This window comes from Cololabis saira, chromosome 8 (genome assembly GCF_033807715.1).
Source record: "Cololabis saira isolate AMF1-May2022 chromosome 8, fColSai1.1, whole genome shotgun sequence".
NCBI classification, from domain to species: Eukaryota; Metazoa; Chordata; class Actinopteri; order Beloniformes; family Belonidae; genus Cololabis; species Cololabis saira.
In genome coordinates, this window is record NC_084594.1 from 42642151 (window position 1) to 42786329 (window position 144179).

Genomic DNA, 144179 nt, shown 5'->3' on the forward strand with positions numbered 1-144179 from the left:
AATCTGCGCCTAGGGTGACGTCACCCAGAGGTTCGGCCTACGCTGCTGAAACCACGCCCACAAACAGCTCTCTCCGCAGGCTGGAGCGGTCCGTCCCTGAGCCAGTCGGATCCGCTTGCCGCGGCGCCGCAAGCGGATCCGGATTAAATCATCCAGGTTCCCGGGTGGTTTGGGAGCTAGGTCCTCGGGGGTCCGTCCCAGGTCAGATCAGCTTCACCCTCCGAGATTTTCAGACAAATCTGTCGGTTTGATCACCGGTAACGGGCGATGCGCAGAGGATGCGCCCCGGAGCACAGCATCCGCCGGGCAGATCCGGCTGAAATTCCGCTGGTCGGTCCCCGGGAGTCCCTGCTACCAGTCCAGGCGGGTTCCTGCGGTCCCAGCCGGTCGGAACCGGTCAGATTCCCTGGTTAAAGCCGCAATGATGCGCGCTGCTCCAGCCTACTTCCTGGTTCCAGGGAGCAGGGATTTCTGGGGTACGTCCCAGGCTGGATCAGCTTCACCCTCCGAGATTTTCAGCCAAATCTGTCGGTTTGATCCCCGGTAACGGGTGATGCGCCCCGGAGCCATTGGCCGGGCGCCCGCCGTGGGGATGCGGGGCCAGCGTTCAGCATCCGCCGGGCAGATCCGGCTGAAATAGTGCATAAATGTTATTTATATACAACTCATTTTATTTTATTTTTTTAACAATAAAGTTGCCATTTGTGAAAATTCAGTGTTGTGATTTATTTACAGGCTCGGGCTGCTCTGGCGGAGCGAGGTTTATGCTCCTCCCCTGCTACACGTCATTCAGGGAGCCAATCAGCACAGAGCCTCATTATCATACCCCCCCCTTCCCTTAGAATGGAGCACAGAAAAAGGGGTTAGAAGCAGTAAAACTAGTGACAGGGCCCACAGGCTGGATTTCTGATTTATGTAGAAAAAACAAGCTTTAGATTGTTTTTAAGACATTCAAGGCCTGTTTAAAATATACATTAAATGCCATAATAGGTCCCCTTTAAAGGAACCTCTTTTCAGGACAAGCGGCCAACGAGGTATTTTGTTATACGTAGATACAGTGTGTGTCTTTTGTACATGTATGCTAAGTGTTGTTTTGTTTCATGCTGTACAATTGTTATTTATGTAGTTCTCATGGCGTGATGAGGGATGATGAAGAGGTGGATGCACAGGAGCCCCAGCAATAAACGCCTGTTGTAAAGAACGACCTGTGTCTGTATTGCCTGAAGAGAGCTAAGAATATGATGATTAAAGTAGCCGGGTGGAGTCGATTATTTTAAACTAACATACTCTTCCTCCTGTAGCCACATTTATGTTAAAAAGAAAATATCACTCCTGGTCTCGGTAATTAGATTGTTTATTAATAGAGACTTGGAGCGTAACAATCCTATATTTAGTAGTCCACATCTAATTTTTCAGTCTTCAATTGGTAACAAATGTGCATTTGTTTTAATTTTCCCAAGGTTATTTTGATTAACACCAATTAACACCAAATTCTATTTTTGCTAGGCACCTTTAGAACCGTTAGAAATGCCACTTACATAATGAATTCCTACATTTTTATTGGCAGGCGTTGGTCCTCGAGAAGCAGAAGAGAAGCGTTTAAGACTGCAGCTCTGCATCCTGGCCTGGACCCTGGACTGTCAGGGGGAGGGTCTTATAATATCAGCTAAATCTAAATTTCTAGAAATTTTCCCCATAACGGGTGGGATGAATGCCGTCTCTTCTAATCAGACCGGGCTTTCCCCAAAACATCTTCCAATTGTCAATAAAGACCACGTCGAGACACCGAGACAGACGGCGGCGGAGCGATGACTAAGGCCCCGTCCCAATACTCCCCCAACCCCTAGTTTTCATCCCTACCCCTAAACTTTGCGCGTTCCCGTGAGGGTAGTGGTGTCCCAATTCCTCCTTACACCTAGGGGTAGTGAAGAAAAGTAGTGTAGTGGCTATGAATCTGTCCCTACGGATCGACTGTTTTCCGATGCTGACTAGCTGATCTAGGGACAGAATATTTCCCAGAATGCTTTTCGTCGTCATTTGCGGACTGAATAAAAAAAAAAACATGGCGGACATTTCTTATTTTTTAGTGAATAAAATAAATATTTTGAGTTAGTTTCTGCATAAAAATGCGTTTTGATTACATTTCTAGCGAGAAATATATATTTTACTTTCATAACATTCACTCAGTAAATGTACATAATCACTTGTTTGCCCGTTGTTGCAACCTCACCAGAATAAAGGCTGATTTATGGTCCCGCGTTACACCAACGCAGAGCCTACGGCGTAGCTTACGCGGCGACGCGCGCCATACGCCGTAGGCTCTGCGTCGATTTAACGCAGAACCATAAATCAGCTACCGAGCCGGCAGGCAGGCAGAAATTTTCGGAGCAAATTTCTTAACAGGCGTAGCTACAACTGTTAGATTTCATCTATTAAACCAACATTTATCTTCCTAAATTATTTATTTCAGCCAGCGGTAATTCTCCACAGAGCTGCAGGTTTCTCCCCGGGACGACGGCGCAGGTTGACCTGGCGATCATGTCTGTACTCCGGCTGCTGCTGCTGCTGCTGCTCCGAGCCGGTCTCATCATCGCCGAAAACATCGGATCAAATTTCGGATCAATAACAGGCGTTATTTGGATAAACTGAGCCCAGGTTGGGGATCTTAACGGTTACTTTTACACCTGAAAAAATATTAAAACTTAATAAAATATTAACAGCGCTACAGCTGAAATTAAAACAGCTTTTGGCTCTCAGCTTCCTGATTTTAGTGGTGATGCTGAAAAGTAGGAGTAGTGGGAGTATTGGGACAGGGCCCTGGGAAGATTTCAAGTGCCCTAAAATCTGTCCCTTCTTTTTTAGGGGTAGTGATAGAAAGTAGGGCTAGTGAAAGAAAGTAGGGGGAGTATTGGGATTGGGCCTAAACATGTCATCACTGCTCAGTGCTTGGGAAGGGGACCAGAGAAACCTACGGAGTCCGAGATGGTTTTTGCGTAGTTACACACAGACACAGTCTTGATTTTAGTGACTTCCGACTGGCGTAGACGGGTATCATTAGTGCCGACATGATAACTTTACCAAATTTACGATAGTTCTGACAATAAATTAGCAGGAATCCTGACCCTGAAGTATTCCATTGAGCATGGTATTGTGTATAAGCTTTCAAATTTAACATTGAGATTACTTTTATGAGGGCATTTTGTAAGATGTGTGGAAAGATTGTAGATGTAAATATGAACCATGTCAAAAGGCACATTATGTGGTAATACCACTCCAGACCACGCATGGGCAGCATATCACCAGAAAGTTCATGTGTCAGCCCCTTTTAGACACAAACAGCCCTAGTGGGACAACGTGGAATTACAGGAATAGACAACCCATCACCAGACGTCAGCACTGTATTTTCTGTGACACTTTAAACAAACAGGCGAACTACATGTTTAAAGAGGGGCCAGGTTTATTTTTCCTCATCGTTAATTCCTTTGGTTGATTTCTAAATATTTTAAAGTGTAAATGTGACCCTTTTAGACATTCGAAACCTCAGAAGTTCAATAGTTTCATAAATACCAGCCACTTTATTTGATAGACCAGGTGTCATGTGTGTCCTCATTGCATGTGATCAAACGTGTTTGTTCATAAATGCAACCCGCAAGTTCTGTTACAGTAAAATGAGCACAAAAACAGCAAAAACAACACTTGTAAAGTGGGAACTGGGACAACTCCAAATGAAATCAATAAAAACACTAAATGCAGTAGCAACATCAGAAAGACTTCTCACAACCGCATCGCATCCAGCCTTCTGTGTTTCTCTGGCCCACTTCTTCCTGCCATAATGAAATATTAACAAGGAGGACGACACCCTGACCCACATACGCTTCCCTCTAGCGCCAATTTAACCCATCGACTAACAAGCAGCAGACAACACACACCCTGCGTGCCAGTCTCATTTTCTGATGACAAACACACACTCATCTTCACAGCACTTTTATTCATACCTTCAACACAGAGGAAGACAGAGAAAATGGACAACAAGCAGGCTCTCCAGTGTTTAGCCAGTTTTTGATGAGCACTGCTGATACCAGCACAGATTAGAGCAAACAACTCTGCTTTAATACATTAAAACCATCTACATTTAAACTAAACAAAGTTCCAACACCAAGCAGCCAAGAGAACCCATCGTTAAAAGATGAAAACACCACAGAAAAGCATCACTATTGCGACCGGTTACTACATGCTATAGACGCCAACTTATTAGCAGTCTAAAGCTAATATTCCACCGATTGTAAAGGTGTAAAGATGACCACTGAAATTACCGAGCTAGCATTTAAAGAAGAAGAAGAAGAACAACAACAACAATTAAAGCTGCAAGCAGCGATGAACGGGCCCTCCACCCTTGTGCACGTTCAGGCTGCAGTGGAAGCGCTCGTATGACTTGCATATAGATTCTTCAGGCCTGGACATTTAGCGGATGACACCAGCCACGACTCTCTATATCAAACCATTCAAAGGTTATGGCAGAAAGTAGGAACTATCAGATATCGACCAATCAGAAGAAGGGGCGGGGCTAATTCAGGCCAATGAAGGTCAAGTAGTCAATACTGAGTCCGATGACACCACCCACATGTCTTTATCACAACCCCTTCAAAAGTTATGGCAGATGAAGGGGCTTTTTGGCGTCTAGTTTCGCAACGGGTGTACGTTACGGTTCGGGCCGTATTAACTGCCGAAAGAATGGCATAAATTGCACCAAAATTGAGTATTTTCTTTAAGTTGCGACATGATACAGGTGTGTAGCGATTTTCGTGCATGTACGTCAAACGTATTGTGAGGGTTGAGGCACGAAGTTTTCTAGGGGGCGCTGTTGAGCCATTAGGCCACGCCCATTAATGCAAACCATGAAATATCACATTTTTCGCCAGGCCTGGCTTGCGTGCAAAATTTGGTGACTTTTGGGGCACGTTTAGGGGGGCAAAAATGCCCTCCTTTCGTCAGAAAAATAAAAAAAAGAAAGAAAGAAAGAAAGAAAGAAAGAAAGAAAGAAAGAAAGAAAGAAAGAAAGAAAGAAAGAAAGAAAGAAAGAAAGAAAGAAAGAAAGAAAGAAAGAAAGAAGGAAAATTCCTACAGATAGGCCTACAATAGGGCCTTCGCACTGTAAGTGCTCAGGCCCTAATAATAACCACAATCATATGCTGTAACAATGCACCTTTCAATAACCATGTCTACCTCATACTGCTGCACCTTTCACTTTTTTTTTTAAATTGTATATATGTCATTTGTCTATTTACCGTGTCTTTTTAGTGAGCGAAAATAATCAAGTCAAATTCCCTGTCTTGTTTGACCTGACTTGGCCAAATAAACTTGATTCTGATTCTGATTCTGAGGTGGTACTACCTGCGGACGGACACGTTTCATCAGCCAATCAGGATTCGCGTAATGAGATTATTGCTTCTGAGCTCTGCAGCGGGGCATGCATCCCATAATGAAACATCGAGCGAAATGTTATGAAAGAGAGAACTCAAAAGTCAGAAGGCAGGAAACTGAAGAGACAGAGTTGGAAAGACTATCGACGAGCTGCAAGTTCGAGTAGGATGATGGAAACTGTCGTAAATTAATTTCCCGGTGTGTAACGATCAATATTCACATTAGCATGCTAACTCCTTATCAGAGTGCTAAACACTGAAAGTGGCTTGAAAATTAGACTTGTGCGCTTTCTAAAACCAGTCAGGATAAACTCGGAACGAGTTGTAATAATTTATTAATGTCGGAAGACAATGTTTATGTGCTTTATGAATCTGTAATCTATGTTATCTCATTACTGTGAGTGAAACTCTTGATCATACCTGTCAAGTCTCCCGTTTTGGGAAACTACCGTATTTTACCCCTCATCCTCCCGTATTTGTATTTTCCCTTAAATCTCCCGTTTTATAATATAATAAGTTTTAAACAGCAAACTGAATTGTCACTGGCATCGCGAGAACTGCCACCAGAGCCTGGGTCGCAATTCTCGCGAGGTTAGTGGCGATAACGGGAGCAAACTCAGAAAAACAAATCAGAGATGGATGTAACGAGAGAGAAGGCATTTCTGCCAAAAAAGCAAAGACTTTGTGTAAATATCTCTAAAATTGGAAAAACAAATTTACTTTCCTAAAGAGGAGCAGGACTGGGCACAGTTATGCATTCTGAAAGATGTGTAACTGCAATTTTAGTGTCTCTCACGGGTGAAGGAACATGCGTCTGTGTCATCAATCAGTAAATGCCAGAGAGCCACATGAGTGAAAATGACAAATGAAAAGAAAATGTAAATGTTTCACTTGAAGACAATCAATGTGTATATTAACTGAAAATATTTAAAATAAATAAATGTGCTTTAACTCCCTTTTGTGTTTTCATTTTGGCTCTATTATAGGAATTACATACATACAGTGTATGAGTGTCCACAGCATTTCAGTGTCAAAGGTCAGCCTGTCAGACTCTGAGCACATAATTGTAGTTTGTAAGTGGTTGACAGGTACTGTATTTATTTTCGATTTCTCGTAAATCTGTCTTAAAATGTAAGATACTGGACCTCAGTTGGGCTGATGGGACAGCGGGTGGCGGAAAATGTCCTTTATTTTTAAATCCAAAACTGGACAGGTAGGCTCTTGATGGCCGCTGAACTGGTGTTGGAGAGAGAATTCATGCAGCCAGTTTGTACTGTTGTGAATAGTAAAATTAATGTGATTCATGTAAATAATACGAGTTGTAAGCTAAAACAAGTAGAGTTTATTTTGAAATGCTTATGTCAATTCATGTTTTGTTTACTTTGAGTTATGATGGATATTAGGAATTCATGAAAATATGGCAGTAAAAAAAAAGTGAAATTGACACTGAAAAGCAATGACTTTATTTACTTAAATTCAAATTGATATTATAATATGGACTAAATGAGTAATTTTCCTGCATGACTGTGTAGGCTGGTTTTTTTTTAGTCTTTCACCTGGGCCCTCAGTCGGTTCCTCACCGGTCATCCATATCCACCCTGGTTGCTACTGCCTTCGAACAAGGACAAGTCGTCCACGTCTTCATCCACATCTTCATCTCCACCGCAATACTAACCATTGGACATTCAACTTTAAAGACGGTGGTAGGACTTTGAGTACACTCATTTCATTTTATTTACTTGGGCCTATTTTTTCATTCATTTGAACTTTTGGGACAATATACTTTTCAATACCTGAGATCTCAGAGGTTTTTTTTTTTATTTCTACTTTAAATTACTTACCTGTTGTTTTTAAGAAACTGTCATGTGAAGAATTAATTTTAATAAACCTCCTTCCAACTTTCAGTCTGTTGTTGTTGTGTGGTATTTGGGTTAGACGTTACAGGTCTGAATCAAAATTTAGTCAGGTAGATATCACCAGTCTCCTCATCGAGTGTAGAGTTAAAGGACACCTATTATGAAAAACAGGTTTTTTCTTGCTTTAACATATATAAAGTGGTCTCCCCTCAGCCTGCCAACTCAGAGAAGGAGTAAAGCAACCAAATTCTGCAGTGTCTGTACAGCCGCCCGGATGATCCGTCCAGTGTGATGCGGATCTACGAGCCGTTCAGATTCTGCTCCCGTTCATTACGTAACCAAAATGCGATTTACATAGGTTGGCCTCCGATGCGTGAAACCACTCCCACAACTAACTCTGGCCGCAAGAACAACAACTAACTCCACCGGCCGGAGCTTCCGCCATTTTGTATGGCGTCATTCAGGCAGCCATTCAGGAACCTCATTATCATAGCCCCGCCCACTCAGAATCCTGCATAGATAATGAGGTTAGAGACTGGGAAGATAAAAACATGGCTCAGAAGCTGAATTTCTAATTTATTTAGCAAAATAAATCAAAAGCTTGTTTTTAAGACATTCAATAATATATACCTGGTAGTGCTGAATTAAACTAATTTTAAATCAGACATGTCAGTGTAGAGGAGGATTCTCAGAAATGCTGGTGTATTCTATACTGTATATACGTGGATATTTGTGCTGCACATGTTCATGCAGACTTGATATAATTGTACGCGGGGATGATCGACACGCCTCATGAGAGCAATTTGGCTTGATTGGCACTAGCCTTTATCTTTGTTCTGATTTTGTTCCATGTGAAGTTTTCCATGACATACTGTACAGTACTCTTCATAATCTGACAGACTCTGAAACTGGCCGCGGAACGATCAATTTTACTGCTATTTTTTCAATCACGTTGGCAAATCATTGCTATTTGTCCCATCATTAATTTGTCTTTGACCACACATTTTAAAATGATCTCCTGAGTAGGAATGATCCCTGGAGCGTATGGAGACTGTGGCAGCAGTATATTTCCACAGTGGTGAGTGGGCGGGTGGTTAGCGGAGTGGGACAGGAGGGGCTGGAGTGGTGGTGGTGGCCAAGTAAATGAGATCTGAAACAGAACACCAGGACTCTGAGAGAAGGCGCTTGTCACTTCCTGTTAGATACAGTTGCATGGGAGAGGCCTCGGAGCACCAGAATGCCTCGCCTGAAAAAGCTGCTCATCTTCTTCCTCAGTGCTGCATCTAATATTTTAATGCCAAGTATTCCTACGTTCCCAATGAGTCTGCTGTCTGCTTCTCTTCGTCCTGCATTCATGGAAAAGTTGTAGGTCGTATGTAGGCATTTGTGTAAAAGGTTTTTGGAAACATATTTCTAAAACATTGATTTTTTTTTTTTTTTTTTTTCATCATTCTGATGTATAATTTCCTGTGACATGACCAAATTTCAGCCAGTCTTTGCATTTGTCTCTAGAAGACTCTGGTGCACTCACTGACTGACAGGTGCCCATATCCCAGACCCCCCTCCACCACCATGCTGGACAGTGGCTATTCAATGTTTCTGCTGAAATGCTGTTTCGTTTTCTCTAAACATGGTTCTGGACCATGTCTCATCATCAACAACCAACCCATCTCTGCCACAGACTCATTTCAGATTCCTTAGGCACACACATCAACAATAAACTGAACTGGGACCACCACACCACTCATCTTCTCAAAACAGCAAACCAGAGACTATTTCACCTCAGACAACTAAGAAAATACAGAATCAGGACGAATTTAATGGTACAATTCTACACTGCCATAATTCAAAATATTCTGTGTTTATCGATCACCATATGGTACGGCAATACAACCAAACATACACTACACAGACTGGACAGGATCATTAAAATGGCTTCAAAAATCGCTAAACTCTCCCCACACTGGACTCCCTTTACAAACACCACACCATCACACGGGCAACAAAAATAATTGAGGACCCCTTACACCCTGCTAACTATCTGTTTAAGCGCCTCCGCTCCCTTCGGAGGATTATTTATAAGTGTAGTGATTTCATGACCGGTGTAATATGGTCCAGTTTCCTGGTGTAATATGGTCCAGTTTCCTGGTGTTTGTAAGGACTCTGGCAGCAGCGTTCTGGATCAGCTGCAGCTGCCTGATAGATTTCTTGTTAAGGCCTGTAAAGATGCCATTGCAATAATCCAACCTACTGAAAATAAATGCATGAATAAGTTTATCCATGTCTTGTTTAGACAGAAACCCCTTAATTCTAGCAATGTTTTTTAGGTGGTAATAGGCAGATTTAGTGATAAACTTTAGATGGCTGTTGTCCAAAGGATAGGATTGTGGATTAAGTCCAATAGTTTTTCCCTTATGGGAAAAGAAGTGGAGGTACTGGATGAGTATAAGTATCCCACTGTTCCTGGACAACAGACTGGACTGAAGATACTGAAGAACACTGATGCTGTTTATAAGAAAGGACAGAGAATTGGATAATATTACCGCCAACATTTCATAAATTTATCTTAAACGTTAAGGAGAATAAAAGTTTACCCTCAAATATGAACTCTGCTTATATCAGCCTCCTATTGAAACCAGACAAGGATCCTGCGCTCCCATCGAGCTACCGCCCAATATCCCTTATAAATGTAGATCTCAAAGAAAGGACAGAGCAGACTTTACTTCTTAAGGAAGTTTAGGTCCTTCAGCAGGTAAAGCAAGATGTTGATTATCCTCAAAAAGTTTGTTATGGAGAGTTCAGTTACTTGTTGGGGAGCACCATCAGAGCCACGGACCTAAAGAAACTGAACAAACTGATAAAGAAGCCTGGCTCTGCTCTGGGGAATGTTCTGGACAACCCTGAGCATCCTCCTCACATCACAGTGACTGAGCAGTAGAACGTTTGTGATAATTGTTGATCATACAAGCGTCCTCGTGCCCTGGATGCAACTCCTTTTTACGCGGATTAACTAGGTGTGCCTGATTAGGGCCTCATTTACAAAAGAGTGTGTAGGATTCATACTAAAAGTGCACGTAAACCCAAAAGCCGAAAATGGCGGGCGCAAAAAAAAATCTGGATTTATAAAACTGCGTCCACGCACACTTACACGCAATGTTTGCTTTATAAATCACAGTCCAGCTGGAAGGTTGCGCAGGTGAATTCGCCTCATATCCCGCCCTCTACACGCCCACATTATACCATAAATGAGCAATGCAAACTACATGATGACTGTATTTACATATAAATGAGCCTGCTGAGCATGCGCAGCAGCTTCCTGCAGTCTGTTTCTGCTGCGCGTCAACGACATTATTTGGTGGTCACAGTAATGGCATCACTAACAAAAATAAAGCGAGTGAGTTGCCTGCCAGAATCTGATTTCTGGCCGCGGGAGTGCGCACAGCAGCCCGTTGAGCGATAGCGCTGAAACGTCAGATTTTCAGATTATGAAGCTCAAGAATGAGATCAAATCATTTAGGTAGAAACAACCTTTCATTAACTGTATTTGGCCTTCAATCAATGTTTGGCAGGTAAAAAGATCCATTTTCAGGGGAGATTCTGGCAGGCAATCACTTTTTGGCACGACACCGACACGGCGTGTCCTGCACCGCGGACACGCCGTGCCAGTAGGATGATTTGACAGATGAAAATACCCCGTCAGATCAACATTTATCTATGTGGAAGCGTGATTTGACTTTTTTTTTTCTTCCGCCAAAGTGTCGTACACATAGATCAATGTGAACCACATTCTAACTTCCTGCTGTTAAATCGTCTATTTGCATGAAAAAGCCTTTGAAAAAAAAGAAACTGAGATAAAAGAAACGGGGATCGTAGGGTAGTATTTTCTGCCGAGGTACGACACCTCGGCAGAACACCGGCTTGGGTGTACATGGATCTATAATTCTGATATGTGATGACATTAAAAGTATGACATGAATCTGGCTTCATTTCACCACCTCACCGCCTGCGTCGCCAGTTCCCCATATCTTCAAAATGTTCGTGCGCGAGGGTCAGGGTTGGCTTAATGATACACACATTTTTCGGTTGGTTTTTTCTTTTTAAATCCCAACCTTTGCGTAGAAGGTGGCTTGCGCATCTTTCAAGCCCTGTTTTGTGTGCAAGCAAGCTTTATAAATGAGGCCCCTTATCATTAATTGATTGCCGGTGTGCGCGTTCTCCAAGGCAATCAGTGGGTCCCCACTGATGACATCAGTGGTTAATAAGTCCTTTCATCCCTCATATGCAGAAACAAAAATACTAGGCTTTTTTAAATCATTGACAGGCAATACATATACATATTCATATGCATATAAATTAGAATGCGTAAATGGCTTTTCCCTTTGTCATTTATACATTTTTTTAGATGCATAACATGTGGCTCTGCTACAGAGTTTGAGTTTCTGGTTTGGTTTCCTGTGGTACACCTGTCTGCCACATCCTCTGCTACCTTAGGTCTCTGGAACTGTCAGTATGCAGTTAACAAAACCAAGTTCATCAGTTCATTGTTACATCTCTCAGACATTCAGGTCCTAGCCCTGGCAAAAACATGGATTTGCCCAGAAAACATAGCTACACCAGCTGCTCTTTCCTTAAATGCAGAAACACCTCGCTCTGCTGGACGAAGAGGTGGTACAGGCATTGTAATGTCCAAAAAGTGGAATTTCACATCCATTTGTCTCATTGCTAACTGCTCATCACATGAATATCACGCAGTAAAAATCTCTAAGCCCTTCACTGCTTACATTCTGGTCATTTACCGCCCTCCAGAAGTCAACATAGATGAGTTCATTTCTGAAATGGACATGATTCTCTCTGACATCCCTGATGATGGCTCTCCGCTAATTGTACTGGGAGACATGAACATTCACATTGGCAAAACACAGGGAAATGAGTTTCTGGCTCTCATCCACTCTTTCAATCTTAGACTGGTCCAGACTCCTCCAACACACAAAGCTGGTAATATCCTTGACCTGGTGCTGACCGGAAACTGCACCACAGCTGACGTGTGTGTCACACCACTGCACCACTGCACTCTCCCTCTGGCATCAACAAGGCATTTGCACCCACAGCACTGCTGCTCGCTGGATATTTTGTCTTTTTCAGACTATTGTCTGTAAACCGTAGAGATGGTAGTGCGTGGAAAATCCCAGTAGATCAACAGTTTCTGAAATACTCAGACCAGCCCGTCTGGCACCAACAACCATGCCACGTTCAAAGTCACTTAAATCATCTTTCTTCCCCATTCTGATGCTCGGTTTGAACTGCAGCAGGTCATCTTGACAATGTCTACAAGCCTAAATGCATGGAGTTGCTCACATTTGATTGGCTGATTAGAAAATTGGATTAACGAGCTGTTGGACAGCTGTACCTTATAAAGTGGCCAGTGAGCTTATATAATAAGCAAATCTTCACAAACTGGCATGAGTATGTTTGAATGGTTTCAGCAATACATACACAACCTGCTCGAGGTGGTCACTGTCTTCTGAAGAAGCTGAAACAAAATGCACATCATCCATTTTGCAAAGGTAAAGCCTCAACATTCAAAGTTTAGATTATTCATATCCACTCAGATACAGTCTCTTGGTCCTCCAGGAGGTGTTGCCCTTTTCATTCGTCTTGTGGCAAATTTTTGGCAAAGTCTAAGCCTGCTCCTTGGTCAATATTTACTTTTCTCTGTCTGTAGAATGACCGGACAGTCAAGCGGTTACCCTATGAACAGGGCTGGACTGGGACAAAAAATCGGCCCGGGCATTTTGAGCCTAGACCGGCCCACCAGGTATTGATGGAAAGAAAATGAAGCCTATGAATGAAAACAAACGTTCTTGTGACACCGCTTGTACACTGTCTTGTTGGTGTGTATGTTCTTGTCTAATAAACCTAAACCTACACCATCCCCCCCAGTCCCGTTATAGATGTACTTAGTACTGTTTCTGAGTAGACCAGCAAACTTGTATGGCAAGCCGTTTTAACATTTAATAGCTAGACTGGATATGTGTTGCAGATATCTGTAATTCAATTCTTCCTAGTCAAAAAGAACATTTCAGATATCTACAATGATATATTAACCCATTTTAAACAGGGGGAACGCATTCTGACAGCGTGAAATACTGCTGTCAGAATGCGTTCCCCCTCTGTTTATCATGAATGGATGCTCACACATCTTTCAAATTCATACTGCTGACTTCTTTCACCACCACAGATAAGTCCTGTGATTTTCAGGCTGATATCATCATATTTGACCATTTTAAACAGGGGGAATGCAGCGCTGCCTCTGTTTTTACTAACTAATGACCATGAATTGCCTAAACAGTGGGTTTTTCCAATATATGTACACAAAGTCTTTGCTGCGATGGCATCACTGTAGGTAAACATTTCTCCAAAAAGATTGATTTATTATTTCACCCACCCACTATTAATCACAGCATTATTAAAATTTAGTGACAATCAGGAATCCAAACACCACTGTCCCTGTCAAAAAAGCAACTTCAATTTTGAGTTGCTAATTTAGTTTTATAGAATATATAAGATATTGAATATGAACTCATCATTCTTCAAATAGTATAAATAATAAAATCAATAATAAGCCACGTGCTCTAATGTTGTGACTACTCCAGCCAGAGCTGCCTGGGAGACTTGCGAGGCCCTGTGCGGAATGGCCGGGGGGGGGTCCTCGCGCGTGAGCGTAGCGAGCAAGCGCGAAATTTTTGGGGTTTTTCGGGTCGGATCGGGTGTCTATATGCGCAATTTTAACTCTCCAATTATCAAAATAGTGGATACCTTCCCCTGCCTCATCATCATTTGGCTTGCCTCGACGCGGGGCCCCGCGGCTGCTTGAGACCCGGTCGGATCGGTGATTTTTGTAACAAATTTATCAAACGAGCCTTTCAGAGAGGCATTAAACTCTTCCATTTTCTTTAGTTTTTTTTCTTTTTTCATCCCCTGATGGAAATTTCCTGAATCTGTCTCGTTCTCTCGACATTGTGTGACAGTTTGTTCCAACTCCACCGTCTGGATCAGAGCAGCTTGTGTCTGCACTTGGTCTGACGCAGTTGTACTGAACAACAGACACACGCATCATTGCACATATATTTATTGATATGCACAGACTAGTACACATTTAGGTCTGTAATGGAACGTGACTGTTGATATTTATAAGGGAAAAAAGGAAAAAAAAAAAAATTGAAAAAAAAAAAAAAACGGCCCATAGCGCGAGGCCCCTTGGGGCGCGAGGCCCCGTGCGGTCGCACGGTTTGCACACCCCTTGCGGCGGCCCTGACTCCAGCCCATAACCAATCTAACTCATCATAATCAATCGGCCAGTGGTACCAGTTGTTGTCAGGTAAAAACTAAATCAAATGGGCCGATGGGCCGGGCCGGGCCAAAAAAAAAAAAAAAAACTATGATTTTTTTTTTGGTCCGGCCCGGCCCAAAATCCCCATCGGCCCACCGGGCAAATGCCCGGTATGCTCGATGGCCAGTCCACCCCTGCCTATGAAGGATGTATTTTGCCTTTTCCTCATCTGTCACAATCAAGCGCCAGCCATCTCACTTTCACATTGACACTCATGCGCAACTAAGTTTCATTGCAGTTCCTCGACTGGCTGCTAGGGGTTGGCTGCAAAAGCAAGTCAATCTCCACTAGGGATGGGAATTGATAAGATTTTTACGATTCCAATTCCATTTTCGATTCTGCTTAACGATTCGATTCTTTATCAATTCCCTTATCGATTCTCATTTGGAAAAAAAGGACAACAATGAGGCAAATGGCGTTAATATGATAGGCAGCGTTCGTTAGTTAATTAGTTACCAGCAATATTATTAGCTAAGGACTAGCTAAGGTTGCTGCTGCTGGACTGAGAATTACTGACATTAGTCCGGAGCGTATTGAAAATGCGACATTCATTGATAGTTATTGCATGCTATGTACACAAATGTTTTTGCATGTTGGTAGTATTTCCTCCCATTGACGAAATATTCACTTAGCAAGTATTTCAAGTTGCCCTGTTTACTTTTTTCTTTTTTACTGAAATGTAACCAGACTATTCAGCGTTTGTATTGCTTGGGTGTCATGTTTACTATGCTGGCTTGTGTAATGACATCTTTTGTTCCCACTAGTATCGAAAAGGGAATCGTTTGCAAAATTTGCGAACGATTCCAAGGAATTGAAACATTTGGAACCAGTTCGGAACAAGAACCGGTTTTCGATTCCCATCCTTAATCTCCAGTGACTCCCATACAGTGGCAGCCCCAAGCTATGGGATGGTGAGGGGAAGGTGGCTCAGGTGGTAGAGCGTTCCCCCATGAACCCTAAGGTCAGTGGTTCGAACCCTAGTTCCTCCTTTGTCCCCCAAAGTGTCCTTGGGCAAGACACTGAATCCCCTGGTTGCTCCCGGTTGTCAGGCCAGCACCGTTGTGTATGGCAGCTCCGCCGACAACCGGTGTGTGAATGTGTGCGTGTGTGGGTGAATGTTTGCAGTGTAAAGCGCTTTGGGGCTGTAGGAGTACAGCTGGAAAGCGCTATATAAGTGTAAGCCATTTACCATGGCTTGCCTTTTCTTATTCGCACCGGTCAGACTTTAGATATGTTCAAGTCAATGTTAAAAACATCGGCTCGTTGGCTTTTAATTCAGAGTAGAAGATGGCACACAGACAGATTTAAGACTGTACTACTATTCTTAAATGCCTTTTATTATATTTTCATGCTTTTAAATTATGATTTCTGTTTTATTGTTATTTGATTGTAAAGCACTTTGGTCAACCTTGTTATTTTTAAATGCGCTACATAAATAAATTTAACCATTTCACCTTTTTGCAAGAGAATGCAAAACTTGTGAGAGAACATAAAACATATTGTATGAGAACATAGAACTTATTGTAGGAAACCTAAAACTTATTGTGAGAGAATGCAAAAGAATAAAACTCCCCATTTCCCCTAGGGGGCTCTGTAGTCACACGGAAGATGATTTTCAAAATAAAATAGAAAGTTATCCCAACAGAAATTCTAACACCATCAGTGACATAATATCCACAATCAAAATGAATGAAAAATAATAATTATTTATTGTATTCATAATGATACAAAACATTATTGCAAAATTGTTAACAGAAATGGGTGTATTTTAATTATAGTATACTGTATAATAACCACTGATGATAAAACTATGGGATTTTCTATTAATTATTTCATATATCAGGTATAACAGTTAAAAAAACCAAAAAGACAAAGATCAATGTGGATGACTGGAGATTTTCTTGACTGAAATAATTAGGTCATGAAAACCAGTTGGCCAAACAGGGGTGCCTTTGAAGTGTCTCGGGACTCGGCCTTAGAGGTTGTATGGGAAGATCAGAGTCACTGATCCGCTCATCTAAAGGAGTCAGCTGAGCAGGTCTGGACATCTGGTTGGGATTCCTGTCAGGCGCCTTCCAGCAGAGCTATTCCTGACATGTCTCAGCAGGAGGAGGCCTCTGGCAGACCGGGAACTCGCTGCAGAGATTACATCCACTTGTTTGGTTATGGAATCCCTCGGTCGGTGGCTCCCTGAAAGGAGGCCAAGGGATTTTGGTTCAGACAGTTACCTTCAAAGGACCATGTAGATGATTGGAAGGATGTATGCCTCACAACCTGCTGAAGAGTCCCCATGTCAAGAAGGCACCACTGGCGTAAGAGTAAGTGAGGCTTTCAGGACGTCCTCGTTACCACCGTTCATTTCAGCATTGTGTGACGACGCCATCAAAGAAACATCTGTTGAAGTCTAAACTATGTATGAAGACCATCAGTCCTGAAAACCAAAACCTCTTACTATGAAGATATCATACCAATGCAGCTCATGTGGACGTCACACAGCACGTTTGCACAGGTGTGTCAGGAATTGACACCTCCCAGAATTCCACAGGTCTGCTGCTTGGAAACGGTGAGAAAACAGAGTAAATACTAGGCCTTTAAACGCCTGGGGCCTGTTTCACAAATGAGTTTTGTTGAACCTCTGCCCTTACAATAGACCCTATACATGAGCGCATCTGCAAAGCAAGTAGATCTAAAGGTCTGGTTTCCTTGTTATATTAATTTAGAAGTCCGGCTATATGCCCCTAACTGTGGATGCTCGGTGGAGGAGCGATATTCCAGACTTGGATTTAGATTTTAATTGGAATAACATCTGGTCAAATATCTTACTCATCTCTAGGAAACCCAGACCATCAATTAATTCATTTAAACTACGTACATAGAACTTATCTAACTCCTCGAAGGTTATGTGCGATGAAATTATTAAATACTCCATACTGTACTCTGTGTACCTCCAATGAAATTGGTACTTTTTTTCATATGATTTGGGAATGCCAAGGAGTTTTGGAGTTTTGGAGGATGGTTGCTTCTAAACTCTCATTACTTTTTACTATTAACATTACACCATCCCCTACCATTTTTTTATTAAATGATATATCCCAGTTGCATTTGATCTGTACACAAGAACGCATCTTTCTTGCGGGATTAACAGCAGCAAAGAAAATTGTGGCTATGAGATGGAAAACTCCTCATACTTTAACATTCCAACAATGGGCTCTCACCTTTTTTTTTAGATATTGTGTATATGGAACTCTCGATGGTGCGAGAGAGAAGAACCTTAATAAATGGTCTCAATTCGCGGAGGTGGTCCAAAACATGTTTTAAAACTGTACTTGACCTCATAAGGTGCTCTTCTTCGGATTGGTGTATTGATGTGTATTTATATGTGGTATATTTGCCTAAATGTATAGGTGCTATGTCTGCGTATATATTGACACAAGGCAAAGGTGATACAAAATAATTATGCATTACGTAATTTGATTGGTCCGAGCCAGGGGAGGAGGGAGGGAGGGTGGGGGTGATGATTGATTTGTATTTTATTTTGGTTTTTGTGTGTCATATAAACATATTATGTATGGAAAAAAGAATATTATGTTGATCGGTTTTCAACTATTAAATGTCACATACATAAATAAAATAATTAATAACAAAAAAAAAACGAGGTTTGTTGAACCTCCAAGAGTCTAAAAACTAACTTGGAGTTGACGATCTCTGAGTTAAGAAACTTGGAGTGTTCAGTGTTTGGAAAGGTGTTTCAGTCGACTCTGAGTCTGCTGACCACGACTATAAAAACCATCATCGGTGGAGGTCCAATACGCAATTCACCATGACAAAGGACAGTAATGGAGGTGATCTTGGTATTTTAGTGTGCTGAAACTGAACGTTTTAGTGCCATCACATAATTCATTGAAGCACATATTCTACATAGTCTACATCCAACCAAGTCACTTTCACTCCAACCACAGTCACAGTCACTTTCACTCCAACCAGTCTACATATAACCAAGTGGGTTCACATCCAACCTCAGTCCGTCTCAGTCAGTCTCAGTCAGAGCAGTACCGGTGCATAAAGAGCAACACCACCAGATTCCTGAACAGTTTTTATCTGTCAGCAAATAGACTGCTGAACAAGACCTAGTTCTGGTGACAGACTGGACTGAACTGAACGTGTCTCTTGTTAATAGAGATTCTTATATTATACACATAGGCCCAAGACTATTTATTTATTTTCCTCTTTTTTCATTTCACATACTGTATTATGTAGATTATTCATGCACTACGCACTTTGTTTTTTTGTCTCTCTATCTTTTTAACTGCAATGATGGACCTGCACAACCAAGATTTTCACCCATGTAACTTGTAATATGATGTGACAGTTTTTGATTGAAATTCTTTATTCAGTCACATCACACTACAAACATTAAACACAAACATTATCGAATAGTGACTGAAAAAGCACAGGCAGAAGCATAGTGGTTATATTAATGCCTGTCCTACAAACAAACAAACAATAGCAAAACTAAATCAGAAAAGGAGGGCCAATAAGGTTTACATATATAATAGTAAAGACTTTATATATATATATATATATATATATATATATATATATATATATATATATAAATATCAGAGAACAGCAACAAACAAAAACAAATAAATATTAACATTTGTAGCTTTGAAAGATTGTTCTACAAATCTTTTTTTTGTAAACCGAAAATCAGCTGCACATTGGTAAATCTAGGTTAGCGTCATTCCATAGTTTAACTCCCACAACAGATATACGTCTCCTTTTAGTCTCTTTTCTAGCTTTTTGTACAACAAATTTACAAACAAATTATATTTTGACTCATGTATTGAGAAAAACCGTTGTACACAGACAGGGAGTAACTTTAATCTAACTTTATACATTATTTGCATTATTTTATAATAAACCAAATCATAACATTTCATAACATGGGATTTTATAAACAATGGATTTGTATGTTAAAGATTAACAATAAAGATTGATTCTGATTCTACATTCAAATATATGCCACCAAATCAGAAACAATCACAAGAATGTAATAATATATAAATGAATAAATAAAATGTGGCTCAGAGGTCAACAAATGTGTACACACACCTAATGTGTGTTTGAGCCTCCTCCTACCTACTACTTTTTTATCATTCTCATTTTACTAATTGTACTTGTCTTTGTTTCTGTTTTCTTTTTCTTATTGCATTTTTACCTTTTCTGCTTTTAACACCTTACCTGCCTATATTGGACCACATATGGAAACTAGCCTTGTGCTACAATCTGGCACATTTACATATGTATGTTCATCAATGTGCATTGTCCTGAGAAATAAATAAAGTAAAGTAAAGTAAACAAAAAAAATAAATAAATAAATAATAATAATAATAATAATAATAATAATAATAATAATAATAATAATAATAATAATAATAATAATAATAATTAAACAGATTTCCAGGAGATTATTTGGACTGTGGACCGGTGTGTGTGTGTGTGTGTGTGTGTGTGTGTGTGTGTGTGTGTGTGTGTGTGTGTGTGTGTGTGTGTGTCGGGGGGTGGTGGGTGGAGTAATTTAAAGAATTCCGTCCCTCCCTCGTCCCTCCTCCTCCTCCAGGGGGGGGTTCATCCTTCAGCCTCGCAGCGGACATTTGCGTGTATGATCTGGGCGTCTCGGGACGGATCTGTCCTGCAGCCCGGCGGTCCAGCAGCAGTAACAGCAGTAACAGTAACAGCAGCAGCATTATAACGGGGAGTCGCGGCCACGTCGCTGGCTCCGGAAGCAGCAGCGGAAAGACACAAGAAAACCAGGGATTTTCCAGCTGCCTTTCACATTTTCTTCCACATTTTTTTTTTTCCACGACAGATCTGCTCCTGGAGCTGGTTCAGTTTCCGAACTGGTTCTCGTCTATCTGGATGCGGGTTTGACACAATAATTTCTGCTTTTTGAGAAATCCTCCGCGGCTGTGACTTTGTCTGGATAAGGAGAGCAGCCGTGACGCGGGGGGAGAGGAAGGAGGCGCTCGGAGCCCCGGCGGAGCTCCGAGAGGAGCGGGGGGATACACCCGGCACAGGCGGGGAATACACCCGGCACAGGCGGGGACGGACCGGGGACGGAGCACGGAGCCGGGGACGGAGCCTGGACGCTTCACGGTGGGTGGAGGTGTTTTATTCGGGGGAATCACTGGTGTTGACGTGCGTGGACCCGGAGCTGCTGCTGCAGCAAAGCGCCTGCGTGTTTGTGGAAAGGGAAAGTGCACGTCCACAGTAGAGAATATCTGGCTCCACCACGGTATCCCCGTGGAAGGAAGGAGTCAAGCAGCCCGAGCAGATCCTGCTGCCCTCCTTCCAACATTCCTTCCTTTCCTTTTTTCCTTTTTCATTTCTGTACAGGTAGTGGCAGGTAAGCTCAGGTGAACCTTGGACCTCCCCATAAATGACAATCATTGTCCCTCCCATGGTGTGTTGGGTTGGTTGGGGGGATCAGTGCGTTTACATGGGAAGTTTAATTCAGAATTAAAATTAAATCCGATTTAAAATGAGTAAAAATTACCATGTAAACACCTAATTCCGAATGAAAATGGCTATTCCGAATTAAATTTAATTCCGAATAAAATGGCTGGTTTATTCCGATTTTAAATCTGAATAGAATAATTCCGCGATCATACTCATTCCACTTTAAATTATGCTGCGTTCCATTTACCTCAGAAGTCGGAACTGGGAATGGCGTCACAGCCGAGTTATCAGCGTTCCAGTTACAAAGTCGGAAAACAAGATGTCCACGAACGCTGTTCTAGCGCTTGCCTTCTCCGAATACAAGCAACTTCTGGACAAATATGCGGTCCTTCTGCAACTTTCAAACACGGTGGATGAACAGGGAAACAGAAAGGAGCACAGATCTCTTCTACTTACTGTTTACAGCCGGGGCAGCCATCTTGGAATGTTAAAGGAGCATGGGGCTCCTTTTAAGAAATGAGACTCTCTAGCGCCACCCTTCACCACGACGGCCGTCGGGGCTACTGCAGCCAACAGTGAAGCCGGCACGGGAGAACGGGGAGAACGCACATGCAGCGTCATGTGACGTCACATCCGCAGCCCAGCGCGGGAAATTCGGGACCGAATTGCAGCACATTTTGCAGCACACAGCCTGTTCAAGGCAATGGAGAGATACACTAGAGGGCTCATTCTTTTGGGTTTGGAATGCTTCATCTGACATTATTTCTAGAAAACTTAAAACGTATACGAATTTTTTTCATAAATCCTGCCTCAATCCAGCCTCAAGCTCCTTTAACTCGAGGGTGGTGAAGATTCTCCGACTTTCCGAGTAGGAAATCCCACTTCGAGGGGCGTTCCAGTTGAAAATTCGGAGCTTGGAAATTCTGACTTCCGAGGACAAATGGAACGGGGCATTAATCCCGGTCTTTCTGCGCTGCTCGTTCCCTCGCCCGTCTGTCTCCATGACGCTTATATTCCGCGCTGGGCTTGTTTTGGAAATAAAGTTTCAAGATGGCAGCACGCAGTTAACGCTGGTCAAGAGCAGAGACCATTTATTTAATAAATAGCTTGGAGGACCTGGTAATCATTAAAAGAACAGATGGCAAGAAACATAAAAATTGTGAGCTTTTCCAAGTTGTAGCGGCTAAGTTTGTTTTTCTTCCGGTAGACGTAACTTGCGGTCCGCCCCGCTATCCAATCAGAACCATTCCCAACCCCCAGACCTTAAGAGGAATTGGATAAAGCCGAACAAACATGTTTTCCATGTAAACCTCAATTCGGAATTACTATTTCCATGTAAACTCGAAGGAAAATAGTTTAATTCGGAATAATTTAATTCGGAATAAGTAATTCTGAATGAAAAAACATCATGTAACCGTGGCCATTGTCCCTCCCATGGTGTGTGTGTGTGTGTGTGTGTGTGTGTGTGTGTGTGTGTGTGTGTGTGTGTGTGTGTGTGTGTGTGTGTGTGTGTGTGTGTGTGTGTGTGTGTGTGTGTGTGTGTGTGTGTGTGTGTGTGTGTGTGTGTGTGTGTGTGTGTGTGTGTGTGTGTGTGTGTGGGGGGGGTTACAGTTGGGTATAGTGTCAATGAAAATGGAGGCGTGTTGTGGAGGGAGGTGACACCCCCACTCCTCATGATTCCACCCACGTTTGCTTCACCATGCTTCAGTCCTCTGAGCAGGGTCAGTGGGCTTGATGTGAACCACAAGACGGTCTTGGTCCGGTCTTGCGGACAGCCTTGGTCTCTGGATCTGGTCCCAAAGTGACATTTTCTAATGTAACCAACCACGGCAAAACTATGTAGCTATATTATGTCTTTACTTCACCTGTTAGCCCGGTGACTAGTACATTTCACTGCTTGTGTACTTCAACTATTAGCCCGGTGACTAGTACGTTTCACTGGTGGTTTACTTCACCTGTTAGCCCGTGACTAGTACATTTCACTGCTTGTGTACTTCAACTATTAGCCCGGTGACTAGTACGTTTCACTGGTGGTTTACTTCAATTAGCCCAGTGACTAGTACGTTTCAGCGCTTATTTAATTCACCTGTTAGCCCGGTGACTAGTACGTTTGACCGCTTGTTTACTTCACCTGTTAGCCCGGTGACTAGTACGTTTCAGCGCTTGTTTACTTCGGAGCCCGGTGACTAGTACGTTTCACTGCTTGTTTGCTTCACCTGTTAGCCCGGTGACTAGTACGTTTCACTGATGGTTTACTTCACCTGTTAGCCCGGTGACTAGTACGTTTGACCGCTTGTTTGCTTCACCTGTTAGCCCGGTGACTAGTACGTTTCACTGATGGTTTACTTCACCTGTTAGCCCGGTGACTAGTACGTTTCACCACTTGTTTACTTCAACTATTAGCCCGGTGGCTAGTACGTTTCAGTGCTTGTGTTTACTTCACTTGTTAGTCTAGTGACTAGTACATTTAACTGCTTTACTTCACCTGTTAGCCCGGTGACTAGCATGTTTCAACGCTTGTGTACTTCACCTGTTAGCCCGGTGACTAGCATGTTTCAACGCTTGTGTACTTCACCTGTTAGCCCGGTGACTAGTACGTTTCACCGCTTGTGTACTTCAACTATTAGCCCGGTGGCTAGTACGTTTCACCACTTGTTTACTTCACCTGTTAGCCCGGTGACTAGTACGTTTCAGCGCTTGTTTACTTCGGAGCCCGGTGACTAGTACGTTTCAGCGCTAGTTTACTTCAACTATTAGCCCGATGACTAGTAAGTTTCAGCGGCGGTTTAATTCACCTGTTAGTCTGGTGACTAGTACGTTTCACTGATGGTTTACTTCAATTAGCCCGGTGACTAGTACGTTTCAGCCCTTGTGTTTACTTCACTTGTTAGTCTAGTGACTAGTACATTTAACTGCTTTACTTCACCTGTTAGCCCGGTGACTAGCATGTTTCAACGCTTGTTTACTTCACCTGTTAGTCTGGTGACTAGTACTTTACGAACTAGCCTGGTGGCTTCTTGCAGCGCTTTTGTATACAGGTTGTACGCCGACGAATCTGGCCATGACTTTGACTTTGATGTTTGTGCAGCGCAGCAGTGCCACATACAGCCCTGGCATTTAAACTACTGCACTTTGAGCTGCTTTCTGGGATTTGGGGTTCGTGAAGATGTTTCAGGACACTATTACATCTTTATGAGAATTTATTTTAAGTAAGAATCTTAACTCTTGGAAAAATTCAGTTTTTTCTTCCCGTGATCTGAATCGGCATTAACTGTCTTTTTTACCTGAACGTCTCCCAGAAGCTGCTGCAGACCTCCTGCAGTGTGAGTCCTGTGAGCTCATATCTGCAAACCCAAATGTTGAATTTGGTCTTCAATAACTCAGAAAATCTGCTTGTCCAAAAGCTCTGAATCGTGTTATGTGAGACCAGCTTTGTTTTTGCTCCATCTTTATCTCCCTCCACCTCCCCTAGAACAAGCCCAGAAACAAGTATCAGAAACCAGTATCATCCAGAAAACAGGCTGGAATTCTCCTGTTATAAGAAGCATTGCTTCCTCCCGTGAGGAGGAAGAGATTTAGTGGAAACAAGGGTTGTCTTTTTACAGGACAGGAGGGGGAAGATGATGTTCATGTTGTGGAATAAGCAGGTTTTATCACAGAGGAGGTGAGATTCAGATCCTTTAAGCTGCCCTCTCCTCAGTCTGAGCTCTTGCAGGTTGAGACATCAACAGGACCTCACTACTGTATCAACAGCTGTTCATGCATGTTTGTAACACCATTGTGGGTGTTTGAAGAGCCTGGCTTAGTCAGAGAGGGGCTATTCTTAGCGTTGAGAAAGCACACCCGGAATAGGTAGACTGGACTTGGGTTGCTGGCGTTGGTTAGTAGAGTTTAGTTAGTACACTTTCCTGACTGTTGCTGTGGAGGAAGCTCAGCCGTTCCCAGCCATCAACCCGGAACCAGAGTAAAAGGCTAGGAAAAAGCTTTAATCCTACAAAACCTGTTTCCAGTCATTTCTCAGCTTATCTGTGTTTCTGGAGGAATCTAACCACGGGCATCTCCATCTAGGAATCATGCACTCTCCTTCAATATCTTCTTCAATCTGATTGGATAATCGCTGAAGTGGTAAGGAGTTGTGCCCATTGATTCTGTTGGCTGTGAAGATTTCGTGGAGGTGTCAGTCATCCAAATGCATCACGCTGTTCCTGAGATGTGTGATTTGTTGCAGGAGCAGTTTATGTCTGTCTAAAAATTCTTCTTTAAAACGGGGGTTGGCAACCCGCGGCTCTAGAGCTGCATGCAGCTCTTTAGCGCCGCCCTGGTGGCTCCTGGAGCTTTTTCAAAAATGTTTGATCTTCTTTTCTTTTTTTTTTCTTCTTTTTTTCCTTTTTTTTCTTATTTTTTCTTTTTTCCTTTTTCTCTTTTTTTCTTCCTTTTTAATCTCGACATTTTGACTTTTTTTCTCGACATTTTGACTTTTTTTCTCGACATTTCGACTTTTTTCTCGACATTTCGCCTTTTTTTTTTTTAAGTGTATAATGAAAAAAAAAATCTTCCCCCACTTATAACTAATATAGCTACATACAGCATGTGTTTCCTTCATTCAGGCTTATACAAGACTTTTCATTTTTTGCGGCTCCAGACATATTTGTTTTTTGTGTTTTTTGGTCCAATACGGCTCTTTCAACATTTTGGGTTGCCGACCCCTGGTCTAAAAGGTACCTGTTCCACAGCAGGAGCATGGGTCTCGGTCCAAGAACTTGTGAGGAGTGCTATTTTTCAGGTTTTTGACGACACGAATTCAAACAGATATGAGCTCCGAAAGTGGAAGTTTGACATATTTCCGCCTTTTATTGTCATTCACGCCGCTCTGATAAGATGTGCACTTAGTTTTACACTTCTGCTGGGATCTCACGCGTTTCCTTTATTTAGAAATTAGATTTGAATTCAACTATTTTTGCACCAGACGTGTCAGTTTAGGGCAGGAATCTCTGAAATGGTAATCGACAGCAAGGAGTTTATACAAAGTGTTTGAAATGTAAATTTTGTCATTTGCTTGTAAAATTTTGGGACGTCTAAATGATTCCAGAAGCTTATTTTCCTTTTGCTGATCAATGCGTAAATGTTTTCAGTTTCAGCGTGGAAATTGTCATAGGCAAGTATTAAATGTGTGTGTGTGTGTGTGTGTGCGTGTGGGGCGTGCATGCACGTTGTAATTAGTTCTGGAGCATTAACTGCTCATCAGCGGGTGGTTTTATTAGCCTGCCTGTTTTGGCTGGTTAGTCAGAAGGATGTGGAGCCAAGTGGTCGCTTGGTGGAGCGTTCAGGAATTCCAGCTCCGTGCCAGGAGCCCTGCGTGCTGCAGGTACGCCTTGTTAGTATCGGGCCTCACCGGGAACGGTGTCGGCTTGAGACCTGAGCTTCCACAGCCGGTCTGGGTCAGGAAATGTTGGCCTTACTCCACTTTCAGTTGGGGGTTTTTTTTTTTAGATGTGAAGGATGTTTTCCTGCGGTGATCCAGTCCAATAACTCCATCCGGTGATTGGGTCCAGAATGGAAACGATACAGAGCAGAAACTACTGATGCTGTTCTTTTGTAACACGCCAGTCATCTTTTTTCTCTTTTAATATGCAAACAAACACAAAAGCAGGTGACGAGCATGAAAAGTGCAGTGAGCGGATGTTGTGGTGGAGGGTGTTTGTCACCACAGCTGAGGATTGGTTGGTGTTGACAGCAGTGTGCTGAATGTGTGTGAATACACATCCGGATCCCCGTCAACCCCGTCCTGGGTCCTGCAGAGGCCGGCTGTCGCCTGACCACCACATTTCACACAGTGGCTTCGTTTTGCTCAACCTGTTGGATCAAAGCTGCTGGGGGGTCGGGGTGTTTGCCCATGTCAACGCAGCACACAATAACACACACTCACTGTTTGAAATACATCACACCCAGTGATGCAAACGGCGTGTAAATGGGGAAAAAAGTGTTTCTTTGCACTTTAGCAATAAACGTGATTATTGACACATCTGAAAAACCACAACATGAAAGCAAAAAAAAAAGGTTTTAGTGAAAATTGACAGTTTTCTTGTTAACTCTGGGTGTTTCCATTACAGGTTATTCTTTGCGGTATTTGTATTTGTATTTGTATTGTATTGTATTTGTATTTTGTATTTGTTTTTGGAAAAATCCAGAGATAATGGTGATCTTCGCAGCCAATAGAATCAGTAGACACAAATCCACGTCACCTCGGGGATCGTCCAATCAGAATGAAGAAATGCCTGTTTGTGATGATGATGATTGTGATTTGTCTCAGTCTTGTGATTCTTGTAGAAGGTGAAACACTAAAGATGTAAATGAAGTTGAATTGTTGAAAGTTAAGTTGGTTTATTTTTTTGTTCTTCGTCTGCTAGCTCAGTGAGGATTTGAGTGTTCTGTTTTTATTTTTCTTCCCTTAGCAAATGTCTAATTGAGCTCATCAAACTTGATTAACTTTGTAGAATTATTCGCTATAAAAATAGTGATTTCTCACATTAAGACCCCAGAACTCTGTGTGTGGATTTTCCAGAAGGAGAAATGACTAATTGATGACTAGCCTGATCTTTGTGCCAGTGGAGCGAGTTTGGTGTCTGTAGGTCCGTATATTACTGGTTAGTCTCTGTACTCTCAGAATCAGTGAAGTTTTTGGTTGTAAAGATCAGAGTTGTCCCTGCAGGCGAAGATCAACACTAAAACGTCCAACAGTCTGTAAACGCAGCACTTCAGAGGCTTGTTAATGCCACAGGAAGTAAACTCAAAGATGTCTCCAAGACGGCTTGCAGATTGATCTGTCAGCCGTTCATTCAGCTCTTCACCCCCACCCCTCAACCCTCCTTGCACCCACGGATGTATCCGCCAGCCATCTACAGTCCGTCCATCCATCCATCCGTTGATGTTTCCTCAAAAGAAAAATCCGGGGCCTCATGTACTTACCGTGGATACGCATGAAAAAGTTGCACGTGTCATGTTTCACGTACGTCAGGACGGAGTAAAATCCACTTTGCGTGGATTTGTGTGAACCACCACGCAAAAGCCCATGCGCTGTCAGTTGACAGAGCTGTACTATAAAGTAGTGAAACTCGCTTTTTTCACCGAAATATGTGACTCTAGATCTCCTGAAGCGTAGAGGGATTTGATAACGATATAATGATATAATATAATAAACTAAATCCAAAGTAAATTGATGGGTTTTCCGTATTTATGTCACATGGAGATATGAACACACACAGTGAGTGATCGGTTGTGAGAACACAGAAATCCATCCCATGAAATTAAATGAACTCTCATCCTCACTAAGAAGGAAAAAAAGTTTATGATCATATTGATTAAGAGCAAGTCACATGAATGTCCTTTAAATGGCTGCGTGATTACACAATACAACAACATACATGGAAGAGTTTGGAGGACGTGTGTCTTCAGGGACCAAGCCGACCTGCTGGTCCAGGAAAAACACTGGACCGTCAGCTGATTTAGGTCACCATGAGGATCCTTCTGGACCTGCTGAACTGGTCCCAGTTACAGAGGGACACTGGGAGAAGTGGTTCCATGCCAGTACAAGTCCTGCTGGTTCCTATAGCAACGGGAGTCTTTCTGCGGGAGCTCCCAGTGCTATGATGCCTGTATGAGACCGGATATAGAACATTTACTAACCTGCCAAAATTGGGCAGTTTAGTAACTGCCGTATCCTATGCCAACATTTACTAAACTGAACAAAAATTCAAATTTTATTTACAGCCAAGAACCGATTAAAATCATCCCTTATGTAGTTTTTTTTTTTAATATGAGTGTAACATGTCACTAAAATTTGGTTGGTTCTGATTGATGTAATTCATCAACATCTAAATAATGTTTTTTTTTAAATGTACTTTAGGATAATATCCAGGTGTCCTCATGTGCTGCAGCATTCCAGAAAGTGTAGTTTCTGTGATGATGGAAGTCAGTCCCGCCCTTATGTGGGGTTTACTCCAACACCCCTGGACCTCCTCGGGTGGCTGCAAAACTCTGCTGATGTGCAGCAACTTTTCTTTTTACGTTGGCTTCGATGTTGGACCCAACAGAACATAGTCATGAATAGGGATGGGAATTGATGGGATTTTTACGATTCCAATTCCATTTTCGATTCTGCTTACCGATTCGGTTCTTTAACAATTCCCTTATCGCTTCCCATTTGGACAAAAAGGAAAACAATGAGGCAAATGGCACTAATATGATAGGGAGTGTTCACTAGTTCATTAGTTAACTGCAGTATTATTAGCCAAGAACATGCTAACGTTGCTGATGCTGCTGGAAAATGCAACATTCCTTGATTGTTATTGCTGCTGTGTGCGCAATTATTTTTGCATGTTGGTGGTATTTCCTCCCTTTGACGAAATATTCACTTAGCAAGTATTGCAAGTTAGCCTGTTGTCGTGACGTCTGTATCGCTTGGATGTCATGTCTATGCGTGATGACGTCATTCATGCTCACTGGAATCGAAAAGGGAATCGTTTGTAAAATATGCAAGGGATTCCAAGGAATTGAAAGACTGGGAACCAGTTCTGAACAAGAACCGGCTCTCGATTCCCATCCCTAGTCATGAATATTTTAAAGGGAACGCGTTTTGTTGTGTTGCTAGTTTCACTAACGGACCACCGTGACTGGTTGTGGGTTGGTCCGGAAGGGTCTCAGGATCAGGCTTAGTTAGGGGGCAGACAGCTTGTCCTAGTTGACTGACCCAGTGGTGAGTTCTGAGGTCAACGGCAAGATGACGTTTGAAACGGGAGGTCCGGTTGCAACTGCAGAAGCTTCTACACGGACGTATTTGTAGTTGTAGACCTCCTCCATCTGTTCAGAGGAGGATTTTGTGTTTACAGTTGGTCTGTTAGGGGGATGGTGGCCGTTGGAAGTGATTGTGATCTAAAACAGCAGGTATCTTTTCATTGAGGACATAATACCATTTCAGAAAGGGTCAATAATCAGAATCAGAATATTTTTTATTGTCAAGTAAAGTATTTTATAATTTATGTGGACATCAGGTGAACAATCTGTAACCAGACTCATCTCCATCAGAGATAAGTCCAATGAGGGTTGTGTGATCCACAAACTTCTGGAGCCCGACTGATGGGTAGAAGATCAGAGCCTTTAGAGGGTCCAGTGCTGATGGCCCAGAAGACGGAGACATGTTTCCCCAGCTTGACGTGTTGCCTCCTGTCAGACAAGAAGTCAATAATCCACCTACAAGTGGAAGATGGAACTGAAAGCAGAGCTTAAGTCTAACAATCAGGATCCTTGTTTACGTTACAGCGCAGTCTGGAGAAGTCTAAACTGGAGAGGTTGTCTGTCTGAAGCTTTTAGAGAATGCTAACACAGAGGCTTCCTTCACCACACGTTCTGTTTTCTGTTGAGTTATAGCGACCTTTGGTTGTGGTCTGGCATTTTGGGGAAGAAATGGATGGTTCATCCTTAAATTTTAGCTGAAATCGAACTATGAAGACAAAAACTGGTTTTGTACCACAGTGTTAATATGTTTATTTCCTCTTTGAAGTGAAACATTTCAGAATAGAGGTCAAAGGAGATTCACCTACTGTTGGATCCAGACCCTAGTAGTCGGTAGAGGATCCGAAAATCTGGATCCAGACCCTAGTGGTTGGTAAAGCAGCTGTAGATCTGGGTCCATGGTGTGGACTGGGAGAAACCTTCTTTTGTGTGGTGGTCTCATCCTTATCCCGCCTCAGAACAAAACTCTTAACATGTAAGACCTTCAGAAACACGAGTCAAACCGGCGGTGTTGTGTTCTTGTTTGTTCGGACTCCAGACAGAACTTTTATTTGAAGTGTGGTAGTTCTTGCGTCACTTACTCTCTCAGACTCGACTACGTGGTATATGATATTCTTGATCAGAAGCTCCCGGGGGCTGGGGACCGACGGCACCTGTGTGCAGGTGCGAGTCAACATGATACCAGACAGGGGCGTTGTCCTGGGACTGCAGGAAGTCCCCTGATCCTCTGAAACCCCTCAGCTTCCCTCTGCTGCTACTGCAGATTAACCAAACACCGACACACCTCTCCCTCGTTTGTTTTCACACAAAACCTGTTCATTTCCTGCAGAGGGAGGCCTCAGTATCTCTCAGCTGGTCTTCTTTCCACAACTTCAAAGTCCCTCCCCTCCAGGACAGGACTCATGCTCATCCCATTAGCAGTCACTGTAACCAAGCCTGACTTCCTGTTGTGAGAAACGTCTCCTCTGTCCTCCTCCTGTGTGTCTGGTACAGTCCGGATCCACTCGTCCACACATCTTTGCATCGCTGGTTATTGTGGAGAGGAGACGGATCATAACAAAGAAGATGCACTGACTCCAGTTAGGTCGTACACTTCTCATGACCAGTTTATGGCTGGACTTGTGTATTTTATAGTTTTCAATTTTGTCACTTGTGTTTTATCTGTGGGAAGTCACACGTCAGCCAGCCTGCTGGAATTTACAGGTTTTCTGCATTGATTTTCCATCAAAAATGATCTGATCTTCATTTGAGTTACAATAACGTTAAACTGAAAATACAACTGTTGGAATTCCAGCAAAGACACAAGAGTTTAAGAGTTGTTATGTTAGCAGACGTGGATCAGTAGTCGGCCACCCTCCTACTGGAAGGTTGGTGAGTTGACCCCAGTTCTGCCATCGAGGCGTTCTCAGGCTGGACCCCCACACCGGCCCCCGTCATAAACATCAGTGCATGAAACAAAGTGCAGCGTCTGTGTGGATGAGGAACATTGTACATTTCTACGTAGAACATAGAGGTAAAAAAGGCTGCTTTAAAATACAGAACATTAACCATCTTCCACACATGGACTGGAGGATCGTTGGATCACTTACCGTGCCTCCGTATAACACCTTGAGCATGAGCACATTACATCCATCCTCAAATCCCTGCACTGGCTCCTCATGTCCTCCAGAATTCAATACAAGACTCTCCTGCCTCACCAGTGCTTTCATGGCAATGCTCCAATTTATCTCAAAGAACTCATCAGGCTACAGACGTAATCTCAGAACCTCAATTCGGTAAAAAGGAACTTTCTCCACACCCCCAGAACTAAGTTGGGGACTATGGGAGATACAGACTTTCTGCCCCCCACCTGTGGAACTCCCTTCCAAAGGCCCACAGATTTTATCTGCTTTCAAAAAGGCCTTTAAGATCTGCTTCTGCTCCATGTTTTATTTGAATTTTTGTCAATTTCAACCATGTAGCACTTTGAAATATGTTATTAATTTACGTATCTTTATGTGTTATAAATCATTAGCCTAGTAGCTACAGAGTTGGGCTTGGGTCTGGTTCAAGACCTGGGATTGTAACCAAAGTGAGCCACTTTGGGCCCCTGAGCAAGGCCCTTAATCCCAACTGCTCCCTGGGTGCTGCTGCCCACTGCTGTCTAACTAGTGATGGGTTAAAAGCATTGGACTAATTACCCCTTAATTATTATTCTTACCTTGATTCCGTTCTTCTTATCATGTGGTTTGTCCGTTAGTCCGTCCCTTTCCATGGAGACCTCCTTGATCTTCGGTGTATTTATGAAGCTAGAGGTTTTTGTTGCTGTTGTTTGCCTTGTATTGTGCTAGAACCTAGTGCTAACTAGCACTACGCAAACACCTAGCACACTATTGAAGAACAAACTTTATTCGGTTGTTGTGTGTGATGAGACTGTACAAGTGGCGTTAGAAGAAAACATTCTGTGTCTGCAGCGGGTTGGTGTAGCACAAACACTCTCTTGTTAGTCCTTTTCTTTTCATGTCTGTTTGTCTTACTTGTCTTTCTGCAACATATTTCACCACTAAGACACATCCAACCAACACTACAGTAATCGCCACACTACACACACTGCACCCATCACTGTCTTTCTATCAGTCTTGTCCTTTCATGTTTCACATCGGTGATTTTTAGTCTTCTCTGTCAGAATCAGGAATTCAAATGTAGATAAAATATCTTAGATCAGACTGTTAAAGAGGACTGGTAAAGAACACATTCAGTTTCAAACACACTCACACACTTTAAGAAAACTAACATCTGATGCAAGATTAAAGTGCATATATATCTCATAGATAAAGGTTTTACCAAGTCGTTGTATTATTAAGACACGCAGACAGTCGTTTAAAAAAAAAAAAGTACTTCCTTTTGTGGAACCACAGGGGGCGTGGCCTGTATGTCTTCGGGATTGACAGAAGGCAAAAGAGAAACAGAGATTTGACGTTGGCGAGCCCTGGGACTTTTAACTCCCGGAATGTGAACGCAGCTCCGTTAACTGACTCGTCATCTCATTCTTTATTCTGCCTCCATCCATCCTTCTACTGCTTATCCGGGGTCGGGTTGCAGGGGCAGTAGCCTAGGCTTTTTTCTGCCTCTCAAATAAAAATGTATTTAATACTGACGATTTGGCAAAACCTTTTTTCTTTTTTCTTTTCTAAATGCCTGAGCCTGTCTCACATGAAAAGTAACGCCAGAGTTTTACAAGACTAGGAATCTTCAAACTTAAGCGACCACATAACATTCTTTCGCGAATCAAAGGACAAAAACACTTATGACTGTTCGGGGAACAGAAAAATGAAGGCACCTGGGGGTTTCCTTATTTAAAGCTCTGCTTTCATTTTATCAGACTCTCCATACCACAACCATTTCTACAGAGACAAAACCACACTGGCTCGTCTGTCTCCGACTGTCGTCTTCTTTCATTTGCAGCAGTTTAGAGGATTCTCAGCTTGATTTCTTACGTTGGGTTTGCTACAGAGGTGACGAACTAAAATCCGGGGATGAAGCTGCTCGTCTCAGTTCATCTGTAATGAAGTTAGCAGATGAAGGTAAAAAACCCTAACGGCGATGCCTTCAAAGCTGGCCGGAGGTTTGGAGGTCACATTGGCGGGCGGGCTTGTGACTCAATCAGAGGTGGTGGGTTACTATCGTAGAGAAAAAGAGTCGGTCCTCGGAGCAGAGACATCTGCAGTGACCGTGGAAAAGAGATATTTAATAAATCTAAAGAAAAGAAAGCTGCAGTGCACTTTCCATGGAAAAAAATCATCCTACATCCGACATTAGGATGCTCCCATCGCTCACATGAGGACTGAATTCATGTTTTTCAGCTTCCCCACCAGCTCAGACAAATCTGCTGGTGCCAATTTGACATCTTTTATGCCATATTTGACGCTTTTGTGAGGGATAAATGAAGAGTGTGTCATTATTAAAGTGACCACCAACTCAAAACTCCTAAGGGATTTCTGGATGTTGTCATGTCTGTTGATATTTTAAACCAAACATCAGCAAAACACAGAGAACTAGTCCCCCCCTTCCTCCACTGCTCCACAATCACTTTATGGAGCCAGGGCTGTGTATGAAGACCTGTACCTTGTACCACAGCATACTCAGGAGATGGGAAGCTAGCAGATGTAGATGTTTACATCTTTGAGAGTTTTAAAATATGTGGTTCAGATTTGTGAGATGACAGAGCCAGATTAGAGTAGAATTATCCAGCTTCCTCAAAAACAGATACCTGGTTTCAGTTCTTGATACGAGGATTAAAATAAGGACGCACACCTTACTAATGTTCACGTCAGAGGTGGGTAGTAACGAGTTACATTTACTCCGTTACATTTACTTGAGTAAGTTTTGGGAAATGTTGTACTTTTAGGAGTAGTTCTGAATCACTATACTTTTTACTTTTACTTGAGTACATTTGTGAAGGAGAAACTGTTCCTCTTACTCCGCTACATTAGGCTACGTTGAGCTGTTACTTTTCTTTTATCCCTTTTATCCACGTACGCGTCAATCTCATGACATCACTGAGTGATTCTTTGGGACAAATGTTTGTTTTTGCATGTTTTGTCACATTTACACAGACTCAAACACACACAGAGTTTCTATGAGTTCATGAGCTTGTTCTAGTTCTGCCTGGTTAAAAAAGAAAAGTACAAAGGCTTGAAATTGTGTGCTACTTGTGCTTAATTTATTTTTTTATTCTGTTATTTTTTTATTCATTAAAGTACTTGCATTTACCTTAAGATTATTTTAATTTAAGCTATTTTTTATACATTTTAATTTATTTTATTATTTTATTTATTTAATTTGCCTGAAGATGATTATTTTGTACTTTTGTCTGTTTGAATGGTTGTGTTAAAAATAAATCAGACATTACGCAACAGTTACTCAGTACTTGAGTAGTTTTTTTCACCAAGTACTTTTTTACTTTTACTCATTTTATTTGGATGACTACTTTTTACTTCTACTTGAGTCATATTAAGTAACAGTACTTTTACTTGAGTCCCATTTTTGGCTACTCTACCCAGCTCTGGTTCACGTTATCGACGGGAAGTGGATCGGCTGGTGCTCTGGTGCAGTCAGAACAGCCTGGAGCTGAAAACACTCCAGACGGTGGAGTTGATAGCTGTATGGTTTGGAGCTGCCACCAAGCAGGACATAACCAGACTGCCACACAGTGAGAACTGCTGAACACATAATTAGGGTCTCCTTGTCCTCTATCCAAGACCTGTACTCCCCCAGGACTCAAAACAGGTGGGCAACATCATAAAGGAGTCCTCTCACCCCCCACACAGTCTTTTTGACTGCCCCCAAAGAATTCCTCGTGTGCGTCCACGTACTTGGTGAATAAAGTCGACTCTGATTCGGACACAGATATAACTAAATGTAGCAAAAGTCCATCTAAACATTCCTCCTGCAAAACCTCTAAAAACACTCTGTTGCACAACAGGAACATCAATCTTTGTCCATTAAATGGTGCGATGTTCTACAATGGATTTCTAGAGTGTTTCTTTCATTACTCAGAGTGAGGACAAACTGGTCGATAGACCACAACAAAGAGAACTGGTTCTTGTGATCTCCACACCGTCTGAGTTAAGCCGAGAGTAAGAAGCTCATCAAAACTGTCGCTAAAACTTCACTGAGAGACTGGTTTCTGTAAGACAGAATAAATCAATCTTCTGATCACACGTAAAATAATTGACTAATAGACGCTTAGACCAAAAGAGATGAAAGAGAGCTCTCTCTAACTATTCCTCTTTGAAGCCAGAGTTATTAGCATTGTCCTTGTTGTTGCTAAGATAAACTCGTTTTAAATCAGATGTAATTTTAGAGCAGGAACCTCAGAAACAGGCCTAGTTAGCAAAGTGTTTTTTGAATTATATTAAAGAAAATTCAAAATGAAATAAATTTAAAACAAGTGACAACACTATGGTGTAAGATTATCGTGCCACATATAAGTCAGAAGAAAACCTGTGTTATTTATGGCGCTGAGTCAAAGCTGTCCCGTTTGCAAGCCCACTGACTCCCACTCCTGTGAAATGAGTCATGTTGTAAAAATAAAAAGCTGTTATCTTGTAAAAATAGCTGCAGAGCGTCTGTGTTGAGATGATGAGAGGAAAGGTCTCTTCAGCGTTGGGCTTCAGACGCTCTGACTGTGACCTGTGATAGTGTTTCAAAGTAAATTTAGACTGATAAATTATTTAATTTGGGGGAGGGGGGCTTGGTTCTGTGAGGCTAACAACTCCTGGGGGGGGAATTCCGGTTCCCACCCTAACCGCCAGCCAACTGCAGCCGGTAGTCTCAGCTGTTGCTGCACATCAAGTCTTGGTTGGTGGTCTCTGTAGGAACAATCCGTCCACCCAAGCAAACACACGCACTAGAGTCCTGTTGTCCAAGGATGTGGTTATGAACAGGACCAGAGTCCTGTATACATGAGTTTCAATTTTGAGTTGATTCATTTAAATTAAAAATTAATCATTTATTTCGAAGCTTCACCATGTGTCTGTTGGTCAGGGTTAGCGTCGGCTGGGACTGAAGTGAGTGAGTGTCTCCACCTGAACGTCCATGTTCGTGTTGGTGCATTTCTTCTGTCTGCATGTGATCGTTTTATTTAATTTAATTTTTTTTTTTGACAATATCTTTATTGCTTTTTTATTCACACACAGGATAATGTTATAAAGGACATTTCACAACAAATTTTGACTTAACAGACTTAACCCCCCCCCCCCCCCCCCCGATCCCAACCCACACCATTCTCTCTTTGCATCTCTCTTCTTATAAGGTCCAAAATCAGTACAAAATAACACACGACAGTATTGTAAGTACAGTCCAATGGTACCTCTAGCAAATTAAAGATATACATTTAACAAAACTTACACATAAACAAAAATTACACTTTTGCTGTCGCCCTCCAAGACCCTTCCCATTCCGAGGTTCACCACTTCTTTGATATTTAGGTATCCTGCCCTGCATTTTCCTCCTGTAGTGATGCACCGAAATGAAAATTTGTGGCCGAAACCGAAACCGAAAATAATAATAAACACTTGGCCGAATACCGAACAATACGGAACATGGTTCTTCAGCAGTTTTTCATTTATTTTGCCAATTTTTTCACCATTGCATAAATCAAATACATTTGATTTAGGCTTTTCAAAGAAAAAAATCTTTTACAAAATTACAAGGTAGAAAATATTTATTGAACATAAAAAAATTCAACATTTTTAATTTCCCATTATGTTGTTTTGGTTCCACCTCCTGGTGAATGTTAGGTAAAATTCTTATGGGGTTAGTTTTTGGTTGGCCAACGATTTATGTGGTGCGCAACGTTACGGGACGGAGCGGCCAGTCTATTTCCTTATTTTACAACGCCGTTATTAATTGTTCGGTTTTTTTCCCCACTTATTCGACCGAACACCGAAAGTGTTTTTTTGCCATTTTCGGCCGAACAATTTCGGTTACTGAACAATCGGTGCATCACTACGTATAAGCACCTATATCTCCTTTTTTAATGAATTGATTAAACGGTTTCCAGATTTCCTCGTACATCCTGAGTTTGTTTTTTAATGTATGTGTTATTCTCTCCATTGATATACATTGTGCCATAGCCTTGATCCAAGTAGGTGCATCCGTTTTCTTCCAATTAAAAGCATTTAATTTAATTTCAGCTGCGGTTTCTGGTTCACCTATTGAGCTGAAATGTGCAAAGCATCAACTAATTTCTCCCTCATGAGCTGTTAGCATTTTCACATGCAGGTGCGCCCGGACGGAAAGTGCTGAAGCTTCTGAAAGCTCTCATCAAAGTGGATGAATGTTTGGCTTTATCAGAATCGCAGTGGTTCCCTGGCCGGCGTCATTCTTGTTTTTTGCTTTGTTTTAATTTTAATCCTCATTTCGAGGAAGCGTGCTGCGGAGGAGCTTTAATCCATCATGTTTTCAGACAGCAGGAAGTTGGCGTGTCTTTGATCTTGGCGAGCTCTGTGTTTGATGTCACAGTTGAAGCAACAAATTGAAGGATACTTTTCAATTTCTGGGGGGGGGGGATTATTTGATGGATAAAGATCTTGTTTGGGAAGATGATATAAAGCATCCCAGTCGCCGCAGGTTTTCTGCTTTTGTAACCGGAGAATATGAACCCTCTCCATGGTGTTTTTGGAGAGCTGGGAGGTCTGGAGAAGCTGCTCCACCTCCAGCATGTCCACTTCCAGGTCTACTGGTTAATGCAGCGCTACTTCCCCGTTAGTTTGTTTTTTAAACTTTATTCTTCTTGTGAGTAATTAACACCAGATGTGATATATTTTTGCCTGATCACACTTCTATCGCAGGTTTATTTTATCCTGACTCCACGTCTGACCACGGCAGACATCTGACTTGCTATCACACTAAACACCCATTTGATCAGGTTGTGTTTACCTGCAACGCCCTGCGTTGAAATCCACTTACTGCATTTGCAAAGCCCGGACTTAAGTTTTGAGGTGGACCAGAGTTTGCTTCCTTGACCAAAAACATACTTTGATTTAGAGCTGGGTATCATCACTGACCTCCCGATACGATACGATTCCGATACACTAGGTCCCAAGACGATACGATTTCCAATACGATTCGATACAATTCGATATCGATATTCTGGTTACAATAAGGGAATAACATGATCCTTCCACGCGCCACGTCCGGCCAGAGAAAAGAAGCAGCCTGCTCACTCCTCAAGTAAGGAGGAGACTTGAGCTCAGCCTCCCGGGGTTGGTAGATGGAGCAATGCCCAGGACTGACTTAGGTAGGAGCACTGGGTGATAAAATGGGGGAAAAAAATCGGGATTTAAAAAAAAAAAAAAAAAAATTTAAATCGATACTTGGATATGTATCGATAATCGTTTCTACACATGCATATCGATAAAATATCGATATTTTTAACCCACCCCTACTTTGATTGCGTATTCACACCAAACCAACTGGACTTTCCACTTTTAACAGAATCAGGTCTGTTTAGAGCGGACCAAACGGGGCTAATTCTGCTTTATTGAATCGATTCTTCCTTTCTTTCAACTGTTAGCGCAGGTCACTTTCTGTATGAGTGGAAAAATCACTTGAGAAGATTTTTGTAGCAAAATTGCAGCCAAATTGCTGGAATTTGCCGATCCCAGTGACGGCCAGATGATGTTTGGTGTCTTCACCGTCCCACCGAACTGCTGTTTCCTGGGGCGGGTTCACATCTGGTTCTAGACTTGGAGCAGCTGTTTCTCATAGTACCAGAGAGGGGTGTCCGGAAGCTTCTGCGCAGACTTGTTTGTCTTCTTGGCTGGATTTGTAGCTATAGTTTTGTGTTTTCGCATAATTCCTGTTTTTGTTCCATCTCTGGAAATCTGCTTGACGTACCGCCTGTCCTAATCACCCATCACTCTTCCACACCCACTCCATGTTGGTCAGAGTTGCATGGGTGGAGCCTATCACAACTCTCTTCAGGGAGCAGGAGGGGGAACGATTGGAGATGAACTGTGTTACCTCACTCCCACAGTGGAGGTGACTTTCAAAACCTATCCACCTACTTAAATTGACATTATGTTCCAGTGTGTGTAAATAATGCAAAAGAAATTATTAGTTTCAGGCAGAGCTGCTGAAACAAAGAGTCCCAAGTGTTGATGATAATTTTAGGTTTTGTCCTTATAAAACAGTCTTGAAGTGACTGTTCTCAAAGGTGCCTAAAAGGTACTTGCAGGCTTGTTTTTCTTGGTTCTTGAAGATGTCCCACCTTCCATCTACAAGACTAAACAAAAATAATCATCATTGATCAACTTGTTGCCAGACTCTGAAGATTAATAGTTATCTTTATTTCTTTGAGCTGTAAAAGTGTTAGCGTCAGATATCAGCGCACCTAAAATGACAAAAAAAAAGGACAATTCAGGAATCGCTTTCACAGGACCGCTACTAGCTGTTTGGGGTTGCTGTCCAGAGACTGTTTGGGGCCCCTGCCCAGTGTGCAGGAGTCCAGACAGTTTGGGATGGACATTTCAATCTATCACACTTGAAGCAGAAAACAGATTTATTCAGCTATAGTTCAGATTCAAGTTGAGCTAGTGTTGAGGGATAGGCAGCCGGTGTAAAGACCTCAGCGCTGGAGTGATGTGGTCCACTTTTCTGGTCTTAGTGAGGACTGGAGCAGCATAGTTCTGAATAAGCTTCAGTTGTCTAACTGATCTTTTAAGGTGGACTGTAAAGATGCCGTTACAATAATAAAGCTACTAAAGATGAATGCATGGACTAGTGTCTCCAGTTCCTGCTGAGACATCAGATCTTTTAACCTTGATATAATCTTAAGGTGGTAGTAGGCTGACTTTGTTATTGCCTTAATGTGTTTTTCAAATGTATGCCATACTCCATCACTACACCCAGATTTCTGGTTCAGTGTGGTTCACGCTTCAATTTACTGTATACACATAAAAGTTCATCCAAGTGAGCGCCGCGAACGCGTGGCGCTCGAACTCAAAACGTCCTTGTCAGGGGGGCTGATAAGAGGGGGGACGCCAGGAAGGCGTTGGATATGGGGAGAGGGGGGTGTGTCAGTGTGTATGTGAGAGTCTGTGACGCGATAAGTCCGAGAACCTTTCGCCCAGAGTGCAGCCAAGCGTCCTTGATGTTATCGGGCAGCGGTACAGTTCTGGGAGGTATATCCGCAGGTGTTTATGAGAGAGGGGGAGGGTTGAGTTGGGTGCAGAGCGTCATGTTTACATTCCTCCAGGGAGATTGTGACGAAGAGGATTGCCAGCCGCTCCTTCAAGGCCAAATCAAATCAACAATTTGCAGGCAGCTCAGTAATTTTCCGTCTGCTTTCCAGTCTTCTGGTTCCTCAATAAACTCCAATCAGACGAATTTGTGATCAGTCCCCGCCAAGCCGGGTGCCCAGCTTCTCCAAGGTGGTCTCCATCTTGTTAAAGAGCTCAAAGACCCCTGCTAGCCTACGATTCTGTTCAAGAATCGCATCCAACTTGCGGCCCTGCTCACCCAACGTTACAGTCTGAGTGCGGAGCCCCGTGCTCAATCCTTCAGCAGCTTCGGGCAGCACAGAGAGGGCCAGAACGGCCCCCGCAGCCTTCCGCGATTGTCGATAGACCAGGAAGATCCCCACTCCACTGGAGAAGGTTGTGGCACATCCAGTCATTAATCTCCTCAATGCATTTACCAAGAGCTTGTACGGGGCTTCGGCCTCCTGGTGACGTTGTAACATATATCTGTCTGTCATCTGCATTAGCTATGGCAGTTTACCCTAGTGCTCGGTAGAGGAACCGAGGGTCCGGATTCAGACCCTAGTGCTTTGTAGAGATACAGACCCTGTTGGTTAGTAGAGGATCTACAGGTCCTGATCCAGACCCCAGTGGTCAGTAGAGGAACTGCAGGTCCTGATCCAGACCCCAGTGGTCAGTAGAGGAACTGCAGGTCCTGATCCAGACCCCAGTGGTCAGTAGAGGAACTGCAAGTCCTGATCCAGACCCCAGTGGTCAGTAGAGGAACTGCAGGTCCTGATCCAGACCCTAGTGGTCGGTAGAGGAACTGCAGGTCCTGATCCAGACCCTAGAGGTTTTCTTTTCTTTCTTTTTTGTTTGTTTGTTGGCTTCATTCTGGAAGTCGTCGTGTGCGAGTCAGCGCTCAGTGCTGGCGTGACACATGGGCGTCTCCTCGTTGCCTTATGTTTGCACATATGGCCCATCCATGGCTCCGGTAGAAACCTGGTGGCAAGGAGGCGACAGACTGGATGGTGGATTTGAGAAGTGATGGATTGCATATCTGCGTCTGGATTGTTTTATTCTGTAGCCAAGCTTCAAGTTCCAGCTGGAGCCAAGCTAATTACAGAGGTAATTAGGAGTGAGAATGCAGATTAATTGAATTCATTTTGCAGCAAATTTCAGAGGAAGCCCAGATTGTTGAGTCGCAGAAGTCACGGCTTTGAAATTCATCCACAAGCAGCCAATAATGAGGTCTGAATAACCACAAAGACGCTCATTCCTCAGCGCTGCCTCTCTCCCACACACGCAACAGAACAATGCAGACTTCTATCCTCAAATCAAAGAACACAAAATCTCTTTTTACACTGCGATGAGAGACAGATCTGCCTGAACACCCCGCATCTGCCCACTCCCGCTAAAACTCTGAATCTTCCTCTAGAGGTGAGTACTCGGTCGTCGATCATCGAGGGGGGAAGGCTCATGAAGGTGGAGCGTGGGCTCTATGTTGCTGAGACGTCTATTGCGGCCATGGCGGCATGCCTTCACTATAACTGGCGCCTCAGTGGCGTTGCTGCGTCCTCATTGGATGCTGGGGGGAATTCCAGCAACAAGATCCCCTGACAGGTTCAGACAAGTTGTTTATGTCTAGCAGCCAAGAAAGGGTTGTTTGGAAATTGTAATAATGTAAAGTTTTGCCACAACTAAAAAATGCTCAGTCTTAAGACCAACTGGTTGCTGTTTTCTGTTGACTAAAGTTCAGAATCTGAGCTGGACCTCCTTAGGACAAACGGCTATGTTTACATGGACAATACTCTCTTATTCATAATAAAGCAATATTTAGATTTTAGTGATTTACAGGGCGTCTAGAATATATTCCTCACATGCTGTTTGGGATGTAATTGTCAGACTGCATTGATGGAAGTCTGGATCCAGACCCTAGCGGTCAGTAGAGGACCTGCAGCTCTGGATCTGGACCCTAGTGGTCTGTAGAGGAACTGGAGGTCTGGATCTGGACCTTAGTGGTCAGTAGAGGAACTGGAGGTCCGGATCTGGACCTTAGTGTTCAGTAGAGGATAGGGCTGGGCGATTTTGGACAAAAATAAAATCCCGATTTTTTTTTTTTTTTCTCTGAAAACCCGATTTTCGATTTCGATTTCGATTTTTTTTTTTGGTAAAACTACAAAAGACAATGGAATAAATTGTTTAAAATATTTTATCTTCATTTTTAAAGAAAAATAGCAAACACATTTCCCTATATGGAATGAAGTGCAATTGAAAGATACTGTAAATCCTCCTTGAGTTTAGTAAAGTGACAACATTTACAATTTTCTTGACCAAACAAAGATGACTAGACAAGCTCTGTCTGTAATGCAGCCAGCTGCAAAAAAGGAAAATCGATTTTCCGATTTTCCTTTTTTAACATCGATTTTGATTAATAAATCCGATTTAGATTTAAAATCGATTAATCGCACAGCCCTAGTAGAGGACCTGCAGGTCTGGATCCAGACCCTAGTGGTCGGTAGAGGAACTACAGGTCTGGATCTGGACCCTGGTGGTCAGCAGAGGAACTACGGGTTTGCTGCTGCTTTGGGAGGGTCTGGAACAAGACAAGTCCACACAGTACAAATTCCACCTCTGGTTTCAGCTCAGTAAAGGAGCTAAATAAAAATCCTGACCTGACACCAGGTCTTGCTGCTCCTCTATCTGCAGCCCGCAGAAATAAACTCTATGTAGACGGAGAAATGTAGAAAATAGTGGAAAGGGCAGAGGGAGGAAGCGGCGCCAACCTCAGAACACTATTCCAAACCTGCTGGAGCCAGAAGATTGAAGACTGCAGATCTTTCCCTCTGTGGTCGTGATAAACAGACCCACTGCTTTTATAACCGGCAAACATTTGCCACAGGACAAGAAAGCAGGCATGTCTTCAGATCAATAATGTAGTCATGATGAAATTTATAATTCAAGTTAAATTTATTGAAAATTATTAATATGCTTGTATCTGCTGAGATATGTTAATCTAAAATGAGAAACAGACCTCGTTAAGAAGGAATTAACCATAAAAATCAAAGGGACCGTTATGTGGGCGAACGATTTTTGCTCTTCTTCTGTTTGTTGTTATGACTCTGTTTTAAGATCTAAAGAAAAAAGGATAGAAAAAATAGAAAAGTTTCTTGTTTTTGTCTTCTTCCAGCATGCTGATTTATTCCTTTCAGCGAAACAGCTGTTGTTTTCAGAAAATAATTAACCTCAGAGATTCCAGTCCTCCCTGAAAACACTTCATCTGCGTTTTGTGTTCAGCAGCAGAGCTGAGTTTGCGAACATTAACTTCACGTGCGTATTCGATTATTCACATGTAGTTCCATCTGCACCCACCAGGGGGTCTAAGCCTCAGAAATGACTGTATGAATATTTAAAACAGTTTGTTGAGACCTGGAATTGTATTTGCTGCCTTTGGTGGTATTTGGAATTTGCAAGTGAAAAGGTCTGATGTAATCACTCAAGAGATGCTTTTGGGCACACATTTTAACGGCAGGTCTGAATGACGGAGTGAGTGCTTGGCATTTATCGACTGGATTTTGCAGGATGCATGTTAATGCAGGCCTGAATGGGGCCTCACTTAACATTGTTGTCTCACAGCAAGTAGTATCCTGGTTGGACTCCCAGCAGAAGTCTTTCTGGGAGGAGTTTCCGCGTTCTCATCTCCTACAGCTAAGTCTAGGAGAGACTTGGGAGTCAGAGTAGGGTGCAATACTGTGAGTGGTTGGTTTGTGACTGAACTCAAACATTAATTCCTCTGACTTCCAGCTTTTGTTCTGTGCTGTGATTGGTTGGAACGCTCCTACCTCTGAACATGTGGTCCTCTGTTGGACTAGACATGGAGTCGGCAACGCGCGGCTCTAGAGCTGCATGTGCCTCTTTAGCGCCGCCCTAGTGGCTCCTGGAGCTTTTTCAAAAATGTTTGAAAATGGAATTCGATGGGGGAGGGAAATATATTTTTTGTTTTAATATGGTTTCTGTAGGAGGACAAACATGACACAAACATTCTGAACGTTTTCCAATGCTGTAAAAATGTGTAGAATAAATATTACATCTCAACTTTTCTGTTAACGAAGATTTGTACGGAAGAGTATCAGGGCCATGCAGGAGAAAAAATATTTGAGAATATTTATTTTATTGTACACTTTGAGAAAAATTTTGAGATTAATTTTGAAATACAATTTCAAGAATAAAGTCGAAAATTCGTCTTTTTTCTCAACATTTCAAATTTTCTCTACATTTTGACTTTTTTTCTTGACATTTCGACTTTTTTCTCAACAATTCAACTTTTTTCTCGACATTTCGACTTTTTTCTGGAAGTGCATAATGACAAAAAAATCTTCCTCCGCTAAAGTATTATTTTTATTTTTCTCCTGCCTGGCCCTAATACTCTTCCGTAGATTCGCGTAACAAAAAGAGTCATGTGGAAAGATATTACATGCTACATTTGCAGCCGAGGACCCAGTTATAACTAATATAGATACATGCAGCACTTTTCATTTTTTGCGGCTCCAGACATATTTGTTTTTTGTGTTTTTGGTCCAATATGGCTCTTTCAACATTTTGGGTTGCCGACCCCTGGACTAGACCGAGTCTACCAGACCCCCGTGAGCCTGAAAAAAAACAAGTATAGATGATGGCTTTCACGGTGAGAAATGTTATTAAGTAAGAATGACCAAGTTTTGTATTTTCTTTGTTTTTTGTGAAAAAGAAAAGCTAGCTCAAAGCTTATTTTGTAAATTGGTGAGTTTTAAAGATAGAAATTCAGTCTTATTTTTCTCAAATATAAATGTTTGTAAAGTAAAATTCAGTTCAGAAATTGTGAGTTTTATTCTTGGACCAGGAGCGCTGCAGGTCGTGCAGGTGTGATCCAAAAAAAGCGTCGTCCATGGCGCCCAGTCAGCTGTTTTCAGCCGGCAAAGGCAGATCGTTGGGCTAAACGTTGACGTCTGTAAGCAGGTGTAAATCTGGAGACGTCAAACAGTAAACCACACCTGTCCTCTACCTACTCTCAGCCCCTCTTCAGTCCTCGACCCCCCACAGTGTTTGACCCCAAAACAGTGTTTGACCACTACCCCAGTTCTTCAGTCCTCCAGTGAATGCTAGGAAGTCAAGCTTTGGAATATCCAAATGTTCAAGTTTCTAGTGTCAGTGGTGCCACCTGTCGCTAGCCAGGCACTAGCCAGTGAAACAGCTGCTTGAATGGACACTTTGGCTGCTTTCACACCTGTCCTGTTTGGAGCAGTTGTTCTGAAACAGGGAGTGTTTCCCCCTAAAGATCGGTTCGTTTGGTATATGTGAACACAGCAATCGCGCTCGGATGCGGGACAAAACAAGCAACCGAGATCTCCTAGGAGAGGTGGTCTCGGCTCGCTTCCATTCCAGATAGGGTCGCCACCTTTCAGAAATAGAAATAAGGGACACCCCGCAGGCGCCAAAAAAAGGGACATCCCCAAAACTTCTAAAATGCATAGAAATGTATTTATTTCATAGGAAAAAACAAAACGCTTTGATTTAAAGTTTAAAGTGCTTTAATAGCATTGAACTTGCATGACTGTACAGACGGACAACCATATAGCAACTGAAATAACCTCCTATGTCCACGTCAGCCCAGGTGTAGAATATATTATAGCCTACATGTGAAGAATTCAAGAATATGGTGTTTATTTCAATAATTCAACTTAATACATGTATATTACATAGTCTCATTATAGGCAAAGCAAGATATGTAAAGCCTTTATTTGTTATATTTTTGATGATTGAATTGTTTATTGATTTCATAATATATTCACATTTTTTTTAGGTTTTTTATTTGGGGTTTTCATAAACTGTGAGTCATAATCAATAAAATTATAACAAATAAATGCTTGAAATGTCTCACTTTGCATGTAGTGGGAAATAATATATTTGTTTCACCTTAAGTTGAATTTACTACGAATTAAGTTTTGCAATATATTCAAATTTTCAGACCGTCACCTGTATATTATGACATAGATAAATAAGAGCATAATATGTGTCTGTATGGGTTCAATACGGCACGCAACCTTTAATTCCCAATTACGGAACAATTCCGTATTTCAAGGGACGGGTGGCAACCATAATTTCAGACCTAGAGCGGTTCGTTTGCAGTGAGAACATAATCCATACAGCACACAGAAACAAACTAGCCACACTCGCTTACGATGCTCCATAGTTGTTGTTTTTCCCGGGGTACGGAAGAGGAAACTCCTTCCGCGTTCATTTCTGACCAATGAGAGAACAGTTGGTTCATGGCATTTGTTAACAGCTTTGAACCGCTACAGACGGTTGCCTTGTGAACACAAACCCCACAAATGAAAAATGAAACAACTATCGATTTAGCCTCTGAATCGGAACAAAACAAACGGGCCACAGGTCTGAAAGCCTTTGTCTGCCAGTTCGGCCCACCCAGTTGTCAGTCAAGAGAACACGCCTTTAATTAAAAATGTGAGGATATTTGTAATAAACATGATTTGTTTATGGGTGGAGGGAGGGAGGGAAGGATGGCTGGCTGGCTGGATGAATGGATGGATACTTTATTTATCCCACAAGGCATATTATAGTGTTGGAACAGCATATGTATTTAGACAAACAAGTAAAAAAAAAAAAAAAAAGATATATAGATAAATAATGAGAGTATGACAAGAATGTAAAAATAAGAAATAATACAGATGCAGTGCAATTAACAAACAAACAAATATTAGATTAATATACATATATACTGTTGTGGAAAACAGCCTTTAACACCTCTGTATTATATGTTTTGACTACCTGGGTGACTATCTGGGCTGAAACTTCCAAACTTCCAAAGTCCATTTAAGTTCACAAGAATAAAGACGTGACGGATGGTCCATGTTCAGTAATATATCATTTGCACGTAAGTGGGTGTAAAACGTACACAGCCTTGATGCAGAAGTGATACAGAAACATTGAATGCGTTGTCATTTGAACAACACAAGAATGATTAAGACTAAACCCTAAATGGTTATCATAAAAGGTCATTGCAGCTGTGTGTGACAGCAGAGCAAAAACTCTCAAAGACTCTCAAAGTCTGCACCAACTCTACTCATAAGGAAGGTCATAGAATGACTAAGACTAATATTTCCACCACAATTGTGAAAAATATGGGAAATAATTTAACGGACAAATAGAAACTGTCAGCGTGAAAAGACAGACATTTTTACATGTGCAAGTGTGATTATCTGTTACATAAGGTAGAATAATGATATTGATATTACAAAGTTTATAAAGTTTGACATTATAACATAGTAGTGGGTAGCATGCATGCGCATATATATATATATATATATATATATATATATATATATATATATATACATACATACATACATACATACATACATACATACATACATACATACATACATACATAAAAACCAACAGAGACCAAGATAATTGATGACAGAATTAGTAAAAACATTGAAGAGAAACATTTAAAAGATTGAAAACTCAGACAAAAGCTGGCACCGGTATCGCAGTTAAACTTTAACACTCCACACAGCGAAGCGACGGAAGACTGCTACCACAGGAGTTTAAATGTTAACTTTCCCGCTGAGAAGGTGAACTTTGTCATGATAAAAGGCTTGACAGGGGGAAACCTCTAGAAAAAAGTTTATTCTGGAAGGAGGAGCACAGTAGCAACAACAAAGAGGCTTTCTGAGTTGGTCAAAGGCCACCTGGGGGGCCAAGTGTTGGCGTTGCCAGGGGAGACCAGCAGTGATGTCACTTTCGGTGACTAGGGAGAATGGAGTCACAATGGGGGGGTCTCCATCCTCCTCTAATCTCTTTCTTTCAGTCCCTCTCTAACTGAAGCTCCCAGAGGAAATATGTGTGTTTGACACACACACAAGCACACACAATAGAGAAGGTATGCATTCTTAGTGATCCAACGTAGAAGCCTTGACCAGTTCCACATTGTTGTTAATCCTCCACCCCAGCATGAGTCATCTTCATCGCTCCTCCACCTCATTACTTTTACTCATCAATTTCCATCTGCCTAAGATCCAACTTGTGACTATGTGTTGCAGAGTTCTTTTTGGCGAAAAACAGAACTGAAACTGCTAACTTTAAAGAGGTTCTTACGGTGGCCGACAACGGCCAACGCACTGCAACGGCCTAATGCGTCTCAGTTAAGGAAAACGGCTTCAAGTACAGAAACGATTCAAATTCACAAACTCTGCAGGGGGCGCTCTCAGCGTAACAGCTCAATGGACAGACACACGGGATGTAGAGAGAGACCAAACAGCTGACTGTAACGTTAAAATATAATAAAGAAACGTCTCGTAATGTAGGCCTACAGCGTTGTACAGTGATATAAACCACATTATATCACATTACCGTTCCCGCTGTATGTTTAAACCATGGATGTAAACACTGTGGTTCAGTCAGCTGTTTTTGGTCTCTCTCTCTACATCCCGTGTGTCTGTCCATTGAGCTGTTACGCCGAGAGCGCCCCCTGCAGGTTTGGTAACCGGTTATGAAGCGTTTTTCTTTTGAAGATGGTTTCTTGTTTTATATTGTTTTGTGCTTTGCATCGTTTCTCTATTTGCAGCGCGTTTGATGATGCTGCATTTGTCTTTGTTTTTTGCAGCACGTTTTTTCATTTGCACCACGTTCCTTTTTTTGTACCTTGTTTTGAGTTTCTGAATTTCTGTACTTGAAGCCGTTTTCCTTAACTGAGACGCATTAGGCCATTGCAGTGCGTTTGGCCGTTGTCGGCCACCGTAGGTTCTGGATGTCTATCGCCATAATTCTTAAAGGACTCATCATTTCCAGGACTTAATATTCGTAGTCATTTCACTGTTGGCTATCAACAATTTGAAAAATATTTATATATTTTTAATATTTCAAATTGTCCATAAAACGGTAAACATTATCTCTGCTTTTTGCAGAGGATGTGGTCCTGTTTGCTTCATCAACCTGTGATCTTCAGCTTGTAGCAGTTGACAGCCGAGTGTGAAGAAGCAGGGAAGAGAATCGGTGCCTACAAATCCAATACCATGGTTCTCAGTTTGAAAAGGGGGGGAAATGTCCTCAGGCATGAGATTCTGCCTCAAGTGGAGGAGATTAAGAGTGTCAGGGTTCATGAGCGATGGAAGAATGGAGCAGGATATTGAAGGGGATCGGTGCAGCGTCTGCAGTAATGCGGACTCTGTACTGGTAACCCCTATAGGGTTGTGCTGAAGAGAGGGCTTACACTGTGTTTACTGGTGAAGCTACATTCCTACCTTCACCTATGGTCACCGACTGTGAGCAGTGACATAAACAGCCAGATGGAGGACATGAGCGGCTATAATGAGTTCTCTCTGCAGGGTGGGTGAACTCTCCCTTAGAGATGAGAGAAATTCATTCAGGGGAGACTTGGAGTAGAGTCCGAGTAGGGTGCAGTACTGTGATTGGTTTGAGTGTTAGCACAAACATTTGGTCCTCTGACTACCAACTTTCATTCTGTGCTGTGATTGGTTGGAATGTTTATTCCTCTGTCCTTTTTTTGTCTCTACTGTGTTTATTTGGAACTTGCGCTCCTCTAAACTTTGGCCCCGTTTACACGGAGCAAAAACGGTGGCGTTTTCATGCGTTTTGGCCGTTCGTTTACACGAAAACGAAGCTCAAAGTCTCTAAAAACGATCATTTCTGAAAACTCCGGCCAAAGTGGAGATTTTCAAAAACTCCGTTTTCACGTTTGCGTCTAAACAGAGGAAAACGGAGATTTAGGCTTCAGAACGTCACATTATGCAACAGAAACGTCACCAGCGTCATGTGTGCGACCTGTGTTTACAATTAGTTTGGCCACCGTCAATATTTTCTTGTATTTTACCTGTTTTATATTCTAAAGTCACACTTAAAAGTAACTCCACTTCTCTGTCACTCCAAAGAAAGACTCTCGTTCCGTCTTGGAAGTAAAGCCTGAATTATGGTCCCGCGTTAAATCAACGCAGAGCCTACGGCGTAGGGTACGCGGCGATGCGCGCCGTACGGTGTGCGTCGCCGCGTGCCCTACGCCGTAGGCTCTGCGTTGGTGTAACGCGGAACCATAAATCAGCCTTGATTGGAAGTTACACGTGTCATTTGTTGATGTTTTTCCAGGATTCTGATTGGCTGGCATGACGTTAACAGCGTATTTATGCGGATTCGTGTAAACGAAGAGATTTTGAAAACGATCTTGTGTAAACGATGGAATTTTTCAAAACGTAGAGGGGGAAATATCCGTTTTTGTAAATACCCGGCTATGTGTAAACGGGGCCTAAGTGTTAGCACAAACATTTGGTCCTCCGAGTCCCAGCTTTCATTCTGTGCAGTGATTGGTTGGAATGTTTATTCCTCCGTCCTTTTTTGTATCTACTGTGTTTATTTGGAACTTTCGCTCCTCTAAACTTCATCTTGTTCTGTACTGTGATCTGTTTGAAACGTTCCTTCTTTTGACTTCTATGTTTCAATCTGTTTTCTTGCAGATCTCAGTGGTGCTTGGCATGATGGGATTTCTGAAGTTCTGAAGAAGAAGCACATCTAAAACGGAGAGAGATTTGAAGGAAGGTGTTTGCTGCATCGGTCAGGAGTGCATGGTCCCCCTTGAGACCCAACCCTCCCACTTGGACGTCCCTTCAACTTTTGTTTGATATCAGTGACCGTCAAACAAAAGAACAAGAATGTGCAATAAGCCCAGTGTGGGGGGCCTCAGGTTAAGCGGGGGCTTCCATGTGAGGCCCTCCAGAACTCAAGCCTTGCTGCTAGGCTTGGTTCTGGCTGCGCTGGGCTGTTTTCCCCTGGCCTGTGCAGAAATGGAGATGCTGGGGGGCATGGTGCTGATAGAGACAGGCAATGGCTTGGGAGGGGAAGAGCTGGAGGCGTCTATGAGCTCTTCGCTGCTCCACGGCTTTCACGAATTGCCAGATGGCCTCCAGCCGATGGATGCCACTGAGGCGCCGGCAAACCAACAGGACACAGCGTTTTTCCCAGACTCTTCAGCAACCGTGGGCCGCATTTTCCAAATCAGCGTGCCAAACAAGATGGAACATGTTTACCTGGGTGACTTGAAGGTGAGTCTGAAATTTTCCACATCAAGATTTTCAGAAAATGAACTGTGACAGTAGGAATTCCCAGCCACCTTTGCAGAAAACTATTGGACGATATGAAAAATGCACATTTTAAAACATGCAGTCACACTTAACTCAAAAGAAAAAATGCAGGCACTCTGGTGGCTTGAAAAAAGTTAAAAAACCTTTATTTGGACTGGGTTACATTCTAAAAAACATCAACGCGTGTCGGCTTACGCCTTCCTCAGGGTGTACGGAGACAAGAGACAACAAACATAATTATATAGAATTCAGTTCAGCTGTGGCTCCTCAGGTCTATGCAGTGCTCCTCCAGGCCTGAAGGAGGCGCCGGCAGGAGCACCCAGATATTCTGCTTCCTGAATAATCAAACAAAATAAATTGACTGTTAATAAGTTACACAGTGTAGCGGTATAACGTAAATCAAGAGTGCCAAAATGAAAACCATACAAAGAATAATAAAACTAAAAATATAGAGAAAATCTCCCCTCCTTTAAACATTATTCTGTTTTTGATGCAGTCACACTTACTTTGACATTTTTTCCTGACTGTTTGAATCCAAGCTACTTAATTGTATTTATTAATAAACAACAAATTTTATATTTCAGGACCACAAGATGTTCCAAAAAAGTTTACATCGGCTAGTAAAAAAGTGAAACAAAAATATTGATGTTATTTTTATATGATGATTGTAACAATGATTTTGTCCAATAGCAGCATCCATGAAAGTTTGTGTTTCTGAGGAGAGACAATGGACAAAAGATCTTTAGTTTATCAACAAATGCGTGAGAAAATCTGTAAAATGTTTAAAAATATTCCCAGGAGAAAGACTGGAAGGAATTTACATACTGTACATCAACCTTATCAAGAAGAAACATCTCTGGATTCTGGGGTATCAGAGTTATACCATCCTCATGGAAACAGGGATTATACTAACTGAGGAGTACTACAAGGCTCTGTACGAGGACTTCTGCTTCTTTAATTCTAAATAATCCTCAGCATCATCTGATGTTAATTGATACAAATGTCAGTATATATGCAGATGATGCTATCATTTATTTTTCCAAACAGAATATATTAATAATAAATGAAATGAAGTTTGTAGGAATTAACATAAAATACCCATGGTTCATTCTGTCATCAGAGAATTAAAATTCAAAGTAAATGGAAGAATCTTTTTCTTTTTCTTTGTATTTACCATTTTGTCCAAACATTATTGCTTTGCAGCTGTAAGAAGCAAATACGCAGGGTTGCTGACTAGGTGGTTTACTGGCCTTTGAGGGTAATCAATATGGTTAAAAGTTTTAAAAGTTAAAGGGGACCTATTATGGCCTATTAAACAGGCATTGAATGTCTTAAAAACAAGATTTTGATTGTTTTTGCTAAATAAATTAGAAATTCAGCCTCTGAGCCATGTCTTTATCTTCCCATTCTCTAACCTCATTATCTATGCAGGATTCTGAGTGGGCGGGGCTATGATAGTGAGGCTCAGTGCTGATTGGCTGCCTGAATGATGCGATACACCGCTACGAAAAAATGGTGGAAGCTCCGGCCGGTGGAGTTAGTTGTTGTTGTTCCGGCCAGAGTTAGTTGTTAGTGGTTTCACGCATCGGAGGCCAACCGATGCAAATTGCATTTTGATTACGTAACGAAAGTGAGCAGAATCTGAACGGCTCGTAGAAGTCACATGACACTGGATGGCTCATCCGGGCGGCTGTACAGACACTGCAGAATTTGGTTGCTTTCCTCTTTCTCTGAGTTGGCAGGCTGAGGGGAGACCACTTTATATATGTTAAAGCAAGAAAAAATATGTTTTTCATAATAGGTCCCCTTTAATGGTCTTAAACACACACACAAATCCATGTAATGTTCTTCTAGCCTTCAATTGTCCAGTTTTGGTGAGTTTTTGTTGATATCCCGTGTCATGTGTTCATGATTGAGTGGTATCTCTCTACCACCTGCAACCAGTCAGGGTTTCTCCTCTGACCCCTGGCATCGTTAACACAGATCCCAGAGAACGGCTTCTCTTTCTCAAATCATTCTGGGTGAACACCAGAGATAGTGGTTTCATGGAGTAATTTAATACCATTGTTCTTCCTGATTCTGAAGCCGTGTTGTCTTTACCGTGTCCACATGTCTGTAAGCCCTGAGCTGGTGCACGTGATTGGTTGAGTAGATCTTTGAGTCAAGAAGATGTTTCCTGGACAGACATGAGTTTTGCTGCTGTCTCAAGGAAACCAACATTGGTAGTTCTTCAGAACAGAATGTCATTATTCTGAAGATTGCACATTTTTTGGAGAATATGTGGCCTGCATTTGTGAGGTGGAGGCATCAGTTTTCCTCACTTAGTCCTTGTCCTCATCCCTTCTTCATTCTCTGTTCTTTTCCCTTCTGCAGTACATTTCACTCTTCCATCCCTTCTTGATTGTGCTCTCCGCCCCCACTGTCTTCCCCTCTTGTTTTTAATTATTTGCTAACCCCTCCATCTTCCCTCCTTTTATCTCCTATCACGTTGCAGCCTTTCTTCCCCTCCACAACTGTTCCTTTCCCCCACCCCTGTCAGATCTCATCAGACCAAATCAATCACATTTCCCAACAATGAGGCAGCGCTATGTTTCACAGAGTTGGAGGAAGATGAGGGTGTCCCAGAAACTGTTGAAATGAAATGGGCAGAAGAGATGAAGATGCATTTAAAGTTTAGTTATTTTGGTCTCTTTTCTTCTGGCAATCATCCTCGGGATTAATAATGTCCGTTATGCTTAATGACGTGTCCATATTCTGTTAATTTTCTGCATCTAATTTTAATCGGTGCTACCTTTTAGAGCAGGTCTCCATGCAGAATAACTCCAAAAGTGTGTGTGTTTTTATTTTTTATTTCATAATGTAAGCAGAGGATCACAAGAAAAAGGCTCCTCTGGAAACGAACTGAATTACCTACAGAATGATGTGATTGGTCAGATTTCAGGAGGCTTGTGGATGGATGGCTCTTTAGTATGTAAAACAGCATGTTTAAGATCACAGCTGGACATTTCTGTTCCGTAAATCTGATAATGAGTTGCTTTCAAGACCAGCTTCCAGTTCAGCTGGATTTGTGAAATGATGACATAAGCTGAGCGTTTTGCTAGAACCTGCAGTAATCTGTTCATTTAACAATGTCATTAGAGTTTAATGCGCACTTTCATCTCCAGAAACTGCTGCTGTTTCTCAGTGTGTCCTGTTCTTTTTATCCAGATAAAAGACTAGTGGTGTCAAGTAAAACTCCTCAGATTAACCTCTAGCCATTGGTTGAGATGTCTATTCTGAGACATTTGACCTATTGACCTGTGGCCTCCAGGGGGTTAATATGATGTTGACTAGATCACCCATGGTGTTTTATTTTGAAAACTGACCAGATTCTCCATGCCGTTATCGTGCCTGACTTCCTGTCAAATCCATCTGCTATGTGAAACTGATGTGGTTGAAATGTGGTTGAAGGTGTGTCTTTGCTGAAGCAGAGTGCACCGTTGCTTCCAGAATGCTCCTGACCTCCACCGTGGCCAGGACCACTTCACTAACGAGAGGGACCTGGGCCCGGATTCACCAATATGTTCTTAAGAACCATCTTAAGAAATGTCTTAAGATCTAAAATTAAGAAGTTTATAAGAAAGTTGTTAAGTGCAATTCCTCAATATTTTCTTAAGAACTGTCATTTCTTACAAATTTCTTATTTTTCCTACTTAAGAACTTCTTAAAATATGTCATTGCATTGCACGCGCCAACAAACAACATTTATATATTATATATACACAGGTAGTTTGGGTCTTAACCGTCAGTCACTCACTAAACATGGAGAAGGAGAAAAAGAGATGCAGGAACTTTTCAAGGTTATGGTGGATGAGATTAATGTGCGAAAAAAATACTATTGGGGAAAATTAATAATAATTAACTACCACGCTAACTAACATGCTAACAAACAGTTAACAGGCTCTTTGTGTAATTAATTACAAAGTATATCCTCAAACTATGACCTACTAGTCTAAACTTGTCTGAAATGTGTTGAAAAAGGTGATATTAGAGGCTTATTATTATTATTATTATTATTATTATTATTATTATTATTATTATTACCTTTTCAGAGAAGACATTTTAAGACAGGTCAAGGTTGTCTTAAAGTTAAGAAAAAAGTCAAGAACAAATTTGAGAACTTTTATTTCAGTTTTTTCTTAAGAAGAAACTTAAGAAAAAAGTTGAGAAATTACTTAGAACTTTTTTGGAGAATATGACTTCTTCTCTTTTTTCTTCTTAAGACTGAACTTGAGAAAAAAATGACACTTAAGAAGATTTTTTTTCTTAAGAATGTTTTGTGAATCCGGCCCCTGGTCTGGCAAAGCTAGATCAAGGTTTTATCCAGCCCATCCGACCATAAACTTTAGAAGAAGAACTGGCCAGACCCCCTGTGATGTCATCCACAGGCTTTCTGAAGAGCACTTTTGGAGTAATTAATATTACTTCTCACTCATTTTGATCCAATCTGTCCAAACATCCTGATTTCGGGGTTGCTGCTGAAACAACATCTGAAACCAGGACAAGTGTGGCTCCGCTGGGACCTGTGGTTGCACGGTCGTCCTCTAGCAGGGTTGAACCTGTTCCACTTGCCTGTGGGTTGGGCAGCCTACTAGTGTAGCCCCACAAGTCACCGGCCAAGTCACTGCAGGTCTCAGTGGCGCTCTGCTTGTCTTCATTCCAGCTCTGGAAGGATTTGTTTTGAATGTCGTTGGCGATCAGTTAGTCAACCTAGAAGGCTGATCGAAAGTGAAGGTTCCTCGCCGTGCCTGCCTCCTCCTCCCAGAGGATGCAGGCACTGCCAGAGGTAAAAGCTGATGGTTTAGAGAGTGCAGCTGGTGTCCTCTATTTATTCCTGGCTAACAGCCTTCAACCCCAACTAATTCTACTAATTCTGTCATCAAAAGAATCTTCTGTTAGGTCCCTATTCACAGCTTAAGGGGCGAATATTTGAGACTGCGTTCGCGTCCGTTCGCGTTCACAACTAACTGCAACGTCGCTCCTGTAGTACGGAAGAAGAACACGTCGGACCGGCGGTAACAGATTGGGGGCAGTATGCAGAGCCAGACTTAGAAAAGTAATAAAATATTTGGTAGTTGTATAATAAACCAGCTGGTGGAATAAAGATAAGTAAATAAGACAGCAACACGGGATGAAGAGGAGATCACTGCACTGCTTTTCTTTTGATCTCGGTAAAGAAAACGCGCGATCGGAGACGGTTTGTCAGGCCGTTCAACCAGAGCCGTCGAGAGACTGGAGACCTCGTCTGTCTTTCCGATGCAGGCGATATTTCTGCATTTCCTCCCTTTTGTTTGACGACTTGTTACATAGGATTGTCCCGCTAATTCAGCTCAAAACCACACACGGCGAGTCCGAGACTGCAGCAGGGAGCTGGCTGTCATCCTGCGCTACCTGACAGGGATGAGCTGTCAAGCTACAGCAGCACGTGCATGTTGTCAGGAGATTAATTTACCAAAATATCTGGAGCAAAGTCGGTGTAGGTCGAGCGATGACTGAAGATCCTCAGTATCCAGCTCACACGTTTGATCGGTGGGCAAAACAGCCCGCCAGCACCATCACCGCTGCATCTTCCCACGAGCACGGACATAACGAGCACGACTTTATCCGCACCAGGACTGCGTTGATCTGCTGCTGTTCCGCTGTTTTAACACGCATGTTTGTCACTGTGCAGCGGCAATGTCACATCATAAATGTGAGGATAATGGCTGCTCAGCTTCTCTTCAAAACAGTCCGCAAGTTTCCGACCTCCGCGTCAAGTCACTTGTTGTCAGCCGGTGCTCGGACCTGGACCAGCGCCACTCGCGGGCAGAGCCAGAACTGCAGGGCGCGTACGCGTTCACTGTCTTCTGGAGAACGTGCCTGTCGACGGGTCAAATGAACGCAGGATACGAGTGGTGGCCATGATGCGTACGCGTTCGGAACAGCAGCACACACAACACACACACACACACACACACACACACACACATAGCCACACAGACATATACATACACATACACGCACACATACACATAGACATACACACTGGCTTGTTCACCTGCATGCTTGCTAGTTTTTGGGGTTAGTTAGTCGCGGTCGTTTAGCTTAGACTGTGATCAGATCTCGAGATTTGGGTCGATTGCTGCTCGTGTTTTGGTCGGCTCCGTGTCAGTTTCGTGTTTCGTTTGTGGTTTTTGTTGCAGATTTCCAGTGCTCGACGTGTTTTTTTTATTTGTTAGGTGCCTTTCATGGCACTCAAGGTTGCTGTATAACAATCAAAATATAAAAAACACAATTTAAAACAGAACAGCAGAGTTTGCAGCAAAACATAAAAGACAGTTATTGTATATATAAGTACATTTTGAGATCAGTCTTAAAAACTGAATCGGAGTAAATATTTCTGATGTCAGAGGGAGGGAGTTCCAAAGACGAGGGGCAGAGCGGCTAAAGGTTCTAGACCCCGTGGTGGACAGACATGCTGCAGGGACAGTCAGGCTGATGGAGAAGGCAGATCTGAGAGACCGGGTGGGGATATTGATGCATTGGAGGGCAGAGAGTTATGGGGGAGCGAGGTTATGGATGGCCATAAACGTCAAAATGATGTTTTAGTTGATACAGTGTTTGATGGGAAGCCAGTGGAGTTGGTGTAGAACGGGGGTGATGTGATGGATGGACGGTGTTCTGGTGATGATCAGGGCAGCAGTGTTCTGGACCTGTTGGAGTTTATGGAGCAGCGATTATTGCAATAGTTCAGGCGGGAAGTGACCGTAGAGTGAGCCAGGATTGCTGCGCTGTTGGGAGTGAGTGAAGAGTGGAGGCAGTGGATGTTTCGGAGGTGGAGGTAGGCGGACCGGATGGTGTAATTGATGTGGGAGTGGAATGATAGGATGTTGTCGAGGACACAAAAGTTCCCACATACATGTTTTTTTTTTTTTTTTAAATCTTGCTATAGAGTCCAGAACAGTTTTTTCACTTTTCAATTAAATTTTATTTATATAGCGTCTATTGCAACAGAAGTTGTCTCTGGGATCTTTCCAGAGACCAGAGCATGACCCCCGAGCAATTATTACATAAACATAACATAAACAATGGCAGGTTAAAACTCCCTAGTGGACGAAAAACCTTAAGCCAAACAGTGGCAAGAAAAAACTGTCCTTTAAGAGGCAGATCAGCATGCAGCTCCTAAAGCTCTGGCCTGCAAACATGCACAGAAGAGACGCATCTGTTCAAGTCTGTTTAAAAAATATATAAATGACTTTATAAAGCCACTTTTTTGTTGTTGTTATACATCAATCTTTTGATCTGCCACAATAATGTAGTGAATTCAAAAGTTGAGGGCTTTTCTTTTTCTCAGCAATTTTAGGTATGATTAAAAAAAGTGATTAATTAGATCAATTAATTACAGATCTTAAGTAATTAATCGCTCAATTTTTTTAATCGCTTGACAGCACTAATATATATATATATATATATATATATATATATATATATATATATATATATATATATATATATATATATATATATATATATATAGTAATAAACTGTTACTTAATATTAGCTAAACTAATTATATGTTATTTCGCTCAAACAGGAAGAAAGTTAATATTGAACTGCTACATATCAATATTGACGGTCAGGAGATCAAAAGAGTTAACTCCACAAAATTTCTGGGGGTCCTTATTGATGAGTTTGTCAATTTTAAATGCCAAACTGATCATCTGACATAGAAGTTATCAAAATATGTTGGTCTATTCTACAAGCTCAGGCATTCTCTTCCATTATCTGCTTTAATTACTATGTACAAAACTCTTTTTGAACCTTATTTGAGTTACTGTAATGTCATATGGTCCAACACTTTTCCCAGTTACCTTCTAAAACTTCAGAGCCTACAAAAGAGAGTCATACGTGCCATGTCTGCTATAGATACTCCCACTCGCCCACTTTTCTATCGCCATGGTCTTCTAAGACTTACTGAATTCAATCTCTTCCATAATGCTTGCATAATGTTTGAAGTTGTAAATGGTCTAAACCCCAGACTGATGGGCCTGCTCCCTATCTGCCCCCCCAGCACCAACACCAAACCAGGAACAAACACCTCCTAACAGGCAAACAACGGCGTTAACATTGCACTGGTATGAGTGTTGTCTGCAGGGCCTCAGATCTGGAACAGACTTGATGACGATCTGAAGACGCTGTGTTCTCTCTCCGTTTGTAAAAGAAATCTAAAAGTAAATCTACTGTCTACCTACTTATAAAATACCCTGGCTACATGACGGAGATATTGGGATGACTGTATGAATGATTGTATGTATTTGTATGTTTGATTGTCTGTATTGTAATGTGTACTGTTTTTCATATTCCTCACGGTACCACATTGCACTGTAAATTTATTTTTTTCATGAACTTTGGGCCCCCTCCCAAAAGCTTTCAATAGCTTACTTTGGGGGACCCATTCATACATGCCAAAGGACCATTATAGATGTCTGATTGGTCTCAATTGTATACGTTTATTTAAATGGCTATGTATGATTAAACTAAACTTGAAACTTGAAACATACCGTATGTATGATATCATGTATTGTGTGTGCGTGTCCGTGTGCGTTTCTATACACTTTCTCTTTAAAAAGTTTTAGAGCATGTTTAGTCTTTAGTTCTCCTTTGAAGAACCTTGCTATCTCTCGGGATTTACTGTTTCAAATCTTCTTTTGTGCGTGTTCGTGTGAAGCAGAAGCTTCTTTCTTATATGGTTTATGAACACACTTTGATGGATTGGGCAGAAATATTTGCACAGCCAGATGCTCAGCAGCACGGCTCTAGCAGACCTCCTCCAGATGTTCCCATCTAGTTTTCTTCATTTGCTGAACATGTTCTTAATGAAGAGTTTAATGCTGCAGAACTTATTCCCCTCCATTATTTTCTGGGTATCCCAGTTCTCTGAACTCTTCCTCTCTGACGGCTCTCTCTGTTTGAGTGTCTGTGCTCCACCATGGCCGTTGGTGCTGTTCTGCATCTGAAAACATCGTGTTTCTGCAGAGAAGCTCGCTGTCAGAGCTGCCGTAGTCCAGGAGACATGAACTGGCAGCAAACCAGTGGAAAACTGGCATACTGGGAGCTGCGAGAGGGAGGAGGCTGCCCACAGATAAAACCACGCTCAGAGCAGAATGTATGAGTCACCAAACTGAGCATGCTCCCTGCAGGGGGGGGGGGGTCGCTGGCACAGCACTGGTGGTGGTTGTGTTGCTATGTAATTAAAGGTGCAGCAGGCAAGGCTCGACATGTTCCATATGACGCTCCACAGTTTCATTCATGGTTCCCCTCGCACGCAAAAGTTTGTATCAGCAAGATACCTTCAATCTGACCTCTAGCCTACATACAGATAGTCCAGCAGGAGGAAACCAAAGCTTGTCTGATGGCGGGGCCGAGGACCTCCAGAACTCCGGGGCCAGGGGGCCCTGTTGCACATCGACTGCCATTCTCTCCCGTTGCCTAGGAACCACAGGGCCTTGAAGCTCAGGGGTGCTCAGTTGTCACCAAAAGAGTGGGGGGGGGGGGTGTCACCGGCACTGCAGAGCTGCCATTGGTTCTCCTTCTCACAGAAGCCGGGCCATGTTTGGACCGAATGTTGCAGCCGCTTATATTTAGAAACTGGACGCGCCCGTCTGAGGCAGAGAAATGTGACAATCAGCAGACGATCAGAGGCTGCCAACCTCCCCTTCTTCTGCTAACGTAATGTCTCTATACAATGAACCAATCATCCGATAAGTTAAGATTCCCTCCTTTAAATCTTAGATTTAATATTAAAACACAAGAAAAGTAATCAGATTTGAGACAAATACAACCTCAGAAGAAATACAGTATAGAGCTCTTTCACCAGGTTGGTTTTTAAAATAATTATCTGTAGAGTCTAAAGCCTGAATTATGGTTCTGCGTCAAACCAAGGCGGAGCACATGCCGTCACCATGACGGCGTCGTGAACCCTTCGGACTTCTCCGTCACTCCATTTCTCCACGGGGCAGTACCCCCCGTGACCGCTAATTCGCGATCTTTTCCTGAATGGTTTATCCGACTTTTTCCGGTCACAATGAATCAAAGAGATAAGGACAACTACTATGCAAAAAAACCAAACAAAAAAAAAACACACATACACGAAGAAAAGAGCGCTGAAAGTTCACGACTGCTTCAAACCGGAAACCGGAAATGCGTTGCTACCAAGCGAACCAATCACAGCCCTCTCCGTCTGCGTTTGGTCTGCGTCGCCTCCACACGTAGTTACAATTTTCGGGAGGTGCAGGTCTGTGACGGCGTCTGTGACGGCGTCTGTGACGGCGTCTGTGACGGCGTCTGTGACGGCGTGTGGTCTACCATAACTCAAGCTTAAGTATCTCCCTGATACAGCATCAGTAGATGTTTCCTTCAGCAGCAGGAACCCTTGGTAGATGTTTCCTTCGGCAACAGGAACTCTCAGCGTCACTTCTGACTGATATGACGAGTTGAATATGCAACGGTTTGAGTGGGAGCTGTTTCTCGACAAGCTGATTAACAAAGCTGATTTTTTTAGGGTGCTTTCAGACCTGTGGCCCGTTTGTTTTGGTCCGATTCAGGGGCTAAATCGATACAGTTGTTTCGTTTTACGTTTGTGGCGTTTGTGTTCACAAGGCAACTGTCTGTAGTGGTTCAAAGCTGTTAACAAATGCCATGCGCAAACCAACTGTTCTCTCATTGGTCAGAAATGAACGCGGAAGGAGTTTCCTCTTCCGTACCCCGGGAAAAAGAACAACTATGGAGCATCGAAACACAGTTATGAGTGAGTTGTGTTGGTTGCTGTGTGGATTATGTTCTCACTGCAAACGAACCGCTCCAGGTCTGGAATGGAAGCGAGCCGAGACCACCTCTCCTAGGAGATCTCGGCTCGCTTGTTTTGTCCCGCATCCGAGCATGATTGCTGTGTTCTCATGTACCAAACGAACTGATCTTTAGGGGGAAACGCTCCCTGTTCCGGAACAACTGCTGCAAACAGGACGGGTGTGAAAGCACCCTTAGACACGTGACAAAAAGAAGAACTCGACCGAGGTCTATTGGAGCCTGTGAAGCGACACTGATGGTGATGTCGGAGAATAACCGAGTAGACCTTATGTCTTATGTGACAGTTCATGGAGTTAAGTGAATTGTTCCTTTTATCTTAATCTTATATCTTAAATTCAACTTAATCTCAGCAGAAGTGACGGGATGTTAACTGTGGATGACACGTTGGATGGATCTAACAGTGAGTTAACCTCCCAGTGACCTCCACGTTAAAATGTTCAGCTTTACAGCAGATATAAACATATTTACAGTCTGGTACAAAAACTGTTTTGGTCTTCATAGTTGGATTTCGTATTAATGACAGCTGTACTGGGGAATTTCTACCTCATCAGAATTTTAATTATAATCAGGGGTGTGATTTTATGAGAAACATCTGCACTGTTGTTTTAACAGCCGGTTTATTAATTTCAGCTGCTGACAGTGAACTTCTGACAACTGTCACGAAAAACAATAACACTATTTAAGTTATGGTCTTCAGTACAGTCAACATAATGTAAATGCTAGAAGAAACCGCGTCACTGACCTGCAGATATGTGCCATCAATTCAATTAAATTCAATTCAGTTTTATTTATATAGCGTCTAATACAACAAAAGTTGTCTCTATACGCTTTCCAGAGACCCAGAACATAAACCCCTGAGCAATTATTACATAAACAATGGCAGGTAAAAACTCCCATAGTGGGAGAAAAACCTTAAGCCAAACAGTGGCAAGGAAAACTCCCATCACTGGCTGAATAGATAAAATAGTTTACAGAACAGACCACAGCATGAAATGGTCAACGATAAAAGATCCACCAACAGTGTCTTTAACGCAGAGGTCCCACAATGCTGAGTTTTATCTCCTTTCTTATTCTCTGGCTACACAACCAGATCATCTCCAACATGGACAATATGACACTTCTGAAATACATGTCGATGGGGCCTTTGTGGATCACCTGACACAGTTCAGTAGGACTGGACATCTCCACCAGGCGGACTCATTCCCATTTAGGGGAGCTCCTGAGAATGAAACATCTCTAAAACTAAGGAGCTGTTTTGCTGCAGCAGGACAATGTCTGGTGATGCTGCTCGTACGCTGCTCCGCCCACTGGAGACCAAATGACAGGAGGAAGACCAGGTGGAGACTTTCTGATACCTGGTCATTGAGCTGTCCTTTTCTATCCATCCCGTTCACATTTACAATGTCTCTTTCTGCTGAGAAAAACGTAGACGTTTCAATGTAAAAAAACAAAACAAGAACAAATAAACATTCTGACACTGGTTTACAAATCAACTCTGACCTACAATATTTCATCTTGGTGCAACTTTATCTCTGTTAAAGACAGATCTAAATAGTCACGGGTCATAAGACGTGCCAGTAAAATAACAGGCTCCACAAGGTCTCCACTCTGATATCCACACTCTCACAGACTTTGTTTTAGCTTTCACCAACATTACTATCGAAAAGTTAATAAACTGTTTTTAATCGTATGCATAGCAATTTAACACCACCCATCCATCCATTGCATCCATCCATCCATCCATCCATCCATCCATCCATCCATCCATCCATCCATCCATCCAACCATGCATCCATCCATTAATATTCATCCATCCATCCATCCATCAATTTATATCCATCCATCCATCCATCCATCCATCCATCCATACATCCATCCATCCATCTTTTCCTCTCCCTCACATTTTCCACTGGGCGTGCCAGTAAATTCCCTTGGCGCTTTTCCTCTCTTGCCTCCCCTTGGTTTTGTCATTCTTCTCCTCCTCCAGATGTGATATTGTTCTGCTGAGCTGTCCAACAATGGCCTGCTTTCTTTTTCTTCTCCTCTGCTGCAACAATGAGCTGCTTTCTGTTGCCGCCAAAAGACCCACCACCTCCTCCTAATATTGCCATCGGGCAATGGCTTTCTCCTTTTCTCTCTCTTTCTTAATTCTTTATTCTGGGCCTGTCTTTCATTCCCTCAATCCTATCTTCTGGCTTTTCTATGACAGCTTGACTCTTTCACTCTCAATGTACCTGAAAACTCTTTGAACTCTCCGTTGTCAAAGCAGCTGTGTGAGTACATGTCATTTAGCGTAGAATAACCTTTTGTGAGCTGACAGTAAAAGGCCTTTAACCCCTTTATAACGAGTCCTGTTTCTGAGATTCCTCCTCTACTCTGACATGTCTGATCTAAAGTGATTTCATTTCAGCAACTACCAGGTTTACATTAATAAACCTGCTATCAAGTAAAGGAAACACGTGTAAATGAAATGAAAAGTGAACACAGCAGAAATATGACTTAATCTTCCACTTTTAGAGCTCATATCTGTTTGGATTCCTGTAGTGAAAACCTAAACACATAGAAATACATTCTAACCTCTCAACATTTATTGGACCAAGATTGTTTTGCAGTATCACCAGTTAGGGAAGGAATTGCCAGTTTACAATCCATGTCACTTCACATGTTATCAAATGAAAATGAAGAGAAGACTGAATGTTTCTTCAAGATACTTCAAGCCAGGTTCTTCAGCATTGTGGTTATGCCCATCGTTTAAATCAGTGGTCCCCACCCCCCGGCCCGCGGCCCGGTACCGAGCCGCGGGTCTTTCGGTACCGGGCCGCACAGAAAGAAAAAATAATTTCTGGAGCCCCGACTGATGATGGATGACTCTCAAACTGATGGTTCACAATGTTTTTATTCCTTGGATGTAAATACACTGCAAACACACCGTAAGAGCTATAAAGGAATAAAATAAAATAGTTAGTCTTTCTACATTCATATAAGTTTCATTTAACTTAAATACAGACCGACACGACTGTTCGCTCGGTCGGCAATAAAGCTACTGTTAACACAATACATGAGTTACCAAACTCAAGCTGGACATAAATACGGCATACAATCTGCACAAATCCTCATCAGCAGGTGCTTTTTGTGTCAGTTAGGATCCACTTTAGCATTCCCAACACTCGTTTAGTCTTTCAGACACACTTTCTACTGCCGTTAAACTTTTACCGTTAAAGTCCGAAGCGCCGGATGTTTACAAGGTCTCGCCTTCAAAATATCGGTCTCCTTAATATATAAAAAAAATAAAAGCCTGGCTTTAAATAACGTTAATGAGAAAACAAACATAAAAACACATTTATAGAAATACTCATATTAAAGGTAATTTACAATTTCCATTTGTGGCAGGGTGGAGAGGTTGATGGGACACGCGCACCTGTGTCCCATCCACCTGAGTGGCTGCAGCTCACCACCCTGCCTGCCTTTATAAGGCAGAGCTGGCGCCCAACGTGGGGCCCGATGGGAAGAGCTGCTGTGAAGGTGCTGATGTGCTTGTGCACTGTGTCCTGGGTGATTTGCGGTAATAAAAGGGTCTGCACTAAAATCTGTGTCCTCTCCATCCTGTCGGTCGGGCCCCTGTGGCACTCACACTGCTACACCATTATTTTATTTTATCTTTTCGAAAATGATGTTTTATTATTATTATTATTATTATTATTATTAATTCATCATTATTATTATTATTATTATTATAGAGAAATACCACAGTTTTTAATGCTGATCTTGTCATTTTATTTAGTTTTTATCAACTACACCTTTACATTGGGCCGTGAAAATATTGTCAGACATTAAACCGGTCCGCGGTTCAGAAAAGGTTGGGGAACACTGGTTTAAAAGATGCAATCAGAAAGATCAATAAACATCCTGATTTGTCTCAGAAACTTGTTATTCCATGAAACTAGTGGAGTTTACCACTGGATTCTGATTCCCAACGTTAAAACACCAAAGATTGGACTACAGAAAGTGTAGAAGTTTTTTTTGTTGGTCAGGGAGTTTTAGTCTCAGTTGTCATCCTTACAGTGTTACAATCTGTGATGTCTTACCTTTTTTAACTGCTTAGTGTTAATATTGTGTTTTGCTTTGCAGGAAATAGTCTTTAGAGGATTAAAGCTAAGATTGTTTCTGTTTGTTTGCTGTGCTTCCTGTGAGATTAAAAAGGCTTGAATGAATTTCGGCCTCATCAGTCGGGTAACAGAAGTGTTCATTCAGGAGAGGTTACAAAAGCTTGTTAAATGTTTAATATGTTCATTTGAAACTTTTGAATGGGATTTTACAGCAATGAAAGCTGGAGTTTGAGTTCAGCATCCAGCAGGCGAGTGCCAGTGTGCTTTATCTCTGCTGCGATGCTGAAAAGCTTCCACCCAAAGCCGCTGAGGTCTGGGACTCTAAACAAAGAGCTGAGAAAGGCGGCAGGAGCGATTTGTGATAACGTCTGTGAGCGTTTCACGCTCGTCGCTCACGTACACTTCAAATCTGTTTTCACTCCAGTTTGCCGCAGTAGTGCGCCCATCAGCGTGGCCTGCAATCCTGATAGTCATGGTGGTTTTGTGGATGATGTGTCACAGAGAGAAGAGATGATGAAAGAAGCCTGAACTTTGATGAGATTATCAGTCATTCCCTTCTAATTAAGAGTCTAAAGTTGGAGAAGAGCAGCAGCAGGACGGAGCTGAAAGCAGCATCTCATACTGGCTTTAGTGCTGTCAACTGCTGTTCTTGTGTTTTGAGGGTCTTATTAGAGATGAGCAAGGTGTGATTTCCCTGAAGGAAACTTTATAATATTGGCACATTATCACACAGCTGTGAATAAATGAGCTTTTTTTTTTTTGCGTAGTGTACTTACCCTGAGCTTCCGTTGTCACCCCCTAACAGCTTTGCAGAAATGAGTTTGGTGTGTGTCCGTCTGGCTGCTCACTACTTTGTGCTTCCTCAGGAATAAATCACATGGTTTGTCTCTGTATGAGGATTTAAAGCAACATTTTGCCGATGCCCACAATAGCCCTCAAGGTTGGGATGTAACTTCCTGAAAGCCTTAGTAATATTTTAGTTTAGTTTTAGTTTATTTATTTGCACATTAAAAAAAATATACAACCGCCAAAAATTCAGACAAACAGTATGTAGAAAAAAAGGAAACTACAAAAAAAAGAAATACAATGTAACAGAAAAAATGTGCAGGAGGAACCAAAAAAACCCATAAGGGCTTGTGGAGTGGTCCTCCTATAATGAAACAAACAATATCTACAGAGATATGTAAAACATAGGACAACTAAGGAGAATAAGCTAATTTACTAGAAAAACATGAATCTGATGAGGATGTGCAGAGAAGTTCTGGAAATTAGTTGTTAAACTTTGCTAAGCTGGGTTAGCAAAAAAGTTGTGATTTGTTTTTTGAAATTATTTGTGCTCGAGCATTCTCTAATATTGAGTGGTAAGGTGTTCCAATAAAGAAGAACCTCTGAACCTGAAACTGAAAATGGGGAAAAATTAGACCTGAAAAAGGTGGGATGGAGATTGTTTGCAGACCTGGTATTAAAGTGATGAATTTGGGAATTGAATTGAAATAAATAATGAAAACAGGTTGGAAGTAGCTTGTGGATGGATTGATAGACAAAAAGACAAATCTGAAAATATTTACAGCAGAAATAGGGAAAATACTTAGGGATTGGAACAATGGGGTGGATCTAGTAAGTCTATTGGAAAATGTAATAATTTTGATAAAACGTTTTTGCAGGATTAAGATACAGTTGAGGTTGCTCATGAAGGGACAAATGACATTGCAATATGAAATATAAGGATAAATCATAGTATAATATAATTTAATACAGATTTTTCTTGGTAATAGATGCCGCATACGTCTGATTAGTCCAATTCTTTTTGCAATCTTGTTCGAGATGAGTGCAATATGATTTTTTCCAAGTGAGAACACCTATAAATTTGGTTACCGTAACTCTTTCCAAAATGTTATTGGAAATATGAACATTTGGAAGGGCGTAAGTAGCTTGTTGGTTTCTAGGGGAAAATAACATGTATGAACTTTTCTTTATATTAAGGGATAATTTGTTGGCCTTGAACCGGGTGTCAACCTTGATCAATTCCATCTTCATTTCAGATATTAGTTTATGTCCATTGTTACCAGATAAAAAAAATATTGGAGTCATCTGCAAACAAAATAAAAAGTACTTTAGATGATACCACATATAGATCATTTATGTAAATAATATTTATATACATATACTTTGGGGATCATCCAATCAGAATGAAGAAAATATGTTATACTCCATGCGACTTGGCAGTCCAGCCTGTGTACATTCTATTTACAAAGAGATAAAATATTATTCACATTTCTCCATGTCTTGATTCCATAAATCTATAGGAGTTTTCCACTGGAATCTGGTTGCTGAGGGTGAAACACCAAAGATGAGACTGAATCCAGAGTTGTTAGTGTTTGTGTCTCAGAGTGGTCATCTGTACATGTGTATAGCGTGCTACGCTTTGTGTGATTAAAATGGATTGAATGATCTCTCTCTGTGCTTGGCCATGAGGAAACTTGATTGTACACCAAAAATAAGTAGGGCTGCAATAAATGTGTTTCTTGGCTTTTTCCTCTGCAGTCAGTCTTTGCATGATAATTCTTATCAGTCAGTAATGAAAAAGCAACATATACAAGGATGTTTTAGTAGGATCAGCATCAGTCCTGCATGTTTTCTGCCGAAACAGCTGCTCCAACTGAATATTTAACAAGCTACACTTAGTGGAAGCTATTTTCATTTTATTTTCCATCATAAATGATTTCATGAGAATTTCTTTGGCAATAGACGGTCTGAAAAATTACAAACTGCTGTTTTATTTTAACAGAAGAAATTCCTGATGTAAGATGAAAAGGCCTTTAGAGCTTAGGAAAACCAGATAAATGCATCCTTCCTCTGAGATAAAATGGCACATTATTTCAGTTGGTTTTAGCAGTAAATTCCTTCCTGTGAAGTCCTGTTTACAGTGCCATTTATGAATGCTGAGTTCATGTTGTGTGCAGTCTAGTCTAGTCTTGTCTGTAAATGCTGGGCCACGACAAGTTACCCATGAGACTGCACACAGGAGCTGCTAATAAAAAAAATATTTTTTTTTAATTTTTAATAATAAAAAAAAATAAAAACTGCCCAGAGGAAAACAAACCATATACTATATATATCACAAACTAGTTTTTACATTTGAAAAACACATTTGATGAGGATGTTCTTCTGCTGGTTGTAGCAACTTCTTTCAACACCCTTTTCATATCACCAGGTCACATAACATTCCAAAAAGAGTCCTGTTATCCTTTATGCTGGTGCACCAGGTTTGCCTGCTGCGGCAGGGGTACTAGGTTTACTAGTGGCGCTTTTCCACTAGTACCTGCTCAGCACGACTCGCCTCGCCCCGGTTTTGTGCTTCTCCACTAGGGGTCGAGGCGAGTGGAGGCGGGTCGAGTAGATACTTTTCTGTATCTATTCTGCCGAGGTTCTAAGCGGCTGAGTCGGCTGTATCTGACATCATCACACTAAAGGCCACCGATTGGTCGGGGGGCGTGGCCGTCAGACGTTTGAGTCAGGAGGAGGAAATCAGAGAAATAACGACTCGTGGCTTCTTGTTCATTTTATTCGAAAGGCAATGGCAGCGCAAAAATCTGTTTCATGATCCAACTCTGAGGTGCAGATGTTCATAAACCTGGTGTCTGAGGAGAGAATAAAAAAGGGATCTAGACGGCGATAAGGAACGACTAGATCCACCAGGAGCTCTGTCTCTTCGTAGCTGCTCATGGCTCCAGCTGACTTTTCAGCAGCGCCGAGACAAACAAAAAAAAAAAGGCGTTGCCGCTTGAAGCTTCTCTCACTCTCATTTTTTAACTTGATATGGAACACAAACCACAGATCCAGCAGCACATCTATCATCTCCTCCAGGTTCTACATCTTTAGTGTTGTTGTCTTCTTCGTTTAGATCACACAATCAAATAAGTCACAGCAGCTTCGATCATACCTCCTATTTCTGATCTGGGTATTGAAAAGAAAGGAGGGCGAGACGAGTGGAGACGAGGCGTGGCGAGTCGAGTCGCGCTGAGTAGGTACTAGTATAAAAGCACCATAGGTTTACCCGGTGCAGCAGGTGTAGCAGGTTTACCATTCGTATCAAGTTTACTAAGTATGGCACATGCAGTAGGTGTACCGAGTTCACTATCTGCGGCAGGGGTCACTTAAGCTACGTAATAGATGGATGGACAGATTTGATGAGAATTAATATAGGGTGATGTTAGTCAACATCAAAGGTTGACATGACCTAAAGCAGATAACATTATCTATCTCTCTGGCAGTAACTTAAGTGCAATGGGCGATGTAGGCGTTGTCTCAGAAGAGTTTGTCCAGATCTCTGTAAAGAGTATGTGGTGGCCACATCCAATCCACTTTTCTTTGTGTGTGCATGCTTGTGAAAGGGTTTGTGTTGGTTGTTTATGTGCCCCTCCCCCCTGATGCAGTCAGCGAGCTGGTAATGATGCGTCTGGGGAGCTCTGCCGCTTTATAATTTATCAGTTAGGTGGCGGGGTGGGGGCGTCAGTTGAGGGGGTAGCAGGGGGTCGGTTGGGAGTGGGGGACACGATGCATTTGCTCTTGTTTTGAACATATTTGTGTGGCTGATGCTTCCCTGCGATCCATTTCTCTCCATCGGGCTCCTACCAGCAGGATGTCCCAAGTCAAATAATTGGACAAATTAATTGACTTCTAGGGTCTACATTACGATGCAAAGTGAATAAATGCTTTTAACACTTGATTTAGACTTAATTACAGACATCCTAGGCTGACTGACGGTAAACTCGCCCCGCCTCAGTGTACTTGTTAGCTTGAACAGCCTTTAGTGACAATATGAACAAAAAGCCACTGTCAAGAATAAGAAGTAAAGTTCGGTCCTGTGGTGGAGGGGACAGTTAGGCTTGGGGAAGATGATACCTGTTAAAACACACTCCAGGAACAATAGTTTCTTTCAGGTCAAGGACAACAATGCTCTTATATTGGAATAAGACGATACTCTGAATTAGAAACTAGCATGTAAAAAGTGACTTCTCAGAGCTCTCTCAGTAGACATACTGGACAGAAACTCAACATGTTTGGCACTACACCATTTAGCCATCTATTGCTGCAGTATTTTAAAGGGTCCCCCCCAAATCTTTAGCAGTTTCTGTCTGTGGGTGTGAGAAGTGGAGTCCACGATATTGTCATGGAACCCTTTCCTTTTGTAATTCTAGTATTCCAGAACTCCAAGCTAGTTCATTACATGTAGCAGTGATCTCATATTCTCTATGACAACAAAAAATGGCTTTACACTTCCTCTTCCTCTTAGTTGTACTTCCTCCACTGGAGTCTGGATTTGGATCTTTATCGAGGCATTAGTTTCTCTATGGAAAACGTAATCAGCTCCTCCCCAAGTAAACATCTTTCCTGTTGTCTTGGTTACTTATAACAAATGTTGAAAAGTGACAGAATGACCAACAGAAAATCCTCAGGATCCAAACTTGGCCTAAAAAACATTTAGAAATTAGTGTTTTAACGTAACAAAAAAGCTCTTTTGTTAATTGGAACATTTGTTGAATACCATTTCTGTTATTTCTGTTTCAGATTACGGAACTGGGGAAGGAAACCCTTCCTGACTGGCTGCACTGGGATGCCAGCAGCAGAATCCTGCGGGGTCTACCTTTGGAAGAGGATAAAGGAGTCCATTACATATCCATATCCATCTCCAACAACACAAAAGCCTCCTCCTCAGAGATGTTTTCCATTGAGGTACACCCCGAAGACCACTTGGATGTAGATTCAGCACAGCTGCTGTCTGAGCAAGCCTCGACTGAAGATGAGCCGTTCATATGTGGAAATGAGGAACCAGTCACAGTACTGACAGTGATTCTGGATGCTGATTTAACCAAGATGAGCTCTGAGCAGAGGGTAGAGCTCCTGGATAACATGAGAAGCTTCTCCAGGGTGGAGCTCCAGCACATGAAGATGCTCCCCGTGGTCAACAACAGGCTGTTTGACATGTCTGCATTCGTGGCAGGGCCTGGTAATGCCAAAAAGGTGAGTGACTCAATGATGTATAAATGGAAGTCCACAGGTGCATGCATTTGTGGATTCAAAATATAAAAATTGAACTATCAATTGGTTCACCTGACATGCTGATGGTGCAATCAAAGTCACAAATGTGTTTGGCTTTTCAGGTGGTGGAGAACGGTGTCCTGTTATCATGGAAGCTTGGCTGCTCACTGGACCAGAGCACAGTTCCAAATATTAACAGTGTCCAGGGTCCTGCAAAGGAAGGCACGATGTCAGCCCAGCTGGGATACCCGGTGGTGGGGTGGCACATCGCCAACAAGAAACCCCATGTCCCCAAGAGGGTGAGGCGGCAATTAAACAACACCCCAACTCCTGTTCTGGCAGTTGTTCCTCCAACAACAGTAGTGGAGCCACCAGTGAGAATTGTCCCAACACTTTCCTCTCCCTCTGTGGCTGCACCGACAGAAAGTTCTGCCCCACCTGTAAGAGGCCCAGTTCCCCTTCCAGGAAAGCCTACAACCAGAGTTCGTGACCCTATTGCCCACACCCCAACAACAGAGCCTCCTCAGCCAACACTTGTAATGGAGACCACCAGCACCATTCCTATCCAGCCAACCATGACCAGGCCTACCTACGTAGAAGCCACAGCCACAGCCACACCACCCAGAACAACCAAAAAACCACCCAAGAAAGACAAGAAACCCAAAACCACTCCTGGTCCTAGAGAGCCATCCAAAACTACCACAGTCAAGCCCCCCAGAAGGACTACACCATCACCAGCTGTTATTTCCGATCTACACAATGAGAAACCGGTCTTGAGAAACCCCATTGACCAGGTCAATGCTTTGGTGGGCACATATTTTGAAGTTAAGATCCCATCTGATACATTTTTTGACAAAGAAGACGGAACGACAGATAAGCTGCGTCTCACTCTGAGACAGAAACACAACGAAGTGGTCGGAGATGGATCCTGGATCCAGTTCAATACCACTAGCCAACTCCTCTATGGCCTGCCTGACAGCACAGATGTGGGTAAACACGAATACTTCATGCAGGCAACTGACAAAGGTGGCCTTAATGTAATTGATGCTTTTGAGGTCCGTGTGAAGCGCTGGCCTGCAAATGACAAAACCCCTGTCATATTCACAGCCCGCTTCGAAGGAGAACCTCGTTCAGTAACAAATGACATCCATAAGAAGATCCTTCTGGTTAAGAAGCTGGCGTATGCGTTGGGAGACCGCAACAGCAGTACAGTGAGCTTAAGGAACATCAGCAGCGGATCTATTTTAGTGGAGTGGACGAACACTAGCCTCCAGCAGCACCCGTGTCCAAGGGAACAACTCGCAGTGATGAGCAGAAGCCTTGCTAATGCTGATGGGAGACCCTCACAGACATTCAAGTATGCCATGGAGCCCGAATTCAGACCATTGGATGTCAAGGTGAGGGGCAAAGCGAGCTGCAGAACATATTCGTTCATCCCACCCGCAGTTTTTGAGGTAGCAGAACCCATCGCAGTCACTCCAGGTGTGGGATCAAGCCGGCACAGCACAGATGACGTCTACCTTCACACGGTCATTCCTGCTGTGGTGGTGGCAGCAATTCTGTTGATAGCAGGAATTATTGCCATGATCTGCTACAGGAAGAAACGTAAAGGCAAGCTCACCATTGAAGACCAGGCCACCTTCATCAAAAAAGGTGTGCCAATCATTTTTGCAGATGAACTTGATGACTCTAAGCCTCCTCCATCTTCCAGTATGCCCCTGATTCTCCAGGAGGAGAAGCCCCCTCTTCCTCCTCCTGAATACCCCAACATGGGTACACCAGAAACCACTCCCCTTAACCAGGAGCTGCTGGGGGAGTACACAGCTCTCAGAGACGAGGACCCTAATGCGCCTCCCTATCAACCACCACCCCCCTTCACTACTCCTATGGAGGGCAAAGGATCCCGTCCCAAGAACATGACTCCCTACAGATCTCCCCCGCCTTACGTGCCACCCTAAGACTTGTTTACCCCTCCCTTGAAACGGTGGAGGGAAGACGATGCCTGAGAAACTTTGATGGTTTCCATTCTGGTGTTTTTCAAACTGGACATTTTCAACGAGAGATGGGTGAGAGGTGCTAAAGTACAAAACAGCTATAGGGGGTTTGGGAGGGGTACAGATGGGCTGGGGGGTCATGGTGGACAGATGGGAGGATCTGTTGCAGCAGCTGGGTGAGACTACTGTTTCATTGGTAGCCCAACCACTCCAATCGCCTGAGACAAACACATTTTGGTTCGACCAGTTGGTCGGAAGCAACAAGTGGGAGAAATGTTCTCCCTTCCCAGCATTTTATTCGATTTTTTTTTTTAGATTTGGATTCTGGATTCTACTTCACTTTTTTTTCCTTTTTATCCCAAGACTTTCTTTTCCCTCTCTGGACTGAAGTATTTCTTTAACAACCCTTCTTCTGTCTTGTTTTTAAACATTATGAGAAGACATAAGACTATCATCAGACCACTGCAGGAAATAATTTGTATTTTCAATATGAAATAGAAGATTCTGTAAGTGGAGAAAAACTCCGAGCTCAGGTCACCCCTGCAGACAGAGCCGTTTCTTCCTCTCCACAGATGCACAGGTCCCTCCTGCGGCCACCAGGGGGCTCCAAACCACCAGGTTAATCTCAGCATCCATATTTGTTGGAGTAATAAAATGAGCTGTCTCCATTTGTATAAGGAAATTAAGAACTTCACGGCGGAGAGCTGAAATCAACACTCAAATATGCACCAACTGTTTGGATCCAAAATTTGTGATACCAAAGTTGTGGCAAATTTGCTAGTTTCTAAAACTCAAAATTCAGAGTTTTCTCCCTTTTTTAAAAAGTGAATTTTTCAGTTTTTCCTTTAACTGTACTCGTTTCCCTGATGCAAGCCTTTATGTCCTCGAAAGGGTTTCTGATTCCATTGTGTTAGCTCAGCTAAGTTGTATGCTAGCTAGTTTATTTAGCTCAGCTTGAATTAGAAGTTCAGATCTACACTGCAAAAACTAAAAATCTTAACAAGAATATTTGTCTTATTTCTAGTTAAAATGTCTCATTTTTAGTCAAAAAATCTCATTACACTTAAAACAAGACTCATCACTCGAAAAAAAAAAAACAATTTTCACCTGTTTCAAGTAGATTTTCACTTAAAATAAGTAGAAAAATCTGCAGGTGGAACAACATTTTTTTTGTTGTCTTGTAATGAGAAGATAAATCTTGTCCCACTGGCAGATTTTTCTATTTATTTCAAGTGAAAATTTACTTGAAACAGGTGAAAATTATTATTATTATAAAGTTATTTTTCTGGTAATGACTGTTGTTTTTAAGTGTAATGAGATTTTTTTAATGAGACATTTTAATTAGAAATAAGACAAATATTCCTTGTAAGATTTTGAGTTTTTGTAGTATACAAATCCAGCCTGCTTCTTTCTTGAAGTTGAACAGATCAATTCATCACCACAGATCATCTTAAAGGCTTTAACTCCTCCAACACACTGGAGTTTTGATAAGAGAGGCCCCCAAAAAACTGAAAACGGCTCTGTCTGCAGACGATGGGAGTCGACAGTGAAGTGTGTGTTTGTGTGTGAACGACTTTATTCAAAATGGTTTGCCTTTTTAAGACTAGATGTCTGGTTTTATCCTTATTTACAAAGTCTAGTACATCTGAGAATAATAAGGAATGTTGAAAACGATTGCGAGAAGTTTTACAAATATTTAGTTTGTTTTATTTGTTTTGAAGGTCACTGTGTATCTGGAAAATGTTCTGAAAGATTATTTTATTTTATTTGGCATTGGAAGAAATGTACAACAGATTGCCTCGCTAAAATAACCTTCAGGAGATTTTTATTCACGTTTTTGTTTAACATAGAGTTGCAGTGCTTCACACGGGGAACGTTACAGCGGCTCTAACAAGTGGTCGGAGTGACCGGAAATCCGGCTGGGTGACGGTGACACAAGAAAACTTACAGCAAAATAATTTAACTATAAAAGCTTAGTGTGGATCTAGATATTTATAGTTTTATGTGTATTTCAGTTCATGTTGTTTGATCTCGGTTTTAAGACGTGCCAACTGGAGGTTAACGAAGGCATGCAGGGATTCCAACGGACGCCTTTTTAATCAATATTACAAATAAATATTGAATCTAGAAAATATAGATTGTGGTAACAGATTAATGAATCATGTTCAAGGGTTTACACCCCTCTGTCACGATTGAGAGTAATAACAGAACCACATTTCTTTATGTATATTTACTAATCTGGTTAAGTGGTTAATATTTATGAAACGACCTTTGACCTCCTGCCTAGTTCTCTAAAGATGTTAACCATTTGATGTTCAGTTTGGTATTTTTTTCTTTGATGAGACAATTCTTCCCTCCAGACAAGTGTGAGACGTTAATTTATTTTAATTTTTTTTGTCCCAGGTGGACTTCTTTTGAGAGAGTTTGTGGCTGAGGTGTGAGGTTCTTCTCTTATCCCTTTATTGAAAAACAGTCTGAAAATCTGCCTCAACATTTTTTTTCTACCAGGTTTTTGATCCTGCCTCAGATAATTTGATTTTTATCCAGAGAAACACAATTGATAGTTTTCTGTAATTTATAGAAATTTAGCCTAGAAATTCAGTTATGATTCATTTGTGTCCAATTTATTTTTTTTCCTGGGTCACATGTTATTCTTGTTTTATTTTAGTGTGTGTTTGCATTTCAAATGTGTTTCCCTCTAGACAAAGATGGAACGGTCTACATTTTATGTACTCAGATTTTACTTTTACACTCTAATGTTTGCCAATGAGTTTCAACACGAAATGACCCTTTTATAATAATAATAATAAAGGGTTAACCGGCAGGCGGTCCAGCGGCTGGTGGTTTAGCAACAAACCTAGAAGCAATGGCTCTTGCCGGTGTATTGTTGGATTTTTGGTGGATGCCAACGCTTTTCCCTTTTTTTTTTTTTTTTTCTGCTCATGGAGTGTGCATTGTAATAATAAAACCAACTGGTTCCTAAAACACGAACAGTCTTTTTTTTTTTTTTACCTGTTTCTGCCTTGATTCGCCTGTTCAGCTTCCTTCAGGAAGGTTCTGTTTTCTTTAGCATGTTATTTAATTAAATCCTAAAAACAGATGCTTCTTAACAAGAACATTAAAAAAAAAAAAAACGGACCACAACCCAAGTCACAGTCTAATATCTTTACAAAAAAAGCTTTCTAGAGACCCAGAACATGATCCCTAATGAATTATTACCATAAACAATGGCAGGTAGAAACTACTCTAGTGGGAGTTAACTTTTAAACCAAACAGTGGCAAGAAAAACTCCCCTTTAAGAGTGAAGAAACCTTAATCAGAACTGGGATCATAAGGGGGGGCCCGTCCTGATGAAGACCAGCCAGGAAAAGCAGGAAAAGGGAGATAAGAAAGAGAGGATGAAGAACAGATAGGAGAGACACAGATATACAGGACTGTCTCAGAAAATTAGAATATTGTGATAAAGTTCTTTATTTTCTGTAATGCAATTAAATAAACAAAAATGTCATACATTCTGGATTCATTACAAATCAACTGAAATATTGCAAGCCTTTTATTATTTTAATATTGCTGATTATGGTTTACAGTTTAAGATTAAGATTCCCAGAATATTCAAATTTTTTGAGATAGGATATTTGAGTTTTCTTAAGCTGTAAGCCATGATCAGCAATATTAAAATAATAAAAGGCTTGCAATATTTCAGTTGATTTGTAATGAATCCAGAATGTATGACATTTTTGCATTACAGAAAATAAAGGACTTTATCACAATTTTCTAATTTTCTGAGACAGTCCTGTATTGTCAAAGGTACAAAAGCCAAAATACATTAGTAGTAATGATCCGTTAGCAGGAGAACTAAGAGTTATATGTACATGTGACTGACACCTGGTTAGTTGGTGGACTACAGAGACCACTAAACAGGGGTAACAGCAGACTCTGGGGGGGCTCTGGCCTGCAAACATGCACAGTAGAGAAAAGGAGGGGGCAGACCAGAACAACAAACTACGAGAACAATGATGGTGATGATATACTTCTAATTAATAACTGAGGGTTGATCTGAAGAAAGGAAAGAGAAGAAGGGATGAGGGGCACTGCTCATACACCTTTCCACCAAAACGGTTCCAGAGCTTGTTCGGGGCCAGTGCTTAATTTGGAACCAGGTTTTCTGTTTCCACCGACAAAGAACTGGCTCTGGGCCAGAGTTAAGACCAACGACAATAGCAAGACTGTGAGAGGTTGCCATTTTCAAATAACCAACAACAAAGTAGTTGACAGTAGTGTAGTAGTAGACAAACTATGGATGCAGTAAAGCAGCAGGGGTCTATGGAGGAGACAACCCGTCTCCTATAGCGCTTTTACACAAGCACCTATTCAGCCCGACTCATCTCCACTCGCCCTCAATACCCAGATCAGAAGTAGGAGGTTGGAGTGAAGCTGCTGTGATGTATTTGATTGTGTGATCTAAAGGAAGAAGACAAGAACACTAAAGATGTAGAACCTGGAGGAGATGATAGATGTGCTGCTGGGTCTGTGACTTGTGTTTGATATCAAGTTTTTTTTTTTTGTTTTGGTTTTTTGCACAATAGTTGTCCTTATCTCTTTGATTCAATGTGACCGGAAAAGTCGGATAAGCCATTCAGGAAATGATCGCGGGGCGCGATATACTATGCACCGCGGCGAAATGGAGTGATGGAGAAGTCCGAAGGGCACAGTGACGGCGTAGGCACGACGTCGATTTGACGCAGAACCATAATTCAGCCTTTACACTTATATAACACTTTCCAGCTGTACTCCTACAGTCCCAAAGCGCTTTACACTGTAGACATTCACCCACACACGCACACATTCACCCACCGGTTGAGCTGGTTAGAGCCTGTGAAAACAAGTAATTAAAGAAGTCAACAAGCTTTTATGACACAGATGTAGTCAGTTACTTTATTTATGAATAACTAAACAAATTACCCATTAAAGTAGGCCATTAAAGCAGCTCTCATGCCAGCCCCTTCTTGGCTGCCATGTTCATTAACATCATTAACATCCAGCCTCCTCCTGAAGAGGAGTCTGGATGTTGGCACGTCTCAGTGAAATTGTCGCCATGTTCCTCACAGATGTTATGAAGGACATAGCAAGTCTTTGCCATTTTCTTGCACAGTTCGAGCCATTTCTTTCCCGAAGGCACCTCCACCATCCTTTCAATCTTCCAATTACCATTTCCACAACCGATGCACTGCTGAGTCTGTATTTGTAGGTGTGTTGTTCACAGGTCAATCTGCCACTGTCTGAAAACGGTTTCATCGGCCAGTTCTGCATTGGGAAGGCTGCATCACCTATCAGGTAATGTCCAACCTCACAGCCAGAGATGGTCACTTTGCTTTGACCTAGAAATTCCCTGTCCCTTAGGACTTCCCACAAATGTGACTGTTTTAGGACTATTTCATCATGCACACCACACACATCCCAGAAAAGACCTCTGCCGTCCACAACTGCTTGCAGGACAACCGAATGCCATCCCTTCCAGTTGTAGTAGTCTCTGAGATACTTTTCTGGTCCTGTAATTGGAATGTGGCTTCCATCTATTGCACCAACACACGACTCTGAAAGAGAGCAACCATTTCAACTAATCTCTCAGTATCAGGAAGTGGAATGTGGGCAAGGAGCAGGACCTGGATGGCTGCGTTACCGAAATCCTGAACCTAATTGATGAAGGTGCTCACGCCTACTCCAAAATGATGGCTGATGGTCCTGTATTCACTGCTAGTGGCCAGCTTCCGGATGGCTATAGCCACTCTCTTCTGGTTTGGGACACACAAACGGTAATTTGTGTTTTGTGTCTTCTCCCCAAGACATGCTCCACCCGACTGCAGCTATATTCAAAACGACTCTTCGGGACACACAGATATTCTGCATGAACTGGTGAGAAGTGAAATCAGGGAACAATTGTGTCCCACCAGTAGCGAGATCTTGGGTGTGCAACATGTAATCTCCACCTTGCCATCAGTCGCAACGCAAGATTACCTGTAAAGAGGAAAATGTATAGGTAAATAAACATGTTGTGTGGAGAGTCATCAATACTCAAATATTCATCATGGTACTTAACACTTGTGCCTCTTGTACACACTCAAAATGATAAAAATAAAAAAATAACAACTGACAAGCCAAAAATGTCTTTAGGGAGGCATAAGTTAAGTAAAATTAAGTAAATACCACTATATAAAGATGTTATAATTTTTGCTGCATCTGAACATCTGCTTTTCACAAATAATTTATTTGTTTTCTAATTGATGATATATAGCCTATTTTGATGGACTGGGAGTAGCGAGAGGGTGCTGTTCTATCTATTCATATCCCACACAACGATAGGACATACACATTTTTATTCAACATCCGGTATAGTCAATACAAATGTACAGATTCAATTTTATTTATTTAATCTTTTGTTCGGAACACCTGTGGGATCGGCGCCTGTAATTCACTTGTATTTGCATTTAACTGTTAAGGAGAGTAGACAGGAGAGGACGCTGGCGTGTTTGTTCGCCGCTTCTCCGTCTCTTGAGTTTTTAAATTATTATTGATACTGACCTTTTCTTGTACTTGTTTTAACTCGTTTTAATCTTGTAAGCACTCTGAGATTCCCTGAATGAATGAATGCTCTATAAATAAAATCTATTATTATTTCCATGCAGTTTTTTTACATTCACTTCAGTAAGTTGAGCCTAATATGTTTGTGAATTTGTGATGATTCCACCACGGACATAACACAGTTAGCTCATAACAAAGGCTAACATAACCATCTAACATTCAGTGTAAGTAAGAGTCAAAACATTAGGTTATTACCTGGCTCCTACAACTTAATTCAATTCAATTCAATTCAATTTTATTTATATAGCGTCTAATACAACAGATGTTGTCTCTAGACGCTTTCCAGAGATCCAGAACATGAACATAAACATAAACATAAACCCCCGAGCAATTATTACAAACTTAATCACTGTGCACAAAGCTTGTCCATGAAGACAAAGACATTGGATCTGTCGTTTTCTGATCCCAATGAAGCACTGCAAAAACTCAAAATCTTACCAAGAATATTTATCTTATTTCTAGTTAAAATTTCTCATTTTTAGTCAAAGATCTCATTACACTTAAAACAAGAGTCATTACCAGAAAAATAACTTATTTGACAATTTTCACCTGTTTCAAGTAAATTTTCACTTGAAATAAGTAGGAAAATCTGCCAGTGGGACAAGATTTATCTTCTCATTACAAGCAAAAAAATCTTGTTACACTGGCAGATTTTTCTACTTATTTTAAGTGAGAATCTTCTTGAAACAGGTGAAAATTGTTGTTTTTTTCCAATGATGAGTCTTGTTTTAAGTGTAATGAGATTTTTTTACTAAAAATCAGACAAATATTCTTGAGTTTTTGCAGTGAGCAGCATAAATCCAGAAGCAGCAGCTGTACAATCGTAAGATCATTCATATTTGTTGATCGATTTTCACGCCAATGCAAAAGCAGCGACGTAATAACGTGGCTCCCCTAGCCCCCCGAGTTATGGAAAAGCAAACCGGTTCTCAGCTGGTTCGCAAGTTGAACGAGTTGTGAACCAGCTCTGCAACCGGTTTGGTGGAAAACGGGTATCAGTGGATCCTGGTGTCCCCCTGCAGCACGGGTCTATACACGAATCCGGCGACCGGTTTGTGTGTGCCGCCATCTTGCGGCGGCGCCATTGCTGCGGTGGCAGGTGTCAATCTGCTACCGCAGCGCTGTTATTGTAACCTCACGCTCTACAGCATCATTATAGCTGGATTGATGATGTTAGACAGTGGCCTTCCATAAATAATGAAGGTATCTTAAATTAATGCTGATGTTAATTTATAAATAATGATTTGTTTGAGCGATAAGCAGGAAAGAATAGAGGAATAGGAAGATAAGGGAGTGTATGATTAAACACTGTAATATAGCATACGTTACGTGTGACGTTAGCAGCGCAAAATGTAATCATTATGGAAAGGCTATGTGATTAAAAAAAACAACAACAACACCTGTTTATGTTTTGTTTTATTTTAGGTATCCAAGAATATTTTATTGATCGCCTGGCGTCCGATGACCAAAAAAAACGCAATTACAGGTCTCTAATTGAAGGGCAGAACTATCTCAGCTCCGGATGATACAGAATACATACATACATAACCCCAATCTTCAGATAAAACTAGTTTGTTGAGGAAAAAATATCAACTCTATTTGTAGCTGCAGAAGAAAAAAATAATCTCACGAGGAAAAGAAAAATATTGCTCACGCCTTGGAGCCTCTTCAGCATAATATAGCGGTAAAAAAAAAGAAAAGAAAAGTAAGAGTAATAAAAAAGATGTACTGTATGTTGTACTATTATACAAATTTATTGAAACACATGGCGAGTCAAACATTTACCAAAGCAGCTGCCAAACACTCCTAAACAAGGTAGTAAGACGTGGGTTGTGCAGAACTGCGGCAGTAAATCCTCATCGGAGCTTCATTCTTTAGTAGTGATTTCATATGGATCCAGACCGTTAATAATTATTATTTTCTCCATATACCGCTCCCTGGCTTCCTTGTTTAAGGTATCCCGGTAAATTCCAGTTCCTTTCCAGCAGTTTAACATCTTTTTTTTGCGTTCCGTCTGTTCACTTGGTGAAACAGAAAAGTAGTTTTGAAAGTCCGTCCCGTCTTCATTCACTATCAAAACAAATGCACGTGACCGGGACAGGAGTTTTCCGATGATACAAATACATTAAGAGAGCCTGGCAGGGAGCGGAGTAATAGATCCATGGGAGCGGAGCATGGATCTATATACGTATATATGTCTATGGGCTGGAGCGGAGGAGCGGAGCCGCCACCGCAGTAATGGCGGCCGCTCGACTTCCGGGTTTTGCTGGATTCGTGTATAGCAGCATCTCTACCATGATGCTGTTTGGGATGAGCCTGCTTTTGTCTGTCCTGTAGCTGCAGCTATGGACTACCGGCCCTAACACACTAGAGTTTACACTAACTTGTCACAGTTTCACAGTGTAGGATAGGTTTTTTTTTTACTGTTTAACTCACTCCCCTGTTTTTCCAGATCCTGCCACCCTAATCAGCCAGAGATCCACTGATTCCCTTCACCTGTGCTTCCCCAGCTCAGCTCCACACCTGGTTTCCCTCATCAGCAGTTCCCCTCATATACCGACCCATTTCCACCTTCTAGTGGGCCAGATTGTCGTGTGTTTTTGCCTCGCTTTCCAGCCTGCATATCCTGTTTTGTTTCTGCCTGCCTGCCTGTCTTTGAGCCTGCCTGATTCTTGGGGTATGGATTTTTGCCTGCCCGTTTTTGGTTTTGTTTGCCTGATCTGCCTGACTACCCGGTTTGACCCCTGCCTGCCTTTTGACAAAGATTAAAGCCTCTTGGACTCTGATCCTGCCTGGTGTTGTGCATTTGGGTTCTCTGTCCTGTCTGAGCCGTGACAGTACAATCTGGCCAAGACTGAACCCAGCCAACATGGACCTGCCACGTAAGGAAGAGGATTTGTGGGATTTTTTTTATGGGGACCAAGTGGCGTTCTACCACCGTACGGTGAAGGGGACAGAGACATGCCCCCAGTTCCAGCCTGTTGCTGTTCCCGAGGTGGCCCCGGACACACCCCAGTCTCTTCCCCCTTTCTGGGGAACACGCCTGGCTCTGGGTGGGCCCAGAGGCCTGCAGGCTCAGGGGAGACAACGACGGCGTCGGCCCCAGCCCCAGCTTGTTCCTGCTCCCCGAGAATCGGCTGATAACATGCGCTGGGCCAAGGAGGAGGAGTATTGGGACCCCTTTTGGGGAACACGCCTGGCTCTGGGTGGGCCCAGGAGCCTTCAGGGCAGGCAACGACAACGGCGTCAGCGCCAGCCCCAGCTTGTTCCGGCTCCAGCTCCTGCTCCGGCTCCTGCTCCTGCTCCTGCTCCGGCTCCTGTTCCGGCCCCCCGCATCCTGTCTGCTCCTGTTCCGGCCCCCCGCATCCTGTCTGCTCCTGTTCCGGCCCCCCGCATCCTGTCTGCTCCTGTTCCGGCCCCCCGCATCCTGTCTGCCCCTGTTCCGGCCCCCCGCATCCTGTCTGCCCCTGTTCCGGCCCCCCGCATCCTGTCTGCCCCGGTTCCGGCCCCCCGCATCCTGTCTGCCCCGGTTCCGGCCCCCCGCATCCTGTCTGCCCCGGTTCCGGCCCCCCGCATCCTGTCTGCCCCGGTTCCGGCTCCCCGCCTCCTGTCTGCCCCGACTCTTGTTCCTGAGGCGGTCCCGCAGCCCTCGGTTCCTGAGGCGGTCCCGCCGGTCTCTGTTCTGGAGGTGGTCTCTGTTCCCCTTCCTGAGGCGATCCTGGATGGATCTGCCGCAGGCCCAGACCGACCCCCTGACCAGCCTGCCGCAGTCCCAGACCGACCCCCTGACCAGCCTGCCGCAGTCCCAGACCGACCCCCTGACCAGCCTGCCGCAGTCCCAGACCGACCCCCTGACCAGTCTGCCGCAGTCCCAGACCGACCCCCTGACCAGCCTGCCGCAGTCCCAGACCGACCCCCTGACCAGCCTGCCGCAGTCCCAGACCGACCCCCTGACCAGCCTGCCGCAGTCCCAGACCGACCCCCTGACCAGCCTGCCGCAGTCCCAGACCGACCCCCTGACCAGCCTGCCGCAGTCCCAGACCGACCCCCTGACCAGTCTGCCGCAGTCCCAGACCGACCCCCTGACCAGTCTGCCGCAGTCCCAGACCGACCCCCTGACCAGTCTGCCGCAGTCCCAGACCGACCCCCTGACCAGTCTGCCGCAGTCCCAGACCGACCCCCTGACCAGCCTGCCGCAGTCCCAGACCGACCCCCTGACCAGCCTGCCGCAGTCCCAGACCGACCCCCTGACCAGCCTGCCGCAGTCCCAGACCGACCCCCTGACCAGCCTGCCGCAGTCCCAGACCGACCCCCTGACCAGCCTGCCGCAGTCCCAGACCGACCCCCTGACCAGCCTGCCGCAATCCCAGACCGACCCCCTGACCAGCCTGCCGCAGCCCCAGACCGACCCTCTGACCAGCCTGCCAAGCCCCCAGACCGACCCTCTGACCAGCCTGCTAAGCCCCCAGACCGACCCCCTGACCAGCCTGCCAAGCCCCCAGACCGACCCTCTGACCAGCCTGCTAAGCCCCCAGACCGACCCCCTGACCAGCCTGCCGCAGCCCCAGACCGACCCTCTGACCAGCCTGCCAAGCCCCCAGACCGACCCCCTGACCAGCCTGCCGCAGCCCCAGACCGACCCTCTGACCAGCCTGCCAAGCCCCCAGACCGACCCCCTGACCCGCCTGCCAAGCCCCCAGACGGACCCCCTGACGAGCCTGCCGCAGTCCCAGACCGACCCCCTGACCAGCCTGCCAAGCCCCCAGACCGACCCCCGGATCCGCCTGTTACGCCCCAAGGGCGACCCCCCGAACTGCCTCGTCGGTCTGCCCGGCACCGAGGACGGCCCCCGGAGCTTTGGCCATGTGTTGGCCGGGGCCCTCCTCCAGACCCCCTCCTCCTGCCCGGGGTGGGGGGTTTTGGGACATCTGGAATCTGTCCCTTGAGGGGGGGGGGTTCTGTCACAGTTTCACAGTGTAGGATAGGTTTTTTTTTTACTGTTTAACTCACTCCCCTGTTTTTCCAGATCCTGCCACCCTAATCAGCCAGAGATCCACTGATTCCCTTCACCTGTGCTTCCCCAGCTCAGCTCCACACCTGGTTTCCCTCATCAGCAGTTCCCCTCATATACCGACCCATTTCCACCTTCTAGTGGGCCAGATTGTCGTGTGTTTTTGCCTCGCTTTCCAGCCTGCATATCCTGTTTTGTTTCTGCCTGCCTGCCTGTCTTTGAGCCTGCCTGATTCTTGGGGTATGGATTTTTGCCTGCCCGTTTTTGGTTTTGTTTGCCTGATCTGCCTGACTACCCGGTTTGACCCCTGCCTGCCTTTTGACAAAGATTAAAGCCTCTTGGACTCTGATCCTGCCTGGTGTTGTGCATTTGGGTTCTCTGTCCTGTCTGAGCCGTGACATAACTAGAGCTTTACTGAACACTAACGTTTGATGTTTGGTTTTAAAAGGTGGTGGTGTCAGCCCAGGCCAAATTGGGGCCCTAAGCGAAATGTTATTTGGAAGCTCCCCCGCCCTCAAACCTCTCCCCATCCCAAATGTATCATTGCTACAGAATGACCCTAAAACAACATGCCATTTAACTTGACAATCCGTCAATAATAACAAATGTACGGTAGATAAAGTAGTGTGACTGTATGAGTCAAAGAAATAATAAATATTAAATAACTTAAAACTTAAATAAACATGTCACAAATAGTGATCAATTACTCATCAAAAGAAAGTTACCCCCACCACCTCAATCCCCCACAAAAAACTGAAAGCAGGTATCGCAGGTCGTAAATCAGAGCTAAACACACGTGTGCCTTTTACAGATGCACATTTGTCTCATTAGAAATAGTCAAACTTCTTAACATAAGTTGATATAAAACCATAGCCAATTTATTATATATTGGCTAAAGTTTGTAGCTTATATACGACCAACTGCTCATTTTACCACTCTTTTTCAACAGAGTTGAATGCAGAGGGCGTTAACAAGGCGTTCAATAGGCGTTCATCAGGGCTGCTGGAAAAACAAAAATCTCCAGTCTAGACAGAGACTGGAGTCAGATTCCTATCTGAGGCGCAGCTCAGGTGTTTGTACTTGTTTTATTTCAACAACATACCCACCTTCAAGTGAAGCACGACTTTCCTCGTGTTTTGCCTTTTTTCCTCTCTTGCTCGCTCCTGATTTGTGATGTCTTTTGGATGAAAAGTTGAAATCTCTGCAAGAGCCTGCCTGCCCTTCTGATTGGTCAGATTTCAGGTGCTGCTAATCGTTGCACGGCCAGATTACTCATACCATTCAGGTCTCCTTTCTCCCCTCCTCCTCACGCATATACACATCCATTACGCATATGTGCTACCGAGGAAATGCGTCCCCTCGCGCAAAACGTGGCCCCCGTTGGAAGATGAGGCCCTACACACAGTGCGTGTTCTGCATTTAGGTGTCAGCCTCCTTAACCCAAATTTGGTTTGTTTCTTCCATAGTAATGGTGCCTGATAGCAGAAGGCTGAAGAAATCCTGTCCTCCAAATCTACATTTGGATAGTCTAGGAACTGCAAGTAACCTGACAAGGGTGTGTGGCGTCAGGCGTACCCAAATACAGCACAATGGCACAGTGTTCAGTAAAAGGCCCAATCCCAATTCCCCTTCACTCGCCCTTCTTTTCTTCACTTGCCCTTCTTTTCTTCCCTACCCCCTAAAAAAGAAGCGGGAGATTTTAGGGCACTTGAAATCTAGGGCACTTGGCCCAGGTGCCTGTCCCATTCTCCTACTCCCCCTCGTTTTCATCCCTAACCTGATCAGGAAGCTGAGAGCCAAAAGCTGTTTTAATTTCAGCTGTAGCGCTGTTAATATGGCACTTTATTAAGTTTTAATATTTTTTCAGGCGTAAAAGTAACCGTTAAGATCCCCAACCTGGGCTCAGTTTATCCAAATAACGCCTGTTAAGAAATTTGACTCTATGTTTTCGGAGATGAGAAGAGCCCCCGGCCCTGGGGAGCAGCAGCAGCTCACAGCCCGAGAAGAGACGTATCCGCCGGGTCAACCTAGCGCCGTCGTCCCGGGAGAGAAACCTGCAGCTCTGTTGAGAATTACGCTGGCTGAAATAAATCATTTAGGAAGATGTTGGTTTAATAGATGAAATCTAACAGTTGTAGCTACGCCTGTGAAGAAATTTGCTCCGAAATTTCGAGATTTCTGTCTGCCGGCTCCGGAGCTTGGGTCCGCGTTACAAACAGCCTTTACTCCGGCGCGATTCTTCGCGAACAACGGATAAAAGGGATTATGTACATTCACTGAGTGAATATTATGAAAGTAAAATATACATTTGTCGCTAGAAATGTAATCAAAACGCATTTTTATGCAGAAACTAACTCAAAATATTGATTTATTTACTAAGAAATATCCGCCATGCTTTTTTTTTGGATTCAGTCCGCAAATGACGACGAAAAGCATTCTGGGAAATTTTCATAGCCCCTCGCTCGCGAAGTCAGCATCTGAAATCCCTCAATGTGAAGGGGCTATTCTCAGCCCCTAGCCCTCGTTATGCCCCCTCCCCCTAGGTGAAAAGAGGAATTGGGACACCACTACCTTCACGGGAACGCGCAAAATTTAGGGGTAGCGAAGAAAGCGAGGGCGAGGGAGTCAATTGGGACGCAGCCAAAGTCTTTATTAAAGCCAACCTCACAGCAGGCAATAGAGCAGAGTTCAGTCCTCAGGATCGTGGAACGCTCAGAGTGGCAGGAGAACGAATACCAGAAAACAGCTGGTGTGAATGCTGAGTAGATCTGGAAGCCGGAACACAGGAACTGAAACGCTGTGCGGTCAGAGGAGTCGCCAGGCAGCAAAACAGGGAGCAGGCAAACAGAAACCAGAGACGCTGAGGCAGAACTCGTGGTCGGGGACAGAAGGCTGAGGTGGTTACCAGGTCAGGGACAGGCAGGGTCGGCAACAGGTGATCAGTTCGGGTAAAACCATTGGAAAGTCAGGCATTATACATGAACAATCTGGCAGTGACTGGCTGGGAGTGGAGTGCTGAAGTAGAAGCCCAGGGCTGATTGCAGATGCAGAGAATAGAATAGAATAGAATAGAGTTTCTTGCCAATTGTACAAGTTAAAACAGGCACACTGGAATTCTTGTGCGTGTCCCTGAGTCAGAAGTAACCATTATCAATAAACAAACAAATAGCGCATGCAAGACAGGGTGCAAGTGATGCATTGAAAAACAAAAAACTCAATATATATATACAAATGTACATTCTTAAAGTTGTGCATTGTAAATAAAACAGTATAAAGGCATTAATGAGGAGAAAGATATGCAGGATATAAACATGCACAGGGTTGCATTTGGCCTGAGGTTTAGAAAATGTACCTAAAATTAAATATTTCCCATTGTTTTGAGGTAGTGTTGTCTATTGTACCTAAATTGTTCCATCAGTTGTTGAGGGGTGTCAGTTGTTCAGTATCTGAGTGGATTGTGGAGAGGTATTTGCCCTCCTTAATGTCCTGTGCCACCAGCCTGACGGTGGCTGTAAAAAAGCTGCTGTAAAAACAGGCCTTGTGAGTACTGATGCTCACAGGCCTGCAGGTCTTCTGGACATATTTGGAGTCCCTTTTGTACTAATGCTGTTATCGAGTAACTGGTTAGACAACAGGGCTTGAACAATCAGCCTGTTTAAAGGGCCCTGTCAGATCTCTCACGGATTACATACAAATCATATGCATTGAAACACTGAATATATCTTGCTGGAAGAAAAAAAACAACCCCTCAAATTGTCTACTTAATAATCTCTGTCCTAAAGTTCTGTCAGTTACAATGGGTATGCCATAGGGTTCTATTAGTGGTCCACTTTATTCACTATTTATATAGATAAGGTGGGCCTTGATGTGAGAGATACAAATTGCCACCTGTATGGTAATGCTAACGTTATTTATTTTTGTGCATCAACACATGTACAAACTGTTGACTTTTTACAACACACTTTCAATGTTGAAGCAATTTTAATTTCAACACAACTTAATGTATGTTATTCTTTAAAGTAAGAACGGTCTCATAATCTTCACTCCTAATCTTCACGTGTTCCCTGTTGACGGATCTGTAACTGAAGTTTGTAAATACTTGGGTGTTTTAATCCATGACTCTTTGACTTCTAAATCAAATGTCGATGCTGTTGTAAAAGAAAAGGCATCGCGGACATCCTTTCTACTTTGTATTCCCACACAAAAACAAAACATATTTTACTTTTAATGCAAGGAAGAGACTAGTTGCTGCAACATTTTTGCCCCCTTTGGATTATGGGACCTTTTTATAATTACACGCCCTGCCCATGCATAGCATATGCTTGACTCACTTTACCACACCACTCCTCCCTCAAGTGTGAACCTCAGACTCACCCTTACAAATGTTATTCCCCGTCGGGATGGCCTGTTTGGAGAGCCATCGGCACACACTGGTACAGACTGATTCACAAGGACCTTCTTGGCCTGCTGCCTCCCCAGCTCATAATTGCTTCAGCGACTTCCTTAGGCTTTGACCTGACTTTAGACTGCCTCGGCATAGAATTTATTGCCAATTGTACAAGTTAAAACAGGCACACTGGAATTCTTGTGAGTGTCCCTGAGTCAGAAGTAACCATTATCAATAAACAAACAAATAGCGCATGCAAGACAGGGTCCAAGTGATGCATTGAAAAACAAAAAACTCGATATATACAAATTTACATTCTTAAAGATGTGCATTGTAAATAAAACAGTATAAAGGCATTCATTTGGAGAAAGATATGTAGGATATAAACATGCACAGCGTTGCATTTGGCCTGAGGTTTAGAAAATGTACCTAAAATTAAATATTTCCCATTGTTTTGAGGTAGTGTTGTCTATTGGACCTAAATTGTTCCATCAGTTGTTGAAGGGTGTCAGTTGTTCAGTATCTGAGTGGATTGTGGAGAGGTATTTGCCCTCCTTAATGTCCTGTGCCACCAGCCTGACAGTGGCTGTAAAAAAGCTGCTGTAAAAACAGGCCTTGTGAGTAGATGCTCACAGGCCTGCAGTGTCTCAGATTATAGCCTGAGTCCACTCACTGGAACAGAGCAGGGACTGGGTGGTGTTTGTCCCTTAGGATGCTCTCTGATTTTCTCCAGCTGCGCCAGATTGAGTCCATGGAGGGGAGGTCAGAGCCAGTGACCCTTTCTGCAGTTTTGACAACCAGCTGCAGCTTCTTCCTCTCAGGCAGGGGGGTGTTCCCGTACTACACCATGATCCCATTGGTGAGGGTGCTTTCAACAAGTGCTCTGTAGGCCTGTGTGAGGGGCTGCTGCTTAAACCTCACCTTCTTCAGCCAGAATGTCAGCAAGCATATAGCAGACATCCACACAGACAGGTGGAAGCAGCAGTGGGAGGATCAGAGGGGGTGACTGCAGGTCAGCATGCAGCTCCTGAAGCTCTGGCCTGTAAACATACACAAAAGAGAGAAAAAAAAAAGGGGGGGGGGGGCAGACCAGCACAACAAACTACAAGAATAATGGACAAAAATGATGGCTATGAGATACTTATGATAAAAATGGAAGAGGAGAAGAGAAGAAGGGTGAGCCCAGTGGATCATGTCGGTGTCCCCCTGCAGCGTAGGCCTATAGCAGCATATCTACCACGAGGCTATATTTGAGACTAACTATTATAGTCTTGTTCTATAGCTGCAACTAATGAAACTATGACTATGACTACTGACTCTAACACACTAGAGTTTACACTAACTAGAGGTTTACTAAACACTAACTATAGGCTTTACTAAACAGAAATGTTTTAAGTTTTGTCAGCCTCCTTAACCAAGATTGGAAGTTGGTTCCATAGTAATGGTGCCTGATAGCAGAAAGCCTGCCCTCCAAATCTACATTTGGATACTCTAGAAACTACGAGTAAACTGGCACTCTGAGAATGGAGATCTCTGCCAGGAACATAAGGCACTATCAGGTCTTGCAAATATTGCGGAACTAAGCCGTTTTGGGCTTTATATGCAAGTAATAACATTTTAAATTGGATTCTGAATTTTAGGGGTAGCCAATGGAGCGACGCTAACACTGGAGAGACGTGGTCTCTCTTGTTGATTCGTGTCAGCACTTGCTGCTGCATTTTGGATCAGCTGGAGGATATTTAGAGAATTACTTGGACATCCCGCTAATAACACATTACAGTAATCTAGTCTAGAAGATACAAATGCATGAACTAGTTTTTCTGCATCACTCTGCGAGAGGATTTTCCTAATCTTTGCGATATTACGGAGATGGAAAAATGCTATTTTACAAACCTGATTAATATATAGTTTAAACGACAAATCCTGGTCGAAAACAACACCAAGGCTTCTCAGACCATCTAATCTCTTCCTAAGATGCTTTGGACCAAAAATGATAACCCCTGTTTTATCTGAATTTAGAAGCAACAAATTTCCGGACATCCAGTCCTTGATGTCCCTAAGACACGCCTGAAGTTTAACTAACTGATCTCTTTCATCTGGCTTCATAGACAAATAGAGCTGCGTATCATCAGCATAGCAATGAAAATGTATGCCGTGATTCTGGATTATACTTCCCAACGGCTGCATGTATAGACTGAAAAAGATTGGCCCTAGTACTGAACCCTGCGGAACACCATAACAGACCCTCAATTGTTCTGAAGAAACCTCATGTACATGAACAAACTGGAATCTGTCAGATAGATATGATTTAAACCAACGTAGAGCTGTCCCTTTAATCCCAACAACATGCTCTAACCTGTGTAGTAAGATGCTGATCTACAGTGTCAAAAGCAGCACTGAGGTCCAGTAGAACCAATATGGACACTAATCCCTTATCTGATGCCATAAGAAGGTCATGCGTGACTCGAACCAGTGCTGTTTCTGTGGACATGGCTGAGCACAGAGGATCCAGGTGAGGAAATGGTAACAGGGAGCCATCCACGCCAGGAGGTCCCTTAACCCGCAACCACAAGGGGGGGCCTCCACAGAGACCATCCCGGCCCAGACGGATAGAGGAGTCCACACCAAAGCATTAAAGCCGTGGTGCAGAGCTCCACAACCATCCAGGCCAGAACCACCCCCAGGACGACCCCCTGCAGGCCAGAGTCACTCCCAGCATGGAGGCTCCCCATGAGGAAACACTGGAGATAAAAGCTAAAAGAAAGCAGGATAAGATTAGGGGCTATGAAGGCTATGAAGTTAAAATACACACTAAAAAAGTATAAAAGTATAACATAAAATCCTATGAGTTGGTCTAAAAAGCAAGATATTAGAAACTGAGAGAATAAAACAATAGAATGTATAAAATAGACCATAAATAACGACTAAAACGTTTAAATATAACATTGAGATAAAACAATGAGATAATAAAACAGGATAAACTAAACTAAAGATTAATACAAAACAGAGTAGTAAGATCAAATAAAAATAGGGGTGAGCATAGAAAATTATAAAGAGTTAAATGAGTCAGTTAAAAGCCTGATTAAAAAGATGAGTCTTTTTAAAAACGTCAACATTTTCTGCAGCAACTTCAACTGAAATCTGACGGCCCTTATGTACTACGCTTTAAGGACTTGTACAGGTTGACTGTCCATTTTGTTCATCCAGTGTGGGGAAAAAGCTTTCCAGTATTGTGCTCCTTCGGACTGGAACAGTTTGCAAAACAATTTAAAACTTCAAATACAGATTTAAAAAAATACATTTTTATTTTTGCTAAAAGACTTGGAGATCCCCCTCATACCGGTTGAATTCTTAGTTTGTTTTATGTGCTCAGTTTTTATTGTCCCTATGTTTGCCCTGATCTGTGATCTTAACTAGATCTTCCTAGATAAAGAATGGTAAAATACATTTAAAATCTTGTCAACCAATATATACACCTTAATAAAATGGAACATCATTAATTTATTTATATATTTTTTCATAATACTCAGAGGTACCAACAATAACAGGCCAGAAGCCTATAATCCAGTTTTCTCATGATTGTATGAAGCTTTTTTTTAAACATATACTGTAGATGAGGGCGATCAGTGGGTGGTGGGGTCGGGGTCGGGGAGTGGGGGGCGTGATGGGTGGCATCCGCTGAATGTCTTAAATGAGAGAAACACAGGAAAACACTCAACAGGCACACAAGCCTTTGGAATCTGTTAGATAGAAAACAAACAAACAGAAATGGGAACAGGCAGAAACACAAATAGCAACTATTCCAGGTCTTGAAATCAGTACTAGGCTACTGTGATTATCTGTCCCCCAAAACTGTGGGGTGAGCATGTAGATGAGTGAGCAGGTGTGTATGTCTGTTTTATGTGAACTGCACCAAGAGTGGAGGAGGGAGGGTACAACTACGCCACCCGAGAGACAAGAAGCCAACAAGGAAGAAACCTGAACCAAGGCCACTAGCCGCCCACGGAGGGCCAGAAGAGGGACAGGAGGAAATCCCCCACCAGCAAGCCCCGCCCCCTCCCAGCGGCGACAGAAGGAAGCCCTGGCGGAGCCCCCATGACCATGGGAGGAGGCAGCCAGGAATCCCACGGCGACAGACCAGGACCCAACCGAGCACCAGCCACCCGGCATAGGCCTATCGCAGGGGCCAAGAGGTCCACGCCCTCCAGGCCCAAGTTGAACCCCTTTTAGCCTTCAGAACTTGCCTTAATCCTTCGTGGCATAGATTGAACAAGGTACATCCCTAATTCAAATCTCCCATTCCACCACATCCCAAAGCTGTTCTATTGGATTGAGATCTGTTGACTGTGGAGGCTATGAACTGTGGAGTACAGCAAACTCATTGTCATGTTCAAGAAACTGGTCTGAGATGATTCACGCTTTATGACATGCTGGAAGTAGCATCAGAAGATGGTACACTGTGGTCATAAAGGGATGGACATGGTCAGCAACAATACTCAGGTAGGCTGGGGTGTTGACACAATGCTCAATTGGTACTGATGGGCCCAAATGTGCCAGGAAAATATCCCACACACCATTACACCACCATCACCAGCCTGAACCATTGCTACAAGGCAGGGTGGATCCATGCTTTCATATTGTTGGTGCCAAATTCTGACCCTACTGTACCTTCCGAATGTCGCAGCAGAAATCAAGTGTCATCAAACCAGGCAACGTTTTTCCAATCTGTTGCGAATTGTCGCATCAGTTTCCTGTTCTTAGCTGACAGGAGTGGCACCCGGTGTGGTCTTCTGCTGTTGTAGCCCACCCGCCTCACGGTTCGACGTGTTGTGCGTTCAGTGATTTAGGGTTATAAAATAGACCCGTTCATTGATATTGCGCCTTATAACGCGGTGTGCCTAATTGTCTGCAAAATACGGTACCCACGTGTGTTTAACTTTCATAAATGAATTCATGTATACAACTTGTTTTGTTCGCATCAAAAGTCTAACCTCTTCTTATCTGTCACAGCTTTTCAAAAAACAGGTCAAAGTGGAGCAAAGGATCCTCTCTCCAGGCTGGGGGTAGGCTATATCTGTGGGGACGATGCCAATTCTGTCAGTGTAGAGGAGAGTGACGACGACAAGACCGTCTACTGATTTACCTAACCAAAGTGGCGAGCAGCACAGCTGTCTGAGATTATGGAAAACTGCCAAGAGGCAATGGACAAAAATCGAAAGAATGGTGTCAAGCCAAGATCCACTCACCCACGCACAGAAAGTTTTCACTTTCTTTTCAAAAAGGCTCTCCCCTACTTCAGATAGAAAATCTGTCTTTCTGCATGCGAGTGGGGTAGAAGACCCAGATGGAGATGTGAGACTTATTTGTTTCTGTAGTGTTGTTTTTTTTTCTGCCTTGTTCTACACATGTTCAAGCTGTTCCTTCCTCATTCTAATTTTAGACCGGTTCCTACCCTATTTTAGACATAGTTTTGTGTGTTTGTACACTGTGTGTCTCCACTATTTGTGCACTGTGTGTATAAAATGTTTGCATGGTACTATAGTACACTCATTGTACAAGAATAAAGTTAAGTGATTTTTGTTTGTAATATTTATCTTGATATTGACGGATGCAGCTCCGTTTGTCGGTTTTGGGGGAGTTTTCAATAATGAGTGGTTTGCAGATGTCTGGCCCCCAGAAATCCAGAGATCCAGAAAAAAGCTTTTTCTTGACCCAGACATTTTAAATTATTATAGACCAATTTCCAACCCTCCATTTGTTGGGACTAGGGTCTGTTGTACAGTAGATGGCATGCAAATCAGAAAGAAAGCCAGAAAAAACCCTGGTCAGTGTGAGATTTGTCTGCAGTAAAAATTTACCAAAAGAAAAAACCGGGAAGGAGATGTATGAGCTAAAGCTAGAACTAGTACACACAGACCTGGGAGGCCCTATAGCCCAAAGTCATTTGATGGGTACAAATATGCAATAACTTTTACTTCAGGTACCATTTATGTGTATTTTCTAAGAAACATAAACAAAGCAGTTCAACCTACTAAACAGTTTCTAGCAGACACTGCACATTATGGTAAAGTGAAAAGTCTCAGGCCAGACAACAGGATGGAGTTTATTTCTGAGAAGTACTCATCGCGTACTGAGAGACAATGCAATAAAGCATGAGGTCGGGTCCTTACTCCCCCCATCAAAATGGGACGACAGCGAGGAACTGGCATACAATGTCAGATGTATGCTGATTGAATCAGGCTTACCCAAAGAGTTGTGACCCTCCGCGGCCGTGGATGGCTGCAGTGATAAGGAACAGGTGTTACTGTATGAGGACAGGAGAGACACCATGTTTTCTATTCCCTGGTAAAAGGCCAGATTTGTCAAAAATGAGAAAGTTCGGTTCAGAATGCATTGTATATGCACAAAATAAGAAAAAGTTGAACCCGCAAGGCAAGAAAGGACTTTTTGTTGGTTTTGATTGACATTCCCCAACCAACACAGCGTTTTCCCCAGCGACCAAAAGTGTCCAAAAAAACAGACTGATACACTTTGTCACAAGAGAAATGACAGAGACTTGTACACAGACTGACTGAGAACAGATGGGGGGCCACTTCATGGAGTGAGTCAGGTTATTGAAAAGCAGAACAGATAACAACTGACAAAGAACAAGAGACAGACCAAGATACTGCACACAAACTACATGTACTGTATGTCTGGCAGAGATGGGAACCCAAATACTGGAAGAGTATCACAATGTGCATATCAATAAGCTCACCATTGATTACTGCTATTGAGCTGCAGTTGGGCGGCCACAGACCTATCAAAACACTATGGTGTCATTTAAAGCAGATAAGTGGAAAAAGGCTGTGATAGATTTGTGTTTTTCAAGGAAAAACACAAATTTTCTCTTGAGCACAGTGGGGGGAAGGTGGGTTTTTGCTATCAAATAGGATGAAAAGGATGAAAAAGGGAATTAAACCTACAAGGCCAGAAGACTAGAGTGCTCTGAAACATTTTCACCTACTGCTAATTTATCATCATTTTAAGTTGCACCAGATGGATGTTAAGGCTGCATACCTACATGCACCCATTGACTATGAGCTATACATGGAACAAACCATAAGGTTTGCATGTGGAATCAGAGAAAGGGGAAAAACTGGTGTGTAAATTGAAAAAATACATTTATGCCTTAAAACAATCTGGGAGAAACTGAAACATGATGCTTTATGATTTCTTGGTTGATAATGAGTTTGTACAAAGTCAAACAGATAACTGTACTCCACCAAACTGTCAGACAAAGACATTGTGATTTTGTTGGTATGGGTGGATAATATACTTATGGCTGCAAGCAATGAAAAGTGCCTGAAAGCAGTCAAAGAGAACATGAAAAAGCATTTCAAAATGAAAGATCTAGGGCAACTCTCCCACTTTATTGGGATTTATTTCACTCAAATGGTAGGTACTGTCAAAATGAACCAATTCAGGTACAATGACAAGATCCTGTAGAGATTTGGCATGTCTGAGTGTAACAGCAGAGCTACGCTTACTGAAGTAAAATTTTATCTCACTCCGGAGGGAGATCAAACAGATCAGAGGAAATATAGAAAAGAGTTAGTTAGCCTCATCTACATTATGACATGTACCAGACTAAACATTATCTGGATTGTGAGTAAACTGTCAGATCCTACAAAACATATGACAGCAGTAAAACATGTTTACATGTACCTAAAGGAAACAAAAGGCCGTGAGTTGTGTTATAAGGCAGGTGACACCTGACTGGAACTGATGGGTTATTCTGATGCAGACTTGGCTCATGACCCAGAGGCTAGAAAGAATACCACATGCCATTATTTCAGTTTGAATATGGATGGTGTTATTGAATAGGGATGGTCATTTCATGGAAAACAAAGAAGCAGCAAACTGTGCCACCATCAACGTGTGAGTATGTGACGTTGGCAGCCCCAATCCCAGAAGCCAGAAACCTCACACAACTGTTGAAAGACATGGATCATATTTTCAGGACACATCAACTAATATCTTTGAGAACAATCAATGGACTATACGACTGACAAGGAATCCCATAAATTGCCAGAGAAGCAAGCACGTTAAGTACCACTTCATAAGCTCTTCCAATTCATTGCATTTTAAATTGCATTTTTAGCCTAGTTATTTTTGTGGTAGAAGTATTGGATCGGTACTCGGCATCGGCGAGTACACAAATTAAAATATTCGTACTCAGTGTGAAATAAATGGAAATAAATGGGCATCCCTAGTATAAATTGTAAGTTTGGATTCTTGGTCATAGTGAAAGTATTTAAACATATTTGTGACCAAGAAATTTGTTTAGTAGTAATTTTGGGGTGTTTAGATTAAGTAACTCTGTTACCTTAATGGGAAGTTGCAAATCCAGTTGGTTGAGTTTTAATTTTTTATTTATTATGGATTTAAGTTGTTGGTATTCTAAAAATGTGTTACTGCTAATTCCATATTGAACAGTGCGTGTGTTAAAAAGTACAAAATGTCCACTTATGATTATATGTTGTAAATACTTCATTTCTTGGTCTTTTTTTAATCATTTTTCAGAATGTCTGGGTTGTTCCAGATGGGTGTGCGATCACATGGAGAAACTGGAGAGACTTTGGCTATTTTAAGGAAGTCCCACCCGGCTGTCAGAGTAGAGCTAATATTAATGCTTTTAAAGCATTTATGATGTTTGAAATTTTCACTAATAAATGGTAAATCTGAGATTTCCAAATCATTGCAAAACACTTGTTCTGAATCCAGCCATTGAATATCTAGTGGGTGATTTTGCACCATTTTAAGATATACTGTAACTTATTAACTAAGAAGTAATACTGGAAGTTAGGTAAGTGTAAACCTCCATAGTCTCTGGATTTTTGTAATGTCTTTAAGCTAATACGTGGTGTTTTGTTTTTCCACAGAAATTTTGACACATATGATTCCAGTGACTTAAACCAAGAGGAAGGGGGTTTGAAGGGTATCATTGAAAAAAGATAAGATTTGGTAAAACCATCATTTTGATGGTGGCAATTCTCCCCATGAGTGAAATGGGAAGAGAATTCCATCGGGTAAGATCATCCGCTACTTTTCTTAAGAGCTGAACATAATTTAGTTTGGTTACCTCTGACACCCTAGGGGAGATGTTTATGCCTAGATATCTGATGTTTCCTGATTGTAATTTAGTAGTGTCTGTTTTCTGGAAATTGCAGTTGATGCACAAAACTGTGGATTTGGACCAGTTGATAGAGTAGTCAGATAGTGATGAAAATCACTATCTGACTACTCCAATTGTCTGTGACAGTGAGTAGTACAGTACACCATCAGCATAAAGACTTATCTTGTTAACTAATGTTTTGCATTGTATGCCTTTAATATTTTGGTTTTGCCTAATAGCAGCTGCTAAGGGCTCAATAAATATTGCAAATAGTGAAGGAGAACGAGGACAACCCTGTCTGATACCTCTTTGCAAGCTAAAGCTTGTTGAAATTTGATCGTTTGTCCTTACACATGCTTTTAATGAATTAATGAATATAAATACCAAATGCATTCAGTGTCATGCTCGAAAAGGAGTAGGAAGAAGTAATAAACTTATGAAATCCTATCCCTAGTCTATATACATACTTGCATACACACAATTTACATACATACATACAATTTACATACTAGCCTGCATACAATTTACACACATACATACAGTACATACATACATACATACATATTCTCTCTCTCTCTCTCTCTCTCTCACACACACACACACACACACACACACACACACACATACATACATGTCCGTGAATGACATAATCGAGTGGGGGGGGAGTAAGATGTCTGTCATTGTAGACAATGACAATGACAACATTGTTTACGTGAGGGTACATGAGTGTTCCCAGTTAATGTTGAATAATGTTGAGTGAGTTCCGCGCACCGAGTTCTGAGCAATATGTCTCCTGTGTCAATGTAGTTAGTGGCTAAGTAAGTTAACTTGTGTGTGAGGGATCTGTACAACGTCCGACGTGTTGGTCTTGGCGGAACCACAAAAATTACACAGTTTGACTGCAGGTCATGTTCGGCGAGCTGAAGAGGTGGTTGAGAGTTTACAAGATACCCGCCTTGTAATTCTGTTGTGTTTTTTTCTTTCAAATCTCATAATTATTACCTAACAGGGGGATTTAGTATTAGACAAATGAAACCTCTGATGAACAATAGAAAACTATTTTTTACATCCTCTTTTGTGTAACAAAAATAAAATCCTGGGGGTGTGTTGTGTGTTGTAAAATAATCTGAAACAACATTCAAGTTTGTAACTGTAGCGAGTTTTTCATTAAAGTTTGAAAAAGGTTCTCATGTTCCAAAGGTGTTGCTGCCTTAAATCAGATTTTTATGTATATTCTTTATTTTTCATCTACCTTCAATGGAGAGACAAATGAAACAGCACCTGAGAAAGAAAGATGATCATTTACAAGAAAATGTAGGGAAAAGAAACAGGATCCAATCTGCTGGATCAGCCCTTCGATAGATGATTAGTTTTCCCTGTAGATGGACGAGTTTGAGATGGAATTTTAGCTGACAAAAGAGAATTGTTCAACTAACTGAGGAGTCCCATGAAAGGCAGCAGATCGTTGTTTGAGTCTGAGCTCAGTCTCTTGAGGTTCACTGTTAAACGTCTATTTAATTAAAACCCACCACCTCCGGGAAGAAGCCCACTTTTCTGCTTCTTCAGTAGAAAAGAAATAAAAGGTAATGTGGAGCCAGACATGAACTTTGATGTTTAGGTTTGTGACTCAGGTTCATATATTAATCTTTTTCAAAAATAAAACCAGTCTCTTGTTTCAGAATAAGATAACGACTGACAAGGCTGAAAAATATGTCATCCAGAAAACATGGATGTCCTTAACCAAACAAACTTAAGCTTCCATCCTCTCCCACAGGAATGTGAAGGAAATATGAAAACTAGCGCACGGGGTAACCCTAGCTTCTGAACTGCAGCTTCATTTTAGCCATGTGTAACAGTAAGATTTAAATGAGCATGAGGCAGGATTGAGACAGGATTTATGAAAAAAAGTCGTATACGTTTTAAGTTTTCTAGTAATAATGTCAGATGAAGCATTCCAAACCAAAAAGAATGATTCCTCTAGTGTATCTCTCCGTTGCCTTGAACAGGCTGTGTGCTGCAAAATGTGCTGCAATTGTGGGGCCGAATTTCCCGTGCTGTCCTGCGGATGTGACGTCACATGACGCTGCATGCGCGTTCTCCCCGTTCTCCCGTGCCAGCTTCACTGTTGGCTGCAGTAACCCCGACGGCCGAGGTGGCGAAGGGTGGCGCTAATGAGTCTCATTTCTTAAAAGGAGCCTCAAGCTCCTTTAAGGATGACTCCCTGCAGCTCCTCTACTGACCGCTAGGGTCTGGATCCAATGTACAACAGTGGTTCCCAAACCTTTTATGCTTTGCCCTCTGCTTGTGGTTCTACACAGTATTTTTCTGTTCCTAGGTCTGTGCTCTTCTGGAATGAGATCTCTGATGTTGTTCCTGGGATCTACTGGAGCCACTCTCCCAACATGAAGGACACAACTCCAAGTGCTACTACTATCTATACCACCGCTGCCTCCACCTTCAATATTTTCTCTATCTCCTCCTTTAACCCTCGATACTTTTCAGACACTTGTGTTCCTCCTTTCTTGATATTGCTGTCCTTTTGGATTGCTACCTCAATCACCACTGCTCTCGTCTGCAGTTTGTCAACCACCACTATGTCTGGTTGGTTAGCCATCTCCAGTTTATGGATTTGGAAAACCTACAGGATCTTCACTCTTTCATTTTCCACCACCACGCGGTATCTCCCACCTTGAATTTGGGACTTCCAACCCAGAGTGCAAATGTTCCCATACACTATAACGGCTACTCAGTGGGGCCGTTCCATGTATGCGTTACCTACCAGCATCTTACATCCTGTTAATATGTGCTGGAGTGTTTCAGGGGCATTTGTACATAGTCTGCATTTATCTGATAGATTCCAATTTATTAACGTATATGAAGAGTCTACCTCACTTACCAGACTTTGTCACAGAGTTCTACAGGGTTTAGTGCTTGTACTTATTTTTTTCTCTTTATATTTGCTTACATTTGGGTCATATTAGATGACATGCCATAAAATTGCCATTGCTATTGTGAGAAAGTGAGCAACCCCTCCCCTTCTCACCGTCACCGGACTTTTTTAATGTATGTGGCAGGGTGGAGGATTGGGCGTGCTCTGCGGGGGAGCAACACACAGGTGTACCTCGTTCTGCTGATTGGGCCCACCTGTGCCCAATCAACCTCCCCACCCTGTCTGGCTTCATAACCAGTGGCTGCATACCAGAAAGGGGGCTGCTGAGTGGAGGTAGCTTCCTGAGAGGCTATACTCAATGTGCCATTTTTTAGAATACTGATTTTGGCTTCGCCTGTATGTCTTTGTGCTTTTTTGCATACAATAAAAAGCCTTATTTTTTGGCATTCCACGCTCTGCGGGGTCTCTCCTTTACACCTCATCACCCAGGTCCAGTTTGCCTGATCCCCTTGTACGTGGGGAGGCCGCTCTGGTGCCTCACAGCTATGCAGATAATACTCAGCTATATTTGTCCATGAAACCAGGGGAAAATTAACCAGTAGGTCTGACTACAAGCATGTCTTAAAGACGTAAAGACCTGGATGACTAAACTTTATCCAGATAAATACAGTTATATTTAGAGCTGACAGGGACAAATTGTCTAGCTATGTAGTTACTCTAGACCAGGGGTGTCCAAAGTCGGTCCTCGAGGGCCGCAGTCCTGCATGTTTTAGATGTGTCCCTTTTTTTTTTAATCGAACCGTCATACAAGCAGCTTGGTCATCAACAGAACTATCCAGACTTTGATGACAAGGTGGTGACGACCGTTAATTAGAATCAGGTGTGTTGATGCAGGGAAACAACTAAAACATGCAGGAGTGCGGCCCCCGAGGACCGACTTTGGACACCCCTGACCTAGACACTATTACCTTGGGCTCTAGTAGTAGTCTAGTGTAGCAGTTCTTTTTTTCACCTTAATGTTGATAAAATTAGGAAACATCCTATCTCCAAAATGCTGGATCGAGGGTTCTGATTAGAACCAACAGGAGAAACCATATTTCTCAAATTTTAGGTTTTCGTCATTGGCTATTTATAAAATCCAGAATAGAATTTAAAATTATTCTCCTCACATATACAGCCTTAATAATCAAGTTCCATAATATCTTAAAGAGCTCATAGTTCCATATTTACCAAGCAGAGCACTTGGCTCTCAGACAGCAGTTCACCTGTGGTTCCTTGAGTTTCTAAAAGTAGAATGGGAGGTAGAACCTTTGGTTATCAGGTTCTTCTCCTCTGGAACCAACTGCAAGTTTGTGTTTTAGAAGTATACACCCTCCCCACCTTTAATATTAAGCTTAAAACTTTCTTCACTGGTGTAGCAATCTCGTGCTATTGGGGTCGACCGACAGGGAAAGAGGACATGGGGTTTCGAGGAGAAATTGTGAATATTTATTTTCACTCAAATACAGACGTGTATCGGCACTCAGCGGCTCTCTGTCATTCCTCCGAGCAGAACCCTTTGCAAGTGTGCAGCCACTACTTAAATAGCCAGGCAGGGTGGAGAGATTGATTGGGCACAGGTGTGCCCAATCAGCCGAACCAGGCCCACCTGTGTGCTGCTCCCCCGCAGACCACGCCCAATCCTCCATCCTGCCACAACTGGATTTCCGGCATCTGAGACATTAACTTAGCAACTGGGACCATCTTCTTGACGTATACCCGGATCCTTGTTGTTTCATCCTAGGTGGAGGGTGTGATGGAAAATTTTGCCTTGGCCACTTGATTAAACCAAAGGTGCTGAGAGCAGCAAAATATAGCCTTGGCACAACTGAGTGTACAGACTGACAATCAGCTCAAAAAAAGATTGACACTGACCTTAAAGATGTTTTTGTCTACTCGAATTGTAAGAATGAATCATCCTTTATGCCTTAAAATCAGTATGCTTCCTTAGTTTCATTGTTCTTCTGCATCAAGACGCCTGATGTATGTTCTGACCCTTTTGCAACCAATTGTTTAATTAAATCTACTGAAATCTGAATCATCTCTCAAGTCTTATTCTTGATAACTTATACAGTCAGTTTCAGTCCAGTTATTCACCAAGTTGGAAAATATGTAGAGCCTTTAATGGGTTTTTCCCAAACAGGGTTTGGCACTCACTAATCGACAGCCTCCCTCCTTCTGCTTCATGGAGAGTCTCATGCCGTTGGACTTGGGATGAAATCCTCCATGGGGAGCTTCATTGTCTTGATATCAGTGGCTTCCATCTCTTCCTGTGGCTAGTTTACAATACATGATTACTGGCAAGGCATTTGTGTTGATGGCCTGGACTTTGTTCTTTCCATTCAGCTCCTCATGACTCTGCCTGACTCTTTTCAGGTACTTGGCTTTAGCCGATGTCCGTGCAGCCTCTTCATAGTTGCTTTGAGCAATTGGAGGTATTTGTAGCTGTTTAACATCCGATATGTTGCCCCCCTGGTAACTCAACCCCCTCAGCAGTGATAGTATTCAAACGCATTTATCCAGCCCGAATGACATTACAATATCTATGCTTTTCCTTCTTCCTTGGCATACAGATTGATGCAATCCATGTAGAGGAAACGGCTGTCATTCCTCTACTCCGGAACCAGTATGTAACTATAGCCACTTTTGTGATGATATGGCTGAGAGGGTTCAGCCCTATGCAGAACAGCAGTGGGGACTTAGTATCTCCTTGATATATGCCGCACTTCCAATCTAATCCAATCCAATTTTATTGATATTGATATCCATTACAATAGAGAGTGTCTCTAGGTGCTTTCCAGAGACACAAATCATTACAGAACAGAGCAGTTATTAAATAGACAAGATACATTAGTAGTAATTATCCATTAAATGGGGAAGTAAGATTTGTATGTACATATGACTGATACATGGGTAGTTGGTGTACTACAGAGATGACTATATAAACACATGTAGACAGCAGACACTTAGGTGGTCAGATGGTGGGACTACAGGTCAGTATGTGAGTAGATATCCAACAGAGACATCTATAGACAGATTGAAGATGGAATACAAACATCTACAGAAGAGAAAAAGAGGTTGCAGACAATCTACAAACAACAAACTACAAGAACAATGGCACGCAATTATGCTTGTGAGATACTTTTAATTAATATCTGGACTGGGCTGGAGAAAGAAAAGAGAAGAGGAAGGCAGAGGTTAGTTCACTTGATGGTGAATGCTACAGTTGGCTTTGAGTTAGCCTGTAGAGTAGTTTGCAGGCCAGCACGCAGCTCCCGAAGCTCCTGCCTGCAAACATGCACAGAAGAGAAAAAAGGGGGCCAGTACAACAGGAACGATGGAAAAAAAAATGATGGCTATGAGATACTTATAATAAATAATAATAAGGGTGAGAGGCACCGCCCAGTGGATCATGTCGGTGCCCCCCTGCAGCATAGGCCTATAGCAGCATATCTACCACGAAGCTATGTTTGAGACTAACTATTATAGTCTTGTTCTATAGCTGCAGCTATGAGTACTGACTCTAACACACTAGAGTTTACACTGACTAGAGACACAAACGTAACGACCGTTGGTCTGCATGCGAGACAATCGGCGCGTTACACAGTAATGAGCAAAACCAACAATGCAAACACAATCACGCCAACCGCTTTGGAAAACTGGTGTGATCTCTCACCACCGGTACCTTTATCGTTCTGCTGTTCCCCACTCAGGAGCCAGTGTCTGGGGCTGAATCCGTGACACTCGCTCTCTGCTTTTGACGGGAAACAGGAGCACGAACCGCTTCGGTAGTGAGGGAACACATTATATGGGTCCGCTTACATGGGCCCGCAACAACATAATACACAAACGTAACGACCATCGGTCTGCATTAGTGACCGCCGGTGCATTACACAGTAATAAGCAGACAATCAACAGCAACAATCAACAATCAGCAACAATCAACGCTAACCGCTTTAAACTAACTCTGCCCAGACACAAGCCTCTTACTTTGAGATGCCCAGGAGGTGGTTAGCGTCGTCCTGGGATTTTTGGAACTCCTGGTTCTGGTCCTGGTCCACAGGTTATAGATTTTACACTCCCACTGGTGGTTCAGTGTGAATGGCTCCCCCTTTTCTTCTCTCCCTCTCTGTCTCTCGGAAACAGATCCAGCAGTGCTGCTGGCAGCCGGGCTGTTCCTCTTTCCTGGTCGTCCTAGCCGGGTCACGTCGTCACGGTCCCTGTTCCCCTTGTCGGAACATTTGCGGGTAACTCCGTTGTAACGCGGGTGGGCGAGTGGGCTTTCACAAGCACAGCTGGTGGGATGGGTCCTCAGCTGATGTTGGTCACGCTGATCGGAGATGAGGTGTAGTCCTTACAAAACGTAAGGACGTTAGATGTTTCCCTTACGGTGAAGAAAATCGGAGAGCGTGAGATTTGAGAAGCGGACCAGCGTTCCTTGGTGAACAGCTGGATGGTTACTTCCGCAGGGGGTCCTGGTGAAGAGCGGCTCTTTCCCTCGGCTCTTCCTCATCTCCGTTGACGAGCATGTAGCATTTGTAGCTCGCGGAGTGGATGAGTGTGGAACCCTGGAAGAAAAGAGAGTGAGGTTCGGGAAGCCACTGCTATTTAACCACCAGCGGGGACGCACTTTGCATCAGAAGGGCCTGCGGACCAATTCACTGTCCTTACTGTACGTGTGTGACCCCAATCCCGCCGGCTTTTGACACCTCTACGAACAATAAACTGCAAAGACAGCTGGGCTTTGGGGTCCTTCCTTAATTCCTTTGTCCAAACCATGCGATCAGCTTTGATTAAATCTAGGCTGGTCTCAAAGTGAGGCCTCAGAGCTAGGCCTTAAAATTGAAATTAAGGTTTCCCATGTTCACATAGGACTGTGGCCCAACACCGCCATGTGATGGTGAATGGGTCTTGCTCTGTGAAATCGGTAGATCCTAAGAGCTGATCGCAATAACCATGGGGTAAAGGTGTTATGTATTGCCTCCTTCTCTCATATGCTTTTCCAGTATTCCTCAGTATTAACTTTAGTGGATTGATTCTCATGTTATTACTCTGACACTGATCGTACACCATGGATGGTTAAGTAGAGAACATCCTATTGATTTTCTTAGCTTCAACTCAAGATGTTTACTTCCTCAGCCAATTAGACAAGGCTGTGATGGGTGGGATTGATTTTGTTTTTACTGTTAAGCACTTTGTGGTGCATTCTACCTGAGCACTGGCAGTTTTCAGTGCCTCAGGTAAAAATAGTTTTTGTGATTTCTTAGGCAGTTGTTTCTTAACTGCCCCTTTCAACCGTTGGGACAATTGACTTACTTCTTTCTCGGTGCGGGCTTGGTCTTAGTTTCCAGCCTTCTCTGCCATGGAGGTCTCTGCTTCTTACCTGTGGTGTTGATCTTGTAGCCAAGGATCTCTAGGTTTACTGCTGCCAATCTGTACACCAGCTGATTGGTCTTGGTGATGGTATAGGTATTGGCCCGGTTTCCCAGATCAGTTAAGTAGCTCTTAACAGCGAAAGACTTCTTTCAAACCATCTTAAGGAGCCTGTGAAAGAAGTCTTTCGCTGTTAAGAGCTACATAACTGATCTGGGAAACCGGGCCATTGTTAGTAGCACTGCACTCACGACTTCTAGCACACTTTCAGAAGGTACTCAAAAGCCATCCAGCTTTTGTAGTGATCTTGCTTTTCAGGTCAGCTACCTTTATGCTAACCTGAACACAAGGACAGCCAAATTATCGATTAATTCATTAGTCATTAGTTGGTTGACCTGGTGATTGTTCCCTAAATGTCCTTGTTTCAATAGGGTCCATAAGAATAATAATAATAAGAGTAAAAGAGCTAATTTACTGAATAAAAAAAGTATGTAAAGTTCCTCAATGAATGATTTACTAAGGACAGTACAGACAAGGGCATTTTTGTAGTTTAACAAGAATAATTGTTTATTGAAATAAAATAAAATATGTAAGTTACTTTAACATTAAAACAAATTGTGGACTGGGTAATCTATGGCAAGTGAAACATTAGTAATTTAACCTATGAAATTCTGAATAGAAAACCACATAATATCCACCAAAGATCATTGTGTTTATGTGTATGATAGCTTTTTAAGTTTTTCTTTGTTATCATACATGTAATTTGTCTAAAACATAATTGACATGTTTCAACAGAAAACTTCTGTCTTCATCAGAGGCGTCACTAAGTGGTGAGTGACGTATATAAATCAGCTGACGTTCACTGAGGCAGTGTCAACTTGACAGGTCCGGATGATTGTCTGTTTTTTTATCTATTTTGTTGTTCAGTAGTTTTTTCAGTATCACCTTGAGTTTGTTCTTCTTTGCTTCTGTGGGATCTTTTTCCAGGACCTCATATACGTATATATATATGTATATATACATTATATATATATATATATATATATATATATATATATATATATATATATATATATATTTATATATATATATATATATATATATATATATATATATATATATATATATATATATATATATTCGTCTTGGTCTTTTTTTTCATACTGTTCTGTGTCCAGTATGACAGCTGTCAGTGAGTCAACCTTTTGTTTGACAAGTTGACACCATCTTAGTGAACATCAGCTGATTTATACAAGTCACTCACCAACTAGTGATGAAGACGCAGACAGATTTTGCTGTCAGAGCAATTTCAGGTATGTCTTAAAACAAAAGAAACTTAAAAAGGCAAGAGTAATATTTCTTATCAAAACTTTCTCAGTCATGCTGCATCCTTTCAGTAACTCCTTATACTTTCCTGTCATCACATAAGTCGTGTTTCCATTACACTTTAAAAAAAAAGAAAAGTGAAACTGAATTTGGGACAAAGATACTGCTAGGGGATCAGTGTTTCCACTGAACGGTGTTTTTCTTTTTATCAGAGTAACACTTCTAATTCTCTGGTGTATGTCTGTAGCTCTCGTATTTCATTCTGCCAGACGTTTCTTCAAAACAATAAAAAATAAGATCTCAAATTTGAAGAAGATGGACAAAAACATCTTCAGTCTTGGGCAAATTGTTCTGATTGCTGCTACAGCTGTTGCAAAAATATTCAGCAGAGGATGAAAGCGGTGGATTATCATTCAAATGATTATTCAGAAGCAACCCCCTTATGTAATGCAGTAATGCATAATGATTAAGTCATGTTTTAGCACAACTACATCATATAAATATAAATCATATAAATGAAGCCAAAAACAGTTGGAAACAACATTTTTATGACTTAAGATTTACTTCCTACCAGTGATGCCAGAGACGTGGAAAAATTAAAAAAGTGTTTCACTGACACTTCTGTGATGAACTGGATTATTAACACATCTGCAAAACAACGTCCTGAGAGCGTAAAAAGGTTTTTGCGATATTTGGCCATCTTACGAATTAGAACCATTACAGGTTTTTCTTTACGATATTTAGGTGTTCAAATTTAGGGGAAATGGAAATGGGACTATATTCGCCTTCCCCACATTATGGTGATCAGAGGTTGTGAAGATAATGCCCTCGTCTCATGTAATACGACTACAGCTATTTCGGTGGTAATCTTGTTTAGCTGTTGTACTTAAATGTAGCACCGCATAATTTACATAATGTTCCTTCTTTGCCATCATCAATTAGTTTGAAATGGTCCCACCCTACACTCCGTTTTGACCGCTTCATTTAAGTGAGCTGGGCGAGACAGCAACAGTGAAATTAGGATGTTTGCTTAATTAATGAAAATATAAAGTTGAATTAAATACAAACGGACCCGGTACTGGATCCAGCAGCTGTATGCACCAGTTCATGTGTGGAAAAAGTTACTCAAGTGCTGTCAGGGTATTTTCTTTCAACTGTTTCTCAAAGAAGAAGCCCTAAAGCCAATATGTCAAAACTCCAAGTACGTTTTGTCAACAAAGTATTTGATTTATAACAACTTAAAAATACATAAGCTATGCAACAAAGATGGCGCCCCCAACAGGTGCAACACCCGCAACAAAACGCAAAAGAAAGCAAGATCAATGTTCTCCACCCAAACGTAGTGGGTATCATATGAAACTAGAAAAATCTACCCTTTCAGATGATACCGAACATAATCTGTTCTGGGCCGACCACTTCATGCCAATCTCAAAACAAACTGAAAGGCAAAATTCACCCCCTTGTCCCCAAGGGGGCGATTAGTTTCGCAACAGGAGAAGCACGCAATGGTAAATATGCATAAAATATACATAATAAGTTACAATAAATTACACATCATAGTATAGACCTAAGCTGAAGAGGGAAGGCTTTTTCACCCACTACCTTTTCCTTCTGGCATTTAAAAGAACAATAGCGGAGGAGTGTTTGTATCTGTTTGTCTTTGCAAAAGGGAGTCTAAGCCGTAACTGATGGTAGAAACTGAAACTGTTTGTTAAGGGATGTGAGAATCAGACAACATGGAGTTCTTGATCAGCTGTTTGTTATAAAGTTCTTGTAAAGTTTGTGTTGAGCCGACCCAATGATTTTACTGCTTAGACTGACAACCTTATTGAGCAAATTTCTGTCTTTGACCTTCAAAGATTGAAACCAACAAATAAAAGAAAAAGTGATAACAGATTCGATAAAAGAGCGAAAAAACTTAGTCATCAGGGAAGAATCCACCTGGAATTTAAAGAGTTTTCGAAGAGAAAAAAGGCGCTGCTGGCTTTTCTTATATATTGAGTCTGAATTTTTTCCAAATGACAGTTTGTTGTCAATAATAGTGCCTAAATATTTATAGGACTCAACATTTTCAACTTCTTCACCCTCAATCACTTTACTAACAGGAGAGGGCTGCACGCGTCTGAAATCGATACACATATCCTTTGTCTTTAAAGGAGACTTATTATGGCATTTAATGTATATTTTAAACGGGCACCCGGCGTGGCTCCGGGGCGCATCGCCCGTTACCGGTGATCAAACCGACAGATTTCTCTGAAAATCTCGGAGGGTGAAGCTGATCCAGCCTGGGACGTGCCCCAGAAATCCCTGCTCCCAAAGCGGCTGGGAACCTGGACAATTTAGTCGGACGGACCGCGCTTTGGGAACCAGGAAGTAAGCTGGAGCAGCGCGCATCACCGCGACTTCAACCGGGAAATCTGACCGGTTCCTACCGACCGGGACCGCAGGAACCCGCCTGGACTGGTAGCAGGGACTCCCGGGGACCGACCAGCGGAATTTCAGCTGGATCTGTCCGGCGGATTCTGCGCGCTGGCCCCGCAACCCCACGGCGGGCGCACAGATCGGCTCTGGAGCGCATCCTGTGCGCATCGCCCGTTACCGGGGATCAAACAGACAGATTTTGCTGAAAATCTCGGAGGATGAAGCTGGTCCGACCTGGGATGGACCCCCAAGGACCCAGCTCCCAAACCACCCGGGAACCTGGATGATTTAACCCGCGGCGCCGCGGATCCGGCTGGCCGGATCCGGCTTCCTTCAGCCAGTCCGACTGGCTGAAGGAAGCACCGCTCCAGCAGCGGAGAGAGCTGGTTGTGGGCGTGGTTTCAGCAGTGGAGGCTGAACCTATGGAAATGAGCGCTTAGGGTGACGTCACCCTAGGCGCAGATTCAGAATGGCTCAAAAAAAGGTCACGTGACACTGGGGGACTCTGTAAGGTGGGGGTCAGAGACCTTGCAGAATTCCATGGTATTTTGTCTCCCCTGTGCTGGCAGGGTGAGGGGAGACCACTTTATATATGTTAAAACAAGAAAAAACGTGTTTTTCATAATAGGTCCCCTTTAAGACATTCAAAGATAAAAAAGATTCCTCACACCATTTCAAAAGGTATTCAAACACAGGACCATGTGAAGTCTCAGTACTATTCAGCAGGCTCACTAGAACAGTGTCATCTGCAAACTTCAGTATATGACAGTTTTCAAAAGTGCTACAGCAGTCATGTGTATACAGTATGTACAACAGAGGGGAAAGGACGCATCCTTGAGGTGAGCCAGTAGATGTTACAGATAAGTGAGAGAGCTGCCCATTTACTCTGACTCTTTGCGTTCTGCAAGTCAGAAAGTCGAAGATCCAGCCAACAATACTGTTTTTCAGACCAAAGTTGTTTCTCAGATTGCATGTTCATCACACACTACGTCAGCAAATCCCAAAACTATTCCGACCAAAAGCAGTATATTTTATTTCCTTACTGTTTCGTTGTCATTTTCAGTCTATCCACACCATTCTTTGACAAAAATTCACGCATTAATCCTTCATAGTAGTGCTTCCATTGCGAGTTCATCTCTAAATGACATGGGAAGCATGCAGGTCTTTTGGCAGATCCTTAATGCTGTCTTGCAATCCTTGGCAGATCAGCTCGCTACTGTAAGTGCATTGAGTTTAAGATTTTATACAGTTTCTGTTTAGAGCATCCTATTTGTCAGATGGTAAATGTAATTGGGCAACAGTGTGCAGCTCTGGATCCTCAGTCTCTACATCTACTCCGTTGATGTGCTCAATGTCACCACAGTTTTCAGGGTTTGGTAACTCACAGAGTGTCTGCCAGAACCATTTGAGTTCCTGCTCGATACATGATTTCAGACTTGTAGGCTTGTGTCTTTACCTACAGTACATGCATTGGGGCTGTGGAGGTGGAGCGTGCAGCAGTTTTGCACATATAGTAACAATGGTTTGTAATCCTTTGAGACAAGGAATGACTTCCTGCACAGGTAGATGTGATATTGCTGCCATCTATACATATTAGCAAGTATTTGCTTTTCTATGTTGCTGTATCTGAATTGTCTGTCTGTGTTTTTGAGCAAAAGTGATGGGTCTATTGTTCTACACCAAGGCTATGGCCAGCACTTTCTGTGATGTAGCAACCTCGATGGTTAAAAGGTGTGTTTGGGTTACAGTATTTTAAAAAGGCATTCTGTGTCCAATGTCCATGCTGAATCACAATTTGGCAACTCTCTTGCGTTTTTTCTGCAAATCTGTGTATGGAGGGTGGCAGGTAGGTTATCATTCCCATGAGTCTGTTGTTCAAAACCCAGGTCAGGATCTAACAGGGTTGATCTATTAATAGTGATATTAATAGATCAACCCTAATACATAAAGTGGAGATGCTAATTCGAACTTGCTCTGACACCATAAACAACTTCAATCTGGAACATCCACAAGTTTCTTGTTTTTAAATAAAAAAAAACCCTGACACAATTCTGTCTACCACAGTAGCTCAAACACTTCATACCATCTATTCTAAATCACAATGCCTTATTTAGATAATATCCTGTGTTGTTTTTATTTCCTCTTATTTAAAACTCTGTGCAAATACATTTATTTCAGCAACTCCTTACTTATATTCTTTAAGTTACTTGATCATATTCTTGTTATTTTCACATACAAGTTTCCCTGCCTGGGATTTATAAAGTTTCTATCCAACTATCTAATATTTACACATTGAACACTCACGCCTGAGGCTATAGTCGAACTCATCACACAACAGGGACTAAATTGTTTTTGTGATTAGTTTGATAGAGAATAGCACGGTCCAAAAAACAAGTAAAAGCTTCTGAAACATTTACAGCACTGTCCCAGCTGCCGGAGGGAGGAAAATGTGCAATACTGGAAGTGTTACATTCAATTTACCTGACATTAAACATCATCTTGTGCAGATTTGTTCCCTCCCTAATGAGGTAGATGGAGATGGGCGGGTTTGAACCACCAGTCTGCTGCAACAACAGCCTGGAACTGCAGGATATAAACTGCTGAGCTCATCTGAGAACATCACAGACACATCAACAGTCCACCATCAGACAGAGGTGTGAATGTTAAAGGAACATGTTAATCCACCAAAGGAGACCTAAAGTCCTGAATATTTCCACAATGTGTCCACCTGAAGGATCACCAAAAGATCAAACAGCAAGCATTCAATGTAGATAATGGTAACAATGATTTCCTACGACCAAAAAACACAAACATAAGGAAACCCCCTTCACCTGAAGAAGAGGAAAGATGTAGTGTTGAGGAAACAATAGCATTCAACAGTGATTTGAAACTTTTAAGTGGAAAAATGTCATAACGAATCCCGCCTGCTGAAAAACAAAATGGAGGTTTTCTGTTACTGTTGGAGTAAAGAAATGTGTGATACCAAAATATCATGTACACTTGACACTGAGCCGACCAGCTGAAGCGGAGGTGAATTTATTTACCGACTGGAGACTAGTTTAACCTGGAAAAAATCTCAAACAAGGAAACTACAGACCAACGGAACATGTTGACCGACAAAGTAGAACAAGATTTTAAAAGCCTCCACGTGAAACTGAAGGTTTTTATTCGTAGCTTCTGCTTGTGATTTTACCGGCTAAACTTAACTTCATTGTAACACATAAAATCTGGATTGATAACGCTTTTGTTTTCTGAATAGTACAGGTTATTACAAGTTATGTAGTTTTTCAAAGTTGGTAACTTCCAAGTCTTAATTGAACAGGGATTTTCAACATTGGCCAGTTTATGACATGAAATGAAAATATTCACATTTATTTTCCCATAGCCATGTTGTCCTTAACAATAGGTGGTAGAGCGGGTTGTCCAATGATCGGAAGGTCGGCGGTTCGAATCCCGCTCTTTCCCAGTTTGCTGTCGTAGTGTCCTTGGGCAAGACACCTTACCCACCATGCCCCGTGTGAATGTGTATGAATGTGTATGAATGTTGGTGGTGGTCGGAGGGGCCGTTTGGTCAATATGGCAGCCACGCTTCTGTCAGTCTGCCCCAGGGCAGCTGTGGCTACAATGTAGCTACCACCACCGGTGAGGATGTGTATGAATGAATAATGATCTCTGTAAAGCTCTCTGGGTGCCTAGAAGGAAGCTATATAAAACCAAGCCATTATTATTATTATTAATTCACTTCGCTGTTTCCCTAACAAGTTCACAGGAGAAAAGGGTTTACACAACATCGATTCTATCCCAAACCAGTTCACTTACCCAGGGTGAGAGAGTTCTGGCCTGAATGGCTATTATATCCAGTAGTTTTTTATATCGGATACTCCATCCACCCTGGACCTTTGGTAGTTGTAGTGTCTCTAGTTTACCTCTATGATATCCTCTGATTTTAAAATCACAAACACCATAGATGTATATATATATTACTTTTGGGAGAATCAAATCATAACAAATTATTTCAGTAAAATTTTATTTAGTTCACTCAAATTAATTTTATTAGATGTGACCAATTGAACAACTTTTTTTTAATTGATTCAATGGCAATGGCGGCAGTGTTGATCACAGCTTAACAGCAGAATTAGTCCCTCATAAAAAAACAGCCAAAATAGTTCCGAAAGGTCCGGGGAAACACTCGTCTGAATCACTCCCGGATCGTTCCACTTCCACCAGGTACGTTTTTCGTCACACTCGCTCTTTAACGACAGTTTTATCACAACTTCCACAAAATATCAACACGTTTGTCCGCCGAACGTTTGGCCGCTCTGCGGCTGCATGAGGTTACTTTTTCTCGCTTTTCTCTTTTCTCTCACCTTTCTCCTTCTCACACACACTGAAGCCTGCAGGTGATGTGTTCAGGTGAGCTCAGAAATTCCACTACCGAACGAGAAGCAACTACAATACGGGAAACTAGTACTTTTGAGTATTCTAATTCTAACCAGGGTTACAACTCATTAGTAAGGATGAGCCTCCTTTGAGGTTCCTACAAATGGCTGATCAAAATGAGCAGAATCATTTTTTTCATAAAAAAAGAGGTTAAAGGAACAAACATACCTCAACCAAAACCCATAACATAAGAGAAGCCAGCTCTAAATCTACTGAAGAAGAGAGGTCTTTATGAACAAAGCAGCATGGATTATTCATCCAAATGTCTCAGAAACATGACATCTTTTAAAATGAGGCATCTTTGGACCAGGATTTGTGTCATCCGTTCAAATGCTGCAAGAGCATTAAAATGAAACATATCAGCGTCAGACTAACGCCGCAGCCTTTTCTGAGCTTTCTAAGATCACAGTGTGCCAGAAGAGCAGCCAGATAATCCTTCCGTGCTCATGTTCAGATCAGAGTTGACCTTGTGTGTGTCCAGTCTCTGCTGTTGGGAAGACAAGCAGATCTGCTGCTGTGTAATTACACTGAACACCAGATTTGAAGTCAACACACAAAGACGAGACATGAATGCACTCCAAAAATAAAAACAAAATCTATGTTAATTAGCTCCACTTGTCAGGCTTCACATGATTTGAACTTCCTCCCTGTTTCATCTGGCATTTTGTTCTAAGTATGATTGTCACATAATCAGTCTGTTTGGATAATTATCACAGCTTTCATATGAGAATTACTTTTTTACTTCATTAAAATGCAGAAGAGAATATAATGGGGACTGTTCCCTCATCTCATTCCCTTCTGCGGTCCCTAATCTCCATCACTACATAAGCAAAGTAAATATAGCAATGAATCCTATATTTATTTTGTTTAAAAACATCATGAACATAATCGGATTATAGTGGATGTTAGACAAATACAACCTCATATTAACAACAATAAATTAATTTTGTCACAACAAAAATCGAATGAAAATTGAAATAGAAAAATTAAAGGAGCATGAGGCAGGATTGAGGCAGGATTTATGAAGAAAATTCGTATACGTTTTAAGTTTTCTAGTAATAATGTCAGATGAAGCGTTCCAAACCCAAAAGAATGTTTCCTCTAGTGTATCTCTCCGTTGCCTTGAACAGGCTGTGTCAACCTGATCTCACAAAAATCCGTGAAATGCCCACGACCTCTCACCACTATTTTCCGTGGTACCAACACGGAAACTGGTAAAATTACGTGTGGGCACCACGGATATTGTACCATGCAAAGTCAATGGGATCCGTGGTCGTGATATATACACGGATTATGACATTATTATTATTTATATATTATTCTTATTTATAGTGGCTAAATTATGCGTTTTTGTCGCGCAAGGTACGGTTTTTTACTGTCAGTTTGTAAAAACATGTTTTTAACGCTGTTTTAGCAGTGTTTTAATGAGGTTTTAATCTGACCACCACGGATATAGTACTATGCAAAGTCAATGGGGGCGTGGTCGTGATATATACACGAATTATGACATTATTATTATTTATATATTATTCTTTGTTATAGTGGCTAAATTATGCGTTTTTGGCGCGCAAGGTACTGATTTTTAATGTCAGTTTGTAAAAGCCCGTTTTTAACGCTGTTTTAGCAGTGTTTTAATGAGGTTTTAATCTGAGCACCACGGATATAGTACTATGCAAAGTCAATGGGGGCGTGGTTGTGATATATACACGAATTATGACATTATTATTATTTATATATTATTCTTTGTTATAGTGGCTAAATTATGCGTTTTTGTCGCGCAACGTACTGTTTTTTAATGTCAGTTTGTAAAAGCCTGTTTTTAACGCTGTTTTAGCAGTGTTTTAATGAGGTTTTAATCTGAGCACCACGGATATAGTACTATGCAAAGTCAATGGGGGCGTGGTCGTGATATATACACGAATTATGACATTATTATTATTTATATATTATTCTTTGTTATAGTGGCTAAATTATGCGTTTTTGTCGCGCAACGTACTGTTTTTTAATGTCAGTTTGTAAAAGCCCGTTTTTAACGCTGTTTTAGCAGTGTTTTAATGAGGTTTTAATCTGAGCACCACGGATATAGTACTATGCAAAGTCAATGGGGGCGTGGTCGTGATATATACACGAATTATGACATTATTATTATTTATATATTATTCTTTGTTATAGTGGCTAAATTATGCGTTTTTGTCGCGCAACGTACTGTTTTTTAATGTCAGTTTGTAAAAGCCCGTTTTTAACGCTGTTTTAGCAGTGTTTTAATGAGGTTTTAATCTGAGCACCACGGATATAGTATTATGCAAAGTCAATGGGGGCGTGGTCGTGATATATACACGAATTATGACATTATTATTATTTATATATTATTCTTTGTTATAGTGGCTAAATTATGCGTTTTTGTCGCGCAACGTACTGTTTTTTAATGTCAGTTTGTAAAAGCCCGTTTTTAACGCTGTTTTAGCAGTTTTTTTATGAGGTTTTAATCTGACCACCACGAATATAGTACTATGCAAAGTCAATGGGGGCGTGGTCGTGATATATACACGAATTATGACATTATTATTATTTATATATTATTCTTTGTTATAGTGGCTAAATTATGCGTTTTTGTCGCGCAACGTATTGTTTTTTAATGTCAGTTTGTAAAAGCCCGTTTTTAACGCTGTTTTAGCAGTGTTTTTATGAGGTTTTAATCTGACCACCACGGATATAGTACTATGCAAAGTCAATGGGGGCGTGGTCGTGATATATACACGAATTATGACATTATTATTATTTATATATTATTCTTTGTTATAGTGGCTAAATTATGCGTTTTTGTCGCGCAACGTACTGTTTTTTAATGTCAGTTTGTAAAAGCCCGTTTTTAACGCTGTTTTAAGAAGAGACAGGCGATATTTAAAGTTTCTCCCATTTCGTCAACCACAGGGGATTCCCTGGGCGTCCCCTCTACGTCATAGAGTGACGAGGGGGGATCCTGATCACGTGACGGATGCCCCCGAATAATAATGATAATGCTAATGATAATAGTAATATTAATAATAATAATAATAATAAGAAGAAGAAGAAGAAGAAGAAGAAGAAGAAGAAGAAGAAGAAGAAGAAGAAGAAGAAGAAGAAGAAGAAGAAGAAGAAGAAGAAGACGAAGAATGATAATAATAAGAAGAATGATGATAATAATAATGATAATGATACTAATAATAATAATAACAATGATGATGATGATAATAATAATAATAATAATAATAATAATAATAATAATAATAATAATAATGCTGAAATTAATTAATTAATTATTTATATTAATCATAATATTAATATTTAGTATAATAATAAATACACCTGTAGCACAAACCAGTGTTTATAGCAAACATTCAGAGACATTATCAGACAATGATTAATGACGCAACACAGTCTCACTCCGGAGGCGCAAATAGGCTCCTATTGGCTGCAATGTAATCCCGTCTGCGGCTAGATTTGACGCTCGGAGCAGGTGATCACCGCGAGCGGCTTCCCCATTCCTCTTTTTTTTTAAAAATGCATATACTTCAATTTAAAAGATGGTTTGATGACATTTCTAGCGAGAAATTTTCAGACACAAATAGAATACACCAAATTGTATGACACTTCCAATGTAATCCCGTCTATATGTGACGATCAGAGCAGTACTTCAATTTAAAAGTGTGGTTTGATGACACTCCTAAATTAAATACTTACCTGCTGTATTCTACTGCCCTTATTTTTAACAGCTTGTGCTCTTACAACGCCATATTAAAACAAATTATAAACCACATTAACACTTCATAGAAACAAAGATCGAGGGATGAGGTCTTGAAACGTTGTTTAATACGTTACGCCACTGAACGCAACCCTTCCTGTCGCCGAGATAGGCAGCAGGACAAAACGTTAAAATAGCACTAATAAATGCATATATTGATCTTTTCCATCACATACATCTACTCACGATATAAATATACATTTTATGGTCACACTTTGTCTGTTGAAAAATGAGCGGATATATTATTTCGGAACCCTAATGTCAACATCTTAACCCTAAACCGGAAGAGGTTACAGAACTACAATTTGCGCCAAGTTACAATACACAGCATTGTGCTACGTCATAGCTTTTGTAGTTCCAATGAATTAGCGCTTATATAAAACTGTGATCACGAACTTTGCAAGCTTATTATATGTTTTTAAGGGTGGGAAGCACGCCTGTTCGGTCTGATTTTGACTTTTGTATTGGTAAGAGGGTGAAATCATGTTTTTTATAGGTTTTGACCCTATTCAGTGGCGCCCCCTATTGGACTACTGTCGGGCATGATAGTAGAGGTGCAGAGCTTTCCAAAACTGTTGACCCCATGTCTCTAGCATATTTTGTTGTTGAATTATAGGCCTTCAAAAGTGTCACAGGTACAAGGTTCAAAGGGCACACCTGGGGAGCAGGAATTGCCCACAAATCTCATATTGACATATGTTGCTCCTGAGGTTAAGACCTTTCCAACGATGTCTTCACTGTTGTCCTACGACAAAGTTTGATTTTCTTGTTGGTACAGATCATGGATGTTTGACTTGTATATTCAGAGACCTATTTAAGGGGCTGAGCTGGAAACAATCAGTCAAAATCTTTTAACGAGTATTTTGTGGCCAGATTTCTTTAAGATATCGATGATAGTATTATACACAGTCATACTATTCAATTTGGACCAGTTCTGAGTTTATTTTCCCCTTTAAATACTGATTGTTTCACCTTTTGAAATTTTCCCATTAACTTAACATGGCTATTTAGAGACCCTTTAACCGCTTCCCCAGTCTGACAGGATGATCCTGGATGATCAAGGATGATCAAATGTATAATATATCATAGTGCTAATACATTTCTGTGTGTTTAAGTTATGCAAACACATCTTAAAAAATGTTTTTAAAAAAAGTTCAAAAGTTCTGGTAACCTCCTTCCGGTTTAGGGTTAAGATGTTGTTTGTGTTCAATAAATGGAGAGGAGACATGGAGCGTTTCTATCACTTCAGCAGTACTTTAATCAAAGATACGCTATACAGTTTATTGAACGTCTCTGCTTTAATTAACGTTCAACGGTTAACGTTCGAGACATCAGCTGTACAGCACTTCCTGTTTAACAGTCGGGGCAAAACGTTACCATGACAACACCGGAGGGGGCGGGGCCTCCCACTATAACAGAATCTCATAACAGATGTTGACATTAGGGTTCCGAAATAATATATCCGCTCATTTTTCAACAGACAAAGTGTGACCATAAAATGTATATTTATATCGTGAGTAGATGTATGTGATGGACAAGATCAATATATGCATTTATTAGTGCTATTTTAACGTTTTGTCCTGCTGCCTATCTCGGCGACAGGAAGGGTTGCGTTCAGTGGCGTAACGTATTAAGCCACGTTTCAAAACAGATCTTTCAGACCTCATCCCTCGATCTTTGTTTCTATGAAGTGTTAATGTGGTTTATAATTTGTTTTAATATGGCGTTGTAAGAGCACAAGCACATGCCTCCGGAGTGAGACTGTGTTGCGTCATTAATCATTGTCTGATAATGTCTCTGAATGTTTGCTATAAACACTGGTTTGTGCTACAGGTGTATTTATTATTATACTAAATATTAATATTATGATTAATATAAATAATTAATTAATTTCTGCATTATTATTATTATTATTATTATTATTATTATTATTATTATTATTATCATCATTGTTATTATTATTATTAGTATCATTATCATTATTATTATCATCATTCTTATTATTATTATCATTCTTCTTCTATTCGGGGGCATCCGTCACGTGATCAGGATCCCCCCTCGTCACTCTATGACGTAGAGGGGACACCCAGGGAATCCCCTGTGGTTGACGAAATGGGAGAAACTTTAAATATCGCCTGTCTCTTCTTAAAACAGCGTTAAAAACATGTTTTTACAAACTGGCAGTAAAAACCGTACCTTGCGCGCCAAAAACGCATAATTTAGCCACTTTAACAAAGAATAATATATAAATAATAATAATGTCAAAAAACGTGTATATATCACGACCACGGATCCCATTGACTTTGCACAGTACTATATCCGTGTTGGTCACACGGAATTATAGCACTTTCCGTGTTGGTACCACGGAAAATAGGTCGTGGGCATTATCCGTGTGTATATCACGACCATGGATCCCATTGACTTTGCATAGTACTATATCGTGGTGGTCACACGGAATTATACCACTTTCCGTGTTGGTACCACGTAAATAGGTCGTGGGCATTTCCCAGACTTTTGTGAGATCAGGTTGCTTTGCATAGTAGGCTACTATATCCGTGGTGGTCAGATTAAAACCTCATAAAAACACTGCTAAAACAGCGTTAAAAACGGGCTTTTACAAACTGACATTAAAAAACAGTACGTTGCGCGACAAAAACGCATAATTTAGCCACTATAACAAAGAATAATATATAAATAATAATAATGTCATAATTCGTGTATATATCACGACCACGCCCCCATTGACTTTGCATAGTACTATATCCGTGGTGGTCAGATTAAAACCTCATAAAAACACTGCTAAAACAGCGTTAAAAACGGGCTTTTACAAACTGACATTAAAAAACAGTACGTTGCGCGACAAAAACGCATAATTTAGCCACTATAACAAAGAATAATATATAAATAATAATAATGTCATAATTCGTGTATATATCACGACCACGCCCCCATTGACTTTGCATAGTACTATATCCGTGGTGCTCAGATTAAAACCTCATTAAAACACTGCTAAAACAGCGTTAAAAACGGGCTTTTACAAACTGACATTAAAAAACAGTACGTTGCGCGCCAAAAACGCATAATTTAGCCACTATAACAAAGAATAATATATAAATAATAATAATGTCATAATTCGTGTATATATCACGACCACGCCCCCATTGACTTTGCATAGTACTATATCCGTGGTGGTCAGATTAAAACCTCATTAAAACACTGCTAAAACAGCGTTAAAAACATGTTTTTACAAACTGACAGTAAAAAACCGTACCTTGCGCGACAAAAACGCATAATTTAGCCACTATAACAAAGAATAATATATAAATAATAATAATGTCATAATCCGTGTATATATCACGACCACGGATCCCATTGACTTTGCATGGTACAATATCCGTGGTGCCCACACGTAATTTTACCAGTTTCCGTGTTGGTACCACGGAAAATAGTGGTGAGAGGTCGTGGGCATTTCACGGATTTTTGTGAGATCAGGTTGGGCTGTGTGCTGCAAAATGTGCTGCAATTCTGGGCCCAAATTTCCTGCGCTGTCCTGCGGATGTGACGTCACATGACGCTGCATGCGCGTTCTCCCCGTTCTCCCGTGCCGGTGTTGTGCCAAAAAGTGATTGCCTGCCAGAATGTGATTTCTTCTGATTTCTGGCCGCGGGAGCGCGCACAGCAGCCCGTTGACCGATAGCGCTAAAACGTCAGATTTTCAGATTATGAAGCTCAAGAATGAGATCAAGTCATATTTAGGCAGAAACAACTTTTCATTAACTGTATTTGGCCTTCAATCAATTTTTGGCAGGTGAAAATGCCTATTTTGTGTTGTAATGGTCCTTAAAAGAGTTAAAAGCAATAATGTGAGGTCTAGTATTTATATTATGAAGCTCAAGAATGAGATCAAATCATATTTAGGTAGAAACAACCTTTCATTAACTGTATTTGGCCTTCAATCAATTTTTGGCAGGTAAAAAGACCCATTTTCAGGGGAGAAATCAGATTCTGGCAGGCAATCACTTTTTGGCACAACACCGGCTTCACTGTTGGCTGCAGTACCCCCGACGGCCGTCGTGGTGAAGGGTGGCGCTAGAGAGTCTCATTTCTTAAAAGGAGCCTCATGCTCCTTTAAGTCTCAAATTAATTTTATTTACTTAGTGTCTACTACAACACAAGTTGTCTCTAGGCGCTTTCCAGAGACCCAGAATATTCATAATGTTTATAGAACTTAAGAGGGTAAGTTGCATCCATCAGTCACTGATTAACTGATCAACAGCATGTAAAGTTTGCTTTACAAAAATGTAAAGACCTCTATAAAAGCAGATGTTTTAGCAGTTTCTGGCATTTTCCCATAATGGCAAGAAATAAAGACATCAGCAATGGTCTTAAAAAAACAACTGTTGCTGAACATCAATCTGGAGGGGGTTATAAAACCACTTCCAAACTGTCTTGAGATCTGTGTTCTACAGTCTGAAATGTTATTTAAAAGAGTAAAACATTCAAGACAGTTGTCAGTCTTCCCAGGAGTGGACATCCCAACAGATATTGGGATATCCATGGGCCGTGGGGTTTGGAGCCTTCAGCCGCTCTGGCCATCGTCCTCCCCCACATCAGGAATATTGACTCTGTTTCACTTTTTAAGACTGATCTCAAAACCTAGTTATTTAGACTTACAATATCTGTCTTTTATGTTCTGCTGCAAACTTTACTGTTCTCTGTTGTAAATTGTGTTTTTATATTTTGATTGTTGTACGGCGACCTTGAGTGCCATGAAAGGCGCCTAACAAATACACTGTATATTATTATTAGATATTATCCATTATCAGACTGTGAGGAACCCCAACAGCTCCATTTCAGAGCCTACAGGTTTCATTGATCATGTTAACGTCCATAACATCACAACTACAAGAAAACTGAAGCAATAAAGTTTGTGTGGAGGAGTTTCCCGGATAAAAACTCTTTTGTCCAAACGGAACATGGAAGCAGGACTTACTTTCACAAAACTGCATCTAAACAAACCAGCAGATTTCTGGAACCATGTCAGATGGAAAGATGAAACATGTGGCCCAAAATTAAAAGTTTCAGTTAGTGTTAAAAGTTCCCTTCCTGCACAAAAATTGCTGTCATCAACATGAATGTTAAAATCACCTTTTTCCAACTTGATTATTGAAGATAAAAAGTCACTAAAATCCATAAAAAATGCAGCAGCAGGGCCAGGTGGGCGATAAATCAACACACAATAAAAAGAGTCTGAAGAACCAATCTTGAACATCTGTGATTATTAAACTAATCATCCCTTGAAATGACACTTGAATGAGAGCTGCTTAAAGCTGGAGATATAACAGTATGAGACAGTTTTGAACCTCTCAATTCCCAACAATCAGAATATGTTACAATTAACAAAAAAATGCTGTTGTACATTTGAGGTTGCCCTTCTTTAAGATCTGTGATCAGGTGATTTTAAAGCTTTTACACAACACACAAGATTAGAATAACAAGTACTAACATTTACACAAGACGCTAAGTATGATTGTCACATAATAACCCTGCTGGGTAATTATTGAAGCTATTATAAGGAAATCAGTCATGCACTTGATTAAAATGAGGCACAGAATCGGACTTGGGTCATGTCTTCCAGTGGTCCCTGGCCTCCGTCTCTACGCTCTTAACTCAAACATTTGGTCTTCTTTGTACATATCTGACGCACACCATTATTTGATCATGCAAATGGCTTAGTTCAATTATAAATAAATTATAAATTCAGTTTTATTTATATAGCATCTATTTCAATACAAGTTGTCTCCAGGGGCTTTCCAGAGACCCAAAACATGACCCCTGACAAATTATTACATAAACAATGGCAGGTAAAAACTAAGCCAAACAGTGGCAAGAAACCTGGACCAGGACCTGGATCATAAGGGGGGGACGGGACCCTCCTGCCGGAGGCCAGTGGGTACAGCAGGAAAAGAGAGATAAGACGAGAGGATGCAGAACATATAGAGGAGAGACAGGTATATTGCCATGGTACAAGAGACAAGATACATTACTATTAATTATCCGTAAGCTGGAAAACTAAGAGTTCTATGTACATATGTCTGATTCATGGTTAGTGGATGTACTAATAAAAAGACAACTATATAAACAGGTGTAACAGCAGACACTGAGGTGGTCAGACGATGGGACTACTGTACAGGTCAGCATGCAGCTCTGGAAGCTGTTGAAACTCTGACGTGCAAACATGTAAAAGAAAAACAGGGGCAGACCAGAACAACAAACTACAAGATCAATGGAGCACAATCATGCCAATGAGATACTTCTAACTAATAACTGTGGATTGAGCTGAAGAAGAGGATAGAAGAAGGGTCATTTTAGGGATAATAATATTACCTTCTGGTGGTTACCATATGAAGATGTTCTGTGACCAGCAGTTTTCTTAGCGTTGGGATGCAAGTGTCTGATGTCCTCAGTTTTGACAGTGTGTTCGTTTCTGTTGTTGTAGCTTTATAATGCTTTAGATCTTTCATTTCGTTTCACGTTTTTTATGATTATGGGGGTTGAATGTTTGAGAACTATTCATTTGTATTATTCTAATTAGGTTTTGACTGTTCAGTGTCTGCTCCAAGCTTTTGTGTCCTTCTTCAGTTTGCTCCCTGTACACTTCAATAAACTGCTTGCTAATACTTTTTTGTCTCCAACAGCTCAGTATTTCTTACAGATTAACTGAATATTTTTAAGATAAAACAATTGGCTGTACCCTCCCCACCCTGGAACAAATCTACATCTCCCAACATACAAGCAATGGAGATTTTACAGGACTCATCACACCCAGGTCATTGCCTCTTCCAAGTACTGCCCTTTGGTAGGAGATACAGAGTAATGGAAACCTGGACAAGAACCTGCTTTTATCCAAAAGCCATTTTGGCCCTAAAGTCACAGTAAAACCATTATCATTTCATTCGAGCGAGGTGAAATACAGAGACTCAAGTCAACCAGCGCAACATGTTAATATAAAAAGTGCAACATCTGTGCATATTTTACATTTTTATATCCTTTTAAACATACTGTTTACTACTTTCTATTGTCATATTACTGTTTTCTTTTTCTCACGCATTACGTTGAGTCAACAGCATTTTGTTGTACCTTGTGAAAGTGACGATGGCAATGAAGATTTATCTTATCTAATCTTATCTTACAGGAGGAAGGAAGAGTATGTTAGTTTAAATGAATCAATGCTGTGTGGTTATTTTAATTAACATATTCCCTGAAGCACGGGCCCAGGCGGGGGAGTAGCAGCCATCTATAAGTCCAGTCTTCAAATAAAATCTAAACCCATATGTGATTATTATACCTTTGAAAGCCTCACACTTAGTCTAAAACTCCCGAGCTGGAAATCAGAGAAGCCAGTTCTGTTAGTGGTAGTGTATCGGCCCCCTGCTGGTGCTTATCTAGAGTTTCTGTATGAGTTTTCAGACTTCCTATCTGCTATTGATCAGTACTGACAAAGTCAACATATTGGGTGACTTTAACATTAAATGGATGTTGACAGTGATAACCTTAAGTTAGTTTTTAATACTCTTTTAGAATTGATGGCCATCTTGCAAAATTAATCAAATCGACACACTGCTTTAATCACACCTTCGATCTTGTCCTTGCCGGCGGTATATAACCTGACAATTTGTTGCCTGTGAACTCACTTCAATCCAACCACTATGTAATAACATTTGAATTTAATATTGTCAATGTTAAAGTGCATAATAAAAAGGTATTATTTTGGCAGATGGCAATAACGCTGTAGATAAATTTAAGGAGGTCATCGCTTCTCATCTTCTTACATTAGAACATAGTGAAATAATTGATTACTTACCTAAATTCTACCTCTGCAAGTATTGATTTTCACATCAATAGTGCAGATATTGATTGCCTTGTCAATAATACAGCAGAGTTTTTGCAATCAGCTTTAGATGTTGTTGCTCCTTTGAGAAAGAGGATCTCTAACCATAAGAGCTAAACGCAGGTATAATCAAATATCCACATTCTGAAACAAAAAAATTGTAAAATGGAAAGAAGTGGTCCTCTTGTAAATCTGTAGATTCTCATCATGCATGGAAAGACAATCTTATACTATATTTTAGAAGAAGAACTTTGCACAGCTTATTATTAGACATTGATAGAAGATAATGAAAATAATTCACGTGACAAAGAGTCACATATCTTTTGAGTCGTGCATTCCTGCAGCTCTCAGTAGTAGGAGAAACTTTATAAGCTTTTTTTAGCAGTAAAGCCATCAGAATTGGAGAAGAAATCCACCAGGCCCACCCGGTAGTGACTGTGGGTGATTCTTCAGCTTCAGTGATTTCCTCTGAAGCAGACTGAAAACTGTTTGGCTCCTATAGACCTCCCTCAGCTGACCTCAGTTGTCAATAAAGCTAAATCATCCACTGTTAGACCCCATCCATACTCCACTACTCAAAAATGTTTTCTCTTATTGGTACGACAATATTGGATCACATCAATATATCCCTGAAATCAATATATGTGCCACAGGTTTTTATTTTTTTAATTTATTTTCTATTTTTTTACTCAGAACAATAACAGGCCAGTTTTCTCATCATTGTATTTTTTTTTTTAACATTTTTTTATAAAACATATGAGGTGGGTAGGAGGGGAGCGATGGCATCAGATGCAAGTCTGAAAAGAGAGAAACACAGGAAAACACACAACGGGCACACAAGCCTTTGGAATCTGCAAGAGAGAAAAACAAACAAACAAAACGGAAACAGGCAGAGACACAAACAGCAACCATTCCAGGTCTTTAAAACTAAATCAGTACTAGGCTACTGCGATTATCTGTCCCCAAAACTATTGGGTGAGCATGTAGGTGAGTGAGCAGGTGTGTATGTCTGTGTAATTGTGTCTGTGCAAAGTGAAAACAAGGTTTTATCTGAACGGTAACTAGAGTGGAGGAGGGAGGGAGCAACCGCGCCACCCGAGTGACCAAAAGAAACCCTCCCTTAACCCAGACATTCTAATGAATTGTTGTTGGTCCCAAACACATTAAGAACTGATGATGTTGCGATGGCCTCAATCGCTACGACCGCAACGTGTGTTAAAAAAGAAAACAAAGCGCAACTAGCATCCATTGTTGCACCTCGTGGTCAGCAGTGTTATTTGTTCAGTCAACAGTTCTTATGTGGTGCTACAGTGTAATGGAGACACAGTGGCTGAAGGGGCTGAGATGGTTGGCCCTGTTAGAGGTTCCTGTCTGGCAGATTTACCCTGAACTCCAGCCAGCGGAAATGTGCCTTTGGTCTTGACCACAGAGATCCAGGGACATTGGCCCCTGAAGAGCAAAATATTTCACTGCTGACTACAACTTTTTTTCCTCCAGAACACCCATCCTTGAAAGTTTCGAACTGATTTTCTTGAAAATATGTTCACTATCCACTTGCAAACAAATGTCATAATTTTATGGAAAAATTAATTTTTGGTTCAGACAATTTATCGACAAGCTGTTTTCCTTTATCTGGAATTGAACTCTCATCTAGAAACACATTTTTCCGTTTAATCTTAATCAATGTGCAATATCGTCCTCCTTATTTTTACAGTTTTTATACATTTATATAGTTACCTTTATTTTCCATCAGCTGCACGCTCAACCCAAGAGCCTGCACAGAGTTCTTGCGGGATTTCCTCAAGTCTCAGTAAAGACCATGCCTTCCACTGCAACTACATCCATCAGCAAAGAACCAGTTCCTGGGTGACAACTTCTACAAGCCAACAGAGCCCAACAAAAGGGCACCTTGGCAACAGGACCACAGCCCTTGGGCAACTAGCTTAAACGTGCAGATGACTTTCACTTGGTGTCACAAATTAACTGATTGAAGCTGATAAAAAGTTCATCATAGTAGTCCATTTTCTTTAACTGAGAAATTATCCATCTTTCATTCAAAGTTCATCAACCTCTTCTGAAATTCAGCTTCTCTGGTCCTACAGTCTTGAATATTATTTGAAGTACATTTCAGAAGGTTTACATTTTGAGGGTACTACTTATTTTATTTTGTGCTTGTTTCGTTTTGTTTATTAATTTACCTTTGCAAGCATTTTATTTACTTTTAGTCCACCCATTAATCATTTTGACTATTAGATGAATAATATCCATTTATTTGCATATTTGCGATATTACTGCATGCTTTTAATAAAGGTCACGACTCAGCATTGGCTTTTCTTGTGTGTTTTTCCAGAATAGTAAAATCCCTTCAGTGAGAATTTATGACTTCAGATGGAATACTGATGATTATTTTATTTTATTTTTCTCTGCTGCAAAGCAGCACAGCACGTTGGCTTGGTGGTTAACACTGTTACCTCACAGCGAGAAGGTTCCCGGTTCGACTTCCTGGCCCGATGGGGGTCTTTCTGTGTGGAGTTTGCATGTTCTCCCCGTGCTTGCGTGTGTTCCCTCCGGTTACTCCGGCTTCTCCCACAGTCCAAAAACATGCGCAGTAGGTTAATTGGTGATTCTAAATTGCCCGTAGGTGTGAGTGTGTCTGGTTGTGTGTATATATGTGGCCCTGTGATGGACTGGTGACCTGTCCAGGGTGTACCCCTGCCTCTCGTCTGTGATGAGCCGGGATAGACTCCAGTAGACCCCTGCGACCCTGCAAAAGATAAAGTGGGTATAGAAAATGGAAGGATGGATGCTGCAAAGGTGGTTGGTTCAGTGTCCTTGTCTTCGCCACCATCACCACAAAGTCCAGTTTCATGCTACATCCACAGCAGTTTGCTTGAGATGTTGAGAGATGTTGCAAAGTCCATTCTGCCTTGTGTCTTCCCATACAGGTAGCTGGTGTGTGTTGACCAGTCCAGGTTGTTGTCCAGCCACAGCCCAAGGTATTTGTATGAGTCCAGATCCTCCCCCTAAGCTCCCTCTAGGACTGGTCTCAGCTTTGGTCTTGACCTCCCAAAGTCTATGAGCAGCTCCTTTGAAGAGGAGCGGGAGTACAGAAGCAGGTTTACAAGAGCAGGTGAACTGGAACAGGCATAAATGACTAAGCTTGTGCTTATGTTTTCAATGGCACTTTGGGACCTGAGCAATGAAAAGCAGCTAAATAATGCAAATCTGGTTCTTGAATGCAACAAAACTCTGTGATTGCGTATTATAATTTTCCTCCTAAAACAGGCATATGTGTATTATAATATAATCTATCTTGCTTTTACTAACATGAGAGCTGATGCCATAGATACAATGACAGTAGAAGTAGAGTAAAGGTCGTGGTACAGAAACCTCATAAGAAAAGTGGGAGAGAACAGCGCTAGTTGATGACGCCGGTAAATTGCAGCGTAACACTAGTGAGGATGAACTAGATGGCATGTTTTTCAAAGACTCTGCACTAAATATTTGTACTCCAGTATGACCCAAACTGGGAAGGGATTGGGGGTTTCAGACACCAGTGTGACTGGACTGAAACTGCTTAGGTAAGGAGAAAAGAGTGTGTCAAAATGTTTGTCCGACACTAATTTCAGTTACTTCTGGAGAACAACTCTTTGCTCCTGTGATATAAAATAATAATTCTCTGGAGTCAGTCTTGAACTCTTGTGTGCTTTTTCCCAAACGTAGTTTATTTTGGAGCTTAAATACTTACAAAATATTGGTGTAAGAAAAAGATTCTGAAGAATTGAACAATGTTATGAGACTCCGGACCGGCATCTGACACAGTCAACCACTGGTCCAGAACTTGGTCTTCAAGCCCGGCCAGGACAATCCGTATCAATTTGTCACTAGAAACAGAAGCAAGACACAGAATTACCATTGTAAATGCCTGAAGAGAAAATGCTTTCATAAAATAATTACTAACTTATAAATGCAGTCATTTATTTCTCTCCTTAAAATCGAATAATTTCCGTAATGTCTCTGGTCTTCCGTCACTTTATGGGAGACAAAAAACTTTAAAGGGGACATATTATGGCATTTAATGTATATTTTAAACAGGCCTTGAATGTCTTAAAAACAATCTAAAGCTTGTTTTTTCTACCTAAATCAGAAATTCAGCCTCTGGGCCATGTCTATAGTTTTACAGATAATAAAGCCTTTTTCTGTGCTTCATTTTCAGGGCGGGGGGGGGGGGGGGGGGGGGGGGGGGGCTATGATAATGAGGCTCTGCGCTGATTGGCTGCTTGAATGACGTGTAGCAGGGAAGGAGACAAAGCGTCGCTCCGGGGAGAATAGCAGCTGCTGCGTAGCAAAGCGTGTCCACGGTTCTGCGTTAAATCAACGCGTACCCTACGCCGTAGGCTCTGCGTTGGTGTAACGCGGAACCATAAATCAGCCTTTAGTCACCTCGTCTTCACACTAATTCACACAGGAAGATTGAATTTTATTCTAAACAGGTACACCACGGTTATTTACTCCGATTCCTCATCATTTCACTTCTTATGTTACAAGACAAATGAATCCTGTTAACTGTAAAGAAATCACAACACTGAATTTTCACAAATGGCAACTTTATTGTTAAAATATATAAATAAAATGTATGCACTATTGCTGGCTCAAGGAAGGACTGCGTGTCTTCTGAATGTGAACAGCTCCAGGTGCTTGAAAGATCTGAAACCACAGAAGAAAAATGTATTACGGTACTGAGCCGGGGAGCCGGTTCCCCCGGAGCCGGCGGGTTCGGATCTCCGGGCTCGGAGCTCCGGGTTCGGAACTCCGGTAGCCGGTACCCGGAGTTCCTCGACGTTCCGGTCTGGTGAGGAGCTCCGGTGCTCCGGAGCTAAGCTAAATACTTAGCCCATGCAAAGATCATACAAATATAAATGACATAAAAAAAGAGGAACTTACCGCTGACTCGTGTGCAGTTACCGGGTCCGTGCTGTGGGAACTGATCCTTTTATGAGGGTGAATGTCGATGCAAAACCTCATTTTAACTCTCCCTCGCTGTTCAAACCGGTGGAAAACAGTCACCGCTGCTGAACAATGGCGGAAGCTCGAGCGGGCGGACAGAGCTGGTTGTGGGCGTGGTTTCAGCAGCGGAGGAGACCGAGGGCGTGGTTTGCATTTTGCTTACGTAAAGAAAATGCACAAATCCAAACGGCCCGTAGAAACCACATGACACTGGGGGATTCAGTCGGGCGGGGGGGAGCAGACCTTGCAGATTTTCATGGGATATCATCTTTTCTGTGTTGGCAGGGTGAGGGGAGACCACTTTATATATGTTAAAACAAGAAAAAACGTGTTTTTCATAATAGGTCCCCTTTAAACTCACAAATGGCATTCCTCCTCAGTGATGTTGTTGATATTGTACCTGCACATTAACAAGGTAATTTAACTTTGAATATGAAAATGAAGTTCAAAAGGGTTATTTGTGAAGGAAACTCCATCTACATTGTCGAAATCCGTGCAAGTTGAGTATCGATGTCAAACAAACTATTGTAAACAGACACAAAAGGAGGAGAGTTGATTAACTCTGAAATAGATCATACCTGTAAAACGTGGGCAAATCAAATAAAGATGACGAGTCAGAAGTTGGCGGTCAGAAGGGGACCAGTTTTAGTCTGAGGATGGTGCTCTGAAGTCGAATAGCTTCCCTTCTGACTGCCATCGTCACACTAAAACCTGTCCCCTTAAAGCCGTGCATACACTGTGCGATTGTCGGCTCGTTTTGAACCGATTTTCCACTCGTGCGACTATTTTTTGGATCGGGCTGGATTTCGACCCAATCTTTGGTCGTGCCTTGTGCAGTATACGTGGGGTAACGACGAGAGAGTAACACCTCACGACGAGCTCCCGATCACAAATCGTGTGCTCGCAAGAAAATCAAACGTGAAATCCTGGTCGCTCCTCGTGAAGGAATCGCACAGTTGAAGCAGCTACGACCTGGTTTGCCTTAACCTTTCACAGAGAGCATGCGCAATCTCTGATTGTAGTTTAAAGTGTTGCAAATTCACATTACAAATCATGTTTTAATAGCAGAAAAAAGATCGTATTTCCCATGTCTGGCCAGCCAATTCCTTGTCCAATCACAACGTTGTCTAATCTTTTTTCATTTATCGGCACACAGAATGGCACAAATTGCCAAGGCAGCGCATTTGTTTTTGCTGAGCATCTTTGGTGTCTCCCACTTCGGGGTTCCTCCTCATCCACTTCTTTTTGACGTTGCAGATCCAGTACACAGAAGTCCGACGTGAGGATTATGAGTATAGTGTGAGCAGACGGGTCGCATCAGAGCATTGGGACGTACAGTCTGAGACTCGTGGGCTACAACCTTTTGAACTCAGCGATCTAGTCGTGCAGTGTGAGATGGGGCTGAATCAAACGATTTAAAATATCGCACAGTGTATGCCCAGTGTTAGACTGCCATCCTCAGACTATGGCAGGCCCCCTTCAGACCACCAAGTGGACCTGTTTTAGTCTGAAGGTGGTGGTCTGAAGTGAACCAGTGTGGTGAGTTTTCACACATCCTTTTGGGACGACAATACTCCTCCTTCCCTGTCCGTGTCCCCCTTCATTCCAGTTGAAGGAACATTCCTGCCACAGCAGATTCAACAAAGGTCTGGTGTGTGAAAGGCCAAGCTTACAACAGTGAGCTTTGTTCAAGCTTCCAGCAGCTTCTCAGCACTCTGCAACACAGGCGCCAGGAAAAAACGAGTGGGCTAGGGGGTACTAGAATGATCCCTGATGAAGAGAAGCTGCAGAGGAGGGACAGAGGAAGTCCGGTGCTTCATCCTGCTTTAAGTTCCTGGTTCTGGCTTCAGTTACCCCTTTTCCAACAAACTGACTCCAGAGCTGGTTCTGGGGCAGTGGTGGTGCTTGTTCACAACTTGTTCAACTTGCAAACCAGCTGAGAACCGTTTTTCCATAGCTCGGGGTGCTGAAGGAAGCCACATGATTACGTCAGTTATGTCGCAAACATTAGTTAGGTCGCTGCGTTTTTAGGTGCACTGCTGTTCTTGTTGTTTTAACCCAGGATGGATTAAAACGATGATACCTGATACCGTTTCCTCACCTGGATCCTCTGTGCTCAGCCATATCCACACCCATAGATGCGTGTGTCTGCATGTGTGTAACTTGTGTGAACTGTGCTTGTGTCTTTCTGTGTGTGTGTGTGTGTGTGTGGGGGGGGGGGGGGGGGGGGGGGGGGGTAAAGCACTTTGTGTTGCATTTTATATTTGCATGAATAGCGCTATACAAATAAAGTTTGATTTGAATTGATTTGATACATCAAACATGCTAACGCACATAAGACACCCGGACATCAATCATTGGCGCAAGGAAAAAGACGCGTGTGCAACAACTTACCCCCGCTATTCATAAGTAGTTCATAAACCCCGAAAACAGACAGGGCCAGCAAAATCACAGACACAATTGCCAGTATGAAAATATTATGTGTGTACACACATAAATAAAATAAATGGACAAAATAGTTTTAACGGTGCAGCAAAATTGACCTTGAAACAAGTCCGTTTTTACGAGAGCAATTACCAGACATACGTCCGTCCACCATCTGCTCTCCCGAACAACTGAAAGGCACAGCATCCCCTAACTAATTGGCTCAAACCAATAAAGGCATAAATACAGGGGTTTCACACAGGAGTTGTACAAAAGCTTTAAAAGCAATATTTCTTCATTTTAGTATCCAGAAATATTAAGCATAATAAACAGTGTTCAATTGCTAGGTTATGACTTAGCCACAATACCTAAAAACAGCAATAGGATTAATTAGGTAAACTTTCTCACACTTCAATTCAGTTCCTTTTGACCTGGAAGTGTGAGATGTCAATTTACACTCCATTCTTGCGGCACAAGATCTATAATACAAACACAAACATGACATAGTTGTTTTAATAAGGGAAAGACAAGACCAGATATACACAAGGGTTAACGAGACACAGGTGCAGACGATCAGGGCAGATGGGAAACAGGAAAGTCACTGTAGATTTTATAAAGGTTTTAGTGCGGATAGCACCAGGCGGACTCTCTACTTGGGATACCTATAGCCTACTGTGCCAAAATGTGCCAAATGTGTTTTTTACCCTTCTTGAAGTGAATATGGCTATAAAATACTTTGATGATTTGATGATACAAGATTTCGTAAATGTAAAATCTCAATCCAAAAATTCCTGCGCTTTGTCTCTCGTGGGTGTCGCTCTCTGCGCTGTGCAGCTGTGCGTCACTGATCCAAGATGGCTGCCGCGCTCCAGCGTTTACGCCCAACGGTAGAGGCCCGATGGATGAAGTCTCGTTCAAGTGTAATATTTCATTCATTTTCATTTATTCTTTATTTCATTCAAAAATAAAACAACAAATAATTCAATACAAACACAAACGTTCCTAAATTGTGAATGAAAGGGAGCAGAAAGAAGAAGAATCTAATCTAATCTGCCCCTATTACTCTATCCCCTATCCCCTATTACTAATATCTTGTTTGAAAGCTCGCAACATGTAGAATGTCAACAAAATATTCCCAAAAGCCAAAATGGCCACGACCGGCAGGATATGAAATGACGCCGGATGAAGCAGTTTCACTACTATGAAGGATTAAAGTGTGAATTCTGCTCAAAGAATAGTGTGGATAGACTTAAAACGACAACAAAACGCTAAGGAAATAAAATATACTGCTTTTGCTGGGAATAGCTTTGGGATTTGCTGACATACTGTGTGGTGAAAATTTTATGTGCTGGCTGTGAAATGTGAAATTTGCCTTTCAGTTTGTTTTGAGATTGGCATGAAGTGGTCGGCCCAGAAAAGATTATGTTCGGTATCATCTGAAAGTGTAGCTTTTCTAGTTTCTCTCTCTCTCTCTCTCTCACCTGCTACAATCAAATAATAATCCAGCCAGATCATTCAAATAGAATGGTATTTACTAAATAGACTTAAAATCTCAGTGAAACGAGTGAATGAGATAGTCATAGAATATACAGAAAAAGTGATTATTTTCGCATGTGTGTGTTAGCTATTCACTGATCTTACGGACCCGGAGGGTCCCGTCGTGAATAAAAATGCATGAAAAGCCAAATCCTTTAATCACAGTTGGCAAATTTATTTTTAACTCTTTGTCAGTGATACATTTCATTCAGTATTGACATTCTTAATAAAATATTTCATAAACACAAGAAAACCAGTAGGCTCAGTAGTATAAGGTAACAAATGATAAACCACACACCTCACTAACTGAAAAATGAACGACAAATCATGCAAATAGCACCAGAATCCATCAATAGTAGGCTATAATCTCACAAAACGTAGATTAGTTTGAAAATCATTCCAGCAGTTAGAAAATATTATTTAAGTTTAGTTAACACATTGTTGCCGACATTTTGCCATCGCCGCAGCACTGGAGACACTTGTGATGAGGATATAGAGGCAGCCGAGGACGCTGACGAAGACTCTGACGCTTCTGTTCAAAGTCTTTTAACGTACTTGAAAAGCTACGTCTGTTGTGCCATGTTTATGTGTAGCTATATAGCATCAGTTTTAACTCCAGCATCTGCCCGCCATCCGCCTGGCGCCTGATAACATTATGTGCTGACGTACTGTATGGAGAGATGGCAAAATCGCTTGTTGTGACCTGTGATTGGTTCAGACTTCATACATACTAACCTATTAAATATTATCTTTGTTGTTGTTGTTTTTTATAAAGTGAAACGTTTTAGTCTTTATTGTGTATTCAAATGTTAATTTTAATAATTAGAATAATTTTAAATTAAAAATTCTGAAAAAATTATAATTCTGTCAGTCATTTAGAGTGGGCCAATAGTAAAAGTGAATGGGCCCAGGCCTGTCAGGCCCACTCCTGACGCCGCGCCTGGTGAAAAGGTCACGGAGGTTGTCTTTGTTTAAGATCGACTACCATTAGTCAATATTCTTGTATTTTTACACACAAAACAAGATTAAATGAAGGTTACTAAATTTTGCACACAAATGCCACCTTAAATCAATAAGATGGAGATTTTTTTTAGTACATCAAACTGGGAAGTTCAGTTAAAGTTTATCTCATGCAAAACATCCTCTCATCCTTTGAAGCTGTTAAGTCTACTGAACCTAATTTCTTTTGAAGTGAGTGAATGTGTGAAATTGTATGTGTGTGTGTGCTGACGGTATGATTTTTTTTATACTGGTGTGTGTGTCTGTGTGTGTGATCATAGATGCTTGAACAGAGAAACAGAGGACCATGGATGCGAGGATGGTGTGATGGTTCTGTATGTGATCAACCAGCAATGATTAAATCAAAGAGTCAAGGTTGGTCAGCACATGGAGGCAACGCTGGCTCCACAACAACGCTGGAGATGTGACGAAGAAAAGTGTTGTTTCAAAGACATTCCCAATGCTGCACATAATGGGAATCTAAGTCACTGCTCAAGGCCAAAATTAAATCCCCAGTCAGAGAGGAAAAGGGATGAGACACAATTCAGACACACAGAAGCAGGAAATGTGGGAAACCAAAACTCAACGAGTGAAAGCTTTAACTTAACTGTACTGTTCATCATGAAAGGTTTACATGTACAGGTAAGTTGTTTGCTGTAGTCCAAATCATTTGATGAGTTTGTTAACTCATGGCATTTTCACCTGTAGTCTGTTCCTTTTTACACAGTAAATTCAAAGTGTAACAGTGGACAGTGTATACTAAATGAGTTATTGTATGGTGTCTCTTCTGTATATATTTGCAGGCCAAAGCATCCATAGCTGCATGAAGACCTGCAGTCCCACCCTTTGACCATCCTAGTGTCTGCTGTCTACACTACTGTTTATATAGCTGTCTCTGTAGAACAGCAACTAACCATGTATCCAGGATAAGGCAAGATGGTTTGTGAAGATTTCAAATTTGCCACCTTCCAGGTAATGTCTGCACTTGTCCACAGCCCAGAGGATACCTACGCACTCCTTTTCAGATGAGGAGTGATTTTGCTAAGTAATCGGGAGGCATAAGAAATCACTTTCTCACTTTCTTGAGTTTCCTGAGTCAAAACTGCTCCTACTGTACCTGGAATGATAGTAATGGCTCTGGCTAAGCCGACAGGAGATGATTTTAATGCTTGCCTGAGCTGATTAAAACTCTTCTGGCATTCTTTTCTACATACCCACTCAACTCCCTTCTGCTTCAGGCACAATATGCCCTAAGAACTTGTCAACAAAGCATAAGCGCCCCCAAAACTGTATCCATAAGGCACTGGAAAGTAGTCCCCTGAATTTTTAAGTACAAAAGGCATAGATTTGAACCGGTAGAGTCCAGTGGGAGTGATGACCGTGGTCTTGGCTTTGCTGCCAGGATCCATAGTCACCTGCCAATAGCTGGACTGCAGTTCCAAAGAACTAAAACACTTTGCTCCCTGTCAGGACTCAAGAATGCCATGGATGATGGGCATTGATTATGCATCTTGTAGGGTTTTACCACACAACTTCTTGTAGTCAATGCAAAATTGGTAGGACCCATCAGGCTTTTTCACCAACACCTGGGGGAAGCCCATGCAGATAGAGATGATTTGATGACATCATCCTCCAGCCTCTGCCTCAATTGCTCCTTGATTATTTTTATTAGTGGGGATACCTGGTATGCCTTGGCATGAACTGGGGAGTGAACAGAGGTACAGCTCAGGGTGAAGTAACGGATAGTAACAGTAAGCCCTCAGGGAGCAGGAGACGGAGTTACCCCAGGATTCAAACTTTGGTGATGGCAAAGGGTTCTGCCGAGGTTCTAAGCGTGCTGAGTCGGCTGTATCTGACATCATCACAATACACGCCATTGATTGGTCGGGGGCGGGGCTGTCAGACATTTGAATCAGGAAGCGGGAATCGGCGCGAGAAAGACTCGCAGCGATTTTATTCAACAAGCAATGGCAGGGCAAACGTCTGTTTCGTGATCCAACTCTGAGGTGCAGATGTTCATAAACCTGGTGGCTGAGGAGAGAATTAAAAAGGGATGTAGACGGGCGATAAGGAAAGATCAGATCTACCAGGCGCTCGGTCACTTCTCAGCCACTTCTCAGCCGCTCGCAGCTCTCAGCTGATTTCTCATCAGCGCCGAGACAAACAAACAAAAAAAGCATCGCAGCTTGAAGCTTCTTTCACTCTAATTTTTTAACTTGATATCGAACACAAGTCACAGACCAAGCAGCACATATATATCATCTCCTCCAGGTTCTACTGTATATCTTTAGTGTTGTCTTCTCCGTTTAGATCACACAATCAAATACGTCACAGCAGCTTCGGACCCGCCCACTTCTCATCCGGATGTCTAAAAACAAATGAGGACGAGGCGAGTGGAGGCAGGACAAGGCGTGCCGAGTCGAGGCGCACTGAAAAGTGCCAATAGAGCTAGTGGAAAAGTGCCAATAGAGAGGGATGTAGGAGGAGATTTGTTGACCAGGGGCCTCATTTAAAATGGAGTGCGTAGGATTCATACTAAAAGTGCACGTACGCTCAGAAGCCGAAAATGCCGGGCGCAAAAAAAAATCCGGATCAATAAAACCATGTGCACGCAGACTTCCACGCAGTCCAGCTGGAAGGTTGCGTAGCTGAATCCGCCCCTTTACACGCCCAGAAATGCATATGGATGAGCCTGCTGAGCATGCGCAGTGGCTCCCTGCAGCCTGTTTGGCGCAGATCCATGATTTTGGCGTCAGAATGAATGAGAAGTAGCAGCCACCGTGAGACTGACTTTCACGGAGACCTAGATGTTGTAGATGATGTGGAGGACAGGAAAACCACATTATTTGGTGGTCACAGTAAAAGTTAGAATAAGTATATAAATAGTATACAATGAAATAAAGAGAGTGAGTGGCAGCACGCCGTTGCTGCGCTAAACGCTGTGAGTTCCCCGGCGCAACAGGGGGACACACGTCCCCCCGTCTTTTAGAAAAATCATGTTTTTTTTCCCCTTACTTTTTAAAGTTTAAAAACTAACGGTAGGCTCAGCCTTAAATTGCAAATTATCAAGACACTGTATGAAAGCGATACGAGAACGGCCCTGCAGCCCCGCTTCACCCCCCGCTCCCCCTCCTCCTCTCCCGTCTCCCATCAGAGCTGCTCAGGGCGGGTTTATGGTTCCGCGTCACCGACGCAGAGCCTACGGCGTAGGTGCGCGTCGCCGCGTACCCTACGCCGTAGGCTCTGCGTCGTTTTAACGCGGGACCCTAATTTAGGCACCATATACAAGCAGCACGTAAAGGTTTCACGCGCGCGTAAAACTCATATATATGAAAAAAAATCTGAGTCCCTTTAGGGGCTCCGTGGGGCTCCCTAAACGCAGCCCCTCATTTGTTCTGTCCTAAAGCGGGTGAAGAAGAGGCTGCAGCTCCAGCAGCACCAGAGTCCTGACTGACTGAGCTTCACACACAGAGGACATGATCAGCGCTATTTTATTTTATTTTATTATTTTATTATTTTAAGCCTGACATATGTTGTGATATGTGATGACATTATTAAGAGTATGACATGAATCTGGCTTCATTTCACCACCTCAATCCCTGCGTCGCCAGTTCCCCGTGTCTTAAGTAAATTCTTACGGGAGGGTCCTGGTTGCCGTAAAGATAAGCAGATTTTTCGGTTAGTTTTTTCTTTTTAGATCCGAGGATTTGCGTAGAAGGTGGCTTCCGCAACTTTCAGGCGCTTTTTCTGCGCAAGCAAGCTTTATAGATGAGGCCCCAGGCCAATAAACTGGGGCAGTAGTTGGCTTGCCGTTCATATGAGGAAACAGATTTGTTCTCTTCCAGGCCAGGTCACAATGGTGTAAGGAAGTCTGAGCAGAAGGAATGGAAAAGTTGTTCTTCTGAACCTCAAAAAGCATGGGGTGATAGCCACACACAATCTGGAATGGAGTAAACCCCGTGGTGGCAGAGGGCAAGAAGATATGAGCATACTTAACCCAGACTGCATCCCTGGACCATGAAGCAGGTTCTCAGTTCCTGGTTGAGCAATTGATCTGGGAATGAAAACCTGAAGACAGACTGACAAAGACCTCTAGTAACCTAAATAATTCCATTCAGAATTTAAATAATAATAATAATACATTTTATTTGGTGGCGCCTTTCAAGTCACCCAAGGTCACCTTACAAAGAATAAAAGCATAACATACAAGCATAAGCATAACATACAAGCATAAAGTGACAACAACAAGCAATATTAAACCAAACATCAATCGATATTATAGCCACAGAGACAGTATACAGTCAGAGGGAGTAGGCCAGTTTGAAAAGGTGAATTTTGGGTTTGGATTTGGGTTTATAATGCACATTTTGGTAGCCAGATTATACTGTAATGTTTAATTTTGAGGTGTGAAGCTAGTCAGGTCAAGTTCAGAATAACAATCACAGGAAAAGGCTGGAGAGTAGTATCTGCAGGGTGAATACCAACACAATCTGGCAGACAATGAGAGCTAGAGACTCGATTAAATAAGGACAGAAATGGGTGAGAGTGATGAGGGTTATTATCTGGCAGGGAGAGAGTCACAGACAGGAAATCCCTATATGGGTACCGAACTGGTAACAGGAAATAAAGTGAGCAGTCATGACAATTATTTTACACACTTTCTTGGGTTTATAGAGCACGGTGCCAAGAATCACCTTGTGTTGAATTGTGCTATATAAATAAACTTGCCTTGCCTTGCCTTGATAGCGTACAGTTACAACCTCCTTACCTTAATGACATCATCAGTGAGGTCTAGAACAACCCAAGTCAGTCCTGGTTGACTTCTTGTCTGGCTGCAGGTCAAGATGTCAGCAGCCATTTACCAAACATCCACACAGACACGTGGAAGCAAGCAGTGGGATGATCAGAGGGTGGGACTGCAGGTCAGCATGCAGCTCCCGAAGCTCTGGCCTGCAAACATGCACAAAAGAGAAAAGGGACAGAGAAGGGGACAGATCAGCAAAACAAACTACAAGAACAATGGAGAACAATGATGGTTATGAAATACTTATAATTAATAACTAAGAAAGGAAAGAGAAGGAGGGGGGATGGGCACCACTTAGTGGATCATGTTGGTGTGACCCTGCAGCGTAGCTCTATAGCAGCATATCTACAACCTAGCTATGTTTGAGACAAACTATTCTAGTCTTGTTCTATAGCTGCAGCTATGACTAGTGGCCCTAACATACTAGAGTTTACACTAACTATAAGCTTAACTAAACAGAAACATTTTAAGATTGGTTTTAAAGGTGGAGGTGGTGTCAGCCTCCTTAACCCAGATTGGAAGTTGGTTCTATAGTAATGGTTCCTGATAGCAGAAAGCCTGTCCTCCAAATCTACATTTGGATACTCTAGGAACTATGAGTAAACCTGCACTCTGAGAACGGAGAGCTCTGTTAGGAACATAAGGTCTTAGGTCTTGCAAATATCGCGGAGCTTTGGGCTTTATACGTTAGTAATAAAACTTTGAAATGGATTCTGAGTTTACGGGGAGCCAAGG

General features: G+C 42.0%; 1 protein-coding gene across 1 annotated transcript; it reads left to right on the forward strand.

Annotated features, from left to right (window-relative positions):
- The first annotated feature begins 20590 nt into the window (after positions 1 to 20590).
- LOC133448980 (dystroglycan 1-like) lies at positions 20591 to 76430 on the forward strand. The gene is made up of 4 exons (XM_061728023.1): positions 20591 to 20825; positions 51670 to 52254; positions 72855 to 73307; positions 73448 to 76430. The coding sequence occupies exons 2-4, from the start codon at positions 51865 to 51867 to the stop codon at positions 75281 to 75283; spliced, it is 2679 nt and encodes an 892-aa protein (XP_061584007.1). The 5' UTR covers positions 20591 to 20825; positions 51670 to 51864; the 3' UTR covers positions 75284 to 76430.
- Positions 76431 to 144179: the final 67749 nt, after the last annotated feature.

Excerpts from the sequence above, each read along its gene's own strand:
- LOC133448980 (XM_061728023.1), top strand. The coding sequence starts at position 51,865 with ATGTGCAATAAGCCCAGTGTGGGGGGCCTCAGGTTAAGCGGGGGCTTC. Across the intron at positions 52,255-72,854 it reads TTTACCTGGGTGACTTGAAG|ATTACGGAACTGGGGAAGGA; the intron begins GTGAGTCTGAAA and ends TTTCTGTTTCAG. Across the intron at positions 73,308-73,447 it reads GGCCTGGTAATGCCAAAAAG|GTGGTGGAGAACGGTGTCCT; the intron begins GTGAGTGACTCA and ends TTGGCTTTTCAG.